Below are 109235 nucleotides of genomic sequence, written 5' to 3' on the forward strand. Positions count from 1 at the left end.
CTATGATCTAACTGTGAAAAAATTAGATTTATAAATAAAGAATCCTACTTCGTGGAAATTCATTTATCTGTCTGGAGCGGATTAACTGCGATAAACAAGGGTTTACTGTATAACTGTAAGGATAATATTTATAAACAGTGTGGGAGAGTTTCTAAGGGCCTAAAATATATAAAAATAACCAAACAAACCGACCAAACCTGTCGCGGGGGGGGTTCTGGAACGCAACCCCCGCGATCGAGGAGGGATTACTGTACACCTAACTCTAGAGTTCAGGAGACCTCGTGAGATGTCCCCCTACTCGTGTACGCTTGGTGTTCGAATCATCAACGCAGAGGAGACCTAAGCCGTCAGCCGACATGTTGATGACGATTAGTGTAAAATAAACGTGCGATGAGTTGCACGTTTTGTGACCAACCGTTTCTCAGGTTTTGGAGTTTAAAAGCCATTGCCACGCACCAGTTAACAGGCAGATTTTGTTTTACATTTTCCCTACCAGTTCACCAGATGTGATGTTAAAGCAGGTGGGGCCTTCTAGGGCAGCATGGATACAAATTTGAAGCGCCGCACATCTGAATAAATATTTGTGACATCACAGCATCAGCACACGGGTGGTCATGTGCAGTGGCCACCCTGAAGACAGACTGAGTGGTCGAATTGGTGACCAGCAGTGAAATGTCACCCTGATTCCACAGACCACTGGAAGTTGTCCGTTACACTTTACAGGTTTCAGAAGGCAGGCAGAGACTCCCTGAGTGTTGGGTCAATAGAGGCTTAAAGAAGAAGATAATGGCATTAATCACGGAGTGGTGCTTGGCACGGCCCAGTGTGAGGCCATTGAGACACACAGGAAGAGCGAATGTGACTTCGGGAGCCGAGCTGGAGCAGCCGTGGCCAGTTTAACAAACGGTTACTTTACACGGAGTCTGCTGTGGCCGTAACAGTGGGAAGACGATTTAATCTGAAAAGTGGGCTAAACCCGTTTTATCCTGAGCAGGGTGACAGGAAGGCTGGTAATCTGGGGGCAAGGCTGGAAGGAACCGTCCCCAGAGCAGCCAGCATTAAATCCACAGGCCCAATTTCAGGCTGTGCTCTCACTTGGTGTGGGCGTCTCTGTCTTTCCATCTCGTTACAACAGTCAGGACAAGAACGGGCCATTGAGCCCAACAAAGCTCGCCAGTCTTGTGCACTTAATGCTTCTAAAATAACATCAAGTCGAGTTTTGAAAGTCCCTAACGTCTTACTGTCCACCACTCTACTTGGTCTCTTATTCCAAGTGTCTGTGGTTCTCTGTGTGAAGAAAGACTTCCTAATGTTTGTGTGAAATTTCCCCTTCACAAGTCTCCCACTGTGTCCCCATGTTCTTGATGAACTCATTTTAAAGTCACCGCCTCGATCAAATGGACTCATTCCCTTCATCATTTTAAACACATCAGTCACGTTGTAACAGTTCGTCTCGAGCACTAGCCTGAGAGAAATGCTACCACTATTCTGACCTAGCTAAAGGCAGATGATAAAAGGATAGGCCAATATCACACCTTAATAAATTTCCGTGACGCCTTTATTCTAATAAAGCAATCCCTTAATATCGATACATTTATAGGTCACTGCCCACCATAGACCATATTTATACTTGCAGTTCATCAAATAAACAACAACTAGAAAAATAATCCCTTACACATGGATAGCCCCTGCCCGAAACTAAATAAACCTTAATTTGCAGCGCCACACATATACAAGTTATTATACATCAACAGTTTTTCATCCCCCCAATTCCCGTTCCAGAGATAACAAAATAAGTCCGCAGATAGTCCACCGTAATATTCCCGCATAGCGGCCAGCGAGTTGATGAGGAGTCCTGAAAATAGCGGACTATATTACCAATCTCCTCTTCGTCATAAAAGACATACAGTCAGACTTGCGCCATGATTAAAGTATAGTAAGTCCGTTTTGGTAGCTCACCCGCGTCCGTAGGCAATAGCGGAACGATCGATTCCCAGGCGAAGACCATCCACCTTCATACAGGACTAATAGGAGCTCCTAGGCTTATCTCATGGCCAGAGCAAAAGCTGATCTGCCTTTATCTGTTATCCAATGTTCTTCGTTCACCCTCTTTTTCCTTATTCTCCTTTCTCAAAGACGGTGCGCTATATGCTAATGAATTCCCGAACCAACCGGAAGTTCCACCTCCGGGGTACCGCTGTCAATCTCTGTCAGAAGCAATTCCCCCCCAACAACCGATCGACAGCAGAACACATTATCTTTATGTGGCAGCGCTACAACGTCTCCTCTTCATCTCCTTAAGGCTCAGCTCTTTTCATCTTTCTTCATAACTCAACCCCTGTAGCCCCTGAATCAGCCTAGTCGCTCCTCTCTGGACCTTCTCTAGTGCTGTTATGTCCTTTTTGTAGCCTGGGGACCAAAACTGCACACAGGACTCCAGATGAGGCCTCACCAGTGTGTTACAAACCTTGAGCAGAACCTCCTGTGACTTGTGCTCCACACATCAAGGCGCTATATAACCTGACACTCTGTTAGCCTTCTTTATGGCTTCTAGACACTGTCTGGCTGCTGAGAGGCATAGAGGTCCTTCTCATAAGGTGTACTCTCGATTTTCAGACCTTCCATTGTGTATTTAAACCTAACATTTTTAGTTCTTACATGTCATACTTTCCTCGTAGCTTATCTCCTGTAGCCCCTAGAATCAGCCTAGTCGCTCTTCTCTGGACCTTCTCTAGTGCTGTTATGTCCGTTTTGTAGCCCGGAGACCAAAACTGCACACAGGACTCCAGATGAGGCCTCACCAGTGAGTTATAAAGGTTGAGCAGAACCTCCTGTGACTTGTGCTCCACACATCAAGGCGCTATATGACCTGACATTCTGTTAGCTTTCTGAACACAATAGTGTGGAGTCCACCACGACTCCTAAATCCTTCTCCTAAGGTGGACTCTCGATTTTCAGACCTCCCATCGTGTGTTCAAACCTCACAATTTTTCCTCCTATGTGTAATTCTTTACATTTACTGACATTAAATTTCAATCTGCCCAAGCCTGTCTGCTATCCAAGTCCTACTGTGATGATATAACAGATTCCAAATGATCTGCTAATCCACCTATCTTGGTATCATCTTCAGACTTAACCAGCTTGTTATTTATACTCCTATCTAAATCATTTATAGATATTAACAATAGCAGCAGCCCCAGCACACCCTCTGCTGGTCACCACTCTTAACATCGGCCAGTTCTGATTAGGTTCCTCACCATCACCCTCTGCTTCCTGTGTCTGCACCCATCTACACACCACATCATGAACTGCGATGCCCAACCTCTCATGTGGCACCTTATCAAATGCTTTCAGAAATTCCAGATAAATAATCTCATAAGCTCCACTGTGATCAGATCCTTTTGTTGCCTCCTCATAGAATTCCAACATGTTAGTAAAACACGACCTCCCTCTTCTGACCCCATCCTGACTGTTCAGTTAAACTCCTGTCCTTGCCAGGTGTTACTCAATCTTATCCTTAACATTTCCTTCCATTCATTTTCCTGTAATGCACGTTAAGCTTACAAGCCTATAGTTGCTTAGATCTGCCTAGTCAAACTTTTAAAACATAATATACATTTATATATGTATTTTTATATATTTGGTTGTGTGTTGGCAACAGTTACATGAATCTTAATAATACATTTTATTTATATAGCGCCTTTCCCATGCTCAAGGCACTTACAGAATTTAAGAAAGAATGGCAGGTTATACAGCATATAGCATTTTACTAAACTAGAAAAATAAATGAAGAGTAAGACCGTAAATTCAGAGAAAAGCCTAACAGACAACATAACTGATGGTCTCGCACACACACACAGGTTACATGAGCATCTTGACAGAGAGGTAAACTGAGAGAAGGGGAATAAAGTCAAGTAGAGCTAAAAGCCTCCCTGAACAGATGAGTTTGGAGTTGTTTTTTAAAAGAATCCATGGAGTCGGCTGACCTGATTAATTTTGGGATGTCATTCCAGAGTCTGAAAGCCCTGCTGTCACCCATGGAGTGTAGATTAGTGTGAGGCACAACAAGATTGCCAGAATCAGAGGACCTTAGTGGGCGGGCGGGCACATAGTGATGGAGGAGGTCACTGATGTAGAATGGCGTGAGGTTATTTAAGGCTTTCTAGGTTATTAGTAGGATTTTTATATTCAATTCTGTAAGACACAGGGAGCCAGTGAAGACAGAGCAGGATGGGTGCGATGTGCTCACTGCTGCTGGTTCATGTCAGGACTCTTGCAGCTGAGTTTTGAATAAGCTGGAGCTGTGATATAAGATTAGAAGGGGCACCTGCCAGGAGCGAGTTACAATAATCGATACGGGATGTGACAAAAGCAGGGACAAGTTTCTCAGCATTGGAAAAGGAGAGGGAGGAGCGAACACGGGATATGTGACGGAGGTGAAAGTAAGAAAGTTTCTTAATGTGATTTATGTGGGTGGAGTAAGAAAGGGAGAAATCAAAAATGACACCAAGATTCTTTGCAGTAGAGGCAGGTCTGATGAGATCACTGCCAAGATGGACTGGGAAGGAGGCTCATTTTATGAAGTTGCATTTTAGTCCCAATTTGCAGGAGTTCAGTTTTGTTGCAGTTTAATGTTAAAGAGTTCTGCTCCATCCAGGTTTTAATTTCACTAAGGCAGGTTGTGAGCTGAGAAAGCTCTGAGGAAGTTCCACTTTTAACATTGAAGTAGAGTTGAGTATCATCTGCATAAAAATGATAACCCAGTCCATAGCTACGGATAATATGGCCAAGGGGAAGCATATAAATAGAGAAGTGAAGAGGGCCGAGGACAGAGCCCTGAGGAGTTCCTTGTGTGACTGGCGCTGAGCTGGATCTGCTGTTGCCAAGACTAACAAACTCTTGCCTATCAGTCAGATAGGACTTGAACCAGTGGAGAGCAGTGCCAGAGATACCCAGCATGTCCTCCATTCTGGACAGTAGAATGTCATGTCTGACCCGAGTGTCAAATGCTGCACTGAGGCCTAATAGAAAGCTCAGTATGCTAAATTATTATGTTTTTCTCCTTCTTTTATTATTATTGTTAGTAGTATTAGTCCTCAAAATATTTCAGGAATGGTCCCATTGCTACTGCCTATTTTTTTGTATTATTATTATCATCATCATCATCATCATCTTTGTTGTGAAAGATTAGCGTTAGTATCAGAAAACTATTCAACATCATCATGAGCCCAAGGAAATTACAGTACACATTTATGAGTGCCATTTTGTGCCCGTGGGTGCCATAAACTGTGACCTAATTTATTCTCCAATGTGAAGTCCTACTTCTGGCCAAGAGCAGAAATGGGATGCTTCATAATTAATTTTTTTGAGTCTTACTCTTATCCTAGTCAGACTTTTAGTGCAGTTCCCAGGAGTAATTCGGAGACACTTCATCAATGCAGGCCCAGAAATTGAACACGGGTTTGTGATAGCAACACCAATAAGTTTGAACCCGTCTCGCTAAAGTAGTGAATTTATTTTAATTATCTATCTATCTATCTATCTATCTATCTATCTATCTATCTATCTATCTCTATCTATCTATCTATCTATCTATCTATCTATCTATCTATCTATCTATCTATCTATCTATCTATCTATCTATCTATCTATCTATCTATCACATTATTTTTCTGGTTTGTGTTGTTGTAGATTCACAGGACAATGGCAGTTTCTCCCCGTCTTCATTTGCTCAGCCCTCTCTTCAGTACAGACTGCAGCACAAACATGACAATGAGAAGATGATGAAATCAACAAGTAAATCACACAATTTGACCCAAGACTCTTTGCAGTGTTGTTCTCCTTCTGTTGTCAGAAGAAAAAGGACTGAAGCATTCGACACTGATCAGCACATGCAGAAGCACATCATCCACTCTGAAAAGAAACTCTATTGCTGTTCCGAATGTGGCAAACGTTTCTCACGACGAAGCCATCTTCAGCGCCACAAGAAAATCCACACTGGAGAGAAACCTTATTGCTGTTCTGAATGTGGGAAACGATTCTCTGAAAGCAGCAATCTTCAACAGCACAAACGGATTCATACTGGAGAAAAGCCATTTGGCTGTACTGAATGTGGCAAACAATTTTCACACGTGAGCTATCTTCATAGGCACACGAGAATTCACGTTGGAGAGAAACCCCATTGCTGTCCAGAATGTGGCAAACGATTCTCTGACAGCAGCACACTTCGACAGCACACACGCATTCATACAGGAGAGAAGCCATTCGGGTGTTCTGAATGTGGGAAACAATTCTCACAATTAAGTCATCTTCAGATCCACACAAGAATCCACACTGGAGAGAAGCCCCATTGCTGTCCAGAATGTGGCAAGCGATTTACACAAGTAAGCAATTTTCAAAGCCACAGAAAGATCCACACTGAAGAAAACCCTTACTGTAGTTCTGAGTGTGGCAAAGAATTTCTCAAAAGTAACAGCCTTCAAAAACACCTAATAATTCACACAGGAGAGAAAGTGTGAAAGTGCCTGTTGTGCTCCATTCAAAAGGGACTAATAAATGGAAACGTTCAGGGCCATTTTAGTAACTCACCGATTAATATATAGCTCTGTATGAATAACAGAAAGAAACATTAATAGATAGATGCTTTATTAATCCCAAGGGGACATTCACATACTCCAGCAGCAGCATACTGATCCACATAAAAGAAAGTGATAGGAGTGATCTGTAACATAGAGAAAAAGGTACAAAAATAAAGTATCAATACAGGTGCTGCACCAGGCTCACTGCCAACTTATCAGATCCGAGATAAAAATCCATACAACTGAACTGCCTTGACTAAAGAGTGAGGTTCACTCCTGCTTTGATAAAAAACACACCAAGAAGATTTGGAGAAATTAACCTCATTGCTGGCGCGATTGTGGTAAACGATTCTCACCAATAAGCTACCTTCAAAGCCACAAAAGAATCCACACTGGATTGAGGATGAGGATGGAGAGTGAAGGATAAGGTAATGGAGGAGGAAGTGAAGCTGTAACTCTCCAACCTACTGTGCTCAAGCCTTGTGGCGTATCTTCACATAGTGGCCTTCCCAGCACAAGATGTACTGCGAATAGCCAAAACCACTCTTTATAGGGTGGTCCAGATCTAATTATGCAATTTTCATTATGCTGTAACTTATTAAGTTTATTGCATAGAAAATCACCCGAAAAATCCCGGACCATCGAGAAGTACGCACTGACGACATGAAGAATCGTCTTCGTGCCGAACTGGAATTGTCCCCGCATAAGTCATCCAGATGATCTGCATAATTAGATCTGGACCAGCCTGTAGAATATGAAAAGGACCCCCAAAACGTTATTCACACTGGCCACGTGTCTCCAAGGATTAAAAAACTGCCCGACTCCTGCCTCTGCACTAGAGTAGGTGGAGGTGGTAGCGATAGTGCAAAACAAAAAAAGTTTCAGAAGGAGAGAAAAAAAAAAAAAAGCCCCCCAGTGTGGTGTCAGTCCAGATGGACAGTGGAACAGGACAAAGCACAAAATCAGAACTTGAGCAAGCAGTTAAGAGGAAGGCATAGTCTGGTGGTCACTTGATGGTAAAAGAAAGAGATTGTGTACTGCTACGTTTATGTAAAAAAAAAAATAAATAAATAATGGATCTGCCGTGGGGGCTACCACAAGTTCTGGAATCTTGGAAAGTAATATCGACTTCCAAAGTATATAAGGTAACTGATGAAAATCTAATGATTGCTAATTGGAAGGAAGGAAGAAAAAGAAAGAAATTACAATACTTAGAGCAGAAAAAGAAAGCCTAATGGGGGGCAAACGGTCAAAACCCCAGGGGCATCAGAATGAAACGAGGAAAGACCCGTGAGAAAGAGAACAACAACATTTATTTATATAGCACATTTTCATACAAAAAGTATATAAGTAATTAAGAAATTAAAATAAGACTACATTAGTTAACATAGAAAAGGAGTAAGGTCCGATGGCCAGGGTGGACAGAAGAGAAGAGAGAAGAGGAGGGACCTCATGTGGTGTGGCATACATGCAAACATTAAAGCACCATGCTTATTAAAAACGTAGAAGCATACATATTAAAAAAAAAAATAGAAATAAACACCCAAGTATGAACAAACACACGTGGTAAACGGCTCATTACTCAGAAATGGAATATACTTAAAAGTAAGCGATTCCCAAATAAAGATGTGGGATTAGATTAGATTATGCTTTATTTGTCCCCAAGGGGAACAGAAGCTCCGTTAAAATAAATAATATAAATATGATAAAAAGAAACAATTAACCCTGTCCCCCAAGTCGTCACCCCCCCCCAATCATACACACATCACTAGAAAGAGTATGGAAGGAATTAAGAAAGGAAGGGATTAGGGTACAGCAGACTGAAAGTGACAACGAGAGCCTGTGCGCCACAGCAACTGCCTAAGGACCACTAGAGAAGTCAACTCCAAATATTCAGGCAACGTAGCAGCCAGGAATAGAAAAACTTTACAAAATTAAAAAAAAACCCACAAGAACCTTGTCAAGATTTTAAAAAACAGTATAAGATCATACGCTGAAATTAACAGAAAAGACGCCATCAATAGAGGACAAGGAAATGATGCTGGACCTCTCTGATGTGGACAAACACCCAGAAATGTGAAGAAGAGAGAGAGGTTACCTCTTGGGTGAGCGTTGAAGTGAATTTAGTCTTGGTAAGTTTGACTTGATTGTGTGGAAAGCTTTTAATAAAATAAAAAAAAATAAAATAAACAATCGGGAGTGCTCTCCCTTCGACTTTCTCATCAATCTACTCAGATATGTGGACGGATATTTGAGGAGTAAACCACAAGACAATGATTATATTGTTATATTATGCATACTAAAGAGCCATCAACAACAAATCAAATGAATAATATATTGAACAATTACTATAAAAGTAACGTAGCCGCCAAAGTGTAAGGCAAGGTCAAGCACGAAAGAAATCTCTCAGTCCAAAAGTTTGTTTTAAAAATATTTAGTGAAAGTTAAAAGCAAATAATCCACACAAGAATAAAAGGCAAAAAATGTATCTTGTCTTAAACTTAGCTTTTCTGTACTTAAAAGTTCTTTACTTAAAGATTCTTAATTTCTTCTTCTGTACGCTTTAAACGTACAGCACAGCGCGTGAATTAAGTGCTGTTTTCTTACATATTTACTTCACACACACTCAAAAGGCCCGTAGGCCGGTTGGCACAGTTTAAAACCTCATACCTTCCACACCTCACACATGGCAAGGCTGTCACTAACTAAACTCTAAGGTTCACTCAAAGCTGTTAGAAATGGCAAGAATGTACCAATACAATTCTACTTACGGGGGTTATAAGAACCTCCCATAGACTCTGCATTGTCATCTAGGAAAATATTCATGAATCTTATAGAGCTAGGAAAATGGCTCTTACAAGTATAGCTGAACAAATTGGACTCTGCAGCTGCATGAATAAAAGGTAAAATAACTCTTTGGGTTAGCGGAAAATAGCCCCAGAGTTGATAGAAATCTACATTTTATACCTAATACTTTTATTCAAAATTTGGTTGACTGAAATGAAAGTGTACTTCAGTTATCGTGTTTCACACAGAGACACAGACAGACACAATGACATAATTCCAAAAATGTTATTTTCAGACTCGGAGGTCTAAAATGTCGAGATTCCTCAAAATCTTGACATTCGATTTTAGGAGGATTCCAACACTTTCCCAGTACTCTGTATATGAGAGAGTCAGGGGGGTGGGGGTCTATAATGTCGAGATTCCTCAAAATCTTGACATTCGATTTTAGGAGGATTCCAACACTTTCCCAGTACTTTGTATATGAGAGAGTCAGGGGGGTGGGGGTTTATAATGTCGAGATTCCTCAAAACCTTGACATTCGATTTTAGGAGGATTTCAACACTTTCCCAGTACTTCGTATATGAGAGAGTCAGGGGGGTGGGGGTTTATAATGTCGAGATTCCTCAAAACCTTGACATTCGATTTTAGGAGGTTTCCAACACTTTCCCAGTACTTCGTATACAAGAGAGTCAGGGGGTGGGGGGTTCTAAAACGTCGAGATTCCTCAAAATCTCAACTTTGAATTTTTGGACGATTACAATAATTTCCCTATATGAGAAACTAAAAAAGGAAGACAGAGGTTACCAAAAATATCATTAAAGAACACCATGTGCAGTATTATATTGAAGGGGAAGAGGGCCATAATTGACAACAAAAAAAATAACAAAGCCAACAGCAGATGATGGACGTAACAACAGTCAACGGGATCCATGACTGTGCAGTGAAGCTCACCACCCTTAAACTAACGTGGCAGAGGAATATGAGGGTAAGGAACCAAAAACGACAAAACTACATTCCTAAATGGATGGAACAAAGCATCAGAATGAAGAGGAGGGACCTCATGTGGTGTGGCATACATGCAAACTTAAAATCAGGGCCGGATTGAGGTGGGTGCTCTCGATGCTGCAGCATTAGGCCCAGATGAAAACAGACGAGAATTTTCCGGAAGCTGAACAGTTTTTTCCTTTTGCTATATTAAGCTCAAAAATAATTCTCAGAATGAAATTTGGAGTCCGACTTTCGGTTGCCTAGGCCCAGCGTTACATATTATACAGTTACTGTTGTTCATTGCGCTGTGACGTAACTATAACGTCGTCGTGTTTATTGTTAACCCAGTGGTTCTCAACCTGTGGGCGGGCCCCCCTAGGTTGGCACGAAATAACAAAAAGGGGGGCGCGAAGATGTGAACAAAAACAAGAATCAAAAATATGAAAAATACATCTGTTGAAACCAAAACAGATTAACTTAAAGTACACTCTGATGCTAGAAAAATAAATATGGAGTTAAAAGTTAAGTAGGTATAAGAAAATATGCATCTACATTTCAAATAAATGTTGGGGGGGGCGCGATTAAAACTGTTATGAAAACTCGGGTCGCAAATACTTAAAGGTTTTTGTAATATCCTGAGGATTCTTGCCACTTTATTATTATCTGGTAATGGCCACGTAGTCAATTTTTCACCAAATCGATGGCTATTTAAATGGTTATCTGTAGAGTTAAAACTAAAAGGCGGCCCGCAGGCCCGGCATGGATGTTTAGAATTTTTAAAATCATCGACGGGATTCTGATCTATTATGAAATTTAAATCGTGGACAAATTTTTACCCTCAAGAGCCTGAACGGAGTCACTTTGACCCAACGTCTGTGCAAATTCATTTTTTCTTACTCTGTTTGGTAAGAGAATTGCTACATTTTGCGTATTTCATTGTTAGGTTTTCTGCATTAAGTGCACTTTTCAGACAATTGCGATTGAATGTTGATGTTACATAGTTTGATGTCAATCTCGAGTTGTTACGATACTACGTCGTTATTATTATTATTATTCATGTTCATTAAAGGCTCCTTGGTGGGTCTGAGTGTGCATGTACGGTGAGTGTCAAATACAAATGCTCCAATGGCGAGAACAAAATAGGCCTTTTATGCACTGCAGCGTCAGACCCAATTTCGTCTTAATCCGGCCCTGCTTAAAAGCACCACGCTTATTAAAAAAGTAGACACATATGTATTAAAAAATAAAAAAATAGAAATAAACGCCCACATATGAACAAACACACTTGAAAACGGCTCATTACTCTGAAATGGAATGTACTTAAGTAAGCGATTCCCAAATAAAGGTGTGTGATTTGATTAGGTTAGGTTAGGTTAGGTTAGGTTAGGTTTAGGTTGTCCCCAAAGGGAAATTAAAATTTTGCAGAAGCTTGGTTAAAATAAATAATATAAATATGATAAAAACAAACAACTTCCCCCAACATACACACACACACACACACACACATCAATAAAGAGAGTTTGGAAACAAATTAAGGAAGGAAGGGATTGAGGTACAGCAAGTGGAAACGAAGCAAGGAAAAAATGAACACTCTACCGAGAGAGGTTTCGTTGATCAAAGCTGATGTGGAAGGGCCGAGATGTCGTAAAGTCCAAGACAACTCAAACTACGGTACTGGATATTGACACTCGAGGACTTGAACTTTACAATGGCCAACAAGAAAGTCAAAAATCCGGGCAGAAACTAAGAAGATACAAACAAAGGCGAAGCTAACCAATACCAAGACAGTTCATTAAAAGTTTAACAGGGAGTTAGGCGGAGGCACAGAAGAAGTAACTACACTGCCCGAGGAAAACGAGAGAGATTGAAACATTCAAGAGTGCAATCAAGGAGCGGGCTGGTTTGGGAAAAATCCGGAAAGCCATTGAAAGACAAGCAAACGAAGGGAATTGGAATGGCCCGAGATAACCTCCGAGAAGACGGAAAGCGCACTCTGATCTGCTGCCAATAGGAACATCCATCCATTATCCAACCCGCTATATCCTAACTACAGGGTGACGGGGGTCTGCTGGAGCCAATCGCAGCCAACACAGGTAACAAACCCCAGGCAGGGTGCCAGCCCACCGCAGGGCACACACACACACACACCAAGCACACAATTTAGGATCACCAATGCACCTCACCTGCCTGTCTTTGGACTGTGGGAGGAAACCCACGCAGACACGGGGAGAACCTTGGAAAACGAAACACAGGGCTCCTTACTGCAAGACAGCTGTGCTACCCACTGCGCCACCGTGCCGCCCCCCAATTGGAACAACACTCCCTAATTCCAAAAAAACGGATCAAACCAGCTAAAACCAGATCATGCCAAAGAGCCGTCTTTGAATGTGGCGATGCTGGCTTGCTTAAGTCTTCTAAGATTCGCCCCGTCGACCGTGCCGTATTCTCCCGCCGATGTCACATACGTGCAACCTAAAGCTTTAGATTTAATGGAGGGGCCTGAATGCTACAGACCACCCTATTATTGGCGGGGCAATGAGCTTCGCAATACGTTTGGCTCGCACTTGAGAGTTTTGAGGTTTTCTCTGTCAAGGAGAGGCAGCACAGTGATGGCTAGCAAAACATCCAGGACTGTTTCTGCTTTTAAATGTTGTTAAGAAAAAAGGCAGAAAATAAAAGAAAATGTCGCACCAGGAGTGCTCTGAGCACAACATAGTCTGTTGGCCAGAATGTGATCCTCGGCTCTCCGTTCTGCTCTCTCTCTCTCTGGCTGAGCCCTCAACATTTTGAAAAGCCACCGTGGATGCGTTTTTAACAGGCCTCGATGTGAAATGTATTGTCAGGGTTGAGTCATCTTGTCCCAGATTGCTTCTCTTGCATGGTGGGCCACAGGGGCTGCAAGTCTTCATTCTCACCATCTTCTTAATTAGTGAGTCATTTTCTGCTGCTGACTCACTTGCTTTGCCTCAGTGTTAATATGGCGTGACTCAGACCCCCTTAGTTCAAAGGTGTCCAACTCTGGCGCTGGTGGGCCGCAGGGGCTGCAGGTTTTCATTCTCACCATCTTCTTAATTAAGGAGCTGTTTTGTGCTGCTGATTCACTTGTTTTGCCTCAGTGTTAATATGGCGTGACTCAGACCCCCTTAGTTCAAAGGTGTCCAACTTTGGTGCTGGTGGGCCGCAAGGGCAGCAGGTTTCGATTCTCACCACCTTCTTAATTGTATGTTATAAAGGTTTATTTTCTTTTCCTAACATTCATAAAGTGTTGCTTCAGTGGTTGCCATCTTTGTCCTGTTGCTTTCTTTATGTATGTACACATGGTGATAAAATAAGAACACAGGTCATCAGGCTAAGTGTTAGGGAGCCTCCCCGTATACTGGTTGTAGGGTCCAGTTCAAAATCCAAGTCAAGCTTAATCAAAAACATTCGACGAAATAAAGTTCATTCCTGACTCTTTTATTCAGACAGTAAAGCAGAGGAGCTGGCATTGATCGTAGTGGCCGGAGCTGAAATCAGAGCGGAGGTGTGCAACTGAAGTCATCAGGGGGAGAGCTGGACGTGGAGTCTTTTGTATGGACAGGATGAGATGACCGATAGGACTGCTTTATTTGGTTGTTTTTCTGCAGAACGAAGGAGAGAAAAGCGCTTTGTTCCAGTCCCCACCGTCCTTCGTTCTTTCACGCCTGATCGAGCCTTTGGACTGTCCCCTACGCGCACGTGTGTGACAGTATGTATGTATGGATTTATTTATTCATGGAATACTCAACATGTCGCTCTCCTCTTCTCACCCTTAACGGTCTGTTGGTTATGCAGTAACCTTCCTTCTCTGCCCCTTCACGTCTCTCTGCTGCCCCCTGCTGCTCTGGCTGGGCTAAATCGCAAATGAACTCCCTCGGTTGCCTTCAGTTAATGTCAATGTAGATCCTGCCATTTCCTGTCCTCAAGTCTTTTGAGTGTTGTATTTGCATATTTAATGGATGTTCGGTCCAAGCCCACATTATCCTTTAAACAGGGGGTGTCCAACTATGGTCCTGGTGGGCTGCAGGGGCTGCAAGTTTTCATTCTCACCACCTTCTTAATCAGTGAGTCACTTTTGCTGCTGATTCACTTGTTTTGCCTCAGTGTTAATATGGCGTGACTCAGACCCCCTTAGTTCAGCGGTGTTCAACTATGGTCCTGGTGGGCCGCAGGGGCTGCAGATTTTCATTCTCACCACCTTTTAAATTAGGGAGCTGTTTTGTGCTGCTGATTCACTTGTTTTGCCTCAGTTTTAATTGAAATAACTTGTACCCCTTACTTCAAAGGGGTCCAACTCTAGTACTGGTGGGCCGCAGGGGCTGCAGGTTTTCATTCTCACCATCTTCTTAATCAGTGAGTCACTTTTGCTGCTGATTCACTTGTTTTGCCTCAGTTTTAATTGACGTGACTCAGACCCTCTCAGCTCAAAGGTGTCCAACTCTGGCGCTGGTGGGCCGCAGGGGCTGCAGGTTTTCATTCTCACCACCTTTTAAATTAGGGAGCTGTTTTGCTGCTGATTCACTTGTTTTGCCTCAGTTTTAATTGAAATAACTTGTACCCCTTACTTCAAAGGGGTCCAACTCTAGTACTGGTGGGCCGCAGGGGCTGCAGGTTTTCATTCTCACCATCTTCTTAATCAGTGAGTCACTTTTGCTGCTGATTCACTTGTTTTGCCTCAGTTTTAATTGACGTGACTCAGACCCCCTTAGTTCAGCGGTGTTTAACTATGGCGCTGGTGGGCCGCAGGGGCTGCAGGTTTTCATTCTCACCATCTTCTTAATTAGGGAGCTGTTTTGTGCTGCTGATTCACTTGTTTTTCCACCATTTGTATTGATGTGACTCAGAGCCCCTCAGTTCAAAGGTGTTCAACTCCGGTGCTGTTGGGCCGTAGGGGCAGCAGGTTTTCATTCTCACCACCTTCTTAATAAGTGAGCTGTTTTGTGCTGCTGATTCATTTATTTTGCCTTTTTTTTATTTGACGTGACTCAGACCCCTTAGTGCAGAGGTTTCCAACTCCTGTCCCGGTGGGCCGCAGTGGCTGCAGTTTTTCATTCTAACTGTATTCTTAAGTAGTGAGCCATTTTTTTTTCTGCCCATTAACTTGTTTTAACTAACGGGACTCAGACCCCCTTAGTTGTCTCTTTTTCCTTAATGAGCAGCCAAACAATAATGAGGAGCCGCCACGTGACCAGCTCACCTGAAAATAAAGAAAGGTGAAAGTCTTGGTCACGTCGGTCTGCTCAGGTCACCAAAACATCTTGATGGTGGTCTTGGGAAAAAAACAGACACTCAGCAGTCTGCAGTGGCAAAACGAGAGCAGCAACAAGTCCTGATATTCAGTAACGGTTTTAATTAACAGCGAGAATGGGCTTCTCATTAAGAGGTTTGCCGTTCTGATTTAGCAGGTCATCTGTCGGCTCGTTTCACGTCTCATTTCTGTTTGGCTGCCATTTAATGAAGAAGCGAATCAAATCAGAGAACTGAATCCTTTAAAACAGGGCTATTAAAAAGGAATGTAAAAGGAGTTAATTAGCTGTGAAAACTGCGGCCCACCAGGACCGGAGTTGGACACCCCTGCCTTAGTTGTTTCTTTCTCCTTAATGAGCAGCTGACCTGAAAATAAAGAAAGGTGAAGGTCTCGGTCACATCGGTCTGCTCAGGTCACCAAAACATCTTGATGGTGGTCTTGGAAAAAAACAGAAACTCAGCAGTCTGTTGTGGCAGAACGAGAGCAGCAACAAGTCCTGATATTCAATGACGGCTTTAATTAACAGCAAGAATTGGCTTCTCATTAAGAGGTTGGTTGGAGTTTGATGTTCCAGTTTAGCGGGTCAATCTGTCGGCTCGTTTCATGTCTCATGTCTGTTTAATGAAGAAAGAAATTCATTCAGAGGAATGAATCCTTAAAAACAGGGCTATGAAAATGGAATGTAAAAGGAGTTAACTAGCAGTGAAAACTGGGCACCGACTAGGAAATCCTGAAGCCACTGCGGAGATGGACGGTCCAGTTTTAAAATCACTATGCGGTCTCCATTATCCGCTCACCATTCAAGTGAGCCCACCCCAATTATACAGGCGCGATGACCCACCGGTGTCCTCCGGCTGATTTGCGGTGCCTTGTTATGTTCCTGGTCACTCCATGTGACTCTCCTCAGCCTGGTGTTTTATACATGGCTGATTGTCAGAAATGATTCTGCATTTCCTGGGAGTTTTATTGGGCAGAATCCCACATTTGCATTTGCAGTGCAGGACAAGCCCGTCCACAGTGGACAGAGAAAAAGCTCAATAAGAAAGAAAGAACGGAAAAAAAACAACAAAAAACTACACAGTAAGGCGCCCAAGACCAGCGACTGTGGGGCTAACCATAAGGTGTGGGGGCGAAGTGGTGAGGGGCTTTAGAAATGGACGGGGCAGATGAAAACATACAGTCAGTGGAACAGCGGAGGGACAAAATCTGAAGTAAAGAAGTCAGTAACCTCCAAAACAAAAGAGGGATTGACAAGGAGGGACTGAGGGAATTGAGAAATGTAAAGAGAGAAGAGCTGTTGCGATTAAACAGGCTGAAAGCTCACATATCCAAAGGGCCAGCACATATTTAACATGGCGGGCTTCAGTACAATGGGGAAATTTGTAATGACCGGAGACTAAACAGAGGACGAGCCAAAAAGAAGTGCCATATTTCCAACGTTTATTCAACAAAAATGCTAAAAGCAAAAAAAAAAAAGATAAAATCGATTTAACGAGGACCCAAGAAGGGGTATACAAAATCGATTATTTTCACTGCGATTTAAAAATGATGTCTTCAAGGGTGGTGGCCATCATTTGCGATACGCTCTTCGAGCCGATTTCTGAACGCCCGCATGACTCGTTCGGCCATTTCAAGGTGGACTATTTGCGATTTTTCGGTGAATGGCGTCCTTTGGGCTTCAAGGTTTCTGAGGTCGTTGAGTTCGACTTGAGAAGAAATCAAATGGAGCGAGATAAGGCGAACGTGAAGGCCACTCAACATCGCCACGTAGGGAGACAAGATTCTCTCTGCGCAGGCCGTATGAGACGTTGCTCCAGGCGTCCACCACATCCAATTCTTCCAGTCCTCTAGCATTTCAGTGTGACATTATGAAGTGATGGTGACCATTGCTCCCCCCCTCATCAAAAAAAATGCCAAATTCTGCACCAAACTGTAACACGCTGACTGTGCTGGAGTCTGAGATGAAGTCTGCGAGCCCAGTAGCAAAAGTTTTGCTTTTTTACGCAAACATTCAAAGGGAAACGTTTCTCGTTGCTGATGTCACATGACGATGGCATCTCGATGAACGGTGTGCAGAATGTTGGTGCACAACTCTCTACGGCTCTCCCAGACTCTCTCGGCGAGTTCCTGCACTGCCATCATTTTGTATGGATGGAAATGAAGGTCCTCACTCAAAATCCTCCTGTTGGAAATGCCTGAGGCAAAATGTCTAGTAGACTGCACAATGGATGCCCTTACAGCTTTGGATGTTTTCAGGTGTCCGTACAGTCTGAGGGCGGCCTGGAGGTTTGCTGTTCAATGTTGATACCCGTCTGTCTAAATGTAGCCACCCACTGGAGAATTGTTTTGTGATTTGGGACGTCAGCGAGAGGAGGAATGCATGAAGTGCGTTCGGAAGGCGCGTTGTGGAGTGATGATGGACTTGGTGTTTTTGAAGAATGCTTCGATTGTGCGCACTGGACCAAGGCATGCGGCTGACTGAAAACTACAAGGGATCGCCTATGAAAGGACCCCCCACACGCCCCAACGCACTTGGCTGCCTCTACCTCATGCAATGACTGCTACTTCATCTGGGCTCACCCTGTATAATCCTGTTATATAAAAAGTGTAATCAGGGCTGATCCAATAAACAGTAAGCTTAACATTCACTACGGGCAAAACAATGGAAGGAATTACAAGGAAAAGAAAATAATCAGCATCACATTGAAGATTATTAGATAGATAGATAGATAGATAGATAGATAGATAGATAGATAGATAGATAGATAGATAGATGTGAAAGGCACTATATAATAGATAGATAGATAGATGTGAAAGGCATTATATGATAGATAGATAGATAGATAGATAGATAGATAGATAGATAGATAGATGTGAAAGGCACTATATGATAGATAGATAGATAGATAGATAGATAGATAGATAGATAGATAGATAGATAGATAGATAGATAGATAGATAGATAGATAGATAGATAGATAGATAGATAGATAGATAGGAGTGCAAAGTATTCACAGCGCATCACTTTTTCCACAGTTTGTTATGTCACAGCCTTATTCCAAAATGGATTAAATTCATTTTTGTCCTCAGAATTCTCACAAAACACCCCATAATGACAACGTGAAAAAAGTTTACTTGAGATTTTTGCAAATTAATTAAAAATATAAAAACTGAGAAAGCACATGTCCATAAGTATTCACAGCCTTTGCCATGAAGCTCCAAATCGAGCTCAGGTGCATCCTGTTTCCCCTGATCATCCTTGAGATGTTTCTGCAGCTTCATTGGAGTCCACCTGTGGTAAATTCAGTTGATGTGACATGATTTGGAAAGGCACACACCTGTCTAGAGAAGGTCCCACAGTTGACAGTTCATGTCAGAGCACAAACCAAGCATGAAGTCAAAGGAATTGTCTGTAGACCTCCGAGACAGGATTGTCTTGAGTCACAAATCTGGGAAAGGTTACAGAAAAATGTCTGCTGCTTTGAAGGTCCCAATGAGCACAGTGGCCTCCATCATCCATAAGTGGAAGAAGTTTGAAGCCACCAGGACTCTTCCTAGAGCTGGACGGCCATCTAAACTGAGCGATTGGGGGAGAAGGGCCTTAGTCAGGGAGGTGACCAAGAACCTGATGGTCACTCTGTCAGAGCTCCAGAGGTCCTCTGTGGAGAGAGGAGAACCTTCAAGAAGGACAACCATCTCTGCTGCAATCCACCAATCAGGCCTGTATGGTAGAGTGGTCAGATGGAAGCCACTCCTTAGTAAAAGGCACACGGCAGCCCACCTGGAGTTTGTCAAAAGGCACCTGAAGGACTCTCAGACCATGAGAAACAAAATTCTCTGATCTGATGAGACAAAGATTGAACTCTTTGGTGTGAATGCCAGGCGTCACGTTTGGAGGAAACCAGGCACCGCTCATCACCAGGCCAATACCATCCCTACAGTGAAGCATGGTGGTGGCAGCATCATGCTTTGGGGATGGAACTGGGAGACTAGTCAGGATAAAGGGAAAGATGACTGCAGCAATGGACAGAGACATCCTGGATGAAAACCTGCTCCAGAGCGCTCTTGACCTCAGACTGGGGCGATGGTTCATCTTTCAGCAGGACAACGACCCTAAGCACACAGCCAAGATATCAAAGGAGTGGCTTCAAGACAACTCTGCGAATGTCCTTGAGTGGCCCAGACTTGAATCTGATTGAACATCTCTGGAGAGATCTTAAAATGGCTGTGCACCGACGCTTCCCATCCAACCTGATGGAGCTTGAGAGGTGCTGCAAAGAGGAATGGGCGAAACTGGCCAAGGATAGGTGTGCCAAGCTTGTGGCATCATATTCAAAAAGACTTGAGGCTGGAATTGCTGCCAAAGGGGCATCGACAAAGTATTGAGCAAAGGCTGGGAATACTTATGGACATGGGATTTCTCAGTTTTTATTTTTAATAAATTTGCAAAAACCGCAAGTAAACTTTTTTCACGTTGTCATTATGGGGTGTTGTGTGTAGAATTCTGAGGAAAAAAATGAATTGAATCCATTTTGGAATAAGGCTGTAAGATAACAAAATGTGGAGAAAGTGATGCGCTGTGAATACTTTCCGGATGCTCTGTAGCTTAAGTTAATTTGTTTTGGTCTCAATAGATTTATTTTTGATTTTTGTTTTCTTTTCTTCACATCTTCGTGCCACCCTTTTTGTTACTTCACGCCCCACTAGGAGGGCCCACCCCACAGTTTGAGAACCACTGCCCTATTGACAAGATCCATTATGATGGAACCCCAAAGTTTGACTCTGAGCATCCCACTGGCTTTTTGAAGGCTATTGTTTGCCCACCAGTGCCACCTGCTGGCTCTGACCAATTATTGCGAACCTACACCCTTTGACCAATTCCGGAACACATTTTGCATTGTTGCTCTTTAGGACTATACAAACAAGATAAACTATCTTAGGCCCCAAAATTTTGACCCTGGGCGTCCCACTGGCTTTTTGTAGGCTACAGTTTGTACACCAGTGCCACCTGGTGGTTCAAATGAAGTGAAACATCTCATCCACTTTCAGAGTCTCTGCTCCCCAAAACAGGATCAACCCAGTGCAAAAGAAACCTGGCCCAGCTGTGAGCATTAAAAAATTCATTTGGTTTTATCAAAATGGCTCCAGCAGGTTTTACTGCCCCTTCCTTGACACTGCGGTGGGCTTGCTTTATGGGGTCTCTGAGGCCCAACACTTTTATGCAGGTGTATTAAAATCTCAATGGTTCAACCATGTCTGCAAGGTTTGTGGGTGGAAGTCGAACAACCATTAAGGAGGCAGCACCCTAGCAGCAGTCAGAAAGTTAGGAGTGTCTCTGGGTGGTCTTAACAGCACCATAAGCCTCCGAACAAAGTAGAGCACAAGGGACCCCTGTTTTGATAGCAAAACAGAAACATGCCTGGACATCAGAAACATGGTGGACCCCTATGCTCCAATAAGATGGCACAGAGTGTTATGGTGGAATGAAATGTGGCAAGGGGTTGGGTGACCTTTAGAGGCAATGATGGGCACAAGGTATCCGGGGAAAGACAGAATTGCTCAGAGTGTGAGGAAATGTGGAGTCTGTAATGTTATCCTAAAAATGGTGGTGATACATTGACACGTTACTGCCAGAAGCGATCCCACTCTGTCAGGCCATTGAGGAAGTCCCTTAACCTGAACATCTCTCCAGGGAGCACACGCCATTCAAATCTTGACCCTCATCCTCTGATCTCCAAAATATCATGCAAAAAAGGCAATATCCCCTCAGGGGTTAATGAAGTATCGCAAATCCAAAAATATATATATATATATATATATATATATATATATATATATATATATATATATCAAACATCAGATAAACTAAATTTAGGAAAAGGGAGGCCAGAGAGCAAAGTAATGACAGCCTGTCCCAGTGGAGGGGATTGTGGATCAGCAGGTGTTACCCATACTGTCGTCCTGTGACTGCTGCAAAAGGAGAAAAGGAAATTTGGAAAAGGAGGATAGGAAAACCGGGGAGAACCTAAGAAGTGAAATCTGAATCCAGCCATTAAATGTAATCCTACCCATTCTAGATAGATAGATAGATAGATAGATAGATAGATAGATAGATAGATAGACATGTGAAAGGCACTATATGATAGATAGATAGATAGATAGATACTTTATTAATCCCAAGGGAAATTCACATAATCCAGCAGCAGTATACTGATACAAAGAAACAATAATAAATTAAATAGTAATAAAAATAAAATTAAAATAAAATTAATGTTAGCATTTACTCCCCCGGGTGGAATTGAAGAGTCGTATAGTGTGGGGGAGGAACGACCTCCTCAGTCTGTCAGTGGAGCAGGACAGTGACAAAAGTCTGTCACTGAAGCTACTCCTCTGTCTGGAGATGACACTGTTCAGTGGATGCATTCTTCATGATTGACAGGAGTTTGCTTAATGCCCGTCGCTCTGCCACAGATGTTAAACTGTCCAACTTTACTCCTACAATAGAGCCTGCCTTCTTAACAAGTTTGTCCAGGCGTGAGGCGTCTTTCATCTTTATGCTGCCACCCCAGCACACCACGCGTAGAAGAGGGCACTCGCCACAACCGTCTGGTAGAACATCTGCAGCATCTTACTGCAGATGTTGAAGGATGCCAACCTTCTCAGAAAGTATAGTCTGCTCTGACCTTTCTTACATAGAGCATCAGTATTGGCAGTCCAGTCCAATTTGTCATCCAGCTGCACTCCCAGATATTTAAGGTCTGCACCCTCTGCACACAGTCACCTCTGATGATCACAGGGTCCATGAGGGGCCTGGGCCTCCTAAAATCCACCACCAGCTCCTTGGTCTTGCTGGTGTTAAGGTGTAAGTGGTTTGAGTCGCACCATTTAACAAAGTCTTTGATTAACTTTCTGTACTCCTCCTCCTGCCCACTCCTGATGCAGCCCACAATAGCAGTGTCATCAGCAACTTTTGCACGTGGCAGGACTCGAGTCATATTGGAAGTCTGATGTATATAGATTGAACAGGACCGAGAAAGTACAGTCCCCTGGCGCCCTGTATTGCTGCACACAATGTCAGACCTGCAGTTCCCAAGACGCACATATTGAGGTCTGTCTGTAAGATAGTCCACAATCCATGCCACCAGGTGTGAATCTACTCCCATCTCAGCCAGCTTATCTCTAAGGAGCAGAGGTTGGATGGTGTTGAAGGCGCTAGAGAAGTCCAAAAACATAATTCTTACAGCACCACTGCCTCTGTCCAGGTGGGAGAGGGATCGATGTAGCATATAGATGATGGCATCCTCCGCTCCCACCTTCTCCTGGTATGCGAACTGCAGAGGGTCGAGGGTGTGACGGACCTGTGGCCTCAGGTGGTGAAGCAGCAGCCGCTCCATGGTCTTCATCAGATGTGACGTCAGAGCAACAGGCCGGAAGTCATTCAGCTCACTAGGACGTGATACCTTTGGGACAGGGGTGATACAAGATGTTTTCCAAAGCCTTGGGACTCTCCCTGTTCCAGGCTCAGGTTGAAGATATGCTGTAGAGGACTCCCCAGTTCCAACGCACAGGCCTTCAGCAATCGTGGCGATACACCATCTGGACCCGCTGCTTTGCTGGCACAAACTCTTCAGCTCTCTGCTCACCTGGGCTGCTGTAATTGTGGGTGGGGATGTCTCACCTATGCTGGTATCAGCAGAAGGATGGTTGGAGGATGCAGTACTCCGAGGTGAGAGTGGGTTACTGTGATCAAACCTATTAAAGAAGTTGTTCATTTGGTTTGCTCTCTCCACGCCTGTCTCGATGGCGGCTCCCCGCTCGAGCTGCAGCCAGTGATAATCTTCATCCCATCCCACACTTCCTTCATGCTGTTGTTCTGCAACTTCTGCTCCAGCTTTCTCCTGTACTGCTCTTTCACCACCCTGAGCTGGACTCGGAGTTCCTTCTGCACGCGCTTGAGCTCATGCTGATCACCACCTTTAAAAGCCCTTTTCTTCTGGTTCAAAAGGCCCTTTGATGTCACTTGTAATCCATGGCTTGTTGTTAGCATAGCAGCGTACTGTTCTTACTGGAACTACAATGTCCATACAGAAGTTGATGTAATCAGTTGTGCATTCAACAGCCTCTTCAATGTTCTCACTATGTGACCCAGCAATATATCCCAGTCTGTAGTTCCAAAGCAGTCTCTCAGAGCCTGCTCTGCCTCAGGGGACCACTTCCTGAATGAGCGTGTGGTTGTAGGTAGCGCCCTCACTCTTGGTTTGTATTGAGGCTGAAGCAGAACCAGGTTATGATCTGCTTTCCCAAGCGCAGGCAGCGGGGTGGCGCTGTATGCGTCTTTAACGTTTGCCTGCAGTAGGTCGATAGTCCGGTTTCCCCGAGTGTTACAATCCACATACTGGGAGAAGGCAGGTAATGTTTTGTCCAGCGTCACATGGTTAAAGTCTCCAGCGATTAGCACAAGTGCCTCAGGGTGCTGCGTTTGTAACTTAGCAACTGCGGAATGGATGATGTCACTCATTATCTCCGCGTTCGCTTGAGGGGGGATGTAAACAATAACAGCAATCACGTGTCCAAACTCTCTGGGCAAGTAATAGGGGCGCAGACTTACGGCCAACAGTTCGATGTCCCTGCAGCAAGTGGAGATTTTAACGTTTACATGTCCTAGTGTTGGACTCCGTGGGCGAGGCGCCCTGGTTGCTTAATTTTTGGAGTTTAAATTATTAGACTGACCTACCTTAACCACAAATACTAACCTTAAAGCTACTGGGGGTGGAGCATTGTTGCCTATACAGTGGGATGCAAAAGCTTGGGCAACCTTGTTAATAGTCATTATTTTCCTGTATAAATCGTTGGTTGTTACGATAAAAAATGTCAGTTAAATCTATCATATAGGAGACACACACAGTGATATTTGAGAAGTGAAATGAAGTTTATTGGATTTACAGAAAGTGTGCAATAATTGTTCAAACAAAATCAGGCAGGTGCATAAATTTGGGCACCGTTGTCATTTTCTTGATTCCCAAACTTTTAGAACTAATTATTGGAACTCCAATTGGCTTGGTAAGCTCAGTGACCCCTGACCTACATACACAGGTGAATCCGAGTATTTAAGGGGGGCAATTGTAAGTTTCCCTCCTCCTTTCATTTTCTCTGAAGAGTAGCAACATGGGGGTCACAAAACAACTCTCAAATGACCTGAAGACAAAGATTGTTCACCATCATGGTTTAGGGAAGGATACAGAAAGCTGTCCCAGAGATTGAAGCTGTCTGTTTCCACAGTTAGGAACATATTGAGGAAATGGAAGACCACAGGCTCAGTTCAAGTTAAGGCTCGAAGTGGCAGACCAAGAAAGATTTCGGATAGACAGAAGTGACGAATGGTGAGAACAGTCAGAGTCAACCCACAGACCAGCACCAAAGACCTACAACATCATCTTGCAGCAGATGGAGTCACTGCATCGTTCAACCATTCGGCGCACTTTACACAAGGAGATGCTGTATGCGAGAGTGATGAAGAGGAAGCACAAACAGAGCCGCTTGAGGTCTGCTCAAGCACATTTGGACAAGCCAGCTTCATTTTGGAATAAGGTGCTGTGGACTGATGAAACTAAAATGGAGTTATTTGGGCATAACAAGGGGCGTTATGCATGGAGGAAAAAGAACACAGCATTCCAAGAAAAACACCTGCTACCTACAGTCAAATATGGTGGTGGTTCCATCATGCTGTGGGGCTGTGTGGCCAGTGCAGGGACTGGGAATCTTGTCAAAGTTGAGGGACGCATGGATTCCACTCAGTATCAGCAGATTCTGGAGACCAATGTCCAGGAATCAGTGACAAAGCTGAAGCTGCGTGCGCCGGGCTGGATCTTTCAACAAGACAACGACCCGAAACACTGCTCAAAATCCACTAAGGCATTCATGCAGAGGAACAAGTACAACGTTCTGGAATGGCCATCTCAGTCCCCAGACCTGAATAGAATTGAAAATCTGTGGTGTGAGTTAAAGAGAGCTGTCCATGCTCGGAAGCCATCAAACCTGAATGAACTAGAGATGTTTTGTAAAGAGGAATGGTCCAAAATACCTTCAACCACAATCCAGACTCTCATTGGAACCTACAGGAAGCGTTTAGAGGCTGGAATTTCTACAAAAGGCGGATCTACTAAATATTGATTTCATTTCTTTTTTGTGGTGCCCAAATTTATGCACCTGCCTGGTTTTGTTTGAACAATTATTGCACACTTTCTGTAAATCCAATAAACTTCATTTCACTTCTCCAATATCACTGTGTGTGTCTTCTATATGATATATTTAACTGACATTTTTTATCGTAACAACCAACGATTTATACAGGAAAATAATGACTATTAACAAGGTTGCCCAAACTTTTGCATCCCACTGTAGGTCCCTAATGTTAATGTCCCCTTTGGGTGCCTAATGTTAAAAACGAAAATCCGATTTGCGTCACGATGATAGAAAAGGGTACTAGCCGTCCATGCATTACACAAGTACCAACTGTAATGGTGACCATGTTTCCCTTGTGGATCATGAGTAGCACCAGGGACGCTGGGTTGTCTGACACAAGAGATGCAGAAAGTGAAAGCAGACGTGATGGGAGGAGTAGAAACCAAACGGAAAGTGGAACGAACTACAACATCAGCTTGTACTACAAGGTGGTTGACTTTGGAGGACAGGGTGTAACAATCCACGTGGGCAGATGCTGGAGGCTCTTGCAAAACTGCAGGGTCTACAGAAGTACCCAGTTTGTGGATTCTGACCACAGACTTGTTGTTGCCACTCTTAGGATCGAGCTTAGGTCCAGTAGGTTACCACCTGGTAGTAAAATGAGGCTGGACTTGGCCAGACTCTAAGACCAGGCTGTTTCTAACGGGCTTGCACGCAGTTTGTGTGAGGAACTTTGGGTACGACCTGCCGATCCTAATGTGATGTGGGAGACCCTTCGTGGCAAGACCCTGAAGGTTGCTGAGGGCTGTGTTGGTGTTACCGGTGTTCGCAGAAGGAGGTGTTTCATCTCGCAGGTCACCCTGGATATCATCGAGAGGAGTCGCAGAGTACGGCTCAATGGCAACTCTGGTCTGTACCGGGAACTGAGGAGGACGGCTGCGAGGGCTCTGAGGGCAAATAAGGAGATGTTTGTTAGAAGAATCTGTGAGCAGGTGACACACCATCTCTGGTCTAGTGACACACGTCCTGCTTACAGAGGAATCAAAGCATCTATTCCTCGGAGAGTCGCAGTCAGGGCGGCTGATGGGACGGTCCTTACAGATGACACTGCAGTTGTGACCCGCTGGGCTGGCTAATCTGAACAGTTGTTCAAAGCTGATCCTCCGGCTAGGATGTTGGATATCTCTGGGTCTGCGGTTCTTAAGGCTGATCCTCCAACCACCCAATCTCACTGAGATGGCACAGGAGGTGAACCAGCTGAGGGGGGGAAAGGCAGCAGGGAAGCATTCCATAAGGGCGCACACAAAAAGGCGAGCTTCAAAAGGGCAACCTCAATTGAACGCGGCGAATAAAGGCGTTCGTAGACACTTTAGTTCAAATAGCTAATCTAATAATCTAATAAATTTGTAATATATTTGTTTCGTTTGCCTTTATTCGCTGCGCCCAATTGAGGTCGCCCTTTTGAAGCTCGCCTTTATTTACGCGCCCTTATTGAAGGATACCGGCTGCAGGGGTCTGTGGTATCCAGGGTGAACTTCTCCAGGCAGGTGGTAGGGCTGTCCTATCTTTGCTTCCATTTGGGAGACTGGCATCATCCCAACCAACTGTCATCCCTATCTAGAAAGGGAAGGGTGATCACCTGCATTGCAGCAACTACAAGAGGATAACTCTGCTCTAGGTGCCGGGTAAGGTCCTAGCTATAGGATCCATGATCACTTGCTCACCTACCAGCGACCGGAACAGTCTGGTTTTACGCCTAAGACTTCTGCCATCGACCACATCCTGGCACTGAGGGTTCTCATGGAGTGCAACGTGAATATTGGCAGAGTTTCTTTGCAGCCTTTGTCGACTCAGTTGATCGAGCTGCCCTGTCGGACATCCTGAGGGTTTGCGGGATCCCCTCGAGGTTGCTGGATATCATGGCCGGCCTGTCCACTGGCACTGTGAGTGCTGTGCAGAGTAGAGGCAGACCCTCTCAGTTGATTTTGGGGTCCGTCAGTGGTGTTTTGTTTCTCTTACTCTGTTCAATGCTGGCATGGACTGGGTGTTGGGCAGGGTCATGGGGTCCAGCGGCTGTGGAGCATCTGTTGGGGAAGAGAGATTCACTGGTCTTGACTTCGCTGACGATGCTGTGATCTTCAATGGAGGCTCTGATCGGGGGTCTCGAGAGACTGAGTGAGGAGTCTGAGTGTCTGGGCTTGTGAGGGTCCTGATAAAAACCAAAGAGCCAGGCCTTTAATAACCTCTTGGGCACGGCCACCAGCAGTGTGCCTGTCTGTGTTGAGAGTGTCAACCTCATCGAGAGGTTAACTTACCTCGGCAGTGACATTCATGACTCTGGTGACTCTTCATATGAAGTCAGTAGATGGATTGGGAGAGCATGGGGGGGGTCATGAGGTCACTGGAAAGGGCCTGATATCTGTAAAAAGGATGAAGGTCCAAGTCTTTAGATGTTTGTGAGACATGGACGCTATCCAGTGACCTGAGATGAAGACTGGACTCCTTCATGTGTGTCTCTTCAGAGAATCCTTGGGTCCCACTGGTTCGACTTTGCATTGCTCACAGAGTCCCGAATGAGGAACATGACCTGCCTTGTGAGGGCGCGTCAGTTACGGCACCACGGCCATGTGGCTCGATTACCCGAGGGTGATCCAGCTCATAAGATCCTCATTGTTGGAGACCCGAGTGGCTGGACCAGGCCAAGGGGGGCGCCCACATAACAGCTGGCGGCGACAGATAGAGGGTCATTTCCGAAGGGTGGGACTGGACCGCGTGTCTGCCTGAGGGGGTTGCCAACCAAGTTCCCGAGCTGTTTCATCGTGTACTGCTGTACCAGTGCCTGCTGCCCAACCTGACTTGACTCGACTTGGTGTAATAATCGCCCGATACGGGACGCGATCACTACACTTCACCACCCGAGAGGGAAGTGGACGATGTCTGAAGGATATAACAGCATTAAAATATTCGGTCCTCGGCCCCTCTTCTCTCCGATAGCCGCCCCCTTAATACTTGAAAATGGAAATCAGTCTGGTTTAAGTGTATTGTAATCCAACGTTGACACATTTACATGCCCGGGGACTGAGTGCTCATTCATGATCCCTTTTTCCTCCCCAGCCTCCCTGCTCCCAGTGGCCAAACCTTCATCCCCGGTTTAAAACACACATAGTGTGTGAAACGGCGAAGAATCCTGTAGTACAGTTCTTGCTGCGTGATGAAGGGGAAAAAACAAAAACACAGTCCTCAGAATTTAAAACACGAGTCCGACTCACCAAAGGGAGCAGCTCCTCAGGTCCATTTCCCACAAACCCCTGGGCTCTTCCCGGGCATTCGTCTCACTGTTTCAACTTCGGGGTGGCCACCCACAGAGAGCAGACATCCCTGGGTGAAGTCTGATCATGAAATCTTCTTTAAGTGTACAGATAGCCGCGCTCCTTGCCTTCTGCTTTTTCCCCCTCCGCCTCGAAGTAGCATGATAGGCACTCCAGCTTTAAGGCAGAAATCGTGCGGGGGAACTGGTGCTGGGGTTTCAAAGAATTCAGAAACTCTGTTGGAAACAACACAGCTTGAGCCGGGTCTGGGACAGTGTCGATAGATTTGTAATTTCTAGGGCTGCCTGGAATCATCTGGTGGATGTCAATATTTATTTTGTTCACACTTTCATTCTTGGGAGCTAAAATAACGGATGTTGGCGATGGTAACTACTGAGAGAAGTGACGTACAGCTGCTGGTGCGTGTGAGGAAAATGGTGGGGGAAGGATGCTGTCTTTTTAAGAAGAGTCTGTGTTCTAACATGCTGCCAGTTAACGGACATTGGTGAATGAAATACAGCCCTGTCAGTGCGTGTGGGAGTGGGACGTGCGGAAATGCGGGTGTGTCAGCCGGTCACGCGTAACTGGGTTGTTCACGTTTTACATCCATATGGCAGTTCCCCTTCACCCGATCAAACCAGTTGGCCTTCTCATACTTGGACACTTCCGCCATCTCTTGGCAATTTAAAGAAACGTGGGTATAGAGCGATGGACAGGGACCAAACGTGCCGCTGGATGGCGCCGCCATGAACGTCTTATGCAAAGTCCGGCCACCTTAAGTACGGGGACGTGTGGCGAACATTGTGTCGGTGAAAAAGGTGCCCTGCCCTTCACCACGAACATTTTTTCCAACCAAACATACCCCATGACCTCCTCCTGGCCACAAAGGAGCCCCGTCCCTAGTTTGGTGGCGATCAGGCGCCCGGTGCAGGTTTGTATGGCGGACAAACACTCACCTAAAGGATTATTAGGAACACCCGTTCAATTTCTCATTAATGCCATTATCTAATCAACCAATCACATGGCAGTTGTGCATTTAGGGGTGTGGTCCTGGTAAAGACAATCTCCTGAACTCCAAACTGAATGTCAGAATGGCAAAGAAAGGAGATTTAAGCAATTTGGAGCGTGGCATGGTTGTTGGTGCCAGACGGGCCAGTCTGAGTATTTCACAATCTGCTCAGTTACTGGGATTTTCACGCACAACCATTTCTAGGGTTTACAAAGAATGGTGTGAAAAGGGAAAAACATCCAGTATGCGGCAGTCCTGTGGGCGAAAATGCCTTGTTGATGCTAGTGGTCAGAGGAGAATGAATGGGCCGACTGATTCAAGCTGATAGAAGAGCAACTTTGACTGAAATCACCACTCATTACAACCGAGGTATGCAGCAAAGCATTTGTGAAGCCACAACACGCACAACCTTGAGGCGGATGGGCTACAACAGCAGAAGACCCCACCGGGTACCACTCATCTCCACTACAAATAGGAAAAGGGGCTACAATTTGCACGAGCTCACCAAAATTGGACAGTTGAAGACTGGAAAAATGTTGCCTGGTCTGATGAGTCTCGATTTCTCGAGTCAGAATGTGGCGTAAACAGAATGAGAACATGGATCCATCATGCCTTCTTACCACTGTGCAGGCTGGTGCTGGTGGTATAATGGTGTGGGGGATGTTTTCTTGGCACACTTTAGGCCCCTTAGTGCCAATTGGGCATCGTTTAAATGCCACGGGCTACCTGAGCATTGTTTCTGACCATGTCCATCCCTTCATGACCACCATGTACCCATCCTCTGATGGCTACTTCCAGCAGGATAATGCACCATGTCACAAAGCGAATCATTTCAAATTGGTTTCTTGAACATGACAATGAGTTCACTGTACTAAAATGGCCCCACAGTCACCAGATCTCAACCCAATAGAGCATCTTTGGGATGTGGTGGAACGGGAGCTTCGTGCCCTGGATGTCCATCCCACAAATCTCCATCAACTGCAAGATGCTATCCTATCAATATGGGCCAACATTTGTAAAGAATGCTTTGAGCACCTTGTTGAATCAATGCCACGTAGAATTAAGGCAGTTCTGAAGGAAAGGGGGTCAAACACGGAGTAGTATGGTGGTCCTAATAATCCTTTAGGTGAGTGTGTATATATATATATATATATATATATATATATATATATATATATATATATATATATACATACACTGTATATACATACATATATATATATATATATATATATATATATATATATATATATATATATATATATATATATATATATATATATATATATATATATAATTAATTCTCACTTGCAAATGAAGTTGCAATTGTTGAGGTTTTCCAAAATTCTGCAGCTACTGGAAAGTTCTGAGCATTGGGTATAACATAACAAGAAAATAAAAAGTCCATGTGCCTTTGTTTAAAAGGTTTATTGAAAGTCAAACCAGAAACAGTTAAGAAAAGACATTCTTGTAAGAGACGTTTCAGTTTAGGGCATACAAATATAACATCTCTTACAGTTACCGTATTCCTGTATTCACAGACAGTTACTTTGATCATTTAAATATCATGCAGTCAGAAAGCTATATGCCTCTCGGACCATCCATTTCAGAGCGCCCTCTTCTACGTGGTGATGTGCATAAAGAAGAGGGACGCCTCACGCCTGAACAAACTGGTGAGGAAGGCAGGCTCTATTGTGGGCACGGAGCTGGACAGTTTGACATCCGTGGCAGAGCGACGGGCGCTGAGCAAACTCCTGTCAATCATGGAGAATCCACTGAACAGGATCATCTCCAGACAGAGGAGCAGCTTCAGCGACAGACTGCTGTCACCGTCCTGCTCCATTGACAGACTGAGGAGACCCCACACTATGCGACTCTTCAATTCCACCCCCTGGTAAACATTAACATTATACAAAGTTATTGTCTGTTATACCTGCATTGTTATCACTCTTTAATTTAATATTGTTCTTTATCAGTTTACTGCTGCTGGAGTATTGGAATTTCCCCTTGGGATTAATAAAGTATCTAACTATCATATAGCACCTTTCATATCTATCTATCTATCTATCTATCTATCTATCTATCTATCTATAGTGCCATTCATATCTATCTATCTATTTATAAGCAAACCATCTCATCTAACAGGCTGTGTTTGTATCTGAGATCATTTGCTGTTATAGCAGAGATAGGGGACGAGTGTCTGGAATGTCCACTAACCAGGAAACGGAAGTCTTTGATTATCTGTGTATCTACAGAACATTTACATTTTACTCCATTTAAGCAAAACCACATGTGACTTTAACATGAACCTTTCCGGATTGAGTCTTATACACCCCTCCGTCTTGCAAGTTCAGGGCTTCTCTTGCAGTTAATTCTCAGCAGTGACTTGGTTTGCTTACTTTCAGGACAGGAGTGACTCTTGATTCATCGTGGTTTTTTTTTTTTTTTTGCATCACTGCTTTCTTTATTCTATTACATTGGCTTCTATAATTCTAGTATAGTCCCTCATAGAGCTCCAATGTGTGGCCATAAAGAAACCTGCAGTGTGAGAAACTCTTTCCACAATCAAAACAGCTCGGAAGTTACTCACAAGTATGAACTACTTTACAGTTAATGAAGTCCGCTGCCGTTTGAGAATCGATTACCACACTCCACAATCTGCAGTGCAGAGAAGCCTTATCGTTGTCTGAAGTGCCTATGAAAATTAATCATAAGTGAGAACCTCAACATCAGCAATAGGTTCCTTTGAACTATGAATTTTTGAATGATTGTGAAGACCTCTTTCACTGAAGAAATGTTTCCCACATTCATAACAGCAATATGGCTTCTTGTCTGTGTGAATTCTTATGTGGTTCTGAAGAATGGATTTATAAAGAAACCTCTTGCCGCATTCAGAGCAGCCATATGGCTTCTCCCCAGTATGAATTTGTGTGTGCTTACGAAGAGCGCTACTGTAACTGAATCTTTTGCCACATGCAGGACAGCCATAGGGCTTCTCTCCAGTGTGAATTCGTGTGTGCTGCCAAAGACCGCTGGTGTTGGAGAATCTTTTGCCACATTCAGAACAGCAATATGGCTTCTCCCCTGTGTGGACTCTCACATGCCGTTGAAGGCTGCCATTGCAGATAAATCTTTTGCCACATTCAGAACAAGAATACGGCTTCTCTCCTGTATGAATCCGCGTGTGCTTGTGAAGAGAGCTAACATCAGAGAACGCTTTACCACACTCGGAACACCGATACGGCTTTTCTCCGGTATGAATTCTTGCATGTCTCTGCAGTTGCCCTTTGTAACAGAATCTTTTGCCGCACTCAGAACAGCAAAATGGCTTCTCTCCTGTATGAATGTGTATGTGCTTCTGAAGAGTGCTGATGTCAGCAAATCGCTTGCCACACTCAAAGCAGCTAAAGGGCTTCTCTCCAGTATGAGTTCGTGTGTGGTTTACAAGATGGCTACTGCAAAAGAATACTTTGCCACATTCCGAACAACAATATGTTTTCACTTTTGTGTGATTCGACTTGTAGCCCGAACAGTCAGATTTGGTTTTGAACATTTTTCCACGCTCACGACCAACACATGAGGCCTTTTGATCTGCGTGATGCACTTGATGGTCACTGTTAATGGGTCCTGTCCCTGTTTGTGTCCCAGCAGTCAGAGAACCGCACACCAGAGAGGCTGCTGTCAAATGCTCTGATCCTCTTGTTGATTTCTTCATATTCGGATTGTTCTGGTTCTGTTCCAGTCGGTACGGAAGAGAAATCTGAGAAAATGAAGATGGGAAGGAGCTACCATTCTCCAGGAAATCTGCAGTGAAACAAAGAATTTAGTTAAATGACATTTTAAGATAATGAAAACAGACAGATTAAACATTGAGTGATGTTGGTGCGCCACACCTCAGCTCCATTCCTACTCTATCCACTGCGTGTTTGGACTCTTCATGTTCTTTTGGTATTCTGACCAATTTCTCCATCCTCCTCTCATACCCCCACAGGTGTGTCTGCTGTGTTAAATCACCACTCGGTCTAAGTGTGGGCTGGCATTCGTTTACAGCTTGTGGTCTTCAGAAGCTGCCCGACACCCCAGCTTAAGAAAATGGTTGGATGGATTAGAATGGAATTTGGCAAGTGGGGCTGAAGAAGGGAGACTTTCATGGAGATTCAGCGACACTCAAGTTTAAGTCGTGACTCTCTGTTATTTTCCCTGGCTCCCCCTACACCTTGCTTTTTTTTTGTTGTACCTGCGGTTACTATCGAGTTGTGCCTCCTCATCTTTACTCGGACAATATCATGGTATCATGGCATCCTGAATCATTTAGCCTTCCCCACATATTCTGTAGCTGTATGTTACGTCAGTGTTGTGGTGTGAAAGTTTGCAAATAAGCTGATAAATATTTCATATGTCTTTATTTTGTAATGTATAACACTAATGTTATAATGTTAAGGGAAGGTCTACAGGACGGTAGTGAGACCAGCTATGGTATATGGGATGGAGACGGTGGCACAGGAGACGGAGCTGGAGGTGGCAGAGCTAAAGATGTTAAGATTTGCATTGGGTGTGACGAGGATGGGCAGGATTAGAAATGAGGACATTAGAGGGTCAGCTCAGGTGGAACGGTTGGGAGACAACGTCAGAGAGGCGAGATTGTTTTGGTTTGGACATGTGGAGAGGAGAGATGATGGGTATATTGAGTGAAGGGTGCCAAGGATAGAGCTGCCAGGCAAGAGGAGAAGAGGAAGGCCTAAGAGAAGGTTTATGGATGTGGTGAGAGAGGACATGCAGATGATGGGGGTGACAGAACAAGATGACGAGGACAGGAAGATATGGAAGAAGATGATCTGCTGTGGTGACCCCTAACGGAAGCTGCCGAAAGAAGAAGATGATGAAGAAGATTCTATCTGGCATCACACAAAAACGTATCCATCGCTTACAACTTCTTCAAAATTCTGCTGCCAGGATAATCTGCTATAAATCCACTAAACATATCCCACCTATTCTCTCTCAGGATCACTGGCTCCCTGTTGACTACCAATTACAGTACTAAATACCGCTCTTAACATTTAAAGCTCGCTCTGCCTTACCTCACTGATCTCCACCAGTCCTTCAGACCCTCATCGGCAGCTCAACTTTCCGTACCACACGTCACACTCTGTTCTATGGGTGCTCGAGCATGCTGTCATTGTGCCCCTCATGTGTGGAATTCTCTTTCCCCCCCTCATATCCGTCAACTCGACTCAATAGCACATTTTAAAACTGCCCTCAAAACGTATCTTTTCAAACTGGCATACCAATTATGTGTTTACCATGGTTACTGCCCATTATCTTTGTGTGTTTGCAACTACCTCTGTACTTTATTGCTATTTGATTTTATCGTCCTCTTTGTTTTTTATATTTTATTAATGTTGTTTAATATTATTGTAAGGTGACCTTGAGTGTTAAGGCGCCTATTAAATAAAATGTATTATCATTATTAATTATTATTATTATTGTCAAGTGGGTTGGCACCCTGCCCAGGATTGGTTCCTGCCTTGTGCCCTGTGTTGGCTGGGATTGGCTCCAGCAGACCACCGTGACCCTGTATTCGGATTCAGCGGGTTAGAAAATGGATGGATGGATGGATTATTATTGTCAGGCTGTTGATAGCTTAGAGTCCACTGTAAAGCTATGGCCTCACCGTGACGCTAATACAGTATAGTACAGACAGATACTGTGGCAAGATTCTCAATAAGCTTTAGGTGTGAACCGCAATGAGCAATATGCCAGCGAGTTTACAACGAGAAAAAAAAAAAAGTACTTCAACAAGGTTTATAGACTTACCATCAGGTTGTTTCTTTAATTTATTTTTTTAATTGCGGATGTTCCGCCGTAACATTCCACATTTACCGACCAGTATTTTAAAGGTGGAGACGAAGTTAAACGCAGTCATGGGTGCCAAGGAAGGTCAAAATACAGCTATAGGGGGAGTCCATGTTGCATTAGTAGTGTACGTGTACCACAGCGTTTCCATTTGTATCCTAGTAACCTTGAGGTTAGGAATAAATGGTTTTGTTGTTTAGAGTTTTATTATCTGATATTTTGATTTTTACTTGAAGTGTAGGATTTCCCCAGCAGGCCCGAAATGGTATCTCCTTATGTTTAGGCGAGAGGACCCTGGGAATTGAGAAGCCTTTATAAGTACAGTTGTGGCCGCAAAGGGGGGATTGGGGTGCGTGATTATTTGGAGAGATTTGAGAAGAAGGGTGAGGTAGGGTGAGGTGGTGCGAGGAGGCACGCCAGACTAAGAGGTGCTTGGTGGCTGAGCAGCTGGTCGATGTTAAGGAGAGGGTTAGGCTCCTGAGGACCACAAATGGCTCCTGAGATTTTTTTTATGAAGAGTTGTATTTATGACCTGGGCAGAAACAGAGTCCAGTTTTGTTTTATTTTAAGGCTGCGGGTGCCCTTACATGGACTAGAAGTATCCAGGCCATCAAATAAACGAACCACACGCCGTGGCGAAGAATAAAAAGAGACTTCGTCTCTGATGCTGACGGTCGAGGTTCGATCACCGCGAGGGGTGCAGTGAGTGTGTACGCCTGATTAACCCAAATAAGGGCAAAACACGTCACGTAGTCTTTGCATTATTTGACAGTAAACTACGTAACATTCTATGATCTGCTTCTCGCAACTGAGAGGGCCCGTGGCAGATGTTTGCAGACTGGCAGACCAACCACACGTGTTACCTGGTAGGTATCCACCCATACAATCAGATCGAGACTCAGGCTATGGATGCTATGAATATATGTACACAGCATATATATATATATATATATATATATATATATATATATATATATATATATATATATATATATATATATATATATATATATATATATATATATATATATATATATATATATCCATCCATCCATCCATTTCCCAACCCGCTGAATCCGAACACAGGGTCACGGGGGTCTGCTGGAGCCAATCCCGGGCAGGGTGCCAACCCACTGCAGGACACACACAAACACACCCTAGGGCCAATTTAGAACTGCCAATCCACCTAACTGGCATGTCTTTGGACTTTGGGAGGAAACCGGAGTGCCCGGAGGAAACCCACGCAGACACGGGGAGAACATGCAAACTCCACGCAGGGAGGACCCAGGAAGCAAACCCAGGTCTCCTAACTGCGAGGCAGCAGCGCTACCACTGTATATATATGTATATATATACTGTATATATATATATATATATATATATATATATATATATATATATACACTGTATATATATATATATGTATATATATATATTAGATAGATAGAGAGAGATAATATATATATTAGGTAGATAGAGGTAGATATATATACACTACATATACATATATACACTAGCCATGTGCGCCCAACTAGGTTGCGCGTGTTAAAGTTGTCTGTGAACGGCTGCCTGTTTAAACGCGGCTGCCAGTCGTGAACTGGGCCCTTCGTCGCACAGCATTATGATTTTTTATAAGAGAAACAAAATTACAAAAGAAAACCCTTGGACATTGATACGATAGGAACGGCCTACTCTGAATCACTATCCGAAAAAGTAATTATGTGGTGGTGTAGAAGCATTTCTGATTCTGTCCGTTCACAGTCCGTCTCGTTTTCACGATGCTATCGTTTCCTCTCACGATCTCTTCTCAACCTTTCTCCAATCTCGCAGGTTGCTTTGTGGCAATCCAAAGAGTAAGGCAATATACACAGAGCAATGGTTATAAAAGGGGGACACATAGGTATCCAGGCTCTTTAAAGTATAAATAGGGAATATTACTGACATGTGAGCAAGCCACGGTACAACTGTGAGACGCGCAGCACTCGCCGGCTACAACGTAACAATAATAATTTCCGAACGTGCTGTTACGTTGTCATTCATCTTACCCACTGTCTTTCTTTCATTCATATGTTACGTAGGCACGTACCTTTTATCTTCAGCAATCTCATTCTCTAACCAGGCCTCAGGAGCTAATCAGCGTAACAATGTCCACCACCCCTTTCGTTATTCCGGCACATTGTTGACATCCGTGAGTACCAACAACGTACTAAACTGGAAGGTGGTCTACGCATGCGTGGAATTCGCGGACAAACAAAGATCAAGATCTAAATGAAGATCTCTTTTGTTAATTTAAAGCACAACAATTTGTTTAGTTTGAATGTCTGTGTTTTGAGGTGTGACTGGCGTACTTCAGTCTTCAGTAGTATAAGCCTGGAGGAGATTCTTAATGCAATGCCAATGTTTTAGCTGTCTCTCTACTGCCATCTAGTGCTTCTTCTTCTAATTCATTCGCTTTCAAACAAAGATCAAGATCCAAATGAAGATTTTATATATATATATATATATATATATATATATAGATATACACACGTGGACAAAATTGTTGGTACCCTTCAGTCAATGAAAGAAAACTCAAAATGGTCACAGAAATAACTTTAATCTGACAAAAGTAATAATAAATAAAAATTCTATGAAATTTAACCAATGAAAGTCAGACATTGCTTTTCAACCATGCTTCAACAGAATTAATAAAAAATAAACTCATGAAACAGGCCTGGACAAAAATGATGGTACCCCTAGAAAAGACTGAAAATAATGTGACCGAAGGGACATGTTAATCTAAGGTGTGTCCACTAATTAGCATCACAGGTGTCTACAATCTTGTAATCAGTCAGTGGACCTTTATATAGGGCTCCAGGTAGTCACTGTGTTGTTTGGTGACATGGTGTGTACCACACTCAACATGGACCAGAGGAAGCGAAGGAAAGAGTTGTCTCAGGAGATTAGAAAGAAAATTATAGACAAGCATGTCAAAGGTAAAGGCTATAAGACCATCTCAAGCAGCTTGATGTTCCTGTGACTACAGTTGCACATATTATTCAGAAATTTAAGATCCATGGGACTGTAGCCAACCTCCCTGGACGTGGCCGCAGGAGAATAATTGATGACAAATCAAAGAGACGGATAATACGAATGGTAACAAAAGAGCCCAGAAAAACTTCTAAAGAGATCCAAGGTGAACTTCAAGCTCAAGGAACATCAGTGTCAGATCGCACCATCCGTCGTTGTTTGAGCCAAAGTGGACTTCATGGGAGACGACCAAGGAGGACACCATTGTTGAAAACAAATCATAAAAAAGCCAGACTGGAATTTGCCAAACTACATGTGGACAAGCCACAAAGATTCTGGGAGAATGTCCTATGGACAGATGAGACAAAATTGAACTTTTTGCCAAGGCACATCAGCTCTATGTTCACAGACGGAAAAATGAAGCATATCAAGAAAAGAACACTGTCCCTTCTGTGAAACATGGAGGAGGCTCTGTTATGTTCTGGGGCTGCTTTGCTGCATCTGGCACAGGGTGTCTTGAATCTGTGCAGGGTACAATGAAATCTCAAGACTATCAAGGGATTCTAGAGAGAAATGTGCTGGCCAGTGTCAGAAAGCTTGGTCTTAGTCGCAGGTCATGGGTCTTGCAACAGGACAATGACCCAAAACACACAGCTAAAAACACCCAAGAATGGCTAAGAGGAAAACATTGGACTATTCTAAAGTGGCCTTCTATGAGCCCTGACCTCAATCCTATTGAGCATCTTTGGAAAGAGCTGAAACATGACGTCTGGAAAAGACACCCTTCAAATATGAGACCACTGGAGCAGTCTGCTCATGAGGAGTGGGCCAAAATACCTGCTGAGAAGTGCAGAAGTCTCATTGACAGTTACAGGAATCGTTTGATTGCAGTGATTGCCTCAAAAGTTTGTGCAACAAAATATTAAGTTAGGGGTACCATCATTTTTGTCCAGGCCTGTTTCATGAGTTTATTTTTTAAATAATTCTGTTGAAGCATGGTTGAAAATCAATGTCTGACTTTCATTGGTTAAATTTCATAGAATTTTTATTTATTACTACTTTTGTCAGATTAAAGTTATTTCTGTGACCATTGTGAGTTTTTCTTTCATTGACTGAAGGGTACCAACAATTTTGTCCACGTGTGTATATATATATATATAATGGTAAGAGCCTCTGTGTTTTACAATTTCATTTCTTCATTTTTAAAAATGACCATTTTTTATAATTAGATTTGTTTTGTCACATGATTATTTATGCTTTTTTTTGTACATCGTTTTACATCAGCAAATGATTATTTTTTTTATCTCTCCTCTATCGTGGAATAAAAAAATTACCTTTTGTTTTTTGAACATCTGCCTCTCTTATTACCCCCTCAGTCCTGGTCGGTCCCAAACATCCACTATGACTCCTAAATCCTTCTCATAAGGTGGACTCTCGATTTTCCGACCGCCCATTGTGTATTCAAACCTCACATTTTTACTTCCTATGTGTAATACTTTACATTTACTGACATTAAATTTCATCTGCCACAAATCTGCCCAAGCCTGTATGCTGTCCAAGTCCTTCTGTGATGATATAACGGATTCCAAATTATCTGCTAATGCACCTATCTTGCTATCATCTGCAAACTTAACCAGCTTGTTACTTATGTTCCTATCTAAAACATTTATAGGTATTAAAAATAGCAGCAGCCCCAGCACTGCCCCCTGCTGGTCACCACTCTGAACATCAGGCAATTCTGATGAGGTTCCTCACACCATCACCCTCTGCTTCCTGTGTTTGAGCCAATTCTGCATCCACCTACACACATCACCCTAAACTGCCACTTCTTTTAGTTTGATGCCCACCCCCTCATGTGGCACCACATCAACACTCTATTTTTTTTATGAAGGATGCCCAGGGTTGTTTTATGAACACAGAGAGTCAGGACCCCAGTTTTATGTCTCATCTGAAGGCCGGTGCCATGTTTACAGCACAGTGACCCCATCACTGCACTGGTGACATTGAGATCCACAATCAGAACATTAAGGGTAAGCGCCCCTTATTGGCGTCACCAACACCTCTTCCAGCAGCAACCCAATCTTATCCTAGATGGTCTCACGTCCAAGTACTGGCCAGGCCTGAACAGAGGGATGACCTCTTCTGAAGTGCAGGTGGCATGGCTGAGGACATTCAGGATTGACGATCCTTATCTCATTAAGACAGCACTCGGGATTCACCATTTTTACATGGAAGTCCAAGCAGCCCAGGAGACACTCGGGGTTAGCACCCAGGAGGCTGACTACAGCTCAGTTTAGAAAACATAAAACACTGAACAGGTGCAATTCTTTTATCCCGTGAAACACTAAACAATATTGGTCTGTAATACTTTAGTGCTCAAATCACACATTGTGCATGAAAAGCAGCAAACTGATCAGCTGTCCTCTGTTCAAATCAAGTCACGTGTCTATCCTGCCCTCAGTTCCAGCTACTACAAGGGCCACACAGTCGCCACTACTAAATGTGTAAATATTATCGATATTACTTTCTTTTATGTTTCATCCCATTACTTACTTATTCTCACATTCCCAGATGCCTGCTGCTCTTCTGTCTCTTTCCCATTCCCTTCGGTGATGTTCTCCTCAAACTCTGACACCTCCGATTTCATTCTAATTAAATGCTGCTGGGTAGGCAGTTGTCCAGAATTACTGAAGCAGGGCTGTAGACCGGAGTGAGAGTCTTCTGGAACATCTGGCTGGAAAATGTTACCAGTCTCATGGTTTCGCAGGTCAGGACTGAGTGAGAAATCGTTCGAATCCTCGCGTTTAACCTCAACATTCACACCCTCAGAGTCCTCTTCAAACACGAAAACTCTTCCTTCGCAGTCCTCCAGCTTCATCTGCATGTCCTCTGGGGCTCCCCACTCACAGTCCTCTTGCTTAACGTGTGCCAGAATTTCTTCCATGCTGTCCTGTTTGGCTGAGGCCATGCTTTGTGGCAAACGCTTCTCTTTCACCAAATCTCCACTCCTTTCATCTAGGGATCCTTTCTGGAGACCGTTAAGACACCCCACTACACGGATGCGTCAACTGGGAAGGAGGCTCCTTTACACCCTGTGAAAATAGATGTGACAGAATTATTATAAAATGTTTGAAAGAATAACCCGAGCACACTCCATGGTAAACTCTTTTTAGCCACCACATAAACTACAGAGATGGACAGATTTGTTGGTACTCTTAAGAGCTCATTGAAAAAGTGTCCTAAAAAGAGATGACACGAGAACAACCAGGACGAGAACGGACCATTCAGCCCAACAAAGCACACCAGTCCTATCCACTTAATTCCTCCAATATAACATCAAGTCGAGTTCTGAAGGCCCCTAAAGTCCTCCCGTCCACCACACTACTTGGTCACTCATTCCAAGTGTCTCTGGTTCTCTGTGTGAAGAAAAATGTCCTAATGTTTGTGTGAAATTCCCCCTTAACAAGTTTCCAACTGTGAAAATGTGGGGCTCGATGGCTTCCAAGATGGACTGGCACCTTGTCCAGGGCTGGTGTCTACGCCATGTCTGATGCTGCTGGCCTCCCTCTCATGTCCCTAACTTGGACTGTTTGTAGTTGAGACTATTATGGTATGTTACATGCAGTGCCCTCCACTATTATTGAGGTTAGGGTAACCCTAACCTAACCTAACCCTTGTAAAAAATAGCAGTGAAGGTTTAGAAACAAGTCCCTGTTTGCTGAAGAACTGGCATCTTAGCACTGAAAAAAATGAGAAACATCTGACACGAGTTCTTTCCAAGAAAAACAAAGCCCTCATCAAGAAATCAATATTTTGAACAAAAATACACCAGTGGCACAATGATTGGTACCCCAAAATCTAATACTTGGTACAACCTCCCTTTGCCGATATAACATAATGGAGTCTTCACTTGTAACCTTTGATAAGGTTGGAGTATACCGAGCATTGAATCTGAACCCACCATGCTTCTATCCATAATCTCTCCAGATCATCCATGGGTGCCTCGGCCGTTGTCTTTTTTTAGTTCTTTGTCACGTGTCCCTCACAGGCAATGACTGCACAGACATCAGCAGGTGCTGAGGGTCTTCTCTGGTGATGCTCTGCCAAGCCTCCTGCTTGTTTTTTTTTTTGGTTGCTTGTACCCCTTCAGTATACGGAAAGCCTACTCGGTTGGGTTGAAGTCAGGTAACTGGCTCAACTATTCCAGAATTTTCCATTTTGTAGCATTTTGATAAACTCCTGTGTGTCCTCAGCAGTCTGTTTGGCTCATCATCTTGTTGTAGGATGGAACGCCGTCCAGGGAGTTTGGAGTCATCAACTGGACCCTGAGCAGATGTGCTGTTTCTACAAACCACATCAGAGGTTCCATCATGGATGAAGAGAAGTGTGCCAGGCAGGACCTGTGGCAACCATACATGCCCAAGCCATAACACCCCCAAGTACTGCCATGTTTAACAGGTGAGGTGGTCTGCTTTGGATCTCTGGAAGTTCCTTGTCATCTCCACACTTTGCTCTGTCCATCACTCTGATGAGGTTCATCTTCCTCTCTTCCGTCCACAAGACCTTCACCCAGAATTCTGCAGGCTCTTTGACGTCCAAACTCTACTCTGGCCCTCCTGTCCTTGTGGTCTCCATCTTGCAGTGCGGCTTCCTCTGTATTTCAGTTTTCTGCTGATAGTTGACATTGGCCCCCTGATTGGTCACACAAGCATTTGGGGGCTTTTTCTTGACCACAGTGAGGATTCTTCTATTATCAGGATAGATTTACCTGAATTACATAGAATAATTTCTCAGCTGAGACCCTCCACCTGCATCCTTGACCCAATACCAACAAGGCTTTTCAAAGAAGTATCAGGCGTGCTAATTGATAATATTCTGGACATAGTTAATTCATCATTAGATACGGGGGTCTTCCCAGACTCTCTTAAGACTGCTGTAGTTAAACCCCTACTTAAGAAACATAATCTCGACCCCTCGGCTTTTGAAAATTTTAGACCCATCTCTAACCTGCCCTTCTTAAGTAAAATTCTGGAGAAGGCAGCCATTATGCAGTTAAATGACCACCTCAATAAACCTGCTATTCTTGATAAATTTCAGTCGGGTTTTAGAACAAATCACAGCACAGAAACTGCACTCGTTAAAGTAGTAAATGATTTGCGAGTGAATGCAGACAGAGGCCATTTATCTGTTCTCATCCTCTTAGATCTGAGTGCCGCATTTGACACCATTGATCACAACATTCTTAGAAATCGCCTTAGTCAATGGGTGGGCCTCTCTGGCAGGGTCTTAAATTGGTTTGAATCCTACCTGACAGGGAGAAAATTCTTTGTTAGTTGTGGTAATCAAATCTCAAAGACACATGATATCCGATATGGTGTTCCACAAGGCTCTATCCTGGGTCCGCTGCTCTTCTCAATCTACATGCTTCCGTTAGGTCAGATTATCTCAGGGCACAACGTGAGCTACCACAGCTATGCTGATGACACACAACTGTACTTATCAATAGCACCTGATGACCCCGACTCTCTTGATTCACTAACACAATGTCTGACTTGTGTTTCTAATTGGATGAAGAATAATTTTCTCAAGCTAAATAAAGAGAAAACAAATTTTTAGTGATTGGCAATAATGGAGACAATGAGATTATTAGAAATAAACTTGATACATTAGGATTAAAAGTCAAGACGGAGGTAAAGAACTTAGGGGTAACTGTTGACTGTAATCTGAATTTTAAATCACATATTCATCAGACCACTAGGACAGCATTTTTTCACTTAAGAAACATAAGTAAAGTTAGACCTCTTATATCACTGAAAGATGCTGAGAAATTAGTTCACGCGTTTGTTTTCAGTCGACTAGATTACTGTAACGCACTCCTCTCAGGACTACCCAAAAAAGATATAAATCGTTTGCAACGAGTGCAGAATGGAGCTGCTAGAATCCTAACTAGGAAAAGAAAATCAGAACACATTACTCCAGTTTTGATGTCACTACACTGGTTACCTGTGTCATTCAGGATTGACTTTAAAATACTGCTTATGGTTTATAAAGCCTTAAATAATCATCTGCTCCATCTTATATATCGGAATGTCTGACACCTTATATTCCAAATTGTAACCTCAGATCTTCAAATGTGTGTCTCCTTAGAATTCCAAGAACAAAACTTAAAAGAAGTGGTGAGGTGGCCTTCTGCTGCTATGCACCTAAAATCTGGAATAGCCTGCCAATAGGAATTCACCAGGCTGATACAGTAGAGCACTTTAAAACACTGCTGAAAACACATTACTTTAACATGGCCTTCTCATAACTTCACTTTAACTTAATCCTGATACTCTGTATGTTCAATTCATCATAATAACTATTCATGGTGGCTCTAAAATCCGTACTGACCCCTACTCTCTCTTCTGTTTCTTTTTCCAGTTTCTTTGTGGTGGTGACCTGCGCCCCCACCACCTACTCAAAGCATCCTGATGCACCAACATTGATGGACTGAAAGCCAGAAGTCTACGTGACCATCATCATCAAGTCCTTCTGAGAGAACCCTAAATCCAAAGACGACTGTTTGACTTATGTTATGTAGATTGCCCAGAGGGGACTGGGTGGTCTCGTGGTCTGGACCCCCTGCAGATTTTATTTTTTTTTCTCCAGCCTACTGGATATTTTTTTGTTTTTTCTGTCCCCCCTGGCCATCGGACCTTACTCTTATTCTATGTTAATTAATGTTGACTTATTTTTATTTTTTACTGTGTCTTCTATTTTTCTATATTCTCCATTTTGTAAAGCACTTTGAGCTACATTTTTTTTTTTTTTTTGTATGAAAATGTGCTATAGAAATAATAAATGTTGTTGTTATCATCAATGGAGGTCTTCCTTGGCCTGGTTAGCAGCCCCTTTGTGATTACTGAGCCCACCAGTGCGTTTTCTCGTCTTCATGATATTCCAGTTGACAGTTGATTTTGGTCATCCGGAGGTTTTCCCCGATGTCTCTTGTTTATCAGCCTCATGGTGGCTTCTCGGACTTTCACTGTCACAGCTCTTGTCCTCATGTTGAACAACAGGTGACTACAGACTGCAAAGAGTCGCAGGGGCTTGAGGTGTCTTATGAAGGATTGAAACCCACCTGAGGGATCACAAACACCTGAGTTACGGTGCCCAGGAGTGGTTGGGGGGGGTGTTGTGTCTGCAACTCCCCTTAAATCAGCGATTCTTGACCTTTTTTAAGTCACGGACCCCTTTAAGAATCTGATGACAGCTATGGACCCCCTTGCACACAATGAACATAATCTACTCTGTTTATCGAGATTTGATTGTCTCATACATACAGTATCTGGCAAACACAAAGCATTACTAAACTATAAAATTAACAATCTTCAAACAAATGGAAAATAAAAAAAGGCCACTCGTTCTAATTCTGAAATGCAGTCCTCTTGTGCAAATGAAAACAGATCTACTGCTGGTACTGGACGGGAGAGAGAATAGAGATGCTAATGTTTATCTGACACCCCCCGGAAACCCATCCATGGACCACCTAGGGGTCCACAGACCTCAAGTTAAGAAGAACCCCGGCCTTAAATGAAAGTCTTCAATTTAATCGCAATGTCTGAATTGTGAGGAAAGGAAAGCAGAGGAGGAAATCAAAGGAAAAAAAAATGTGACTTTGTCCCAAATGGAACGGAGGGCACTGGATAGGACGTGCATATTGTACTAAAGGGAGGAAGAGTGAGAGAGAGAGTGAGAGAAAAGAGAGAGAGAGAAAACAAGAAAGAGAATAAGAGAGATAGAGAGAGAATGAGAGAGAGTGAGAGAAAGAGAGAGATAGAGAGACAGAATGAGAGTGAGAGAAAGAGAGAGAGAGAGAGAGAGAGAATAAGAGAGAGGGAGAGAAAAAGAGAGGGAGGAAGAGAGAGAGAAAACAAGAAATAGAGAATGAGAGAGAGAGAGAATAAGAGAGAGGAAGGGAGAGGTAGAGAGATAGAGATAGAAAGACAGACAGAATGAGAGAGAGAGAATAAGAGAGAGGGGGAGAAAAAGAGAGGGAGGAAGAGAGAGAGAAAATAAGAAAGAGAGACAGAATGAGAGAGAGATAATTTGAGAGAGGGAGGGAGAGGTGGAGGGAGAGGTAGAGAGACAGAATGAGAGTGTGAGAAAGACAGAGAGAGAATAAGAGATAGAGTGACAGAATGAGAGAGAGAGAATATGAGAGGGGAAAAGAGAGGGAGGAAGAGAGGGAGGAAGAAAGAGAGAATAAGAGAGAGAGACAGAATGAGAGAGAGAGAATAGGAGAGACAGAGAGACAGAATGAGAGAGATAGAATAAGATAGAGATAGAATGAGAGAGATAGAATAAGATAGATAGAGAGACAGAATGAGTGTGAGAGAGAGAGAGAAAGAGAGAATAAAAGAGAGTGAGAGAAAGACCGACAAAATGAGATAGAGAGACAGAATAAGACAGAGTGAGAAAGACAAAATAGATATAGGGAGACAGACAGACAGAATTAGAGAGAGAGACAGACAGACAGACAGACAGAGAGGTCGCGTGGCAGCCTGTACTAAATCAGCGCATCGCTGCCCCCACCACAGGACCCCAAATGTGGCCCCGAGGACAGCAGTGCAATGGGTGACACCTCAGCACCCACTCGTCTGAATGAAGTGGAACTTTGGGAGGTTTTTATTTATTTATTTTTTCAGTGGCTGGTGTGCCAGTCCTGCCACCCACTGCTGGGCACTGACGTAAGATCTTACAAAAACTTTCCCAAAAGCAGCGTAGAGAAAAACAAGAATCCTTGTGTTTCAATAAGACAGCACCTCATTTATGACATGAAGGTGAATTTGATCACATTAAAAGTGTAACACAATAATTACTGCACTTGAACAAGACATTGTGTTTAAACGCACTAGCAAAGCAATGAACAATAAGCTGCCTGTTTGTGTAACTCTTTTGGAAGTCGCTTTGGATAAAAGCGGACAGGCACAGTTCCATTCATTTGCATGGCAGACGCATCACACCACCTCATCCTTACACTCCGAGTACACCTGACTGGCAGCGGGACATTTCACTTCCGTCACATCTAACAGCAATCAACACTCTCAGTTTACAAATCCTAATCCTACATTAAAATCACATTAGAAACACGTCTGCTCCAATGTATGGAGTCTTTCAGCCGTGTCACGTCACATTTGTGACGGCTCATTTCATTTAGCAGGAGACGAGCCAAAATTTGAAAATCAGCTACTATGTCAGCTGAATGTTTTGAAGTGCGGGAGGTTATTCATCGAGTTAACCTTAAATCAATACCCACCTCAGGTATCCAGTGACCAACGGCTTGAGAAACCCTGAAAATTGCTCCGGGGGGGCACTCGCTGTACAACAGCTGACCCTAAGCTCTGAAGAAAGAAAAAAAAAAATAGGGTCATGCGGAAAGATAACTTCCACTCAGGAATTAATACAGCATTCCAAAAAAAAAACAAATCTTGTAAAATGTTCTTTTACTTTGACCCTCGAGTACTTTTGAATACTATTTTTTGACCCAAGTATTTTAATTGAAATGTCTGTTACTTCAGTGAAAATAAAAATACTTCTACTTTTACTTAGATTTTTTACAACGCTGGGAAAGGGTAAAATTAGGGATTAAGATTAGTAGGAATGACACAGACCCCTCGCCAGTCAGCTCCAAATCAAGCGTTCAGCCGTTTGCCCCTCCTCTACGTATTGTAGCCAGCTGATCTATCGATTGCATGGCTGATAGTTCGATTACAAATCCTGGTGCTTTAATGGCACCTTATGTTTCTTGGTTGTGTGGGCTCCCCGTAGAGCCACTGCTTCACCGAGCACCACATCATTCTGGGAAGGGTTCTCTGCATATGACGTTGGTTCCTTGTGTTTTGAAAAACGTTCGAATATAAGGAAAAACAAACTGAAAACTTTTGCGTGTGGTGGGCTACCTAGCAGGACACTTACAGATTTATAAAACCTGAACGTAGCCTGTGTTATTGTAGGCAGCGAGAGTCCGTGTAAAATCAGGAATTATTGGCAGGGCCATCTTAACATATGGGCGATGTTTCTGATGCCTGTGTATGGGGGTCCCAGCCCACTACTTTGCCCAGGGTGCCCTATGATGCTGTTAAGACGGCCCTGCTTATTGGTATTTCACAAATCTGTTACTGTCTTCTGGTTATTTGCCGTATGGAGCCTGTTATGGATCTAAATAATTAATGGGTCTTTCTGGAACGTTCGTGTGGATGGTTTCCCGCATATGGCATCGCTCTGACGAATCTCTCTGGCACCTTTAGTTTTAAGAGTTAACTGACCTCCTCCTGCTCAGTTCAATTTCTGCCTTGTTCAAGATCACCTTTTCGTCTCTTGCACTTTCACTAAAGTCTTCTGGATGTCTGCGCGATTCGACTTCTCTTTTGGAAGGTCAATCAAAGATGGACGAGGTGTGCGAGTGTGTGTCCTGTGATAGACTGGCACTCTGCCCGGGGTTGTTTCCTGGGTTGGATTCGATACAACAAGGCTCCCCTACAGCCCTCCACCGTGTCCCTATGGCACTCCCTACGGTGCGCTATTCGGATAGTAAATGCTGCTTTGGTGAAAGTCCTTGTGAAACTTCAAGGCTGGAGTCTCGGATTTTTGTGAATTCCTATGCATTGTAAGCAATCTAAATGGCAATCGGGGGACGGGACGGGCGAGCGGCTTACACGGAAGTCTGGATGCCTGGCCGCCTGGCCCAGCGTGAATGTAGAAGCGCAAAGTGACACGGGGGTTGAGCTCAGCACTGAAAGTGACTGACTTGAGCAGAATGTCGCGACTCTTATTTTCTCGTCGTTCTTATGTTCCTCTTTCCAGATTCTCCGCCCACACGCTGCCTTTATCTTTCCGTCTTCCCGACATTTACCGTCCTATTATCTCTCACCCGGTATTCTCACCCCGCCCGATTCTCCTGTCGCTTACCGACACTCCACTTGGTCGCCGTCGATCCTTTTTTTCTTTTCTCTCCTTCTTGCAGACACTTCCTCGCTCAAGCCTTCTCTGACTCTGAGGACGGAACTGCTCGCCTCTGCGGGTGCGTGGGCGTGGTCACGAGTCCCTGTCTCAGATTGATGACGTATTTTTGGGTCGCTTCGTTTCATTTCGCCATAGTCTGGCGGCAGTACCTTCTCTCTTGGTTTTTTAAATTTTATTCCAGGCAGTCGTCTTCTGCTCCCAATCCACTTTTGTGTTCGGATTTCTTTCGGATCACAACAACAAAGAAGAAGGCAGAAGGTGAGACAAAGACGGACGCGAGGGTCGATTGCGGATGTAAATAAAAACAGGGTGACACGTTGAGGGGCTTCACATTTTAGGAAGAGTCTGACGTTCCGGGGTTTTGATGGAGGCAGGCAGTCTCTCCTTTAAGAGTTTAGTGCTGCTCGTTTCAAGTCTATGTTTGGATTTTTCTTCTCGGGGTCCTGTATATGTCGGTGTCTCGTCCCTGTGATTCGCGCTGACATTAAACCGTGACGGGTATTGATTTTTCGTCGCTCGTGCCCCTTTGCTTCGCCATTTCATCTGCTGACTTAACACTGTCTTTGCCGGTCGGACACGTGCACGCGCAACCGTCCCCTCAATCACCGCGCGCCGCCGTCTTCCTGAAGTCCGCACTTGGACACAGGCGGCCCGTGGAATTCTGTGTCCCTTCACTATGGAGGGTGTCACTCGATTCCACGGCTTGCCCTGTGCTTTCCTAATTTGGCCCTGCTTGCAAAATGAGTATCGGAGGTAATTAAATCGTTCACAGTTCCTTGAATAAGATTATAAGCAGTCTGTTATGCCACCTGAGTAACTTTTATTGTCGGGCCCTGGGGCGGATCTGCTATGAAATTTAATGAAGCTTAAAGTTCAGGGCCCCTAATCCTAGAGGAGTCACAGAAGCAACATTAGGCCTCACCTGTATCTGTCTACAATTTAAGAAGTATTTATTTATTATATTATTAAATCAATACTATAATTCGGTATGGAGATTTTAATCAAAATGTTACATTTATTTAATGTGTGGCAGTCTATCGTGGAACAACCAGACCTGATTGCTGGTTACAAAGGGACCCCATAACAGCTTCAGTGCCCCCTATGCTGTGGTAATGTGGCCCTGCCTACTGCCTGCAAAATGAAAACTGGAAGAACACAAATGTACAAAATGTCTTTCACTCTTTTCTAGTGCTGTCCTCTCCACTATGCCCAATAAAATATCTGCTGGAGGGGACACTCATTTCCACAGCAAGAATTTTTGCTCTGGGAGATTCAAGTCCTGTCTGAATACTGGAAGTGTAAAACTGGACACAAATCTCTTTAGAAAACTGGCATGCAGTCTTTAGCAGGACATTCTTCTGTGCTGCTGTCCCGTCTGCTGGGGGGCCATGCATCTCCCCTGTGGTGGATTTGAGTCTCTGCCTGCTACTTGGGTACGTGGTGTGTACTGGTTGGGTACAAAATGTTCAAAATCTGTTTTCTAAAATAGTTTGTAGGATCTCGTCTTCTATAGCACTTTTGTGTCTTCTGCACCCCACCGTCCTTTCACACTGGAGGGGGCACTCGTTACTATGGCTGGAGCTAACATTTGGAATTGTGTTTCCTTCCTGAAAATGAAACATTAATAGAAAACAATATTACTCCCCATGTGTTAAAAAAAATAAGTTCAAGAACTTCTGGAATCGTCTGTATGGTGGTAAATATCACAGGAGTATGTTTTGATTTTAGTAGGCTTTTATTGAACACATTTATAACGCTCTTTTTGCAAAATAAATCCACACAGATATCTCCAGGCATCTTTATTTAGGCACACATTTATAAAAAATAAAAAGAAGAGAAACACTTCAGTTTAGGTACTGCAAACGTGCAACTATTACTCATTTCCTCTTACGTAATGAGACCTTAAGAAAGGCTTCTCTTGGTCTTCATAGCACTTAAGAAGCATCAGCAGGTCGGGAGTATAGACATGCTGGTAAAACCAGCTTCATATAAGAAGGATTATCAGGTCTCCTACAGAATATGTAACAGCAAGAGAAATGAGTCCATGTTAAGCCCCTCGGACCACTCTAAAGTGAAGTTTTGTTAGTAAGGTAAATTGAAGAGATGAATAAACACTTCACTGATGCTTCATAGCTGTCATGAAGACCAAAAGAAGTGTTTGTTAAGGTCTTGATACCTAACAATAAATGAGTAACCGATACACGTTTGCAATACCTCAGCTAATGTGCTGCCCAAAGAAGTTTATTCTGAAGAGGACGGCTCGAGTCTTTCATTGATGAGTTCAACATGAAACCAAAAGTCACAAACGTCACGTGCAGTCAGCAGAGTAAAGGGAAGATGGGACTTAGAAGGTGAGGGTGGCCTGTTCATGTGTGGGTACAGCTTTGTGATTTAACTTGTGTGAACTTTTGAAAAACCCAATAAAAATAGAAGAAATCCAACAAATACATTTTATTGACAGCAATCGATCCACTACAGCTTGCTTTTTAAGAGACAGTAGTCCAAATTATCAATGTCTGAAAATGACGTCCTGTAGATGGCGTCCTCCTGTACGTATGCATTCTTCCAATCTGCTGCTGAGGTTCCCCATTGATCGCTGCAACATCTCAGCTGGGATACCACGAATTTCGTCTTGAATTCTTTGTTTCAATTCATTCAGTGTCCTTGGCCGAGTCGTGCAGACCCGACTCTTAAGGTAGCCCCACAAGAAAAAATCACAAATGGACAAATCAGGTGATCTGGAAGGCCAGGGAATGTCACCGAATCTTGAGATGACACGGTTACCGAACAAATCTCACACGGCTGCCATTGAGTGCCTTGCAGTTGATTACTAAATTACTAAATGGCGAGACTGTTTACCGGCTCAAGGCCCCTGTTCTGCAGTGCTGCCAACTGTACATGGCTGCCACTACGCATTTGAACAGTTCCTGTTTATCTGTGTCACCCTGTCGAGATAGATAGAGATATATATATAGACTAGCAAAATACCCGCGCTTCACAGCAGAGAAGTACTGTGTTAAAGAACTAATGAAAAAGAAAAGGAAACATTTTAAAAATAACGTAACATGGTTGACAATGTAATTGTTTTGTCACTGTTATGAGTGTTGCTGTCATATATATATATATATATATATATATATATAGAGATATATATATATATAGAGATATATATATATATAGATATATATATAGATATATATATATATATATATATAGATATAGATATATAAATATATATATATAGATATATATAGATAGATATATATATATATATAGATAGATAGATATAGATATATATATATAGATATATAGATAGATATATAGATAGATATATAGATATATAGATAGATATATAGATATATAGATAGATATATAGATATATATATATAGATATATATATATAGAGATATATATACTGCTCAAAAGAATTAAAGGAACACTTTTTAATCAGAGTATAGCATAAAGTCAATGAAACTTATGGGATATTAATCTGGTCAGTTAAGTAGCAGAGGGGTTGTTAATCAGTTTCAGCTGCTGTGGTGTTAATGAAATTAACAACAGATGCACTAGAGGGGCAACAATGAGATGACCCCAAAACAGGAATGAAGGGTTTAACAGGTGGAGGCCACTGACATTTTTCCCTCCTCATCTTTTCTGACTGTTTCTTCACTAGTTTTGCATTTGGCTACAGTCAGTGTCACTACTGGTAGCATGAGGCGATACCTGGACCCTACAGAGGTTGCACAGGTAGTCCAACTTCTCCAGGATGGGACATCAATACGTCTCATTGCCAGAAGGTTTGCTGTGTCTCCCTGCAGAGTCTCAAGTGCATGGAGGAGATTCTAGGAGACAAGATGTTACTCTAGGAGAGCTGGAGAGGGCCATAGAAGGTCCATAACCCATCAGCAGGACCAGTATCTGTTCCTTTGGGCAAGGAGGAACAGGATGAGCACTGCCAGAGCCCTACAAAATGACCTCCAGCAGGCCACTGGTGTGAATGTCTCTGACCAAACAACCAGAAAGACTTCATGAGGGTGACCCAAGGGCCCCATGTCCTCTAATGGGCCCTGAGCTCACTGCCCAGCAGCATGCAGCTCGATTGGCATTCGCCATAGAATACCAGAATTGGCAGATGCTCCACTGGTGCCCTGTGCTTTTTACAGAAGAGAGCAGGTTCACCCTGAGCACGTGACAGAAGTGAAAGGGTCTGGAGAAGCCATGGAGAACATTATGCTGCCTGTAACATCATTCAGCATGAGCAGTTTGGTGGTGGGTTAATGATTGTCTGGGGAGGCATATCCATGGAGGGTCACACAGACCACTACAGGCTTGACAAAGGCACCTTGGCTGCCATTAGGTATCAGGATGAAATCCTTGGACCCATTGTCAGACCCTATGCTGGTACAGTGGCTCCTGGTGCACGACAATTCCTGGCCTCATGTGGTGAGAGTATGCAGGCAGTTCCTGGAGGATGAAGGAATTGATACCATTGACTGGCCACCACACTTTCCTGACCTAAATCCAATAGAACACCTCTGGGACATTATGTTTTGGTCCATCCAATGCCACCAGGTTGCACCTCAGACTGTCCAGGAGCTCAGTGATGCCCTGGTCCAGATCTGGGAGGAGATCCCTCACAACACCATCTGTCATCTCATTAGAAGCATGCACCGATGTTGTCAGGCATGTATACAAGAACACAGGGGCCATACAAAGTGCTGTACAATTTGGAGTTGCTGCAATTCAATTTTGGCAAAATGGACTAGCCTGCCACATAATTTTTTCACTCTGATTTTTGGGGCGTCTTTGAATTCAGGGCTCTGTAGGTTGATCATTTTCATTTCCATCAAACGATGTGGCATCCTTTCGTTCCTAACACATTACCCAGTCTATATCAGTATAGATATCCAGGAGGATTTCTTTTTCCCATTGAGATCTGATGTGTTTTCAAAGTGCTCCTTTAATTTTTTTGAGCAGTTATATATATATATATATAGATATATATATATAGATATATATATATAGATATATATATATATATATATATATATATATATATATATATATATATATATATATATATATATATATATATATAGATATATATATATAGATATATATATATATATATATATATATATATAGATATAGATATATATATAGATATATAGATATATATATAGATATATATATAGATATATATATATATATATATATATATATATATATATATATATATATATATATATATATATATATATATATATATATATATATATATATATATATATATATATATATATATATATATATATATATATATATAGATAGATATATATCATATAGTACCTTTCACATCTATCTATCTCTATATCTATCTATCTATCTATCACTTGGTAATATACTGTACATTTACTTAAGTTACGTCTCAAAAGCTAATCTTTGCACTAAATGGACATTCATAATGTGTGATGAGAACACTGCGGGTGGCAGATGATGTTGTTATCTTCAAGCAGATCTTGTGTAATTTTTCTTACCCATGAATATTTAAGTACATATTTGAAGTAATGGTCCCGCAATGTCAAGTTAAAAATGTGAGGATAATGAAAACTGATTTAAACAAACTCTCCTCTCAGAATTCCTCACTCCGGTTGACTTCTTTGCTATTCTTCAGTGACACTTAGCTTGGATGAAGTTGTTTGATCATTCTTTGGATTTCAATTTGACATTGTTAAAAAATAATAATAAAAAAAAAAAAAAACACCCTGGAAAGCTTTGAATTTTTTTTTTAATACACTGTGGCCTAACAATTCAAACTCTTGAAGTTTCATTCTTTGAAGGGAAGCTGTACTCCAACAGTTAGTTCCAGTGATGGAAATGCGTGTGTCTCCTCCAACAGAGAGATCAGAAGTGCACCAGTTAGCAGAATCTCCTATTAAATATTGTGTGTAAGATTTTGAAGGAGCTTGTGAACATTTTGATACATCTGGTATTCATATCACAAATGGCAGACAGGGGTCACACTTGGTGGGGGCACCAGAGCAAAGGCGGTGGTCTCCATAGCAGTGGTGTGCAGTGCCCACGTCGCAGCCTCCACCGGGACTTCATTCATCTCACTAGAGCTGGTGTGCCCAGGAGCTCAGCGGTGCCTCGGTCTTGCAGATGTAAGATCAGACCGTATCTGATGAAGTATACAGCACAGCCCTCTGGTCCAGGCTTTGGACTGCTTCATCTCTCTGCTAGCAAGAGTATCGAGCTCCTGCAAATGATTCAAAATCCGGAGACGTGTCTGGCGTTCCACCAGTCGAGCTCGGCACACGTTCCTCCTCTCTTCAGTTCGCTGCACTGACTCCCTGTAGCAGCACATATTCAGTTCAAATCTTTGATGCTCACCTGCAGAGTAGGTACAGGATATGGGGACACTTGGGAAGTCTTCTCCACCACTCGTGTCTGGTGATGAATGACACCACTTCTGTGTGATGTCAAACCTGAATCCAGACTCTCTTCATGATTGGTGCAACGAGCTGCCCACCTCTATTTGGAATTCTGAAGTATCTGAAGACCCCTACTCAGTGAACTTCTCTCAAACTGATATTACCTGTTAGGTTTTGTAGCCTCCGAATTGTAACTCTCTTGCAAGTTATGTTTTACTCGATGATGTTGACCTGTTTAGTAAGTCGCTTTGAATGAAATTGTCTGAGGAGCAAATCAATGTAAAGGCCTGGCCTCATGCACTTGCTTTACTGATGATCAACATTTTAAGGAGGTTGGTGTGTTCAGGTGAGATGACACTCATAAATCACACAAGACAAATGCTGGACCAAGACTACTACTTCTTCTTCCTCTTCCTCTTCCTCCTCCATTTGGCAAATTTGTACACCATTCTTAGTTTTCTTCATTTGAAAGGACTTTATGCTTTGAACATCGAGAACATTCAAAATGTCGTTTTCATTTCTAAATATCCCACCTGGCATTGATGCTTTGTGCCAGATTGGATGGTGATTTCTTACTTTGTTTCAGTCGCTGGGTAGTTCGGTTGTGTTTCACACAGCAGACTCACTAAGAAACTGCCACATAATACTAAACACCCTATGGGTGTGTCATGGACTTCATTCACTGGACAGAAAGAAAGAGTTTACCAAATAGGTTTGCATTTCAAATTTGAGGGTGTCTTAGGCTAACACAGAGGCTTGGCAGCATTTCAGATTTTTCATTGCAACTTAGTTTGATAGTTTTTTGGTGTTTGGTCACAACTGGAAGATAACCATAAAATGTGCTAATTCTATTCCTTATATTTTGACAGATAAAACAAAAGCCTCCTTCGCAGCTCCCATGGCCATGTGGTGAGGGCTTGTCATGTGAGAAGGGAATTGTAGAACAAAAGAGAGGACACTTGGAGACAGAGAGAAGAGTTTTACACAGAGTATGGCCTCGGAGAAAAAAGATGGCAATGGTAAAAGGCTGCCCTGCATTAAACAAGAGGACTGTGAGTGGGAGACCGCACCAGAGGGTTTGCGCGTGAAGCTGGAGGACTGTGAAGGGGCAGTTTACGGTTTTAAAGAGGAGGAGTGCCAGTGGGAGATTGTCGAAGTCAAAGTCGAGGATTCTGAGGAATTCGCAGTCAGTCCTGAACTTCAAAAGCAAGAAACCTGGGAGAAGACGTTCAAGCAAGACGTGGGGGACGGATCTCATTCCAGCTTACAGCACCCAATCACTCGCACAGGACAACTGGCTACCCGGCCGAATCCCTTGGAGCTGAAATCTGAGGTAGCCGAGTTTGAGGAGAAAACCGCAGGAGGAAATGAGGGGGAAGTGGAAGAGCTGCAGGCATCTCGGAGTGGTGGAATAAGTAAGTCATGCGATTAACCGTACAAGACAGTGAAACTGAGAACATTTACAAAGACTTCTTGTGGCTTCTCTGGTACTCTTAGAAGGTAGAAACGAGAGTGAGATACAGAATTGCTTGAATTTGAATTGGGACCTGCTGTATGTGTGCATGATACCTAACAATAGCTGACCTCAGAAATAATACACTGAAAAAGTTATACTAAACGTAAAGCTGTCAAAGCTGCCAGGCATGTTACTTTCTGTACATAAAGCTGTGATTGTAGTAGTCAACCACTGTAGCACGTTTAATGAAATGAACACAAGATATCTTGTGTATTTCCTCAGTGGTGCTGCAGTGAAGGTCCAGATATTCACAAAGACAACACTAAACCTTTACCTCTGTACAGTTAAATCTACTGGAGCGATTTTTGGTTAAAATAAACAGACCTCCGCTGCATTTTAATGCTCTACCAAGTTTCGTTCAGGTTAACTGATTCACCATTGGGGGTGTCCTGTCCGTAGACTCGCATCTCTACGGACAAATAGATTTCTAAAAATCGTAAACTCACAATCCTCTTCCTGCATTGATTATTAAGTAATTATTCATTTGGGACTGAGGCCGATGACTCGGTGTGCAATTAGGAAAATCCCATAATACTGTCAAACATTCTGAATCCATCTGAACGACAGGAGGTCTGTCTGACCCTTATGGGGTTTACCAGTCCATCTCAGGCCACATCATCCACAACACACTCTATATAAATATATTTATTTATATATATATTGTGGAAAAGGCACTATATAGCGCCCTTGAACCCTCAGGGATGACTCCAAACAACGGGTAAAAGTCCAATACTTTTTATTTTGAACCAAGCACCTTCCACACTACTCATCCAATACTCGACTATAAATACTCCTCCTCGCCCAGACACTTGCTCCTCTACCTCCCAGCTCAGCTCAGTGTCTGGACTGAGGCACCGTCCTTTTATAGCCCCTGACCCGGAGGTATTCCTGTCCCGACAGTCCATAGTTCCTTACTCCTTCCGGTCAGGGCAATCAGTCCTTTTCTTTAACCCGGGAGCACGTTGTTAGTTCCTGTCACGTGACCATGACGTACTCCCGGGTCATAGGGCATGAAAGAGCCCATAAGCCCCCCCCACAGCGACTCCTGATGGCCCCAAGGTATCCAGCAGGGTTGTGTAAAATACTACAAGGTCCATAATGCCCTGCTGGACCTCGGGGCATGATCCTGCTGTCGGGAGAGCTCCTCCTGGCGGCCTGGGGGTGCGGACCGGCATGGAAAGCTGGCAATCCTCCACATTTCCCCCCCCTCAGCGACGACAACTGGGACGGAGCGTCTGGCCCCGCGAGGGACGTCCTCCTCCAAGAGGACGCGTCAGCCGGACCCTGGCTGCGATGTCCATGTCTCCCGGCGAACCTTGGGGGAACGGTGTATCCTTTATGCGCCCGCTCCCTGTCCTTCGGGACAAGTCTCGCCACTCGTGGCCCAGCCGATGGCAGTTGTAACACCGACGATGTCCCCTGGGTGTCTCCTCTGCGAGACCAGAAACACCTCGGAATTCCGTCAGCGCCACCTCCGCCCCTTTCTCCGCCAAGTAAGGGTTTATGGCCGCTTTGCTGCCCTTTAGCCCTCTCTCTGATATGTCAGGAGACCCACACTTTGGTTTGGGGACCTCCTGTTTCATCTGGGGCTTGTGCTCAGCTTGAGGCTCTCTATGGAAAGGAGAGAGCCTCTTTGCTGTCTGCAAACCCGTTGTCCTATGCTTATTAGGTTCCAGCGTCATTAGTACCGACTCGCCCCGATGTACAGCACCATCCAGCTGCACCGGCACGAGCGGCGCTTCCGCCGGCGCTCCTATCACCGGCGCTACCCCGCACGCCAGACCGATCGGGTCCTGGAGAGTTGCACAGCCCCGGAAAGCCACGTCAAACGCATGCCCCGGGCTGTTTGCTTCGTTCCCCAACCATTCGGTCATCGTGCTCCCGTCACTTGTCGGGTACACGGTGCTTTGACAACTGCTACTCATCATCTGCGGTGCCCGATCGCACTGTGTTCCCTTACACTCTACGACGCGGGATGGACTCACCTGTACTCCCGCATCGATCATCTCCGGAGCTTCCCAACCCAGCCGCTGCACATAGTCCTGCAGAGCCTTTAACGGGTTGCGTCGCTCCCAAGTCCTCCACACGTTCCTTCAGCTGTTGTAAATCCTGTAAGAACGGCGAAGGGCGCAGGTATTCCTCGAGCCTCCATAAGTCCACAGAGTTAATGTTTATGGCGGAGTTGTTTGCGCTTCCGCATTTCGCTACCCTCCGACCGGGGAACCAATGAGCACGTCCCCTCCTGGCACGTGTTCAGCTGGGTCGCGCAAAGGCTCCTGGGCTTTGGAGTTCTTAGAGGGACGGCTGGCTTCTACGAGCCGGCTGCGATCTGCCTTTTCTTTCCCAATTGCAGACCCATTAGCCACAATCTGTCCCTCCTTGACGATTGCCGTTTGTTTCGGCGCTGCTTTGCACGCCTTCCCCTCCCCTTCCAGGAGGTTCGGGCCCGTCAGGGAACGAACGACCTCGTCGGAGGACTCCGAGTGTACTTCACCTTCCCGACATGCACCGCGGGTGACCAGTCTGTTGTCCTCGTGGGAAGCCTTCGCTAGCCGTCTCGTGTCCTGGTCAGCCTTCTGGGAGCCGCGGCCATTTTGCCGGAGCATGAGGCAGTCATCCGAGACGCCGCTGCGATTCTTTCGGTGGGTGTCTGCAAAACATGATAAAAATAAATCCGAAACGTTGGGCGTTTTACCTGCAGCTCCCTCCATAGTGGATGGCGGAACCCCCGGACTATCTAGGGAGTCCGAGGCGCTCGACAGCGGTCCGTGTCCCGATTGACGCTACCCGGGCTAACTCGGCCCGAATTAGCTCTCGGTCCTCTTCGCTTCCGGTCAGGTAGGTCCAGGACCTCTCGGCGTCCGTCAGGCCCTGAAGCCAGTTGGGACTGACCTTCTTTTTCCCGGTCTTCTTGCCCATGGTCCTGCAGAACGGGATGGCGCGCACAGTTGCAGCTTTCTCCGTAGCGGGTGGTGTTTGCACCTCCGTGAAAAGATGGGAAATCCCCCGAGGGTTGTCTGCCAAAACAAAATTTGTTTTTAATGCAGGTCCTCTGCCAACAGACTGCCAGAGAATCCTGCCGGCTACGCCAGTGTGGAAAAGGCGCTATATAGCGCCCTTGAACCCTCAGGGATGACTCCAAACAACGGGTAAAAGTCCAATACTTTTTATTTTGACTCACAGTGCACCAAGCACCTTCCACACTACTCATCCAATACTCGACTATAAATACTCCTCCTTGCCCAGACACTTGCTCCTCTACCTCCCAGCTCAGCTCAGTGTCTGGACTGAGGCACCGTCCTTTTATAGCCCCTGACCCGGAGGTATTCCTGTCCCGACAGTCCATAGTTCCTTACTCCTTCCGGGTCAGGGCAATCAGTCCTTTTCTTTAACCCGGGAGCACGTTGTTAGTTCCTGTCACGTGACCATGACGTACTCCCGGGTCATAGGGCATGAAAGAGCCTGTCTGTTAGATAGATATGAAAAGCACTATATGATAGATAGATAGATAGATAGATATGAAAGGCACTATATGATAGATAGATAGATAAGGCACTATATGCTAGATAGATAGATAGATAGATAGATAGGAAAGGCACTATATGATAGATATATAGTGCTTTTCATATCTATCTATCTAGCATATAGTGCCTTATCTATCTATCAATCATATAGTGCCTTTCATATCTATCTATCTATCTATCTATCTATCTATCTATTATATAGTGCCTTTCATATCTATCTATCTATCTATCTATCTATCTATCTATCTATCTATCTATCATATAGTGCCTTTCCTATCTATCTATCTATCTATCTATCTATCTATCTATCTATCTATCTATCTATCTATCTATCTATCTATCTATCTATCTAGCATATAGTGCCTTTCATATCTATCTATCTATCTATCTATCTATCTATCTATCTATCTATCTATCTATCTATCTATCTATCTCAATCAATCAATCACTTGGTAATATACTGTACATTTACTTACGTTACGTCTCACAAGCTAATCTTTGCACTAAATGGACATTCATAATGTGTGATGAGAACACTGCGGGTGGCAGATGTTGTTATCTTCAAGTAGATCTTGTGTAATTTTTCTTACCCATTAATATTTAAGTACATATTTGCAGTAAATGGCCCGCAATGTCAAATTAAAAATGTGAGGATAACGAAAACTGATTTCCACTTCCCCCTCATTTCCTCCTGCGATTTTCTCCTCAAACTTGGCTGCCTCAGATTTCATCATCCACAACACACTCACATTGGGCCAGTTTAGAGTCACCAGTTCATCTAACCTGAAAGTCTCTGGAGATTTGAAAGAAGAACTGGTGTCTCCTAAAGAAAAATCAGTGCAGTCATATAGAGAGTGTGGCACAGTGGGCACAGAATTTGACTTTGCAGCTCTAGAATCATGAGACAGCTCTGCTAAATTCCACACTACACTAATTTAAGTGTGTGGATTAATGTATTTAATTATCATAATAGATAGATAAATACCTTATTAATGCAGACTCGGTTCTTAAACCATCTAAAAGCATAAAGTAAATTGTAAGAAGAAGAAAAAAGTCAAAATCATGAGCCATAATGCCATTCCCATACCCATTCTTGTTATTTCATGGCTCATTGTGGTGGAGGTGAATGATGGCACAATATTACAAAACTCTGGTGGTTAGTCCATCACTGAAGATGACGAGTCGATTCGTAAAGTCTTGTTAAAGATCTGGAGGAGCGATGAGAAAATGAGGTTTAGGAAGAGCAAGGAGGCCATAGTTGGCCACTGAACCTAGAGGGGCATCAGCTTGAGTTTGGCATAATCCTCATGAAAGCTGCACTTCGTCAGATGCTCTTCATCCACTTCCTTCACCCGGTGTCACAGGCACCTTTTTGAAGTGAGCAGGTATTGGCCTGTGAATGGATGCCAGTCCACTACAGGACACAATGGCGCACACAGACATACAAACTCAGTCATACCAAATGGTAATTAAAGCAGCAGGCACATCTTTGAGGTATGAGAGGAAGATGGAGAAACTGAACAGAGAGGAGCTGAGCAGGCCAAGTCCACACACATAGCAGACAAGCCAGGAGTCAAACCTCAATGGTAGGAAACAACACCAACCAGCATGACAGATACCTCTTTCTCTAAGAATGTACTTATATAAATAATTAATAATAATTCCTAAACTGTTCATATTGTTCCAGATTTCCCAGAGGATGTCAGCCTCTCGGTGTCTTCGTTTGCTCAGACGTCTCTTCAATGCAGACTGCAACAGAAACTGGACAAGGAGAAGATGAAGAAATCAACAAGAGGATCGGAGAATTTGACAGCAGCTTCTTTCCAATGTCGTTCCTTTCCTGCTGCCAGACTAATACAGACAGAAGCCTTCAGCACTGAAGAATATCCAGGTCAAAATCTGCACCAAGAGGCTGTATCTGCCAGCCAAGGGTGTGAAAAAACGTTTAAAATCAAATCTGACTGTAACGATGAGCCTGTTCATTCAGTTCAGAAGCCACAAGCCCGTTGTGAAAGTGGCAGTCTGTTTGCACACAGAAACAGCCTTCAAGTATTTAAAAGAGTTCACAATGGAGAAAAAACACCCTGCTGTCAAGTGTGTGGCAAACAATTCCCCAGTAAAAGTGCTCTTCAGCGGCACATGCATGTTCATACTGGAGAGAAGCCATACAGCTGTGCCAAATGTGGCAAAAGCTTTTCACGTAACAGCAGTCTTCACAATCATTCAAAAATTCACCTGGGAGAAAGGCCTTATCGCTGCTCTGAATGTGGTAAAGGATTCTCGTTTTTAGGTAATTTTCATGACCACTTGCGAATTCACAGCGGAGAGAAGCCTTACTGTTGTAGTGAATGTGGCAAACGCTTCATACAAGGAAGCAGCCTGCGGAGACACATCAGAACTCACACTGGAGAAAAACCTCACTGTTGTTCTGAATGTGGAAAGCAATTTTCTGATGGGAACGCGCTTCAGAGACACAGACGAATTCACACTGGAGAAAAGCCATATTGCTGTTCTGAATGTGGGAAACAATTCTCTGACAGTAGCGCACTTCAGAAACACAGACGAATTCACACTGGAGAAAAGCCATATTGCTGTTCTGAATGTGGTAAAGGATTCACTGTGAGTAGCAATCTTCGGCAACATGAACGAATTCACATTAGAAGAAAGTCACATTCCTGTTCTGAAAAGTAGCTTTCTTCAGAGTCCTACAATGTTTCTTATTGGTGAAAAAACATACTGGGGTTTAGAAAGTGGCAATCAAGCAGCAGTCTGCAAAGAGCTATACAAGTTTGTAGTGGAAAAAGGCCAAGTTCTTGTTCTGAATGTGGCAAACAATTTTTTGACCATAACACTCTTTGGAAGCACACACAAATTCATGAATTCATACTGGACATAAACCATATTGCTGATCTGAATGTGGCAAACGATTCTCTGCCTGTAGCTCTTTTTAGCAGCACACATTAATTCATACTGGAGGGAAGCCATATTGCTATTCTGTATGTTGCAAATGATTTTCACAACAAGGTTGCTTTCACTATGTCTCAGACATTTAAAGTGGAGAGAAAAAAGAATCAGAACTAAGCTTGTTGTGGGGAAAATAAAGAAAAAAAAACTAAACTGTGCTGGCTGCAATGGACCTTCACCCTGTACAGGGTTCCGTCCTGCCTTGCACCCTATGCCAGCTGGTATAGGCTTCAGCAGACCCCTGTGCTCCTGATCAGTACAAAGCAATGTTCAAAAATGACTGACTGACTGAAACTGTGCTGGGCTACTGAGATCAGCAGGTCTCATCAGATTTGACCTTCCAGGACTTCTGGTCTCCCTACCAATATCCATCACTCCGCAAACTGCAGGAAGAGGCAGCATTGGGAACAACTGAGGTGTCACAGCAAGGACTTGCTGTAAATCTGCATGAATAAGAAAGAGAGAGAGATGTTCTGACTGAAGTGTGACTATTAGTACACAAAACCCATCGGGAAAATTTCACCCTGAGAGAAGCCACACTAGCGTTCTGAATGCGGGGAAACGATTCTCACAAATGGATACACTTCAGCAAAATATTAGAATTCATACTAGACAGAAACTGGATTCAGAGCGGTTCTATGGCTTTGCTCCCTACTTCAGCAACTAACGAATTGGCAGATAATGTTTAGGTTCTATAGGGCTTGTACTACCCTGTTTTCCTGTCTGTTTAAACAAATCTGAGTTATTACGTGTACTAAGGCGGAGTGGTGGCTCTGAGACTAGGGATCTGCACAGCCAATCGGAAGGTTGCCAGTTCAAATCTCCTAAATACCAATAGGCCTCAATAGCCCTTGAGCAAGGCCCTGAACCTGCAATTGCTGAGCGCTTTGAGTAGTGAGAAAAGCGCTATACTAATAATAATAATAATTGTTTGCATTTCTAAAGTTTAAAATTGACTTTTACCTGTGCACTCGTCACAAGTGATAAGCATTTCGATTTACTTTACTGATTCAATTCATTCAAACTTTCAATGGATATCCATAAACGGGTGTATTCACAATCTCTCGATTGTATATGCTGATAATTTACATTAAATGCGCTAATACGTTTAAAAAAAATCCTTGATCTTGAATCTCGCCTCTTTTCTCTTTGGAGGAAGTGCGCCCTCGTGTGGTGAGTCAGGACTATGAGCTTTTCATTTCAAGCGCACGCTCAGAATTAACCGATGCGGTAGGCTGAATTTGAGATTCTCCGCCCCAGGGCTTCTCATTATGTGACTGGAGCTAACACTTGCAGGTTGCTGGCACTGAGATTACGGAAATCTGAGGCTTGTGCAACTATTTCTATTAATTATAAATTCGGAACCTTAAATAGCAACCCCTGGAACTATTTAATGTAAACTCTTTCTCATTTTTGGATAAGTTGTCGCTTCCAGTGCTTTCGGTTGATGATGTAACTGCGCTGGATTTCCCAGTTACGTCATCAGAGCTTAGAGAGTCCTGAAACATTCCTGGGGGTCTGTTGGGTTGCCTCCAGAGGTCATTTCTGCTTTCTGAAATCAGCTAGCGCCGACATATGTGCAGATGCTGAACTCTGATATTTATTGTCCACCAATATAAACACGTCAATTAATTCAGCACTTATCACTTTAATTTAAAAATAAGGCAAAGCACCATCTGACTGCCGCACAAACTCCCTGATGAGTCCCGAGGCAAGGGTTTTAGCAGAGCTCTGCACGCTGCCTTTGCAAAGGGCTATTCATAAATTCATTCATCCCAATCAATCTGGTGTGTCGCCCTCTCCGAACTATAGAGACATGGCCCCCACGCTACCCCAACCTGCAGGCTTGCTCGCTCTTTCCATGTGGAATTTGCCTTTGATCACATGAATTAGGACCTTATGTGGACGGTTGCTTTTGTCTTCAGTGCAAACCCTGTTGCTGTGCCCAAGTACCCTTAATATGCTGGTGCAGAGGGAAACAAAAAATCAGGCACATTGGACAGACGGTCGTTAAGGAGCAGGGGAGGCAATCATGACAAGTAAAAAAAAAAAACTAATAGTGACAACATAAAATAGATGTGTCCACTTGTCTTTGCTATAAATTTGTTTTCTGTATGATTCCGGTAATTTTGATCATTTTTATAGTCAAAATCGCTGAATTAGCTCATTTCCTGTTCAAATACAGAGGAGAAACGAGAGGGGCGGCAGCGACGAGTCTCACCTCCCCTCGGACTGCGCTCTACTCACACACGAGGTTTGATGCGCGTGCCTGTCGCCGTCTCTCTGTATGTCACCAATATAAGGTTTACAGACACGTTTATTATACACAATGACTTTCCACAGTCTGGATAATATCTATGATGAATGTCTGTGACATATTTAATCTTGCTAATCGGACATAAAACCGCAGCGAAAAGGCACAAGGCGAGTGATATCAGACAGTACCGTGCCGGCCTGAAGGGGGCGCATGTGAGCCCGTTGCTCCTGATGCAGAGGCGCCAGTAAGTTCGCGATATCAGAAAGTCAAGTGCACTGCAGCGGGCCGTTTATTTTGATTTTATGTCCCGACTGACTGCCAAAATGGAAGATTATATATCTGATCTTAAAAATGTCTCAAAAGTGAACTTTCAGGCAAAACAGGAAGTGACAAATAACGGAAGGCCAACGCTGGAGCTAAACGGTTTGCTGCAAACTAAGGAACAAATAAATTCAGTCTAAGAAAAAAAAAAAATAAAACAATCTACTATTTAAAAACTACATTTTGACCTTAAATAAAATTTTCTTCTTATTTTTTTCTTCTTGTTATCCTTTTGTTGAACAGTCTGTATTAAAATTGATTAAAGCATCAGAATTAAAAGCTTTTAAAATAAGGTCAAAATTGAAATCCGTTTTTTTTTTTTTGTACACCACTCTATACTTTCATTTGTATTGTATGAGTATGAATTGGGGCGGCACGGTGGCGCAGTGGTAACGCTGCTGCCTCGCATTTAGGAGAGTTTGCATGTTTTTCCCGTATCTGCGTGGGTTTCCTCTGGGTACTCCGGTGCAAATGCGCGCTCTCTCTCGCCGCTATAAATGTAACGTTCTTTCTTATCCAAATATGCGCCTTACCTGTCTATGTGTGTGTAAAGAATGCTGATGAGATATGAAACATCACCAGTAGTCAGTGTGCAGGCTGCCAATTGAATAGTTAATAAGCTGCTCTTTTCTTTATATATAAACGTCTATGCGTGGAGGTGTGCCTGTCCGGCCCGGAAGTGAGAGGTGGAGTCAGGGTAAGGGCTCCACCTCCGAAGAAAGACAAAGTCGCTTAGCCGCTAATACAGAAGCAATGCCAGCGTGCTGGCAAAATGAATCCTCCTAGGAGAGAGAGGCACCCAGAGTAGTTCCTTTCAATGACCTGACATCTCTACATTTCAGTTTTTTGTTTTTTTTTTGACGATTTCCATACTTTCTAGGACCCCGGGCTTTTTACAGCATAGGATTACACAGCTAGTGGGTTCATATATTTGTAAATCTGACTCTGAGGGAGTCCGTGCCTCACCAGCCATGTACCTCACCGCACGTCACTGGTAAGGATGACCTTTGGGGGCTTGATCTGTTGCCGTAGTTTCCAGGGGTTGTCATGGAGAAAGGACGCCAGGACACAATTTAAAAAAAAAAAGGTTGTAAAAGGCAAGAAGAAAAAAAAAAAAAAAACAAAGGTTTTCAACAGCAACTACTAAAACGGGACAAAAACAGCACATGTAGATTATCCAGAGCCAGAGAAAGGATTGCCTCACCCACTTATGGCCGTGGCCACCTCGAAGACTCACTCTGAAGTAGACTTGGATGGGACACTCGGGAGAAATGAACGTGAGTGAGCTAAGAGTAATCCTTGCTTATCTGAGATAGCATATTTGGAGACTCTAGAGAAAAAAAAACGAAAATGGACTAATATTATCCTAAGGGTCTGAAAACTGCCCGGGATTTGGGGGTCTGTCTGTGTCCAATGCTTTCCTTTCTTTTAAGTTATTCGCATGCCTGTATTCGTTGGGGAGGGAGGTGCGTTCACGAATTTAGTTGCTGCCATTTACGTTCGTTTTTTATAGTTATTCACACCTTGTCTGTTTCTCACGGTTATATTACTTAACCTATCAGTATTGCAAGAAGGGGTCCGAGGGTGATTTGAGGTTGACCTGCTATCTGACTCAGGTGGTGACGTATAGCAAAATCAGCCCAGGAAAGGTCAAAGTGTTATATGGTATCACAGACAATAGGTCTTGGTGGTCCGAGTTGTATTGACTTGATCACAACTTTATACTCAATTCAGGGGTGAGAAACCAAGAGGGCTGTCCCTTCTCTCCTTTACTTTTTCAAATTTCACCTGAACCCCTCGCTATTGTTGTTCACAATCTTAAGCTGATTGCTCCTACTGCAGCTCATGGCTCACACTATAAAATCTCTTCATACGCCGACTAGCTGTGAAAACCTGGGGTCCTAGAAACGATTCAAATCGTCAGAAGAAAAAAATGAAATGTAGAGATGTCAGGTAATTGAAAGGAACTACTGGGGGTTTCTCTTGTCTAGGAGGTTTCATTTTGCCGATGTGCTCGCTTCGCTTGTGTATTAGCAGCTAAGCGAGTTTGTTTCCTTCGGAGGTGGATCCCTTACTGCAACTCCACCTCTCACTTGTGGGCTGGACAGACAGACACACACACACTTCCATGCATTGACGTTTATATACAAGATTATGTTTTGTTCTTTGTAGGTAATGCCTCTGCTGATCTCTCTCATTTTATTGTTTACTTAATCTGAAACTGTTTGGCTATTAAACTAACCAGGTGAAGCCTGCTCGCTTTTCGTTGATCTCCTAATGCCGTAACTCCATTTTTTCCATCATGTTCCCCTTTGGCTAACTCATTGAAATATCTGGGCATCAAAATTTCTCCATTTCTGTGTGACGTTATAGCATCCAATTATTCTTGTATTTTTAAACTTTGTGTGGAATCCCTTTCCTCATACTTTCTTCCACTGTCTTTTCATTCAAGATTGGCATTTATTAAAATGAATGTAGTTCCTCACTTTAACTTCATTGATGCTGTGTTCCCCCTATCTCTCCCCATAAAACATTGGTTAGAAGTTAAATGTCTTCTGTCTGCTTTCCTATGGATTGGTAATGGACCATTCTATAAGATCTCCACATTGATCCATGACAAATCTGGGGGCAGCGCGTCTGTGCCAGAACTAGAGTAATATCCCATCGAACAAAATAGAGCTGCTTAAATATTTCCAAAAAGCTACCATCCTGGTTCCCTATTGCGTCCAGCATGGCGTCCCCTACATCCCTTTCTGCTCTTCCCTTTACTGTCCTGTAGCTAAAGTCTTGTCTTTCTACTTGTAGTCCCTTAGTGTTATATGCTGTGCAGATTTGGTGGAAAGTGAAAAAGTAGGCAGGATTAGATAGATAGATAGATAGATAGAATGAATTCCATTTTAGTGTAATAGGCAGGATCAGACAGTCAGACAGAGTTTAATTTAAATGTAGTAATCAGGATAGATAGATAGATAGATAGATAGATAGAATGAATTTCATTTTAGTGTAGTAGGCAGGATCAGACATTTTTACTAAAAATAAACTCTGTCTGTCTGACTGTCTGATCCTGCCTATTACACTAAAATGGAATTCATTCTATCTATCTATCTATCTATCTATCTATCTATCTATCTATCTATCTATCTATCTATTATATAGTGCATTTACTTTCTCTCTATCAGTCTACAGTGCATCCGGAAAGTATTCACAGCTCATCACTTTTTCCACATTTTGTTATGTCGCAGCCTTATTCCAAAATGGATTCAATTCATTTTTTTCCTCAGAATTCTACACACAACACCCCATAATGACAACGTGAAAAAAGTTTACTTGAGGTTTTTACAAATTTATTACAAATAAAAACACTGAGAAATCCCATGTCCATAAGTGTTCACAGCCTTTGCTCAATACTTTGTCGGTGCCCCTTTGGCAGCAATTCCAGCCTCAAGTCTTTTTGAATATGATGCCACAAGCTTGGCACACCTATCCTTGGCCAGTTTCGCCCATTTCTCTTGGCAGCACCTCTCAAGCTCCATCAGGTTGGATGGGAAGCGTCGGTGCACAGCCATTTTAAGATCTCTCCAGAGATGTTCAATCAGATTCAAGTCTGGGCCACTCAAGGACATTCACAGAGTTGTCCTGAAGCCATTCCTTTGATATCTTGGCTGTGTGCTTAGGGTCGTTGTCCTGCTGAAAGATGAACCGTCGCCCCAGTCTGAGGTCAAGAGCGCTCTGGAGCAGGTTTTCATCCAGGATGTCTCTGTCCATTTCTGCAGTCATCTTTCCCTTTATCCTGACTAGTCTCCCAGTTCCATCCCCACAGCATGATGCTGCCACCACCATGCTTCACTGTAGGGATGGTATTGGCCTGGTGATGAGCGGTGCCTGGTTTCCTCCAAACGTGACGCCTGCCATTCACACCAAACAACATTTATTTATATAGCACATTTTCATACAAAAAATGTAACTCAAAGTGCTTTACATAATGAAGAATAGAAAAATAAAAAACACAGTAGGAAAATAAAATAAGTCAACATTAATTAACATAGAATAAGAGTAAGGTCCAATGACTAGGGTGGACAGAAAAAACAAACAAAAAAAACTCCAGACGGCTGGAGAAAAAATAAAATCTGTAGGGATTCCAGACCATGAGACCACCCAGTCCCCTCTGGGCATTCTACCTAACATAAATGAAACAGTCCTCTTTGGATTTAGGGTTCTCACGGAAAGGCTTGATGATGATGGTCACGTAGACTTCTGCCTTTTAATCCATCCATCATTGTTGGAGCATCATGAAGCTTTGAGTAGGTGGTGATGGTGCAGGCCGCCACCACAAAGAAACCTGACAAAAAAACAGAAGCGAGAGTAGGGGTCAGTACAGATTTTAGAGCCACCATGAATAGTTATTATGATGAATTGAACATACAGAGTATCAGGATTAAGTTAAAGTGAAGTTAGGAGAAGGCCATGTTAAAGTAATGTGTTGTCAGCAGTGTTTTAAACTGCTCTACTGTATCAGCCTGGTGAATTCCTATTGGCAGGCTATTCCAGATTTTAGGTGCATAACAGCAGAAGGCCGCCTCACCACTTCTTTTAAGTTTTGTTCTTGGAATTCTAAGGAGACACTCATTTGAAGATCTGAGGTTACGATTTGGAATATAAGGTGTCAGACATTCCGATATATAAGATGGAGCGAGATTATTTAAGGCTTAATAAACCATAAGCAGAATTTTAAAGTCAATCCTGAATGACACAGGTAACCAGTGTAGTGACATCAAAACTGGAGAAATGTGTTCGGATTTTCTTTTCCTTGTTAGGATTCTAGCAGCTCCATTCTGCACTCATTGCAAACGATTTATGTCTTTTTTGGGTGGTCCTGAGAGGAGTGCGTTACAGTAATCTAGTCGACTGAAAACAAACGCGTGAACTAATTTCTCAGCATCTTTCAGTGATATAAGAGGTCTAACTTTACTTATGTTTCTTAAGTGAAAAAATGCTGTCCTAGTGGTCTGATGAATATGTGATTTAAAATTCAGATTACAGTCAACAATTACCCCTAAATTCTTTACCTCCATCTTGACTTTTAATCCTAATGTATCCAGTTTATTTCTAATAGCCTCAAAGAGTTCAATCTTTGTCTCATCAGACCAGAGAATTTTGTTTCTCATTGTCTGAGAGTCCTTCAGGTGCCTTTTGGCAAACTCCAGGTGGGCTGCCATGTGCCTTTTACTAAGGAGTGGCTTCCGTCTGGCCACTCTACCATACAGGCCTGATTGGTGGATTGCTGCAGAAATGGTTGTCCTTCTAGAAGGTTCCCCTCTCTCCACAGAGGACCTCTGGAGCTCTGACAGAGTGACCATCGGGTTCTTGGTCACCTCCCTGACTAAGGCCCTTTTCCTCCGATCGCTCAGTTTAGATGGCCGGCCAGCTCTAGGAAGAGTCCTGGTGGTTTCAAACTTCTTCCACTTACGGATGATGGAGGCCACTGTGCTCATTGGGACCTTCAAAGCAGCAGACATGTTTCTGTAACCTTCCCCAGATTTGTGACTCGAGACAATCCTGTCCTGGAGGTCTACAGACAATTCCTTTGACTTCATGCTTGGTTTGTGCTCTGACATGAACTGTCAACTGTGGGACCTTCTATAGATAGGTGTGTGCCTTTCCAAATCATGTCACATCAACTGAATTTACCACAGGTGGACTCCAATGAAGCTGCAGAAACATCTCAAGGATGATCAGGAGAAACAGGATGGACTTGAGCTCAATTTGGAGCTTCATGGCAAAGGCTGTGAATACTTATGGACATGTGCTTTCTCAGCTTTTATATTTTTAATAAATTTGCAAAAACCTCAAGTAAACTTTTTTCATGTTGTCATTATGGGGTGTTGTGTGTAGAATTCGGAGGAAAAAAATGAATTGAATCCATTTTGGAATAAGGCTGTGACATAACAAAATGTGGAAAGAGTGATGAGCTGTGAATACTTTCTGGATGAACTGTGTATTCTAATAGGAGAAAATTAAATATAGAGTTAGACAAATGTCTATAAAAGTTAAGTAGGTGTAATAAAATATGCATCTATGATATATCATTCATTTAAAAAGAACAAATTGGTATCAGTGGGCTCCTTTCAAAAAAACATTAGGGGGGGGCACGATTAAAACTGTTATGAAAACTCGAGTTGCAAATACGTAAAGGTTGAGAAACGCTGCTATAGGGGAACTTTGTACAGTTTGGTCCAGTTCAGTCGAACAGTGTAGAACTGTAATAATTACTCTGAGCCAGCTGTTGGCACTGGTGGGCAGACCGTAGCGTACAGGGGGAGGGAATGCCACTGGGACCCCAATGGTCAAAAGTTTGGGGCCTAAGATAGTTTATCTTGTCTGTATAGTTCTAAAGAGTAACTATACTGGAACAGAAAATCTCATTATATGCAGATGACATGGTACTGTATATATCGGACCCAGAAAATTCTGTGCCTGTAGTCTTAGCAGCACTCACAGAATTTCAAAAGCTCTCTGGTCTCAGAATTAATCTGAATAAAAGTGTATTCTTTCCAGTGAATTCTCAAGCATATAATATTAGATTAGACACCCTACCTTTTATCATTGCAGAACAGTTTAAATACCTCGGGGTAAACATTACAAGGAAACATAAAGCTCTTTATCAACACAATTTCGCAGTCTGCATGGAAAAAATTAAACAAGACTTGCATAGATGGTCAACCCTTCATCTCACTCTAGCTGGAAGAATTAACACTATTAAGATGAATATTCTTCCTAAGCTCCTTTTTTTATTTCAAAACATTCCAATATACATTAATAAATCATTCTTTAAGCAATTAGATTCAACAATAACCTCATTTATTTGGAATTCAAAACATCCACGCATCAAAAGAGCGACCCTACAAAGACAAAAGGCAGAAGGTGGCATGGCTCTACCTAACTTCCAGTTTTATTACTGGCGGCAAATATACAGGCGATAAGAACCTGGACACAAATAGAAGAACATACACAGGCTTGGACCGCAATAGAAGTAAAATCCTGCAGTACTTCTTTGTATTCCCTGCTCTGCGCTCCAATAAACACACGTTATCGGCAATACACTAATAACGCAATTGTGCTCCACTCACTTAGAATCTGGAACCAATGTAGAAAGCATTTTAAGACGGAGAAGCTTCTATCTGTGGCACCTCTGCAAGAGAACCACCTCTTTCAACCTTCACAAACATATGCAGTTTTTAATATCTGGAAAAATTTGGAATTAACTTGCTTAGAGATCTTTATATAGACAACGTCTTTGCATCCTATGAACAATTACATTCCAAATTTAACATTCCAGCTACAAATTTCTTTCACTATCTTCAAATCAGGAACTTTGTTAAACAGAACCTTCCAGATTTTCCTCATCTTGCACCCTCATCCACGCTGGAAAAATATTGCTCAATCTCAAGGACTTAGACTCCATCTCTACAATATATAAAATCATTTTACAATCCCTCCCTTTCAAAGATCCAAGAGGACACTGGGAAAAAGATCTCTCAATTAATATATCAGAAAAGAAGTGGAAAGTAGCAATGCAGAGAATTCACTCGAGCTCCATATGCGCAAAGCATACAATTATACAACTCAAAATTATATATCGAGCACATCTGTCTCGACTAAAACTCTCCAAAATGTTTCCAGGGTGAGATCCAACCTGCGAACGCTGCAATCGAGCTCCAGCCTCACTGAGTCACATGTTCTGGGCCTGCAACAAATTAACATCATTCTGGACCAACATTTTTAATTACCTTCAGACAGCCTTGGACTCACAATCCCTCCTAACCCATTAACAGCTGTGTTTGATGGTCTTCCAGAGGGGTTTAAAGTGGAGAAGGACAAACAAATTGTGATTGCATTCACTACACTGTTGGCACGCAGACTTATTCTGATAAACTGGAAGAACCCAAACTCTCCTCTTTTAAGTCAGTGGGAAACCGATGTGTTATACTATTTAAAATTGGAAAAAATTGCTTTTGTCAAAACATGGCAGGATCTAATCAGTAATGTTTTAAAATAAGTTCATGAAGCACAGAGAATTTATTAATTTAGGTATTTTTACAAGCCTTAAATTTTACACCGTTTGGCTTGCTCTCTCTCTCAGGGTGGGGATCGATCTGTTCTTAACATAATTCTTTTTTTTGTAAAAACTTGATTGCTATGTATGGATTGTAATAAAATTAATAAAAAATAAAAATAAAAAAATAAAGAGTAACTATGCAAAGTGTGTTCCAAAATGGTCAATGGATGTAGGTTTGCAATAATTGGTCAGAGCCAGCAGGTGGCACTGTTGGGCAAACTGTAGCCTTAAAAAAGCCAGTGGGATGCCGAGGGTCAAAATTTTAGGTTCCAACATAATGGATCTTGTTATTATGGTCCTATAGGGGAACTGTGTACAATTTGGTCCAGTTCAGTCAAACAGTGTAGAACTGCAATAATTGCTCTGAGCCAGCTGGTGGCACTGGTGGGCAGACTGTATCACACAGGGGGGAAAACAGCCACTGGGACCCCAAGGGTCAAACGTTTGGGGTCTAAGATAGTTTATCATGTCTGTATGGTCCTATGCGAGATGTGTTCCGGGTTGGTCAAAGGGTGTAGGTTTGCAATAACTGCTTAGCGCCAGCAGGCGGCACTGGCGTGCAAACTGTACCGCACAGGAAAAGCTAAGACCCACTGGGGGTCCCAGGGGCAAAAATTTAAATTCCAAAGTGGTCTCTCTTGTCCCTATGGAGTGGTGTTAGGTTTTCTGCTGTATGTTTTATCATTTATCAGTATCATCGCTTTGGGTTTTATTCAGAATTGTCTTTGTGTCTGTTGGGTGGGATCTTGAGGGGGTGAACCAGGGCAGGGGGGATTCCTGGCTGCCTGACAGCAGATAAATAAAGCAGCAGTGCTAATGCTACAGGATTCTTAGTGTGCTTTACAAAACTCCACTACCAGGAGAATTAACTCAACTTCATGAAGTCCGCACATGGACAGACGTGAATAAACACACACGGTGAAGAGCAGCCAGACCATCTCAATCAAGCACAGACAACTGAGTCTGACCCTCATGGTCACTACACCGAGGCAGTTCATTGATCTTGCCGGCTTTCTCCTCCTGTTTCACTGTGGCTCTGCCTGTCCAACTCCAGTCAAGTCCATAAGTATTTGGATGGTGACATCATTTGCATCCTTTTAGCTCTGTACACCACCACAATGGATCTGAAATGAAGCAATCGAGATGTGATTGAAGTGTAGACTTCCATCTTTAATTCAAGGGGTTTACCAAAGATATCATCATGTGAGATGTTTAGGAGTGACAGCCAATTTTATACAGGTTCCCCCCTTTTCCAGGGGCTCAAAAGTATTTGGACATTTGACTGACAAAGCCGTTCCATAGCCAGGTGTCAGCAGGTCCCCTCATTAACTGTTAAGCAGGTAGAAGGTCTGCAGTTGATTCCAAGAATAGAATTTGCCTTTGGAAGCTGTCACTGTGAACTCTCACTGTGAGGTCCATGGAAATAAAAACAGGCCATAATTAGGCTGAGAAAACCAGACAAACCCTTTAGAGAGACAGCAGAGACACCAGGAGTGGTCAACTCAACCGTTTGGTAGATTCTTAGAATGAAGGAACACACTGGTGACGTGAACACCACCAGAAGGTCTGAAGAACCACAGAAAACAACTGTGCTGGATGACTGAAGAATTCTGTTCTTGGGGAAGAAGACCCCCCCTTTACAACATTTAGCCAAACCAAGACCACTCTCAGGGGGTTAGACCTGTCAGTGCCAAAGTCTGCAATCAAGATAAAGAGTTTACCACAAGGTGCAAATTACCAGTAAGCCTCAAGCGTAGGAAGGACAGATTAGAGTTTGACAGAAAACATTTTTTAAAAGCCTGTCCCAGTAATGGAACTGTTTACTTTGGACAAATAAAAGTACAATCAATACGTACCAGAATGATGGATAGAGAAGAGGATGGAGGAGAGAAGAAACATCTCCTGATCTGACGAACACCACATCATCTGTGAAACGATGGCAGAGGCCGTGTTATGACCTGATCATGCCTGGCTGCCAATGGAAGTCACTCACTGGTGTTTATTGATGACGTGACTGCCAGAAGAAGTAGCAGGATGAATTCTGAAGTGTAGAGGGCGCTATACTGTCTGTTTGGAGTCAGACAAATTACAACATTAGAAGACTCTAGACGAGAACAGGCCATTCAGCCCAACAAAGCTCGCCAGTCCTGTCCACTTATTTCTTCCAAAACATCATCAAGTCGAGTTTTGAAAGTCCCTGAAGTTTTACTGTCTACCACACTACTTGGAAGCTTATTCCAAGTGTCTACCATTCTTTATGTAAAGAATAACTTCTTAATGTTTGTGTGAAATTTCCCCTTCACAAGTTTCCAATGGTGTCCCCGAGTTCTTCATGACCTCATTTTAAAGTCACCATCTCGAGCCATTGGACTAATTCCCTTCATCATTTTAAACACTTCAGTCAGGTCTCCTCTTCATCTCCTTAAGACTCAGCTCTTTTAATCTTTCCTCATAATTCATCCCCTGTAGCCCTCTAATCAGCCTAGTCGCTCTTCTCTGGACCTTCTCCAGTGCTGCTATGTCCTTTTTGTGACCTGGAGACCAAAGCTGCACTCCAGATGAGGCCTCACCAGTATGTTATAAAGCCTGAGTAGAACCTCCTGTGACTTGTACTCCACACGTCAAGGCGCTATATAACCTGACAGTCTGTTAGCCTTCTTAATGACTTCTGAACACTGTTGATAGGGTAGAGTCCACTATGACTCCTAAATCATTCTCATAAGGTGTCCTCTCAATTTTCAGACCTCCCATTGTGTATTCAAACCTCACATTTTGACTTCCTATAAGTAATTCTTAACATTTACTGACATTCAGTTTCATCCCCTGTAGCTCCTGAATCAGCCTAGTCGCTCTTCTCTGGACCTTTTCTAGTGCTGATTTGTCCTTTTTGTGACCTGGAGACCAAAGCTGCACTCCAGATGAGGCCTCACCAGTGTATCATAAAGCTGAGCAGAACCTCCTGTGACTTGTACTCCATACATCAAGGCGCTATATAACCTGACATTTTGTTAGCCTTCTTAATGGCTTCTGAACACTGTTGGGAAGTCGATATCTCAGAGTCCACTGCGACTCCTAAATCCTTCTCATAAGGTGGTTTCTCGATTCTCTGACCGTCCATTGTGTATTCAAACCTCACATTTTTACTTCCTATGTGTAATTTTTTATATTTACTGACATTAAATTTCTGCAGAACTGACAAAATGACACTTCACAGTCCAGATGGACGAGGAGCCAAAACATACTGGGACAGCAAACCGAGGTCTTTATAACACAAAGAAGTGGAATATTCTATCAACGGGTAAGTCAGTCAACTGAACTCAACCCAACTGGACAACTGAAGACAAGACTGAAGGTAGAAAGTCCAATGAACAAATAGCACTGGAAGACAGCTGGCCTGGTAAATCATCACTGGGGGGGGGAACGCAGCACTTGGACAAGGCTGGGGCTTCAGACTTCAGGCAGTCAGCAACTGCAAAGGACTTTTAACCAAATATTAAAAATGATCTTTAAATTTAGGACCATGAGGCTTCCCCCCCTGCTCACTTCACTCACCAACCCCCGGTCACTTCACGTCTCTGCTGCTTGCGTATGTGGAATTTACTTTCACCAAATAACAAATCTTTTAATTCTCGTGGATACGCCTCTTCATTGGGAAGAAACACTATTTTACCCCTAATGGCGACATGAAGTAGACGATCTACAAGACTCCGACTTAAAGTTTAAATCCAAACAATATATTTGATCTCTTTTTGCTCTTCTGTTACTTCACCAACTAATAATTTCTGTTTGTTTGTGCTAATGTGATCTTTACTATCAGTTTATTGAGACTTTCAAATTTTTGTACTTCCATTATCTCTAAACTGCTCTGCATGTTTACTGCGCCTACATTTTTGAACCTCTTTAGATAGATAGATAGATAGATAGATAGATATGAAAGGCACTATATGATAGATAGATAGATAGATAGATAGATAGATAGATAGATAGATAGATAGATAGATAGATAGATAGATATGAAAGGCACTATATGATAGATAGATAGATAGATAGATAGATAGATAGATAGATAGATAGATAGATAGATAGATGGCACTATATGATAGATAGATAGATAGATAGATAGATAGATAGATAGATAGATAGATAGATAGATAGATAGATGGCACTATATGATAGATAGATAGATAGATAGATAGATAGATAGATAGATAGATAGATAGATAGATAGATATGAAAGGCAATATATGATAGATAGATAGATAGATAGATAGATAGATAGATAGATAGATAGATAGATAGATAGATAGATAGATGTGAAAGGCACTATATGATAGATAGATAGATAGATAGATAGATAGATAGATAGATAGATAGATAGACAGATAGATAGATAGATAGGAAAGGCACTATATGATAGATAGATAGATAGATAGATAGATAGATAGATAGATAGATAGATAGATAGATAGATAGATAGATAGATAGATAGATAGATAGATAGATAGATAGATAGATAGATGGCACTATATGATAGATAGATAGATAGATAGATAGATAGATAGATAGATAGATAGATAGATAGATAGATAGATAGATAGATATGAAAGGCACTATATGATAGATAGATAGATAGATAGATAGATAGATAGATAGATAGATGTGAAAGGCACTAGATAGATAGATAGATAGATAGATAGATAGATAGATAGATAGATAGATAGATAGTTTTTAGTTTTTAAAATAATCTTTATTGTAATTTTAAAAATAAGAACATCAACATAATATACACAGTCGAAAAGACGAAAACAAATTTCAGAATAAACAAAAAGCCATATCAAACCACCATTACTCCCCTTTTACACTCCTCCTACTCCACACATTAATAAGAAAACCAAAAATTAAAAAAATCATTATAACACAAGACCACCATTACTCCCCCTTTACACTCCTCCTACTCCGCACATTAATAAGAAAATCAAAATGAAATAATTTTTTGTGCCTTAGTGCGCTCGCGTTTTCAAACTTTAAATCACTTGGACGCGCCTACTAAATTTTTCTTAAATCTGGAAAAGAAAGAGGCCGAGAGTAAAGTGATCCACATGCTGCAGGACGCTGAAGGTCGCGAGCTGCACACCACGGAGGAGATCAGGAACTTTGCTGTGTCTTTTTACTCTGATTTATTTAAGGATGGTGTAATTGATGATTCAGCCATATTGGAATATTTGAACGGATTACCCAAACTTACAGACACTGTCAAGCTGAAGCTGGAGGCAGACATCACCTTTCAGGAGCTATCAGATGCACTGGCTGGTTTGAATACTGGAAAGGCACCAGGACTCGATGGCATCCCAGCTGAGTTCTATAAACATTTCTGGTACCTGCTGGGTGCCGAGGTGTATGAGGTGTTCTTACAAAGCTTACAGGATGGAGAATTACCATTGAGCTGCAGAAGAGCAGTCGTCACTCTGCTGCCTAAGAAAGGAGACCTTTGTCAAATAAAGAACTGGCGCCCGGTGAGCCTGCTGTGCACAGACTATAAGATCTTCTCGAGGGCCCTGGCCAGCCGCCTGAGGACTGTGATGGACCTGCTCGTCAGTCCCTGCCAGACGTACTGTGTACCTGACAGGACTATTTATGATAATATTTTTGCTTTGTGGGATATCATTTCAGCCTCTAATCTTTCTGGGATGGATTTAGGAATATTATCCATTGATCAGGAGAAAGTTTTTGATCGAGTAGATCACCGTTTTTTGTTTAAAACATTGAAATGTTTTGGGTTTGGTGATAATTTTGTTCAGATGATTGCACTGCTGTACACCAACGTTTTTGGGATTGTAAAAGTTAATGGCACTCTGAGCGCACCGTTTCCAGTCAGGAGGGGAATTCGGCAGGGCTGCCCCTTGTCCGGTATGCTCTACGCATTGGCCATCGAGCTGTTTCTCTTTCAGCTGCAGAGGAGACTACAGGGGGTGACATTTCCATCCTGCCCAAATGTTAATTTCAAATGCTTGGCCTACGCTGATGATATTATTGTCTTCGTCAAATCGAAGGGTGACATTGAAGTTTTAATTTATTGTCAACAACTATTTGAGAACATATCATCTGCAAAAATCAATTGGACTAAGAGTAACGCCTTCTTACTGGGCTCCTGGTCTGGATGTCCACTACCAGACTTACCTGGAGGCCTAAAGTGGAACAGGAAGTGCTTCAGGTATCTTGGAGTGGTCATGGGCAGTGAGGGGGTGGACGAGAGTAATTGGGAGGGACTCTTGGAGAAAGTGACCTCTCGTCTGAACAGGTGGAAGTGGATTGTACTTAAACTGTCATACAGAGGGCGGGTGATCGTCATCAATAATTTAGTGGCCTCAATGCTGTGGCACAAACTCATGTGTGGTGACCCCCCTCTGGGGCTTTTAAAGAAGATCCAAAGAATATTGCTTGATTTCTTCTGGGATGGCTTGCATTGGCTAAAGCAGAGTCTGCTGTTTTTACCGTTGGAAGAAGGCGGTCAGGGACTTCTAGATATCTCCTCAAAAGTTGCAGCCCTCAGGCTCCAAGTCTTACAGAAGCTTTTCTGCGTTTCATATTCCCTGAGTTGGAGGGAGTTAGCGCTGAGTTTCCTTCATCGTGTGGCCGGGTTAGGGTTTGATGAAGCACTTTTGGTTATAAATCTACAAAAACTGGACCTTTCTGTGTTACCAAAATTTTACAGAGGTGTCCTTTTAACATGGCACGTGGTGTTTAGGAGGAACTTTAATACAACTGGGTGGCTTCAAAATGAGCCTTTAATTTATAATTCTGTTTTTTCATGCCCCCTCTTGCACAGTGACAGTTTTGTTTCAATTCTTATTAAGCATCAAGTACTGAAACTGGCACAGATTTATGATGCAACTACCAAATCATTCATTGATGCTGATGTCTTGGTTTCTCTTCTCGAAGTAAAGTCAGTCAGGATGATTCAGCAGTTTCTGTCCTCCATAGCTAAAGATTACCACTTGCTAAATGAATCCATCGGCTCCACTGTTAATAAGTTGGATGTTTGCCCCGCAGTGGACCTCTCATTACTACCAGAACATTCAGTTGTTCACTTCACCAAAGGAACAGTGGTGGGCTTTGCTTCTCTGTCCAAGAGAGAGCTCTATGAGTACTGCGTCAAGGTGATTCACTTCACTGCATTGGCGTCTGTGCTGGACACTCCATGGAGGGAGAAGCTGGGAGTGGAGGGGCACAGGGGGCCTGCGTGGAGGGAGTTCTACAAGCCACCGAGCAACAAAAGAACTGCAGACTTACAGTGGAGAATCGGGCATGGGATCATTGCCACCAAGTCCTTTTTAAAAATTATTAAAGAAGCTGGAACTGATTCTTGCATTTTCTGTGGACAGAAAGAAACAGTTTTTCATTTGTTTTTGTATTGTTATCGACTGGCGGGATTCTTCAGATTTTTTGAAGCTTTGTGTACCGAATTGACTGGAACTTTTAATGAAGTCCTGTTCATTTTTGGAAGTAAATATAATAAGAAAACTCGATGCAGGATACAACTGTTCAACTTTCTGTTAGGTGAAGAAAAGCTGGCCATTTTAAAAAGTCGAAAAAATAAGTAACGTGGATCTGAACGTACAGATATTTGTTTGATTTTTAAATTGAATGTTTATTCAAGAATAAGAATGGAATATGAATATTATAAACAGATGAATAGAATGGGGGGGGTTTGAAAATGTGTGGGGGGTGAAAGGGGTGCTGTGCTCAGTTGATGAAGGGGAGCTGAAAATGAACTTCTGATTTCACTGTGGTGGGCAAGAGAAAGAAAGCAATGGTGGGCATCAATACCAATTGCTTATTAATGTGCAGAGTAGGAGGAGTGTAAAGGGGGAGTAATGGTGGTCTTTGTGTTATAATGATAGATAGATAGATAGATAGATAGATAGATAGATAGATAGATAGATAGATAGATAGATAGATAAAAGGCACTATATAATAGATAGATAGATATATAGATAGATAGATAGATAGATAGATAGATAGATAAAAGGCACTATATAATAGATAGATAGATAGATAGATAGATAGATAGATAGATAGATAGATAGATAGATAGATAGATAGATAGATAGATAGATAGATAGATACCTTATTAATCCCAAGGGGAAATTTCACAATCCATTTACGACGTTCAACTTGGTCATCTACTCTTTGTCTTTTATTTCCGGCACTGGCTGTGGTTAAATCCCTTGGCACAAAGTCTCGTCTCACGGGACATGAAAGTGTCTCTCTGAGAAAGTCACGTCTCATCCCAGGATTTTTGTATTATAATAGAGAGATTATGGTCAGTCAGTCATTATCCTAACTAAAGGGTCACAGGGGTCTGCTGGAGACAATCCCAGCCAGCACAGGACACAAGGCAGGAAACAAATCCCGGGCAAGGTGCCAGCCTACCACAGGGTGCACACAAACACACACCAAGCACACACTAGGGACAATTTAGGACCGCCAATGCACCTAACTTGTATGTCTTTGGACTGTGGGAGGAAACCCACGCAGACACGGGGAGAACAAGAGATTATGGTAGTTTGTCGAATTGGAGCCCCCCTTGTCTAAAAATGGCTGTCATTCCTTTAAAGGCTCATCTGATGTTTTTGGTTAAACCCCTTGAATGAAGGCAGACTGGTGGCAGCTCCGAGGCTAGCGATCTGCCGATAATTGAAAGATTGCCGGTTCGAATCCCGTAAACGCCAGAAGTGACTCTACTGCTCCATTGGGCCCTTGAACGAGGTCCTTAACCTGCAATTGCTCTGTCCTGGGTGTGACGCTAACCTGCATCCAGGTCCTCCAAGGGACAACTTGAGGGTTTGGTGGCAGGATTGGCACTCCAGCTATCAGTGTGGTGACTGACGTGTCACCTGCTGTCCTGGAGTCCAAATCCCGGTGGTTCATTGTGTTGGTGGGTTGCTATCAGCATTTGCTCCCTACCCCCTCTCTCTCTCTCTCTTCACTTTCTTCTTGAATTAAAGCTGAAGGTCTGCACTTCAATCACATCTTGATGGCTTTGTTTCAAATCCATGGTGCTGGTGTACCAAGGCCAAAATTATGAAAACCATGTCACTGTCCAAATACTGATGGACCCCGACTTTTTAAATCTGGAAAGTCATGGAGGACGTTTTTAGAAAGCGTGGGGAGAACTTGATGTGGAGCTTAGAGGTTCAAGTAAACACATTCACAAGTAAAGTGATAAGTTAAGACCCTAAAACCGTACCTCTGGATGGATTCACTCAAAACCTGTTGACAATCCATGACAGCAAACACAAACCTATAGGGGGCGCTGTGAAAAAGTATTCCTTTACTTTTTGTATTATTAAATTTTTACCACTTTAAATGTTTTCCGATTCAACATTAAGTTATTGGTCCTCATTCTTAAAACTTCAGTGTTTAGTGTACGCAACACCTACTTCCCCATCAGCACCCACACAGTGTGTTGTTCCTTGTCCGTGTCACTCAGTCCGTCACCCTGCCATGACCCACTTGTCCTCGCAGAACGCCTTCAACTTGGGGACATTTTTAGATTTTCAAGCGTGAAATATTCACCTTAGGTTCTGTCACAATATCTCTGTGAGGATTAGGTTGGCTGTTCCAAACATGTTATCCTCCTTTTCCTCACCTCTGTTTCTGTGCTTTAGATTATCACCTTCATACGTAAGCCAACTGTACTTCAGCGTCCTACTACTGACTGGGTGGCCCGACTTCATCCTGAAGAATCGGACCTCTGAATTCAAGGATCCATCAGGAGTGACAACTCCTTCAGTTCCCATATCTAAGAGACAGGACAGCCCGTCCACAGGTGCAGTGAGGTTCTTACGGTGGAATGCATGTTAGCTTCATTTAAACTATAACAGGATTTTTATTGGCCCAAAGGCTCTGCGAGATGCACCATGCTGGGACTGGCATTCCGGCCAGAGCTGTAGCAGAGTCCTTGTCCAGCTGGGATGCCAATATATTAGGACAAGGTAGAACAATCTTTTCAGGATATTGTCTCCTCCAACCCGCTAGGTGGCAGCCTCCCTGGCTTATAGTACTGCTATAGATACCCACAGGGCACAGTGAGGAACTGGGAGTTCTTTGGGTTAGGGTTAGGGTTAGGGTGCCGCTGAATGGGACTAGTGAGCCTTACTTTGTCAGGTGTCAACCATACCCAGAAGTGGTTCTGAGTCACAGTCTTGGGATACCAGAAGTGCTCCCGGGTGGTACATTAAAAGGAGCTGCCCACTTAAATACATGGAGCCAGAAGACAAAGCTTGCTGGAGGAGGAGCGGAGGAGAGGCGACAAAGTCTTGCAGGATGGAGAAACAGGGCCTGGCTGTGGGAAACACTTCTTTATGCGAGTTTCACACAATTAAACCTTTCAAGACGTTGGATTTGTGTTGGGAGTTAGGGGAGGTTAGGGTCCCCCTGGGGAACCTCAGTTTATATACTATAGAATGATATATGCTGTAGCTTCATCCCCTGGGGAACCACAGTTTCGATTTTGACGTTATCAAGTTTATATACGGTCCTCCCCGTGTCTGCGTGGGTTTCCTCCCACAGTCCAAAGGCATGCAGGTGAGGTGCATTGGCGATTCTAAATTGGCCCTGGTGTGTGCTTGGTGTGCGTGTGTGTGTCCTGCGGTGGGTTGGCGCCCTGCCTGGGATTGGTTCCTGCCTTGCGCCCTGTGTTGCCTGGGATTGGCTCCAGCAGAACCCCGTGGCCCTGTGTTCAGATCCAGTGGGTTAGAAAATGGATAGATGGATGGATGGAAATTTATATACTATAGACTGATACATGCTGTAGCATCATCCCCTGGGGAGTTTCTATTTTGACGTATCGAGTTTATATACTATAGACTGATATATGCTGTAGCATCCTCGGAGCACTCACAAACAAGTTTATTAAGAGGAACACAGGGACAGTGATTTAAGATATAAAATAATCATTATAAAGTATCAGCTGGTCTGTTTGCACTGTATTGTTCTTGTGTGAATCTCTTCCCGCATTGTAAACAATACATATCTTACATATTTTTTCAGGCAGCACGGTGGCGCAGTGGTAGCGCTGCTGCCTCGCAGTAAGGAGCCCTGGGTTCACTTCACGTCCCGGGTTCTCCCCGTGTCTGTGTGGGTTTCCTCCCACAGTCCAAAGACAAGCAGGTTAGATGGATTGCCGATCCTAAATTATCCCTAGTGTGTGTGTGAGCCCTGCCCGGGGTTTGCTTCCTGCCTTGCGCCCTGTGTTGACTGGGATTGGCTCCAGCAGACCCCAGTGACCCTGTATAGCGGATTGGATAATGGATGGATAGTTCCAAGAATGTCAGGCTGAATGGTCGGCCCCCACACATGAATCAAAAAGTTTGGACACCCCTGTCATTGAGGGTGACAGTAACTTGCAGGACATGATGCCATCAAGAATGCCAGCTCTCAGGCCACTGCTGTGTGAAAATCCCTACCTCATTAGGGACAACAAGAAGGTTTTCATCTCAGTTCCGTTTATTTTTGTCTAAAGCTCTGCAGTGGGTGTTCAAGGATGAAATGCACTTTTTAACTAAATACATAAGAAGTAAACATAGCAACACAGATTGGTTTACAAACAAGACGGTGAACCCGTAATTGGACCCGAACATCTGTCCATTAAGTAACTGCTGGCCTATGAGAGCTGTTCTGATGCCAGTTCCTGCCCAGTATGAAGTCTAATGTCTTGTTGAGGTGTACCTTTTAGAAAATTCAAAACGCTGGTCTCAAGCAGAGCAGACTGCTGTGGGGGTCCTGATCCAAATCCTCCAAATCCTCAAAAGGCGATGGTCCAGCTGGGGAGTCACACGCTTGGTGGAAATCAAGGTCGAGCGCATTCAAGCCTAAAACCAAGAAGCACGTCTTTTATGTAACCACCAACTCATGTGACTGATGCAGAAACCATTAAACCTTCAAGAAGGAGACACTGGGATAGCTTAGCTATTAGCTGCAGGGCTCGAGTGTTTTCATTCTCACCCTTTTCCTAATCACTTTTCACTGCTAATTTACTTCCCCATCACTTTAATAGCCCTGGTAGAAGAGTTCAGTCCTCTGAATTGATTCCTTTCTTCATTAAATGACAGCCAAGCAGAAATGAGATGTGAGACGCGCTGACAGATGACCAGCTAAACTGGGATTTCAAACTCCAACCAATCTCTGAATCAGAAGTCAATTCTTGCTGTTAATTAAACCCGTTATTTAATTCCACGGCTTGTTGCTGCTCTCATTCTGCCACATCAGACATTTCAAAAACTGTTGATTTTCTGTTCTTTCAAAATGTTTTGGTGATCCGAGAGATCAACCTTAACCGAGACCATCACCTTTCTTTAATTTCAGATATTGTGTGATGGGCACAGGGGAGCTGGTCCTGTGGTGGTTTGTTTTGTGTCTTAATATTGTTTGGCTGCTAATTAAAGACAACTAAGGGGTCTGAATGAAGTGAATTAAAAGAAGTAATCAGCAGCAAAAACTGGTCACTAATGAAGAAGATGGCAGGAATGAAAACCTGCTGCCACCGTGGCACTCGAGGCCTGGAGTTTGTCACCCCTGCCCCAGAGCAATTGCTGGTTAAGGGCCCAGCAGAGTTTGATCCCTTTTGGCAGTAACGGGCATTTGAACTGGCAACCTTCCGGATATTTGTGCAGATCTTTAGCCTCGGAGCCACCTTGATTTAGACAGTATTTTCCCTAAATGTGCCAGGGTTTAGACCAGAGGTGGGCACAGTCATGCATTCCTGGAGGGCCGCAGGTTTTTGTTCCAACCCAATTGCTTAATAAGAAGCACTTATTGCTCTAGAAACACTTCTGCTTCACTTTAGTTGTCTCCCTCATTAAGAATTTGAACCCTTATTGCTTATTTAAGTCTTAAAACAGCTGCATTCTCGGTTTTTAACTGCTCCCTACTAACAAAATGCAAATGACAAAAGAAACCAGCAGTTCTCCAGTTTGCTTGTTCCCCTTTACACCTCTGTGTGTATTTATCGTGCACTATTTGGTTTAATTAAATACTTGGAAGGAAAGAGAAGAGAAAAAAGTGAAGGATTGAGAATTACCACCCGTTTTACAATTCAGAGTACTGGACAATGGAACCTCGGTTTACGAGCATAATTCGTTCCGGAAACGTGCTCGCAGTCCAAAGCCCTCGTGTATCAAAGGGAATTTCCTCCTAAGAAATAATGGAAACTCGCTCCACAACCCAAAACTATTCATATAAAAATGATTGATACAAAAATATAAAGTAAAAATACATCAAACAAATTAACCTGCACTTTACCTTTATAAAGAATCATGGCTGGTGTGAGTGAGTTTCTAAACTCTTGTGGGATTCCACCCAACGGGACGGAAGAGCGACCCAAAGCAATCGCAGTCTCCCAGCGCTGTAGCAGTTCGCCGTATAAGCGCATCCAAAAAGATCGCAGACATGTTATAAGCGCCTGCCGTCGATGGGCGATACAAGGAACATTATAAAGATCCCGCTGCAATAAATAACAGCGCTGTTGCTGTTTCAAGCCGAATAAAGCTGGTGTTGTTAAAGTACTGAGACTCAGCTTCGTGTTTTGGGGCGCAAGACGGGGACTCGCATTTCACAGTGGCGTAGCGTAGTGTTGGCGGCAGAGGCGGCCCGCCCCGGGCGGCACTTTTAGGGGGCGGCAAAGAATTACTGTATATTTTAGTCTTTTAAATTGAAATACCTAAATAAGGGGGCGGCGAAATTTTCCTCCGCCCCGGGCGGCTGACACCCACGCTACGCCACGCCACTGACTTCACAGCACACACACACAGTCACAATGCTGTAGTAAACAGTATACGCGCGTACGGATGTTGACTATATGAGTGAGGTACGCAGACTAAGATGCAGAATAGGAGACGATTGCCCCGAGAGAGAGAGGCGCGCGAGCGAGATAAGGATAGATAAGAGGAGAGAGAGAGAGACGCGTGCGCGAGCGAGATAAGGATAGATAAGAGAGAGAGAGAGAGACGCATGCGCGAGCGAGATAAGGATAAAGACGCGTGCGCGAGTGAGAGAGATAATGAGAGAGACCCGCGTGGCGCGTCAGTGAAAGAGATAAGGAGAGGGAGAGCGAGACGCACGCGCAAGAGAGAGAAGAACCATCAGCTCAGTTGTGATCACATGACACCCAGCAGACAAAGTGTATCCATACTACTCGTATTGCAAGACATCGCTTGTTTATCAAGTCAAAATGTATTAAAAAATTTTGCTCGTCTTGCAAAACACTAATAAACCAAGTTACTCGCAAACCGAGGTTCCACTGGATTTGGATTATATCCTTAGAATGGAAAAAAAAAAAAAAATCTAGGATACGAGAATGACTTGACATATCAGAGTTAAAGCAACTAACAAGCCATGAAATGTAATTATTGGCAAGGATTGTTTTCTAATTAAGTAACTGGGTTGGAACAAAAACCTGTGGCCCTCCAGGAATGACTTTGCCCACCCCTGGTTTAGACCATTGGTTTCCAACTCCGGTTCCTGGTGGGCCGCTGTGGCTGCAGGTTTTTATTCCAACCAGCTTCTGTTTTTTTTTATGGACTCCTGGGCTAATTAAAATGAACTGATATTTCCCAAGTTCCATATTTAGGCAACAATATAGAAATTAGAAAACTAAGTTTGCTAAAAAGAAAAAAAAAAATCAAATGTACCAAGTCATTGTATAGGAATAATGTAATTTTTTTTTTTTTTAACAGTATTTTCATCTTGATTTTCATTCCACTTTTCTAGGTGTTCTAATTGTTTAATTAATCCATTATTTACTAATTAGTGGGTCTGACTCTAAAGCCTTTGATTATTCAGTATGTCTGCTCTGCTCATTTTAAATTGTCATTATTAAGATACAACCAACGGTAAAAACTGCACAGCGAAAGGGCAAAGTATACTGAAATCACCAAAAGTCTATAGCAAAAGCACAAATATTTCTAAATGTAAAAACCAGGCTGCTATGCTTTTCCGAATGTCGAATAAAAGAAAAAAAAAATACAAGCTAATTAAATGAGATCAATGCGATCAGGTGTTGTAGGAATCTCATAGGAACAAAAACCTGCAGCCACAGGGGGTCCCAGGACAGAGTTTGGGAAACACTGGGTTAGACCATTGGTTTCCAACTCCGGTCCTGGAGGGCCGCAGTGGCTGCAGGTTTTTGCTCCAACCCAACTGCTTAATAAGAAGCACTAATTGCTCAAGTAACACTTCTGCTTCACTTTAGTGGTCTCGCTCGTTAAGATTTTCAACGCTTATTGCTTATTTTAGTCTTAAACAGCCGTATTCTTGGTTTTTAATTGCTCCTAATTAGCAATAAGCTGCAAATGACAAAGGAGACCAGCATTTCTCCATTTAGCTTGTTACCATTTACCTCATGCACTATTGGGTTAAATTAAATACTTGGAAGGAAATTGAAGAGGAACAAGTGAAGGACTGAGAAGTTACTCATTCATTTTAGCCTTCAAATCATTTGGATGATATCCTTAGAAAGGGGAAGACAATCCAGGATATGAGAATGAGCTGACATAGCAGAGTTAAAGCACCAACAAGCCATGAAATTAAACTACTGGCAAGAATTGCTCTCCAATTAAGCAACCGGGTTCGAACAAAATCCTGCAGCCACTGGACCGAGTTTGGGAAGCACTGGGTTAGACCATTGGTTTCCAACTCCGGTCCTGGTGGGCGGCTGCGGCTGCAGGTTTTCATTCTCGCCCTTTTCCTAATTAGCCAGCAGGTGTCGCTGCTAATTAAGTCCCTTTACATTCCATTTTAATGGCCCTGTTTTTACGGATTCAGGCCTCTGAATGGGTTAATTTCTTCATTAAATGGCAGCCAAACAGAAATGAGATGTGAAACGAGCCACCAGGTAAACTGGGATTTCAAACTCCAACCAGCTTCTTAATGAGAAGCCGATTCTTGCTGTTCATTAACCCATAAGCTTGTTGCTGCTCTCATTCTGTTGATTTTTCTGTTTTTTTTTTCTAAGAAGCAGAGAGGTCAGCCTTACCGAGACCTTTCTTTATTTTCAGGTATTGTGTGATGGGCAATGGTGAGCTGGTCACGTGTCTCATTATTGTTTGGCTGCTAATTAAGGAAAAAGAAACAACTAAGGGGTCCGAGTCAAGTGAATTAAAACAAAGTAATGAGCAGCAAAATCTGGTCACTAATTAAGAAGCCAGTAAGAATGAAACCCTGCCGCCACTGCGGCACTCGAGGCCTGGAGTTCGCCACCCCTGTACTAGCTTGACAACCGTGCGACCAATGGCCTAAAATGGTCTCCTCTCGTGTGTCAGGTTTCTTACGTACCTGTGAGAATTCTCTCGGGGTGAATCTCTCCGGATTGGGTTCCGTGAAAGTCAGCCTTTACTCGGGGATATTTCTGCAGCAACTGTTATCCCTGTAAATTTGCAGCAAGGCCTGGCAGTAATACCTTAGATGCTCCTAAAGAGGCCTCTTCTTGCAGTTCATACAGAGTGATGGCGATTAGTAGGGAGACAAGAAATGCTAGAAGATTCTTTAAATGAGACCTGTTCACCTTAGCACCCTGGCACCATCTATCTATGCATTATATAGTGCCTTTCACCTATCTATCTATCCATCCATATTGTCCCCACAGCTCAAATTCTGTCCTCTCCAATATAAATGTTAGAGTGGCACCTATGGACCACATCTTTGTGAGAAAACATTTGCCACATTCACAACACCAATTTGTCTTCTCTCTCTAAGTATAAATTTGTGTGTGCTGCCAAGGAGAGCTACTTTCTGAGAATTGTTTGCCACATTCAGAACAGAAAACAACGGCTTCTCTTCTTTATGAATGTATCTGTGTCATTGATACCTGGTATGGTCAAGGAATTGTTTGCCACATTCAGAACAAGCACATGTCCTTTCTACAGTACGACCCTGCATTTACAGTTGTGCTTGAAAGTTTGTAAACCCTTTAGAATTTTCTAGATTTCTGCATACATATGACCTAAAACATCATCAGATTTTCACTCAAGTCCTAAAAGTAGATAAAGAGAAACCAGTTAAACAAATGAGACAAAAATATTATACTTGGTCATTTATTGAGGAAAATGTTCGAATATTACATATTTGTGAGTGACAAAAGTATGTGAACCTCTCGGATGATCAGTTAGTTTGAAGGTGAAATTCAATCAATGGGATGCCAATCAGGTGTGAGTGGGCACCCTGAGTCATGTAAAGAACAGGATCTATCAAAGTCTGCTCTTCACAACACATGTTGGTGGAAGTGTATCATGGCACAAACAAAGGAGATTTCTAAGGACCTCACGAAAAGAGTTGTTGATGCTCATCAGGCTGGAAAAGGTTACAAAACCATCTCTGAAGAGTTTGGACTCCACCAATCCACAGTCAGACAGATTGTGTACAAATGGAGGAAATTCAAGACCATTGTGACCCTCCCCAGGAGTGGTCGACCAACAAAGATCACTCCAAGAGCAAGGCACACGTGTAATAGTCGGCGAGGTCACAAAGGACCCCAGGGTAACTTCTAAGCAACTGAAGGCCTCTCTCACATTGGCTAATGTTCATGTTCATGAGTCCACCATCAGATCATCACTGAACAACAATGGTGTGCATGGCAGGGTTGCAAGGAGAAAGCCACTGCTCTCCAAAAAAAACATTGCTGGTCGTCTGCAGTTTGCTAAAGATCACGTGGACAAACCAGAAGGCTATTAGAAGAATGTTTTGTGGATGGATGAGACCAAAATAGAACTTTTTGGTTTAAATGAAAAGCGTTATGTTTGGAGAAAGGAAAACACTGCATTCCAGCATAAGAACCTTATCTCATCTGTGAAACATGGTGGTGGTAGTATCAGGGTTTGGGCCTGTTTTGCTGCATCTGGGCCAGGACGGCTTGCCTTCATTGATGGAACAATGAATTCTGAATTATATCAGAGAATTCTAAAGGAAAATGTCAGGACATCTGTCCATGAACTGAATCTCAAGAGAAGGTGGGTCATGCAGCAAGACAACGACCCTAAGCACACAAGTCGTTCTACCAAAGAATAGTTAAAGAAGAATAAAGTGAATGTTCTGCAATGGCCAAGTCAAAGTCCTGACCTTAATCCAATCGAAATGTTGTGGAAGGACCTGAAGAGAGCAGTTCATGTGAGGAAACCCACCAACATCTCAGAGTTGAAGCTGTTCTGTACGGAGGAATGGGCGAAAATTCCTCCAAGCCGGTGTGCAGGAATGATCAGAAGTTACCGGAAACGTTTAGTTGTAGTTATTGGTGCAAAGGGGGGACACGCCAGATACTTAAAGCAAAGGTTCACATACTTTTGCCACTCACTAATATGTAATATTCGATCATTTTCCTCAATAAATAAATGACCAAGTATAATATTTTTGTCTCATTTGTTTAACTGGTTTCTCTTTATCTACTTTTAGGACTTGAGTGAAAATCTGATGATGTTTTATGTCATATTTATGCAGAAATATAGAAAATTCTAAAGGGTTCACAAACTTTCAAGTGTATAGTGCCTTTCACCTATCTATGTATCCCAGCGCTTCCCGATTCATTTTACCTTCGCACCCCCTGTGACGGACGAGGCCGATTTCGCAACTCCATGGTTTGAGAAGAAGTATGAAAAAATATGAGGTTAATGAAGAAAAACAGATGACCAGTTGAAGCTTTATGAATGATCGATACTTTATTCGCCATCAATAATTGTTTTGTTAAAGCCGTACTCTGTGTATTCCTCCTTCCATTTTCTAATTTTTTCGCGACTAGCTATGATTAAATGAATGGTAAAAAAGTAAGAGCGAAGCGATGGTGACTTATTGAGGCAGGCAGGCGAGAGCACAATAGCACGCGGGCTCGATGTGGTGCGCGTCAAGTCGATCTAAAATGTGCAATCATATTTGAAAATATATATCTTTTCAAGTTCCATTTGGATATAAGTACGTTCTATTTAGTCGACAGAAATATCTTTGGTAGGCATGTAAGTTGAATTTGGTCTTTAAATTTCTATGGTGAAGAAAAATGTATGCAATGATGACTAAATTTAACATACATTCCTACCAAAGATATTTCAGTCGACTAAATAAAACTTACCTACATTTAAAATTTAAATAGAACTTGAACTGATACGGTAGTTCATAATACCCACACAGCACTAAGTGCGCACAAGAGTGGGAGTCACCCGTTTTAACAAGCAGCGTATTGCACTGATACGAAATAGCCTGCCCATTTAATGATTTAGGAATGGATAGATAAATTAAGATTTTGTACAAATAATGTTTTTCTGTTTTCTTCCTCGATGGATTCTGGCACCCCCAGCAACAGTTGCTCGCACCCCAATCGGGAACCACTGATCTATCCATATGTCCCCACAGCTAGCACGGCTCAAATTCTGTCCTCTCCAATATGAATGTTTGAGAGGTACCTATGGACCACATCTTTGTGAGAAAACATTTGCCACATTCCGAACACCAACTTGTCTTCTCTCTAATACAAATCTGAGTGTGCTGCCAAGGGGAGCTACTTTCTGAGAATTGTTTGCCACATTCAGAACATAAAAAAAATGGCTTCCCCTCTGTATGAATGTATCTGTGTCATTGATACCTGTTATGGTCAAGGAATTGTTTGCCACATTCAGAACAAACACCATGACTTTTCTACAGTACAACCTTGCATATCTATCTTTTGGAGACTGCTAGGATCAGGACATTGTCTGCCACACTCTGAACAGCAATACGTTTTTCTTTTCTCGAGTGTGAAATCTTGTGTGGCTCTGAAGAGCATTACTATTAGTGAAGCGTTTGCCACATTTAGAACAGCAATAGGGCTTCTCTGTAGTGTGAGTTCGTATGTGCTGCCGAAGATTGCCACTGTCAGTGAATCCTTTCCCACATTCAGAACACCAGTAAGGTTTCTCTCCAGTGTGGATCCTTCTGTGGGTCTGAAGGTTGCTTATCTGTGAGAATTGTTTTCCACACTCTGGACAACAATGAGGTTTCTCTCCAGTGTGGATTCTCATGTGTCTATTAAGGCCGCTGCTGTAAGAGAACCGCTTGCCACATTCAGAACAGCTGTGAGGTTTTTCTCCAGTGTGAATTCTTCTGTGTTCATAAAGACTGCTGCTGCTGGAATATAGTACACCACATTCAGAACAGGAATAGGGCTTCTCTCCAGTATGAATTCGTGTGTGTGTCTCAAGGGTACTGCTGTTAGAGAATTGTTTGCCACATTCAGAACAGCCATAAGGTTTTTCTCCAGTGTGGACTCTCGTGTGCCTCTGAAGGCTGCTTATATATGAGAATTGTTTGCCACATTCTAAACAGCAATGGGGTTTCTCGCCTGTGTGACTTCGCATGTGTCTATTAAGGCCGCTGCTGTAAGAGAACTGTTTGCCACATTCAGAGCAGGCATATGGCTTCTTTCTTGTGCAAATCAACTTACGATCTTCACAGTCAGGAGTGTTTATGAACATTTTTCTGCATTTTCTGTAGGTCTGCAAGGTCTCTTTGTTCGTTTTATATATTTGTTTTTGATCCGTGTGGACGACTTCTTGCTGTATTAATTTGACAGTATTAAGAGAACTACACTGCAGAGAGGCTGGGGCCAAATTCTCTGACCCTCTTGTTGGTTTCTTTCTCTTCTCTGTGTCCAGTTTATCTTGTAGTCTGCATTGAAGAGAGGGCTGAGCAAATGAAGATGGTGAGAAGTTGTCATTCCCCTGCAAATCTGAAAAAACAAAACCAGTTTAGGTAATTTTGAAATAACAAATAAATAAAATATAAGAAAAGAGATGGGCAGTACACTGGTTGGTGCTGCTGCCCTACAATGAGTTTCCATGATCTCCTGATGGCTGTTTAGGTTCTCCAATTCTCCTCTCTTATTCCAAAGATGTATCTGCTCTGTCAATCACCATCTCTAAACTGGCCTGGAGATGACTAAGTGAGGATTTGTGGGCCAGTGTGCCCGGCAGTGGAATGGCATCCACTCTCAGGCCGATGTCTCCTTTCAAGGCCGCCCACAACCATAAGTTAAGAAAATAGATGGCTGGATTAGAATGGGATCTGACAAGTAGATCTCTTGACGTGTACCCGTGTTCAAGTCCCTCCATGCCCAGAAGTCACTGATGCCCCCTCACTCTTTGGTATTTTCATTGTTCTTACAAAGCCTGGTTATCTTGGTGTTCTTGTCATTTCTATCCAGCTCTGCCTCCTGATCTTTAATAGGACCCTGCAGTGGAGAGGACACCTTTAACAATGGACTCCAAGAGCTTTGTCTTTTTTCCTACATAACCAGTAACATTCAACTCCACTGTGATGCATTGTGAAGGAGATACAAGTCCCAGGAGGTTCTGCTCAAGCTTTATAACGCACTGGTGAGGCCTCATCTGGAGAACTGGGTGCAGTTGGGGACTCCAGGCTACAAAAAGGACATAACAGCACAAGAGAAGGTCCAGAGAAGAGCGACTAGGCTGATTAGAGGGCTACAGGGGATGAACAAAGAGGAATGACAGAAGGAGCTGAGCCTTACGGAGATGAGGAGGTGACCTGACTGAAGTGTTTAAAAATATGAAGGGACTTAGTCCAGTGGATCGAGACGGTGACTTTCAAATGAGTTCATCAAGAACACGGGGGCACAGTTGGAGATTTGTGAAGGGCACAAACATTAGGAAGTTTTTCTTCCCACAGGTCCTGGGTGCAGTTTTGGACTCCAGGATATAAGGACATAGTAGCACAAGAAAAGGTTCAGAGAAGAGCAGCCAGGCTGATTACAGGGCTACAGAGGATGAACAAAGAGGAATGACAGAAGGAGCTGAGACTTTAAAATTAGTTCATCAAGAACACGGGGACGCAGTTGGAGATTTGTTAAGGGCACAAACATTAGGACGTTTTTCTTCCCACAGTGAACCATAGACACTTGGAATAAGCGACCAAGTAGCATGGTGGACAGTAAGACTTAAGGGACTTTCAAAACTCGACTTGAAGTTACTTTAGAAGAAATAAGCGGACAGGACTGGTGAGCTTTCATGGGCTGAATGGCCTGTTCTCATCCAGATTGTTCTCATGTTTTAACATAAAGAATAATACTGAGACGAGCACACCAAAATAAGAGTAAAGCCCAACATTGGGAATGTGTATTCAATAATGAGTGTTCCAGGGATTGTTCCAGAACTTGCCCCCGATAGCAGCTTCACCAGCTTCATCCTGCTTGGGATAAAATGATAAAATGGGTGAAGCCACCTGTTCAGATTAAATCACCTTGCTGCAGTTATGGCCACAGTAGGAGTTTAAAAACATTGATGTGATGTTACTTTAGAAGAATTAAGTGGATGGGAATGGCGAGCTTTGCTGGGCTGAATGGCCTGGTCTTGTGTCAGTTGTTCTAATAAACTAGAGAAGGGCTGGGTGGGCAGCTAAACCACAACAGTGACATTCTAGGACAGGAGTTTAGGTATTTCCTTCTTTAATGTGATTATTTATACGAGTTACCTATGCTAATTCTGCATTTAAAAACTTACATCAGGGTGGCAACTGTGGAGAAGCGTTTAGCACAGCTCCCTCATCGTTACAACCTCCAGGGTTTTAAGGTATGCCTAGTAGTTTTCCACATCAACTTTACAACTTTGTTTCCTCGCATGTCAGCTTAGTTGATATGGTGACTCTAAATTGGCTCGACGTGACACCGATTGTGTGGGTGATGGTCTGGGTGGTCTGCCTCGTGTCTGATGCTGCCAAGATAGCACAGGATCTGGCCTCCTAGATTGCGTTTTGAGAATATTACGGTGCATCACATGTACAGTATCTCACAAAAGTGAGTAGACCCCTGACATTTTTGTAAATATTTGATTCTGTCTTTTCATGGGGCAACACTGAAGATGTGACACAATGCAAAGAAGTTCATGTACAGTTTGTATCACAGTGTATATTTGCTGTCCCCTCTAAATAACTCAACACACAGCCATCAATGTCAAACAACAAAAGTGAGTAAACCCCTAAGTGAAAAATGTCCAAAGTGTGCCCGATTCGCCATTTTCCCTGCCCGCTGTCACGTGACTCGTTTGTGTTACAAGGTCTCAAGTGTGTTAAATCTGCTGTTCTCTCTCTCACACTGGTCACTGGAAGTTCAACATGGCACCTCATGGCAAAAAACTCCCTGAGGATCTGAAAACAAGAGTTGTTTCTCTCCATAAAGATGGCCGAGGCGATAAGAAGATTGGCAACACCCTGAAACTGAGCTGCAGCACGGCGGCCAAGACCACACAGCGACAGGTTTAACAGGACAGGCTCCACTCAGAACAGGCCTCGCCATTGAGTGCCCGTGCTCGGCATCATATCCAGAGGTGGTCTTTTGAAAACAGACGTATGAGTGCTGCCAGCATTGCTGCAGAGGGGGGTCAGCCTGGCAGTGCTCAGACCACACGCCCACCGCATCAAATTGGTCTGCATGGCTGTCGTCCCAGAAGGAAGTCTCTTCTAAAGATGATGCACAAGAAAGACAAGCAGACTAAGGACATGGAGTACTGGAACTGATGAGACCGAGATAAACTGTGGATCAGATGGTGCCAAGTGTGTGTGGTGGCAATCAGGTGAGGAGTACAAAGACAAGTGTGTCTCGCCTACAGTCCAGCATGGTGGTGGGAGTGTCATGGTTTGGGGCGGCATGAGTGCTGCCGGCACTGGGGACCTACAATTCATTGAGGGCACCATGAATGCCAACATGTACTGTGACCTACTAAAGTAGAGCGTGATCCCCTCCTTGGGCCGCAGGGCAGTATGCCAACATGATAACCTCCGAGATAACCACCGTCTTGCTAAAGAAACTGAGGGTAAAGGTGCTGGACTGGCCAAGCATGTCTCCAGACCTAAACCCTGTTGAGCGTCTGTGGGGAAGGTGGAGGAGCACAAGGTCTCTAGCATCCACCAGCTCTGTGATGTCGTCATGGAGGAGAGGCAACCTGTGACGCTCGTGTAAACTCCATGTCCAAGAGAGTTAAGGAAAATAATGGTGGCCACACAAAATATTGACACTTTGGGCACAATTTGGACATTTTTCACTTACGGGTCTACGCACTTTTGTTGTTAGACATTAATGGCTGTGTGTTGAGTTATTTTGAGGGTACAGCAAATTTACACTGTGATACAAGTTGTACACAAACTACTTTACATTGTGTCACATCTTCAGTGTTGTCCCATCAAAAGACAGAATATTTACAAAAATATGAGGGGTCTACTCACTTTGGTGAGATACTGTATGTATTACTGCTCCAAGTGCATAATGGACCAGTGAACCTTCTCCACACACTCTTAACGTGTGTCTAACGAGCACCGTAAGAAAACGGACTGTGGCTGGGACAAACGCTGATGGATGTACAACTTTTCACAACGCACTTTCAGAGTAAACATTTCTCTGTGTGCGAGGATACGAGTCTGTCGACATGACAAGTGAAAGGTGAATCAAATCTACCACGGCCTGTCAAAAAGACGGGACGTCTGCCGATTCTGACTCAGGTAAACTGAACTGCATGGATATCGCAGGTTTTTTGCGCAATGTGTGGCTTAACTGCAGCAGAACTGAGGAAATATTTTTAACAATCTATCATTTGTTTTTTTTTTTCATTTCATTAAGTATCGTTTCCTACAGCACTTAACTACAAAAATCAGAACATTATTATGAAAAGTCATGTGCTGGACACTTTGGATCTTTATTGGCTAGATCAGCTATCACCGAGTGTCTTGCACCACAGCCGTCCGTCTCCCATTCAATCAAACGTGTGCGCTGCTCTCACTTATGACGGCCAACATTCGAGTTTGTGAATGCTCTCTGCTTCATTTACTTTTACCTTTCCCCACATTACTCACTTCTTTCCACGCTCTCAGACGATGGCTGCTCTTCTCCTTCTGTCCCGTTTCCCTCAGTGGCTTTCTCCTCAAACTCCGATTTCAGCTCCAGAGAACTCTGCTGGGTAGCCAGTTGTCCCGCATTACTGAGCCAGGGCTGTAAACCGTAGTGCGACTCTTCACAGATATCTTCCTTGAAAATCTCCCCGCTTTCACGGTTTTGCAGTGGAGGTCTAACGGACACATCTTCCAGTTCCTCGACTTTGATTTCAATGGTCTTCTCCTTGCGCTCCTCCTCTTGAAAAACGGAAGCTCCCCCTTCACAATCCTCCTGTTTCACACACAGACCGTCTGGTGCATCCCGCTCACAGTCCTCCGTTTTAATGTGCACCACCGCCTTTTCAGCCACCCCGTTGTCTCTGTTGGTTGAGGTCATGATCCGTGTTAAACTCTTCTCTCCCCCAAGTGTCTGCCCTTTTCTTCTTCGGTTCACTTCTCGCATAAACATCTCTGGCCTGGAGGCCAATGGACATCACTGCCTGACCATGTGGACTGGGAAAGGGGCTCCCTGTAAAATTAAAAGTGACAGAATTACTTCATAAAGTCGGCAAAAACAGAGAGAGAGACAAGCTGTGCTACCCATCTAAGACAGGTTGAAATCTAAGGAACCAACATTGACTTTGCTGCAGTGCACACGTCTCTGATATATGCCATTTGACATGGGGTTTTTATGATGCACCATCTGTTGGAATGACAAATTCAATGTTTTTATTATAAAGACATCACTGTCTTACAATGTGGGCTGGGAAGGGAGGCTCCCTGTAAAAATAGATGTGATAGAATTACTTTAAAAATAACTTAATTAACTTCCAGCTTTTTTAACCAAATACAAAAAAAAAAAAAACTACCAATGATGTTTTATGCGGGACAAGCTGTGCTGCCTGTCTGAGACCGGCTGAAATCTAAGCAACCAACATTGACCTCGGCGCGGTGCATCATGCAATGCATATGTCTCTGTTACATGCCATTTGACATTGAATGTTTATGATGCACCACCTGTTGGAATGACAAATTCAATGTTTTTATTATAAAGACATCACGGTCTTACAATGTGGGCTGGGAAGGGAGGCTCCCTGTAAACATAGATGTGATAGAATTACTGCATAGAGTCGCCAAAAATAGAGAGAGAGAAACACAGAGAGACGAGCTGTGCTGCCCATCTAAGACAGGTTGAAATCTAAGGAACTAACATTAACCTTGCTGCCGTGCACATGTCTCTGCCTTTCAGGGTTAACTGCCAGCTCTTTTAACCAAATACAAAAAAAAACTACCAATGATATTTTATGTGGGACAAGCTGTGCTGCCTTGTCTAAGACGGGTTGAAATCTGAGTAACTAACATTGAACTCGGCGCAGTGCTTCATGCAATGCATATGTCTCGGTTATATGCCATCTGACATGGGATGTTTATGATGTGCCATCTGTTGGAATGACAAATGCAATGTGTTTTATTATAAAGACATCACTGTCTGACCATGTGGGCTGGGAAGGGATGATCCCTGTAAAAATAAAAGTGACAGAATTACTTTATAAAGTCGGCAAAAATAAAGAGAGAGACAAGCTGTGCTGCCCATCTAAGACAAGTTGAAATCTAAGGAGCCAACATTGACCTCGGGCACAGTGCACATGTCTCTCTTACATGCCATTTGACATGGGATGTTTATGATGCACCATCTGTTGGAATGACAAATGCAATGCATTTGATTATAAAGACATCACGGTCTTACAATGTGGGCTGGGATGGGAGGCTCCCTGTAAAAACAGATGTGATAGAATTACTGCATAAAGTCGCTTAAAATAACTTCTCTGCATTTCAGGGTTAACTTCCAGCTCTTTTAACCAAATACAAAAAAAAAACTACCAATGGTGTTTTATGCGGGACAAGACAGGTTGAAATCCGAGTAACCAACATTGACCTCGGTGCAGTGCATCATGTAATGCATGTGTCTCTCTTATATGCCATCTGACATGGGATGTTTATGATGCGCCACCTGTTGGAATGACAAATGCAATATGTTTTATTATAAAGACATCACTGTCTGACCATGTGGGCTGGGAAGGGATGCTCTCTGTAAAAATAAAAGTGAGAGAATTACTTCATAAAGTCGCCGAAAATAAAGAGAGAGACACACAGAGAGACAAGCTGTGCCACCCATCTAACGGGTTGAAATCTAAGGAACCAGCATTGACCTCGGCGCAGTACTCAAGTCTTTTTTACATGCCATTTGACATGGGGTGTTTATGATGCGCCATCTGTTGGAATGACAAATGCAATGCGTTTTATTATAAAGACATCACTGTCTGACCATGTTGGCTGCAAAGCAGGCTCCCTGTAAAAACAGTTGTGGCAAAATTACTTCATAAAGTCGGCATAAATAGAGAGAGAGAGACAAGCTGTGCTGCCCATCTAAGACAAGTTGAAATCTAAGGAGCCAACATTGACCTCGGCGCAGTGCACACGTCTCTGTTATATGCCATCTGACATGGGATGTTTATGATGCGCCATCTGTTGGAATGATAAATGCGATGCGTTTTATTATAAAGACATCACGGTCTTACAATGTGGGCTGGGAAGGGAGGCTCCTTGTAAAAACAGATGTGACAGAATTACTGGATAAAGTCACCAAAAATAACTTCTCTGCATTTCAGGGTTAACTTCCAGCTCTTTTAACCAAATATAAAACAAGCTACCAACGATATTTTATGTGGGACAAGCTGTGCTGCCCGTCTAAGACCAGAGGAAATCTGAGTAACTAGCATTGACCTCGGCGCAGTGCATCATGCAATGCATATGCCACCTGACATGGGATGCTTAGGATGCACCACCTGTTGGAATGACAAGTTCAAGGCATTTTATTATTCATTCAGGTCAGGTCAGGTCAGGTTGGGGAGCAGCCACTGGCACAGTGGGTTGCTGCTCCCACCACATGATGAAACAGCTTGGGATCCCAGTTGGCAACCAAGGGGGCAGACACACGGTCCAGTCCCACCCTCCACAAATGACCCTCTATCTGCCACTGCCAGATGTTACGTGGATGACCCTTTGGCCTGGTCCAGCCACTCGGATCCCCAACAATGAGGATCCTGCGAGCTGGATCACCCTCGGGGAAATGCGCCACATGGCCGTAGTGCCGTAACTGACGCTCCCTCGCAATGCAGGTCATGTGCCTCATTGGGGACTCCGTGAACAACACAAAGTCAAACCAGTGGGACCCAAGGACTCTCCGAAGAGACACACGTGAAGGAGTCCAGTCTTCATCTCAGGTCATTGGAGAGCGTCCATGTCTCACAAACCGGGAGCACCAGGACTCTAAAGACTTGGACCTTCGTCCTTCTGCAGTGATATCAGGAGCGCCAGTCACCCCTTTTCAGCGACCTCATGACCTCCATGCTCTCCCAATCCATCTACTGACTTCATAGGAAGAGTCACCAGACACATGCTCCAGTCCCACCCTCCATCTGCCACTGCCAGGTGTAACGTGGGCGTCCCCTTGTCCTGGTCCAGCCACTCGGGTACTCAACAATGAAGGTGCTGGCAGCTGGATCAACGCCCTAAGGGAATCACTCCACATGGCCGTAGTGTCACAATTGACGCTCCCTCACAATGCAGGTCATAATGTGCCTCATTCAGGACTCCGTGAGCAACACAAAGTTAAATCAGCGGGACCCAAGGATTCTCTGAAGAGACACAGCACAGCAATTCAAATCCTATTCTGTGATATCATCTACTGTACTTGGAATATTTCTATTGCACTGTTATACTGTATTGAGGATTACTTGTGTTTGCCCTGTGGTTGGTTTCCTGCCTTGCACCCTAGGTTGACTGGGATTGGCTCCAGCAGACCCCCACGTGATATAGCGGTTTGGATAATGGATGGACGGATGGATTACGTGTGTTTTGTTCTATGTATTGTGTTGTATTGACCTCATTTATTTTTTTTTGACACCCACTGCACGTCCAACCTACCTGGAAAGGGGGCTCTTTCTGAACTGCCTTTTCCAAGTTTCCTCCACTTTTTTCCTTGTCTTCTTAGACAGTCAAGGCTTAGGTGTCAAAAGGTAGGGACTGTTAAAGCCCATTGGGGCACTTCTTGTGCAATTTTGGGTTAAAAAAATAACTTGTATTGTACTGAAGGAGCCCAGTCTTCATCTCGGGTCACTGGGTAGCGTCCATGACTCACAAACAGGAAGCACCAGGGGCCTCATGTATAACGCCGTGTGTAGAACTCGCACTATAACATGGCGTCAGCACAAAAGCTGAAATGTGCTTACGCACAGAAAAATCCAGATGCAGGAATCTGTGCGTACTCCAACTTCCACGTGCTTCCGCTACATAAATCCCGATCAGCGTGAAAACTAACGCTCGTGCACGCGAATTATGTATCGCCACAACTCCTCCCAGAATTACGCCTCTTTGAATATGCAAATCAATATAAATCGCCCTTAAGCTCAGCCTTCTGTGAAAAGACAATGGGAAAAGCACGGGGGAAAATAGAAGAATTTCAGCGAATACCAAGTGGAGGCAAAGAAAAAACATCCTATTTGTTCAAATAAACCGTTGGATAATCAACAAAAGGAAGTTGATCGAGTGACATAGCGTGTTGGAGAAACTTGAAAGCTCACGTTCACAAAATCGCACAGTGCCGGAAATAAAAAAGAAGTCACATATCAAAGTCGCTGTGAAAAGAAGAGTTGTAGCCCACATGTCTGAGTGTCATATGAAAGATTATTAAGGTAGAGAGAAAAAAGGCACACGGTGGGGAAAAAGCACGAAATGTCAACTTCAATCTCGACATTTCCACTTTAATCTCGTAGTTTATTTTGTCATTTAGTAGAACATCATAAACTTCATCTTAAAATCGTTTAATTAACCAGTTTCTCAAATCACATATTAATTAAAGTAGCACGTTAAATGATTTGTTTTGTATTTGATCTTCTATGTGCTCTGTGTGTGTGAATCACTACTTGGTTCTTAAACCGGCTCTCTTCCTCCAACTGGACACAGAGTCCATGACATTCGTGATATTACAGCTCTCTGAATAACTAAAATACTGAGATGTATACGTGATGTCATTTTCATGATGATAGGAGTTAAAGCACGTTATTAAACATGGGAACACGGTGGCGCAGTGATTGTTCACGTCTCACACAAGATGCTTTATTTTTAGATAGAATTTCATTTTAGGGTAGTAGGCAGGATCAGACAGTCTGAGTTTCATGTTAGTGGAGATAGACAGACAGACAGACAGACAGACAGACAGATAGATGGATGAAAGGCACTTTATAATCAATAGATAGATAGATAGATAGATAGATAGATAGATAGATAGATAGATAGATAGATAGATAGAACGAACATGCAAACTCTCCTAAATGCAAGGCAGCAGTGCTACCAGAGTGGTGTACAAAAAAAAAAAAAAACGGATTTCAATTTTGACCTTATTTAAAAGCTTTTAATTCTGATTAAAAGATTCAGAAAAGATTCTTAAATATCTTTATGGTATGTGTTTAATTATTCTATCCGTCTATCCTTCCAGTGTCATGCCAGTCTCAGTAAATATACAGTGCAAGGTAGGAACAATACGTGAACTTGCTAGCACTGCGGCGCCGTGTCCTCACATGTTTAATTATTAACAATACAGATTATTTAAATGAAGTTCAAGTTTTATGTGTATAATTTAACAAACATATTTTGCTGCATTTCACCTTAAAAATGATATCGTCATCATATGTAAATACGCGCTTTATAAAGTGGCTCAGGTTGTTCGATATTATAACTGTAGTGTAAGTTTACAGTGAGGTGATTGTCCAAGTCCTAACAGTTCTACAAGAAGCAATTGATTGAGTGAGTTTAGAGTTCTGGGGATGAAACTGTTTCTGAACCGCGAGGTCCGTACAGGAAAGGCTTTAAAACGTTTTGCCGTGGCTGAGACAGCGTGTCCTTAAAGCTTTATACCGATAATTCTCTTTCTAATCAGCTGCTGCTGTGATTCACACTCAGATACAGTGATATAAATACTCCGAGTGGTGCAGTGAGAGGAATATGGAAAAAGATGATCCGCTGTGGCAATTCCTAACAAGAGGAGCTGAAAAAAGAAGAAGAAGAAGAAGAAGTGAGAGTAACAACGCTAAAGCAGTTATGATATTTGTAATACTATGGCTGTTCCCTGGCCCATTATATTGTTACAAGTTAATTACAATCAGATGCATTACACTAATAAACAATATGTGGTTAGTTTCGGTGTATTTATAAAGCCGCGTCAGAAATGTAGTTCTAAGAAATAAAGGGTAACCACACAGGAACAGCAGCACTGCTTTGACGCTGGGTGCCGTCAGTCTGCAAAACTAACGTACGACAAGGTATGAGGTACCGTGGAAAAGTGCGTAGCATTACGCCAAGTGTAGGTTTTATACATCATGATTTGAACGTGGAAACGGGAGTACACGACATTCCTTTATATAGGAGGCCCCAGGACTCTAAAGACTTGGACCTTCGTCCTTTTGCAGATGTCAGGCCCTTTCCAGTGGCCCCATGAAACCCCAATGCTCTCCCAATCCAACTACTGACTTCATAGGAAGAGTCACATGAATGGTAAGTAAACCTCTCAATGACGAGGTCGACACTCTCTCTGCAGACAGACACACTGCTGATGGCCGTGCCCAAGAGGTCATTAAAGGCCTGGCTCTTTGGTTTTTATCAGGACACTCGCAAGCCCAGACACTCAGACTCCTCACTCAGTCTCCCGAGACCCCCGATCAGAGCCTCCATTGACTCTGCGAAGATCACAGCATCGTCAGCAAAGTCAAGATCAATGAGTCTCTTGCTTCACCAAAAGATGCCCCCCACGACCCTGCCCAACACCAAGTCCATGAAAATATTGAACAGAGTAAGAGAAGAACACACTGCCGATGGACCCCAGAATCAACTGAGAGGATCTGCCTCCACTCTGCACAGCACTCCAGGTACCAGTGTACAGGCCGGCCATGATATCCAGCAACCTTGAGAGGATCCGACAAAGTCTTAGAATGTCCCATAGCTTGAGTCAAACGTTTTATGTGAATCGACAAAGGCTGCAGAGAAACTCTGCCGATATCTGCGTTTGTGCTCCATGAGACCCCTCAGTGCCAGGATGCAGTCGATGGTAGGCTTCTTAGGCGTAAAACAAGAGTACTCCAGTCAGACCAATTTAAAGTGAGTACCTACAAACACACACACACACACACACACACTCACACAAAGAAAAGTACCTGTTTGTCTCCATAAGCAGCCTTTGCAGAGGCTGTTCAGCCTCAGTGCAGGCATAACGGGTGTGCGTTATTCTGGTAGATCTCGACTCTGCTGACACACCCCACAAACCGCTACTCACTCCTCCATTTGTTTATCTAACCCTGGCAATGGACTTCATTTTAAAAAGGTCAAAATGTGCTCCATGTAATTTATCTAATAAGGAAGACTAAAGGAGAGAAGAATCAGAACAAAGAAAATGGTCGTTTTCAAATGATAGTTCTGAACTTCTCTGACAATAATAATAATAAGATACCTTTATATAGCACTTTACATACCGAACAGAGAGCCACACAACATCCACCACTAATGAGCAGCATCTATCTGGATGACGTGACGGCAGCCATTTTGAGAGGAGACGAGCGGCAGACTTCCGCGATTCTGTTGCTCCGCTGGACAGCCAATCAGATTGCAGGTTTTTTGCCACCTGCTTTACTCGACTTGAGTCAGATTACTCCTCCCCCTCCCAAACCCTTACGCGTAATCAGGTGTTATCACGGACGTTAAAAAAGAAGGAGTGGAGCTCCGCAGCTGGAATCTATTGTCCATTTCTGCGCCAGTACGCTTACCACACATGAGATGTTAGGGGGTGAAAGACACGGGATGATCAGGGGGGCTAGAATCACTATGCAATTTAAAGCAGGACATCAAGATACACCCTACTCTTTACTAAGGACCACCGAGGGTCGGGGCCTCGGTTTTACGTCTCATCCGAACAGTGTCCCCGTCACTGTCGCTCGCCCCTCCCTTGCTGGCCTCGCCGACACTTCTTCCAAGCACCACCCCCCCACCCCCAAAATATAATGTTTGGCCAGCCGTGGCAAAAGTGTGATTACTCAGTCCTCATTTGTAGCCATTTCCGGTACGTCATCTACTGAAACAGGAAACACAACCAGAAATGAAACTCTAAAGTCTGCACTTTTGTCTGCTCCAAATGCGACAAACGAAAAGTGAAGCGCGAGTCTGCACTCCCGTGCTGGACTGACTGCTAATAACCGAGATGGCGGCCCACCTCTGCAATCTTCCAGCAGCAGCAGTAAGTAGCCTGTGATCGATCGTTAATTTAATGTTTTTTCTTGCATATTAATTTTCATGAATTTCTATTCAGCTCAATAACACGGTCAAAGCCTCCTACAATATGAACAGAATTTCCTTCGCTTTTATTTAATGTGAGACGTGAAAGGGCAGCTGGAATTATCCGAAAATCGACGTGAGAGCGTAGCTCTTACCCCGTAACCCGTAAGGTGAAGCATCACAAGCTACAATCACCGGTAAAGAAGAATCAAACTGAACGAGTAGGCTCTCTGAACACAGCAGCTTCTTAGTAGCGTCCGAGGCACACTGCACTCTGTCAGTCCACAGCCATTTTCCCGTCACCCGTCCTGCTCCACGTTTTTCTTCCTTTCCTGTCTTGTTGTCTCCCACCCGCACCCGAGTCTCTTGTTACTCACCAACACTCCTTCTCGTCGTTTTTGCATTTTTTTTCTCGCTTTTGTCTCCACAGTGCAGGCGCAACTCTCGTATAGCAGTCGGAACGGCCTGAGGGCGGAAATAAACAAAGAAAGACAAAACGAGTCAACAGAGAGCGACACGAGCGAAATAAGATGACGAAGTAATGTCAAGACGCTAAACACTGCCATCTAACGGGCGGAGGGAGGATTATTCATACAAATTTCGATTATCTATTCACAAGACCCGTGTCTTGATAAATTACTGCAGTTTAACTTAATTTTGGCCCAGCAAGCGATTGGCATAGTGCCCAGCACGGGTTCCAGTCTTACAACTGATGTTGCCTGGTTAAGCTCCGAGCCCCTATGATCCTAATTTGGATTTAGTGCATCCGAGAATTGTGATGATAATCATAATGCGCTCAATAACTAACTTCTACATCCTCTACGAAATTAAATCCAACTCCCTAACCGCA

General features: G+C 43.2%; 3 protein-coding genes across 3 annotated transcripts; 2 read left to right on the forward strand and 1 right to left on the reverse strand.

The window, feature by feature from the left end:
* The first annotated feature begins 5696 nt into the window (after positions 1-5696).
* Positions 5697-7225, forward strand: LOC120528216 (gastrula zinc finger protein XlCGF49.1-like). Its single transcript, XM_039752318.1, has one exon. The coding sequence runs from the start codon at positions 5781-5783 to the stop codon at positions 6516-6518; it is 738 nt and encodes a 245-aa protein (XP_039608252.1). The 5' UTR covers positions 5697-5780; the 3' UTR covers positions 6519-7225.
* Positions 7226-32550: 25325 nt separating this feature from the next.
* Positions 32551-108850, reverse strand: LOC120528908. Its single transcript, XM_039752982.1, has 8 exons — positions 108763-108850; positions 99989-100535; positions 94841-95858; positions 81293-81405; positions 60289-60583; positions 59919-60079; positions 41533-42045; positions 32551-33921 (listed from the first exon to the last, which is right to left on the reverse strand). The coding sequence occupies exons 2-8, from the start codon at positions 100473-100475 to the stop codon at positions 32822-32824; spliced, it is 3687 nt and encodes a 1228-aa protein (XP_039608916.1). The 5' UTR covers positions 100476-100535; positions 108763-108850; the 3' UTR covers positions 32551-32821.
* LOC120528211 (zinc finger protein 154-like) lies at positions 49121-65539 on the forward strand. The gene is made up of 3 exons (XM_039752310.1): positions 49121-50241; positions 57287-57832; positions 63145-65539. Exons 2-3 carry the CDS (start codon positions 57409-57411, stop codon positions 64146-64148), a joined length of 1428 nt encoding a protein of 475 aa, XP_039608244.1. The 5' UTR covers positions 49121-50241; positions 57287-57408; the 3' UTR covers positions 64149-65539.
* Positions 108851-109235: the final 385 nt, after the last annotated feature.

Source organism: Polypterus senegalus, chromosome 4 (assembly GCF_016835505.1).
Source record: "Polypterus senegalus isolate Bchr_013 chromosome 4, ASM1683550v1, whole genome shotgun sequence".
Classification (NCBI taxonomy): domain Eukaryota; kingdom Metazoa; phylum Chordata; class Cladistia; order Polypteriformes; family Polypteridae; genus Polypterus; species Polypterus senegalus.

Coding starts and splice junctions, on each gene's coding strand:
- LOC120528216 (XM_039752318.1), top strand. CDS start 5,781: ATGATGAAATCAACAAGTAAATCACACAATTTGACCCAAGACTCTTTG.
- LOC120528211 (XM_039752310.1), top strand. CDS start 57,409: ATGGCCTCGGAGAAAAAAGATGGCAATGGTAAAAGGCTGCCCTGCATT. Junction 57,833..63,144: donor ATCTCGGAGTGGTGGAATAA/GTAAGTCATGCG, acceptor ATATTGTTCCAG/ATTTCCCAGAGGATGTCAGC.
- LOC120528908 (XM_039752982.1), bottom strand. CDS start 100,475: ATGTTTATGCGAGAAGTGAACCGAAGAAGAAAAGGGCAGACACTTGGG. Junction 95,859..99,988: donor GTCTGAGAGCGTGGAAAGAA/GTGAGTAATGTG, acceptor TTGTTTTTTCAG/ATTTGCAGGGGAATGACAAC. Junction 81,406..94,840: donor TTCAGAGTGTGGCAGACAAT/GTCCTGATCCTA, acceptor CCACCTGTTCAG/ACGAGAGGTCACTTTCTCCA.